General features: G+C 35.2%; 11 protein-coding genes and 1 long non-coding RNA gene across 20 annotated transcripts; 6 read left to right on the top strand and 6 right to left on the bottom strand.

The window, feature by feature from the left end:
• Positions 1-7,527: 7,527 nt before the first annotated feature.
• Positions 7,528-16,099, top strand: LOC131023254 (homeobox-leucine zipper protein HAT5-like). The gene is made up of 2 exons (XM_057952796.1): positions 7,528-7,875; positions 16,094-16,099. Exons 1-2 carry the CDS (start codon positions 7,528-7,530, stop codon positions 16,097-16,099), a joined length of 354 nt encoding a protein of 117 aa, XP_057808779.1.
• LOC131019659 (uncharacterized) lies at positions 15,451-22,439 on the top strand. Of its 5 annotated transcripts, none has more exons than XM_057948247.1 (8): positions 15,455-15,638; positions 16,094-17,372; positions 17,980-19,327; positions 19,925-20,204; positions 20,590-20,697; positions 20,772-21,050; positions 21,320-21,463; positions 21,783-22,439. In XM_057948247.1, exons 2-8 carry the CDS (start codon positions 16,148-16,150, stop codon positions 21,969-21,971), a joined length of 3,573 nt encoding a protein of 1,190 aa, XP_057804230.1. In that variant the 5' UTR covers positions 15,455-15,638; positions 16,094-16,147; the 3' UTR covers positions 21,972-22,439. The 5 variants fall into 5 exon arrangements, 4 of the variants coding, with proteins under 4 accessions (XP_057804230.1, XP_057804233.1, XP_057804231.1 ...); XM_057948250.1 differs by having other exon boundaries at positions 15,456-15,638; positions 18,070-19,327; XM_057948248.1 differs by lacking the exon at positions 15,455-15,638 and adding an exon at positions 15,681-15,786.
• A 10,344-nt stretch (positions 22,440-32,783) lies between these two features.
• Positions 32,784-40,334, top strand: LOC131019658 (uncharacterized). The gene is made up of 10 exons (XM_057948246.1): positions 32,784-33,313; positions 33,714-34,458; positions 34,759-35,377; positions 36,429-36,579; positions 36,651-37,011; positions 37,501-37,611; positions 38,107-38,458; positions 38,591-38,816; positions 38,910-39,131; positions 39,712-40,334. The coding sequence occupies exons 1-10, from the start codon at positions 32,823-32,825 to the stop codon at positions 39,866-39,868; spliced, it is 3,435 nt and encodes a 1,144-aa protein (XP_057804229.1). The 5' UTR covers positions 32,784-32,822; the 3' UTR covers positions 39,869-40,334.
• A 4,403-nt stretch (positions 40,335-44,737) lies between these two features.
• Positions 44,738-46,021, top strand: LOC131019657 (peptide methionine sulfoxide reductase-like). The gene is made up of 2 exons (XM_057948245.1): positions 44,738-45,190; positions 45,541-46,021. Exons 1-2 carry the CDS (start codon positions 44,870-44,872, stop codon positions 45,790-45,792), a joined length of 573 nt encoding a protein of 190 aa, XP_057804228.1. The 5' UTR covers positions 44,738-44,869; the 3' UTR covers positions 45,793-46,021.
• Positions 46,022-46,557: 536 nt separating this feature from the next.
• LOC131019656 (uncharacterized) lies at positions 46,558-48,230 on the bottom strand. The gene is made up of 5 exons (XR_009100366.1): positions 48,109-48,230; positions 47,976-48,018; positions 47,713-47,903; positions 47,120-47,206; positions 46,558-47,031 (listed from the first exon to the last, which is right to left on the bottom strand). It is a non-coding gene; the product is annotated as an uncharacterized LOC131019656 (long non-coding RNA).
• An 11,608-nt stretch (positions 48,231-59,838) lies between these two features.
• Positions 59,839-61,659, bottom strand: LOC131019655 (uncharacterized). Its single transcript, XM_057948243.1, has 2 exons — positions 60,226-61,659; positions 59,839-60,152 (listed from the first exon to the last, which is right to left on the bottom strand). Exons 1-2 carry the CDS (start codon positions 60,547-60,549, stop codon positions 59,946-59,948), a joined length of 531 nt encoding a protein of 176 aa, XP_057804226.1. The 5' UTR covers positions 60,550-61,659; the 3' UTR covers positions 59,839-59,945.
• Positions 61,660-61,791: 132 nt separating this feature from the next.
• Positions 61,792-65,810, bottom strand: LOC131019654 (putative receptor-like protein kinase At5g39000). Its single transcript, XM_057948242.1, has 6 exons — positions 63,350-65,810; positions 62,960-63,243; positions 62,762-62,888; positions 62,260-62,645; positions 62,085-62,171; positions 61,792-62,009 (listed from the first exon to the last, which is right to left on the bottom strand). The coding sequence occupies exons 1-6, from the start codon at positions 65,718-65,720 to the stop codon at positions 61,911-61,913; spliced, it is 3,354 nt and encodes a 1,117-aa protein (XP_057804225.1). The 5' UTR covers positions 65,721-65,810; the 3' UTR covers positions 61,792-61,910.
• A 4,727-nt stretch (positions 65,811-70,537) lies between these two features.
• Positions 70,538-73,092, bottom strand: LOC131023253 (uncharacterized). The gene is made up of 4 exons (XM_057952795.1): positions 73,087-73,092; positions 72,988-72,990; positions 72,802-72,889; positions 70,538-71,233 (listed from the first exon to the last, which is right to left on the bottom strand). Exons 1-4 carry the CDS (start codon positions 73,090-73,092, stop codon positions 70,626-70,628), a joined length of 705 nt encoding a protein of 234 aa, XP_057808778.1. The 3' UTR covers positions 70,538-70,625.
• An 11,860-nt stretch (positions 73,093-84,952) lies between these two features.
• On the top strand, positions 84,953-85,921 carry LOC131023252 (receptor-like protein kinase ANXUR1). The gene has a single exon (XM_057952794.1). The coding sequence runs from the start codon at positions 84,953-84,955 to the stop codon at positions 85,919-85,921; it is 969 nt and encodes a 322-aa protein (XP_057808777.1).
• A 103-nt stretch (positions 85,922-86,024) lies between these two features.
• On the top strand, positions 86,025-87,310 carry LOC131023251 (pto-interacting protein 1-like). Its single transcript, XM_057952793.1, has 6 exons — positions 86,025-86,216; positions 86,297-86,423; positions 86,496-86,760; positions 86,856-86,970; positions 87,053-87,118; positions 87,215-87,310. The coding sequence occupies exons 1-6, from the start codon at positions 86,025-86,027 to the stop codon at positions 87,308-87,310; spliced, it is 861 nt and encodes a 286-aa protein (XP_057808776.1).
• Positions 87,311-90,219: 2,909 nt separating this feature from the next.
• Positions 90,220-93,073, bottom strand: LOC131019652 (probable serine/threonine-protein kinase PBL2). The gene is made up of 7 exons (XM_057948241.1): positions 91,939-93,073; positions 91,551-91,831; positions 91,336-91,462; positions 90,914-91,196; positions 90,698-90,827; positions 90,542-90,628; positions 90,220-90,471 (listed from the first exon to the last, which is right to left on the bottom strand). Exons 1-7 carry the CDS (start codon positions 92,924-92,926, stop codon positions 90,361-90,363), a joined length of 2,007 nt encoding a protein of 668 aa, XP_057804224.1. The 5' UTR covers positions 92,927-93,073; the 3' UTR covers positions 90,220-90,360.
• A 1,768-nt stretch (positions 93,074-94,841) lies between these two features.
• LOC131019651 (leucine-rich repeat receptor protein kinase MSP1-like) lies at positions 94,842-100,166 on the bottom strand. Of its 5 annotated transcripts, none has more exons than XR_009100362.1 (10): positions 98,786-100,118; positions 98,413-98,705; positions 98,192-98,318; positions 97,838-98,117; positions 97,623-97,752; positions 97,404-97,490; positions 97,060-97,279; positions 95,865-96,779; positions 95,467-95,771; positions 94,842-95,370 (listed from the first exon to the last, which is right to left on the bottom strand). XR_009100362.1 is itself a non-coding variant. In XM_057948240.1 (8 exons), exons 1-7 carry the CDS (start codon positions 99,804-99,806, stop codon positions 97,085-97,087), a joined length of 2,133 nt encoding a protein of 710 aa, XP_057804223.1. In that variant the 5' UTR covers positions 99,807-100,118; the 3' UTR covers positions 94,842-96,779; positions 97,060-97,084. The 5 variants fall into 5 exon arrangements, 1 of the variants encoding a protein (XP_057804223.1); XR_009100363.1 differs by having other exon boundaries at positions 95,467-96,631; positions 96,748-96,779; XR_009100365.1 differs by having other exon boundaries at positions 95,467-96,590; positions 96,748-96,779.
• Between the last annotated feature and the right edge of the window lie 17,382 nt (positions 100,167-117,548).

The following is a 117,548-nucleotide window of genomic DNA, read 5'->3' as shown; positions in this document are numbered from 1 at the left end:
TGCTGATTCATGACTGTTGTGTTTCTTCCTCTGTTTTTTTGGTTGGCTTGCTCGAGACGTCACGATCTCCACCAATTGTTGGATGGAGTTTTTCATCTCAATCATTGAAGATTCTAAGCCCTCCAATCGTTCTTTGTTCGTCGCCATCTTGATTTCACACAGGTTTTGATATGATCGCAGCCTGGCTCTGATACCAAGTTGATACGTATCAAGAAATCTTGCTTTAAGGGACGCAAGAGAGACCACAAAGTAGCAGTAGCTATTTCATTCAATAAGAAGCGTAGTCCCCAAAAGAGTTTCACTCTTAGCTTATATACTAGGTTTTTGACAGCAAAAACCATAACCAAGGCCCAATATGAACAGTGTGGGCTGTACTAACAAAAGACAAGCAAGAAAATAAGAGAGCTTAATAATCTTGGTAGCGTGGGTTGGGTCTAATGGCCCGACTGCTCCTCCTAACTAGTAGACGGTCTGTATCAGAGAGAAAGAGACCCCATTTTTCCCGGATTTCTTGCTCGACTGAGCAGCTGAATCTGTGATTCAAGGAAGAAAAAAACGCGCTCAATATTTTTAGATGATTAGAACTTAGTGCGGATGTAAGTACTATTTATAGTAAGATTGTCTCGTCATATTCTTGCTATTTAGTACTCCATCAATTCTGGTTTACATATGAATTAAAAAAAATTCTGGTTTACATATGAATTAAAAAAAATTGATTCCAAATAGAGATCGTTTATTTTCTGTATAGTTGTTAATTTTAGCGAATTAATATTATCGTGATAAGTTGGAGTGACAAATTAATATTATTGTAGCTAGTTAAAATAACGTAAATATTCAACTATATTATTGAGTATATCGATCAATTAAATCATACCTATATTTTAAGTGTCCATCTAAATATTAATTTGATGGCGATTGATAATTGTGTGAAAGGGAGAATAATTTCAAAATTTATATAGTCGGAGACATAATTTTTCATTCCTATATAAAGAATTTAATAGAAAAAATCGTGTATTTAAGTATAATTGAGCCGTGTCTAATCACTAATCATGTGTATAGTTTATTCTGTAAAATTTAAGTTCAAGCTCTATTTAAATTTATCTAGGTCCAGATCAATACAAATATTTTATAAATCGACAACGCGAACATAATTTCCATAATGATGTTCAATTACCATCCATAAGATTACATAAAAGACAAACAAAAAAAGTGTGTACCAAATTATTAGAGTAAATTCCATGAGAAATCTATGGAAAATTGTCGGTCCATGATGTCATAACAATTCCCAATCACAATATAATTATAAACTTAAATGGGGCCCAATATTATTTAATTTTCATAAATATTGATTTATATAGATATCCGTGTTAAAGAATTGAAGGTGATGTTGGGCCCACTATTTAGGTGACATGGAATTAATTAGTCTTCTTATTTATACCATGATTGGTAAAATATTTAATTCGTATTTGAAGTTTAACTACTTTGTTTGATGTTGTAAGGGGGTTTTGTAAGGGATTTTTTTTTTTTTTTTTTCATTTTAAGTGAAAAGTGTTATCAATTATCATCTTTAGGTGCTTATAATTGTCAATCCATTGAATTGAAGGTATGTGTCTCCATGTACTAGTTACAAGTTGTCATGCACAGACCAAATGCTATCATGCGTAGGTCATATGCAACCATGTGTTTGGCACATGCTCGAAAATATTACTCACCATGTCCCACTAAAAATGATCGGTATTCTCTTTTGAACTATCCCATTATATGGCATATTTTCATAAATAAAAATTTTAATCCTTATAAAAGTGTAGATCCTATTACCCTATCAATTTCAATTCATGTATACCTTCTCTTTAATTTTCGTGCGAAAAGTTTTGAGCCACTTATAATGAAACGGAAGAAATATATTTAATATTTTAAGTAGTAATCTTTTTATATTAATTGTCCATCCATCTGAAAAAATCAATTATAATAAATAATGAGTGGATTTTGAAAATGGTCACTTTCGAATAGAAGATTTAAAAATTGGTCACTAAAATAAAAAAAATTAAATTTTTTTTTGTCACACTTACCATTTTACCATTTCACATAAATTTTTTTAAAATTATCCACGAATTCACAACAAAGCTGAATTCACAACTAGCATTAATTTTAGTTGTAAATTCAAATATTGAAACTCGAATTCACAACTGAATAGCTAGTGTTGGTTGTTAATTCGAGATTTAAAATTTGAATTCACAACTAGAAATAGTGTCAGTCGTGAATTCAATGTTTAAAACATGAATTAACAATTAGAAATATTGTTAGTCGTGAATTCAATGTTTAAAATTCAAATTCAAGACTAACATTATTTGTAGTTGAGAATTCGAACTTTAAAATTTGAGTTCACAACCAACAATAGAGTTGATTGTGAATTTGAGCTTTAAAACTCGAATTCACAACTAACATTAGCAATTCAGTTGTGAATTCATCAAATTGGTTGTAAATTCCAGTTTTAAAACTCGAATTCACAATCAACTCTAACGACTCAGTTCTGAATTCGTCGAGCTGATTATAAATTCTAGTGTTAGTTGTGAATTCATAGATCTGTTTGTGAATTCAAGAACATTAAATTGTGAATTCATAGATATTGTTATAAATTCAAGAACATTAAGTTGTGAATCCATAGATTTGGTTATGAATTCATATATCTGGTTGTGAATTCTTATAGCGTCTCTTTCTCGTCTAATCGATCAATTTTTTCAATAAAATTTACAAGTCGTCACTAATAAAAAAAAATTAATATTCAACACTCCAAAGTCCAAACAAGATTCGAGTCAGCTCAAAAACATAAGATCTATAGTTATGATGGAAAAATTTTAAGCCTATAAAAATTCAATTTGATTGAGTGTTGCATATCAACAAAAAGCAAACTTCATAAACCACAAACTAATCCACTTAAATAAATACTAAGATATACACATACCATGACATATGATGCAGCTTTACATTATCTTGATATGGTGGTTCTTAAGACCAACCTAACGAGTTTGTTGACTATTTATTTATATATATAGCGAAGCAAATAGATTAGTATATATACTAATCATATAAACACACACACACACGCTGCAATTTCTCAAAGTATCTTGATTGAACTGGATGAGCTTTGTTGCCGTATGATTTCGATCGCCTGTGCAGTTTAGAGAGAGAGACGCATGCTGTGAAGGAGAGAGATAAAGAATGAAGTAGATGATGGTGTGAAGGAGAGAAGAGAGTGGTAATTTTTTAATTTTTATGTTAGGGGTAATTTTATATTTTTTTACAAAAAGTGGCCAATTTTTAAAAAAATTATTTGATAGGCTAGTTTTTAAATTTACTACAACAAAGTGGTCAATTTAATATGTTACCTCATAAATAAATACACAAAATTAATTCATAAATAATTAACTTATATGTGTATGGGGTATACAATAACTACAAAATAATAAATAATAAATTAATACTTTTACCAATATTTCATCATGTGTAATTGCACACCAAGTACTTCATTATATAGAACGCCAAATAATCGGTGGGCATTCATCGTCGATCATAAGGGGGCAGATTGAAATTCGAATAGGAATATATAAGGGAGCTTTACCTGGATTATTTTCAGCATACCTTTCACTTTTCAGTGAATTAATCTTAGTCATTTTAGCCGAAATCATATTCAATTGAATTTATCTTAAGTTAGATAAAAATAATAAAAGTTTTGGATTGGCGTATTCCCTCTCATACATTAATACGTACTCGTTCGGAACCAATACCTTATGACATGCATCTCCTTACTTATGGATATATATTAATGTCATCTCCAATTAGATTTTATTTCCCAAGTTTCGCGCTCATCTTCTAGTACGCAATAATTCTCCAACTTTGTATCTCAATATGAAGTTTTATTATAGAATTTATACCCATTATTTAAATGTTTTCATTTTGATAGTATTGGAAAATTGGTTTGGAGTTGAACCATGTTTAATCAATTTTTTGAATGACGAGACATTTAATTTTGTATAATTAAATAACATGTGTCGATGTTCTGAGTAAATGATTGTGATACTTAAAAATAGGGATGCCAATCGAGGTCGTATGCGCCGCGTCGCCGTCGCCACCCGGCCGACCTCGTAAATAGGACAACCACATGCCCATCTTATACTGTAATCGCCAACAAACATTTTAGTTACAACAGACAGTAAGACGTGAAACATTTTTTAAAATTGACTTTGCAAAAGCATTTGACTCGGTGGAATGGGATTTCCTTGACGTTTTGATGGAGAGAATGAACTTTTGCCCTACGTGGAGGAGATGGATCAGTGGATGTGTGAGTTCGGCCTCCGCCAATGTGCTTGTTAACGGATCCCCGTCAGGGGAATTTTTCCTGGAAAGGGGCCTCCGGCAGGGAGACCCTTTGTCCCCGTTCCTGTTCCTGATAGTTGCAGAAGGCCTTCATGCGCTGGTGTCGAGAGCGGTGCAAGCGGGACGTCTGATCCCGGCGGAAATCGGAACGGATAAGGTGAAGGTTTCACACCTCCAATATGCCGACGACACAATTTTCATCTTTGAAGATAAGGTTGATAACGTTGAGGTTGTGAAGAAAATTTTACGACTCTTTGAACTGATGTCCGGGCTTAAGGTGAACTTTGGGAAGAGCAGTGTGATGGGTGTTGGCGTGGAGGAAGGAAGGCTGGAACGCATGGCCCATTTGCTCCAATGCAGAGTGGATTCCATGCCTTTTAAATTCCTTGGTGTTAAGATTGGAGGAAAGGCAAGAAGTATCGTTGATTGGCAATACTTGGTGGAGAAAATCAAAAAGAGAATTGACAGCTGGAAGCATTTGAAGCTGTCAATGGCAGGTAGAATCACCCTGGTAAAATCCGTCCTTCAAGCAATCCCTGTCTTTCAGCTGTCGTTCTCTCATATTCCTAAATCTACAATGAATTCCATTAATTCTTTGTGCCGTAAATTTTTGTGGGGAGGGGCCCGGAATGGGGGCCACATACCTTGGGTGAAATGGAGCGAGCTGTGTTTGGGTAAAAAGGAGGGGGGCTGGGTTTTAGAAACTTAGAGTGGGTTAACTCGGCCTTGGTGGTTAAATGGATTTGGAGATATTGGGATAGGAACGACCTTCTTTGGGCAAGGGTTGTCAGATCCTTGTATGGGGAGATTCAGTGGGAGGGAGGACGTTTTTCACTTGAGGGTAGAAGGGGGATGAAATCAGGGTGGTGGACGAAAATTATTCAGGAGGGAGGGAGGGGAAGTGATGGGTGGTTCAGGGAGAATATTCGCCGAAAACTAGGCAATGGGAGAGGAACCTTGTTCTGGGATCATCCTTGGGCGGGACCGGAACCGCTGAAACACAAGTTCCCGCGACTTTTCAGATTATGCTTGAGGAGGGATGTTAAGGTTGAGGAGTGTGGGAGATGGGAGGATGGGAGATGGATTTGGGAGCTCAAATGGCGCCGGACGCTGAGGGAGACGGAGATGGAGACCGTGAATCTTCTAATATCTTTTATTTCCTCGTTTGTGTTGGATGCAGATGCGGAAGACAGATGGACGTGGAGTGCATCTGCTGATGGTTCTTTTTCTACATCTTCGGCGTACGACGTCATCAGAGAAAGGAGAAATCAGGCTGCTGCTCCAAGTTCAGATATGTTGGCTGCTGCGTCGGTGTGGCAGACGCCTGCGCCTCAAAAAGCTATCGTCAACGCTTGGAGAATTTTGAGGAAACGACTTCCGACCTGTGACGAGCTGTGAAAGCGAAATGTCAACCTTGGTGATGGAGATGATCTGTGTAAGCAGTGCGGATCACACACTGAATCGATCTGTCACGTCTTCACATTATGCTCAACAACACAAGAAGTGTGGAATGAAATTCAGCGGTGGACCGGAATCCAAACAGTTCAGCCTGCCTCGCCGATTGACCACTGGCGGAGTTTCTGTTACCTTCGCAAGGGCAAAAAGATCGAGAAGCTGTTGAAAGCGATTTGGGTCGGATGTTGTTGGCTTTTATGGCTAAGACGGAATGGCAAAAGGTTCGAGGACAAGGACTGGGAGCCGAAGAATCTGGTGCTGGAGCTTAAAGCTAGATTGTGGAGCTGGAATAGATGCTTTGGTATTTTAAACAATGAGATGGAGTTCTCCTTATGGAGCTCCAATGATTTGTTCTCCCGAATCTTGTAAGTTTGGTACCGCTGGTACCTCCTTTGAATAAAATACTTTTCTTACCAAAAAAAAATTTATTTGTAGAGGGTTCATTCATTGTAATGGGCCTTCTGCCTTCAGCATTGATCAATATTAGAAGACATTCATAAAATCAATCTGTGCTACTGTATACGAACCGAGCCGAGCCAAATACCTCCAGGCTCGGGCTCGGTTCGTGAAGATTTGGTTCGGCTCGAGCTCGAATTCGAGCCTAAAAATGAGCTCGAGCTCGGCTCGCTTATATAATACCAAGCTCGAGTTTGGTTCGAATTCGGCTCGTTAATTATTCATTTATCTCGAGCTCGGCTCGAATTATTTATATATTAAGGTTTCATTAAAATAAAAAAAATTATATTTGTTCATATATTACTAGACTATTTATGAATCATAATTTATAATTTATTTTTAACAAATAGATAATTTATCAAGTTAGTAGTATTTTTTTTAAATTATGAGTATTATTTTTATTATTTAAAAAATATGTAACAAATAAAATATATAAAATTATTATTTAATGAACCTATTCGCGAGCCTATTCGCGAACATATTCGTGAGCCTATTCGCAAACATATTCGCGCGCGAATAGGTACGAGCCGAACATGCACAGGCTCGAGTTCGGCTCGGTAATTTTATCTAGCTCGGATTCGGGCTCGAGTTTGGCTCGTTTAGAAAACGAACGAATTTGGAACGAGTTTTTTTCGAGCCGAGCCCCGAATAGTTCACGAGCGGCTTGTTCAGAAAGGAAAATGAAACACTGTTTCAAAATTGAGTGCGTCTGTAAATTCCTGTACAAGTTTATATAAATAAAGACGAATACTAAAGCTTGATAATCTTGCATTGTTCAGTGAGATCAGACATTGTTGGCAGCCGAAAGCATTTTGTTTTATAAACTCTAATCTACAAAATAATTATATGAATATATCCATTCTTGGTGTGCCTACAAAACTCTTGCAAAGTTTCTCTATGATTATTAACTCTAATCTAAAAATTTATGGGATTGGTTTTCCTCACATTAAAGATACCGCTAATTATCTAATGCTAGCAATGCTGCCAAAAGTCGTCTACAAAGATTTTAAAATTCCATGACAAAGTAATTAAACTCCTATATCATTACTCTTTCCGCCTCGTAACAAACAAAAATAAGAAAAGTATTTGTTGACTTCGAAAATGTCAACTCATATTTCTTAGGCCAATCTCGTAATTTCTCTGAATAATTAATTACCATATTATTCATTTCCCACCATATAAATCACCAAAACTCCAAGTCACATTAACTATCTATGCAACGTTCATAACCAAATTAAAATTATGGCAAAACGATTTGAAGAGCATCAAATTAAGGCTCTTAGGTCAGCATTTGAAGCTTCCGATCGCTTAACTAAATCGAGAAAAAACGAATTGGCAGAGGCCACGGGGCTGGATGTTGAACAAGTTTCGAGCTGGTTTAGTCGGGAGCGGGCTGGTAAAAAAGCTCGGGAGTCAGTATTTCTCCTCGAATTTGACTACTTGAGGCTCCAAGAAGCCCTAAGGCTTAGTCTTGAGAGGGAGAACGTTCTTCAACTCGAGATTGAAGAATGCAAGAAGAAAGCAGTGGAGATTGAAGCCGAGAATCAACGCTTGAGAGAGAGTTGTAAGAGGGCTGTGGAGTTTGATGAGGTATGTAAGTGGGAGTTGAGAGAGTAAATTAATATATCCTACGTTGTAAGTTTTGTGGATTGGATTTCTCTATTGCAAGAGATGTTTTGTGTCGTATTTTAATGTCATCGAGTATATCAAGTATACTTGATGCCATTGCATATAATTATTTTTGGTGTCGATTATGAGATGAAATATACTCCCTCCGTCCCATTGATCTTGTCCAGTATTTCTTTTTTGTTTGTCCCACGATCTTGTCCCATTTCTATAAATGGCAACAATTAACTAAACAATAATAATTCTTAATTAAATTCTCTTTCATACTTTATCACTTTTTCACATTCTATTTCCTACTTTATCACTTTATTACATTCTCTTTCCTGCTTTATCACCTTCCATCTCCTACTTTATCAATTTTATATTTTTATTACCTACACACTTAAAACACTAATAATATTCTCCTTAATAACCGTACCGAAATCAAATGGGACAAGCCCAATGGGACGGAGGGAGTATTATTTAGTGGAGGTTATTATTGAGAATTTTTTCTGATTTGATGTTTACAATAGAATTGTAACTAGTGCAATCGACAATCTTATTAGGAGAATAAATTGAAGGCTTTTATATGTTGGTGTAAAGAAACAATTTCATATCAATTTTTCTAGTTGTTTTTCCTAAAAAACCTATATACAATGTTGAATGTGACTAAACTGTTTGGTCGAGTATACTCCCTCCGTCCCTGAAATGGCTTCCTCTTTGGGGACGGCACGAGTTTTAATGAAAAGTTGTAAAATGTATTGATAGTGGAGAAAAATTGATATAATTATTATTGGAAGTTGTGAAAAGTGTTATAATTAGTATTGAGAGTGGTGAAAAGTGAAAAGTAAGAATAAATAAAGTATTATTAGTGGTGGGGTAGGTGTCCAAAAATGGAAAGAAAGAAAGAGGAAGTTATTTGAGGGACGTCCCAAAATGGAAAAAGATGAAGTTATTTTAGGGACGGATGGAGTATATTATATATACACGATTGATTCAATTCATTTTTGTTCTAATATATTGATTTGCCAACTGGTAAATATATGTTTTAGAAGTGAGAATAATGAATAAGTCAATATATAATGTTAAATAAAACAGTATATAGTGTTGAATATAGATATTTAAAAAATTAGTAAAAATTTTGTTCCTTCCAAGATTCAAATCCAGATAAAAAATTTCTCCCTTCAGGTAAATATCAGTCGTAAAATATATTAAATCAACACCTACAAATCAATCTAAGGTCTCACCATATATTAAGGATCTCATTGGAACCATTCCCCGTCTTTATATATATATATAAATAAATAAGTTTGTAAATAAAATTAATTTAAATAATAAAATAAGAAATTAAAAAAAAAACTTTTTCTCTCACCTAAGCCCATACTTCAATTTTTTTTTCTCCATTTTTTTCTTTTACCCACATCAATTTTCACTTTTTTCTCTCTTATTTTTTCTTCCTCCTTTTTTCTCTTATTTTTCTTCCTTGTTATTTGCATAAATATTTTTCCTATTTGTAGCATATTATAAAAATATTTCCATATTATAATTATAAAACGATAATTCGTTATCTTACTTTATGTGAAAATAGAAAAGTGGATTATTTTTTTAAAAAAAATTGTGCCCCAAATTACTACAAGAACATTGTGTAAATTTGTAAGACTAATGTTAATAACATTCCAGTCAATACATGGCGGAAATTTAAATAACACACAAGATACTTTTTCATGAGTTATATGTCTCATGGCCAAATTCACTATATTTAACATCACAAAGTACAATACAAGATTTCTCGACGATCAATCTTTACAGATTAGCTGCCTAAGATTATGACACATATCTACAACCACACCTATGAATGTTGATTCAACGCAAAAAATAACAGTCAATTCACTACTACAAAAACCCTCATACATGAAAGCTAAAAACCGTCATCTATACCCTTTGAAAATCGTCAAGAATAATGCAATTAATGATGATAAGTTTAGTAACATACATGACAAATTGCATAAACTGTCATGTATAGCATTTAAATTAACACACATATGACACTTTCTAGTTAATGTCATGTATACTATGAATAAACGATGCTCATACATTATGCTTTTCTAAAAGCGTAAGCACAACGTCATGTATTCGTTACATGACACTACATACATGTTCTTAAAATGCCATGTATATTAAAAAAGCGCTCATACATAACGCTTTTTCATAGAAAAACATCATGTATACTTATTTCTTTAGTAAATAAACGATCAAATAAACAACCTACTATGCTCCATTGATGCCTTGATCTTGGATTCTTGTCAGTGCTCTCGCGGTAATACAAAAAGTCTTTACATATTGGCTTCTTAAAACTCATCCTCAAAGCTAGACTTGAAGCAATCCTTTCACGTTTGCAGCATATAAAAATGACGAAGTGGTTGTGATGAATGTTAGCTCTGTGAAATATACACTTCCAAGTCTTGCATGAGGGTGAGCCATTTTGCAACTTTTATAGAGTATAATGTCGTGGTCAATATACTCCATTTCCTACGCCTAGATTCCTTGTATAACCATTGCAATCCACTCTAAAAAAATCGCTACTCAATCTATCGTGGAATGTTGGTAGAAGATCATGCTCCTGAAAAATAGGAACAAATGTCTCATTATCCTTGATCATGATTAAACCACATTTTCACTTATTAAAAACGTAGTTAACTACATAAGAAAATTTATTCCACAACCAAATAATAATAAATAGGGTTGTATACGAATCGAGCTGAGCCGAATACCTTCAGGTTCGAGCTCGGTTCGTGAAAATTTGGCTCGGCTCGAGTTCGGCTCAAGCTCGAATTTGAGCTTTAAAATGAGCTCGAGCTCGGCTCACCTATCCGTGGATATCAAATACCTCTCAAACCCACCCTAATAGGTTCGAGTTTTCGCAGGTATCCATTATCCGCAGGTAAATTGTCATCCCTAATTTCAACAGTACAACAAGAGGTTTTTAGCTGAAAAGGCCCAAGCTTTCTAAATTCATTTGTGAATCTAAAGTTCTACTCAGTTTAAGTTTTTTTGTAATCTATCATATATGAAGATGTGTTCCAAATAGAGGGCCACCTCTCACAAACACTTGACTAGTCAAAGGTGTACACTAATTTTGGCAAGATAGTTTTCCGCTCATGATCCAAATTCGTTTAAGAAATTGGCAAAGTCAATGCAGATAGATATCATTCACAAAATTTAAAAATATTTATGACAAGACAATAACTTGAAATAATTTCAGTTCAAAGATTTTTGAAAAGAATATAATTGTTCAAACAAAATATTTTATCTTTATTTGATATGTAAGTAAGCTCACCTGATTGCAAAATTTTGCTACAGGGGCATTGACTTTTCTAATAGCATTCACTCTTACCCTTGAATATATAAAACAAATGTACATCAACATACAAGTCCAAAACGTATACTTTGTTAACAATGTCAATCACCAATGTCTACAGTCTCTCTCTATAAAAGGATAAACAAAGCTCTATAACCCCAACCGTACGTGAAAACAAGTAGACCCCACATGGACTCTATAGTGCATCGCCAAACACCCAAGAATCTAGCCACTTGAACAAAAGGATCAATTGAGATGGAATTATTTGCAGATGTAAGAGTCGATATGGAGCATATAGTTAGTTGGAAACGAGCTCGAAAACGACGCCCTAGCTGAGCTTGAGGTGGCTCATGCTCGGCTCCAACAAAAGCTAAAGCTGAGCTGTAGAAAAAAAGTCCAATAGAGCTTGAATAGAGAAACTGGGCTCCAAGAGGAGAACTGACGCTTGAAACAAAGGGTTACTGTTGCAAGCAACTTGTATTGCTGATGAGATTCATAAATGGGTAGGGACCATAGGGTGATATTGGATGAGTGGAGTTGAGTGGAGTTGAGTTGAGTTTAATAATATCAAGCTGGAAGTTTAGTATATGATAAAATAAACTCCAAGTATAGAACTATATATGTTCAATTCGGTAATAAGTATCATATGAGAATATAAGTATATACTAAATAATTATTCATATAAATTTGAGTAAGTCCGTCTTAGTGCGAAACGAATTAAGATTCGAATTCAAACTCATATTCGATATATAGTTATAGTGTGACGATCTCACACAAAACTTTTTCTATATTTTTTATATCGGGATCTTACACCTATGAATATATTTGAGTACTCATAAAAGCTGTGAGTTTGTGATACGAAATTTGATCATTCGTCTAGAGATATATATGATATTATTAAGGGGTATTTTTTTTTTTTTGGTCAGAAAAAGAAATAAAATTAAAGCCAGAAAGTCATGGTACAAGAAGTACCAACAAAGTTACACAAGAAAGTGAGAAAAATCAGAGAACCAAGAATCAAAATTATTAAGGGGTATTTACTTTGAAAGACTAGCCTTGATGATAAAAATAATTCTTTGTTTATTTTGATGGAATGAAATCTTGGGATATCCTAAGATCCTTGATTATTTCAATCATTTTAGTAAGTTTTGTTTGATTTTTATCCCATTGAAAATGTGGGATTGGAGAAATCCTAATCTTAATGATAAAAATACTCAATTATGCTTCTTATCAATCATGCAAAGGCCCTTGATTATTTATTATCCTTGATAAATTCTTTGCACTTGATTATTTATTATCCTTGATAAATAAAAATAATAAGACTGATCTCTTATTTACTTTGATGGATTAAAACTTTGGGATATCTCAAGGCCCTTGATTATTTTTATCATTTAAGCTAGTTTTGCTTTATTCTTATCCATGGAAAAAGTGAAATAGGAGAAATCCTACCACCGAGGATAAAAATACTTATTTTGCATATGGGACATTTACTTTCTATGATTAATAAGATGCATGATTGAGTATTTTTATCCTCAAGAGTAGGATTAATCCAATATCACATTTTCAATAGAATATGAATCAAGCAAAATTAGCTTAAATGATATAAATAATCAAAGACCTTGGGATACCCCCAAAATTTCAATCCATCAAAATAAACAAGGGTATTAGTCTCATTATTTTTAATTATCAAGAGGGTGTTTGGCTAAGCTTATAAGCTCTTTAAAACAGCTTATTAGAGCATCTGCAATGGACTTACTTGATAGCCTACTTGATAGTGGGGGACCACATTGAGTAAGTAATGCTGCATTAGGGTTACTTGATAGCCTACTTGAATTTTTTAGTTCTGATTTTTATGTTTTTCATTTAAATTAATTTTACTCAAATTTAAATAACACATTTTTCTAATAATTAAAAACTCCATTAAATTAAAAATCCTAAAAATTACATAAAAATAAAAACCACCTAAAATGCAACAGCCAAATTTTAAAGAGGAGAAAAGAAATCAAAAAAAAAAAAATTGGAACGGTCAAAAGACCGAGTTCCAAGAAATGCAACAGCTAAATTTTTTTCAAATTTCGAAAATTTGTTTGTTTGTTTTTTTTTTATATAAATTCAGGCGCGTGCTTTGCACGTGCCTAATATTCCTTCGCTCGAGTATACCCGAGCACTCGAGCAACCCTCGAGTACCCCCCCCCCCCCCCCCCGCAACGCCTTACTCGAGTGCAACGCTCTACTCGAGTAAGGCGATCGAGTAGAGCGTTGCGGGTGCTCTAATCTGTTTAGGAGCTTATAAGCTCCTTCAAAGTGTTTGATAAAATAAGCTCCCCAAAAAATAAGTTTATCTACCCAAATTTATTTTCTCATTATCATAAAAGCAACACTCATTTTACAAAAATAACTCAACTGTGATTTTTTATTTTCATCATATATCATTCTAATTTTATTTTTCTATGATTTTCTTTCTCTAACAAAGATTTTCTCTTAATTTATCTTATAAGCTCAATTATCTAAATATTTTTAGAATTTATAAATTCTTAAAAAGTTATATCTTATAAGTTTTTAAAATATCTTATAAACTCCAAGAGCTTAGCCAAACGCATAACAAGTTTAGTTTATAAGCTTAGCCAAGTGAATAGCAAGTCTAGTCTCCTAAAGTAAATGTCCCCTTGAACTAAGATATTTGTGATACGTTTGTATACTATATAACCAAATATCTTATTAGGAGTTAGATTCTTATAGAAAAAGGCCTAATTATTAGTTTTTTCCTCCGCAAAATGGGCTGCAAAATGGGCTAATGATTATGCCAAACCACATTTTCCAACTCAAAAAGTACAATTTAAAATAGCTCATGAATCATAGTACATCTAGACTATAGCTGGGTTCACAAATATCGTTGTAGGTTATATTTTTATTTACATGCTTTAATTTATAATAACTTATTGTTGATTTGATTGTGGTCTAATTTATATTAACTTGATTAATCTATTATAATATATATTCAATTATATGATATACTTCTTATATATATATATATATATATATATTTTTTAAAAATACTATAATTGGCCCATTTGGTAATTACCTTCGCACATCTCATATCTATCACTATCATGAATAATATTTTTGTTTTTCAAAACATTGAATAATGATCTTATTGGAATATACTACCCACTTGAGCCCAGCTCTCATATATTCGCGATAAAATGAAACTAAAAAGTAATAAAAATTAAATTATACACAGAGGTCCTACTCTTTTTTAGCTAAGTCCAAAATGGAATGTATGTTTGCACTTCAATTTAATGTGGCAAGACCATTTAATATAGTAACCTATCCCATGATTTTACTTTCGTGTGCTAGTCATAATTATATTACACCTATTTTTACATCATGTTCAAGTACATATGAAATAAGTAATGAGCCGGTCAATTATTACAAATATAATTTATGTTGTCTATGTGTGTATCTTTGTTCTTGTTTGTTTGATAAATGGTGAAGATGTAATTTAAATGATGTATTTATTAAACCATAACTAGGGAAAACTCATGTTATGCTACACACCTATTAAACCATACATTATTGAAGAGTGATGTTATGTTACACTTTCACATCTAGTCTAAATATTTTTGCGAGCTCTGATTGATGTGTATCTCGCATGAGTACCATCATCTCATAGATTCTCTAATTATTCTAATATAGTTATCGCAGATTTAATAATTGCTTGTTCGATTTAAAATTTTAATAGTTCTTCAAAATATTTTGAAAGCAAAAGTGAATATAAAAGCCTAAAACTTACGATTCCTACTTATAGTTTTGAATCTATATTTTCATTTTATTTATTGCCATATTCAACGATTTTCTTTGAATTCCTCTTATCACAAATACATGGAAGTATTATGAACTATATATTCACTAGGACAAAACGATATGAAATGGGCAAATTAGTAATTTAAACAACGTCCGTGTGTGTAGGTAAATAAATGTATAGATATTGGTTTTTTGCATAAATTATTTTGGTTATCCAATCATATCCCAAGGCCAGAAATTTTGCAGGCCTTCATAATAAAATAATTTTATACTAATATTTAAAATATTTAATTTCCGACCTAACCACACCATGCCCCACAAACCCAACCCTGAAGCCCTGAAACGTCAAAAATAATTAAAATAGTAAAAATTAAACATCCCCTTAATTTATTTTCCCCTCAAAAGTTTAAAAAAGTTCAAACTCAATTATGATTTTTTTATTCGTATTAACATATTCTTCGTAGTATTGCTTACACAGAAAAGTGAAGAAGTGTTTCAAAATTTGTTTACTCAGATTTCTTAATAAGTTTGGGCGATGGATTCAATAACTCCGTTTTTGGCTTCTCGAATAGCATCTCGTCGATCTGTAAGCTTTTTTGCCACTCATTTTAATCTGAATTCGAATTCTCACCCATTTTGCTTTTGATTCGTTGGGACAATCATTCCCATTCACGGAAGTATTCGTGCTTTCTAGGGTTTCGTTAAAGCTCAGATCTTTATGAAATATCGTTCAGGTTTTTTGGTACTTGTAGCTCGGGTATTGTGAATGTTGATGGAATTCTGCGTATTGGGATCCATGAAAATGTCATCTTTGATATTTCTTATGAATCTATTCTTACTGCTTTTAGAAGTGTGGTTTGAGTTTGAATTTCCCCTTCTCTGTTTTGCTTCTGTAAGTTTTTGGTTGTAAGGCTATGGTGAAAAAATGAAACTTCTCTGTAGTTAGTTTTCTTTTGTTTCTGTCTTTTAGATAGAGTAGGGAACTGAAGGTCCGGTTTGAAATAACGGGTTTCTGCTTTATTTGTTTATCTCATTTTTCAGGTTTAGGTTAGTGGTGTTTCCAGTACTTGGATTGGATTGCTCGAAGTGTTTCGAATGGCTGATTCGGGTTCTGTAGATGTTATATTGGAGTTTCTGAAAAGGAACAAATTTACCAAGGCAGAGGCTGCATTGCGGAGTGAATTGGGTAACAGACCTGACTTGAATGGGATTCTTCAAAAGCTTATTCTTGACGATAAGGAGTCAGGTAGATCAGGCAAAGAATTAAATGGGGGTGTTTCTGGAGAAGAAGATAAAAACACGAAAAGTACTGGACATGGTGGGGAAACTCTTAAGGGTTCATTTACCTCGAGTATTGTTGAGGCATCTAAGGAGCTAATCGTGAAAGAGGTTGATAGCGGAACTGGAAGAAATGGGTCCGACAACAAGTGGAAAAATGCTGGCACTATTGGCAAGCAGGGAAAGCTTGGTGAGAATATTGTACCAAGTGACAAAAACTTCGCCTTCTCCAATGGATTGGATGATACTGTGCTTGATCTGTATTCGTGGAAATACGGTACAAGCAATGGTCCAGTTACTCCTTACCAGAACGATGGTGGCAGTGCTGATGAAAACAATTTTCTGGGATTCCAGGTTCCTGGAAAAGCAAAGACAAATTCAACTGAGACTCTTGAGAGTGGTCAAGTTCACCGCAAATCTGGGGATGATGCCAGTGTTTCTGGTGAAAAGAGAATCACTTGGCCTGTTAGTGTTAGCACAGATTTGACTTATGAGAAGAAGAGTGATCGTAAGGAAGTTGTTGATCAACAAAAAATGCCAAGCATCACATGCTCGAAGGATGATCTCGTTGATAATCTCTGGTCCAGAAGTGATGTATCCGATCATCCTTCGTCAGAGCTCCGAAAAGAGTGTTCTGTGAAAACTGTTTTCCAGTCTTCCAGGGGAGATACTTCAACCAGTTATGATAGTGCTATTGCCGTTGTTGATAAACAGGAGGGTAAAAGGAAAGCAGAAGTCAATAACATTAGAGCAGCAATAAAGGAGCAAGTAGATGAGGTGGGTAGAGCTCTTTTCTTTGGGAAGAATCAGGGAGCTGAGCCCAAAGAATTTGGTGCATTAGAATTTCATCTTGCACCTGAGAACCAAAGGGAAGAGTTACCAAGGCTACCACCTGTGAGACTGAAGTCAGAAGACAAGCCTTTCAATATTCACTGGGAGGAGAAATATGAACGTGATGCACCAAAGATCTTGGATACTGATAATGCTTATCTTATTGGGTCATTTCTGGATGTACCTATTGGCCAAGAAATCAATACTACAGGTTTGTCTGAATACTTAGAATGTTTTATTTTCCAATATATTTGCTACGATCACAAACTTGCTGATATAGATATAAACAAGAACATCATTGCATTACTCAAATTGATTATTTATGCTGATATAATTGAATTGGTGGATAGCTCAACCTTGTGAATATACTGATTCTGAATGATTGATATATAGGGTGTCAGTCACTATTACTTGCTATATTGATTTTGTCAAACCTGTGCACTGTCCTACTTGTCCTCATTTGAACAGTCTGCTTCTAAAACTACTTGAGACTTGAGAGCACACTTTGGTTTGCTTAACCTCATGCTTATTACTGCCTTGCTATATCTAGAGTGGAAAGCTTGAACTATCTGACTCTTACATGTGTAGAGAGGAGCACAGATGGTGTGGAATAATGACGAATATCTTTAGTCTCCTTTTTCCAATTTGTTTCTTTTTTTGCTTTACAATGATTTTATTCTTATCCTTCCCTTTAACAACCACATTGTTGACAAGTTGCATTTTTATTATGTCATCCTTTTATTTCTATCCTTGTCTTCTTTTTATGACTGCTCTCTAGTTATTTAATGCATTTCTATTTGCATAATGATGATTCATAGGAAAGAGGCTGGGAGGAGGCAGTTGGCTATCCGTGAGTCAGGGTATCACCGAGGATACTTCTGACCTGGTTTCTGGTTTTGCAACTATAGGTGATGGAATGAGTGAATCCATAGACTACCCTAATGAATATTGGGACTCTGATGAATATGAAGATGATGATGATGTTGGCTATATGAGACAACCTATTGAAGATGAGACCTGGTTTCTGGCTCATGAAATCGATTACCCAAGTGATAATGAGAAGGGGACAGGACATGGGAGTGTTCCAGACCCTCAAGAAAGGAGTCAGAACAAAAATGATGAAGATGATCAGTCATTCGCTGAGGAGGATTCTTACTTCTCTGGGGAAAGGTATTTCCAGTCGAAAACTGTTAATGCTATTGTACCTGCAGATGACCCTGTTGGGCTGTCAGCTACTGAGATGTACAAGAGAGACACAGAGAATGATTTGATTACGCAATATGATGGGCAGTTGATGGATGAGGAGGAGCTCAATTTGATGCGTTCAGAACCTGTTTGGCAAGGGTTCGTCACTCAGACAAATGAACTCATGATGTTAGGGGATGGAAAGGTTATGAATGAACTGGGAAGGCTGCAACCAGACATCTGCATGGATGATAATCAACATGGTTCAGTTAGATCTATTGGTGTAGGGATCAACAGTGATGCTGCTGATATAGGCAGCGAAGTGCGAGAAAGTTTGGTTGGAGGCAGCAGTGAAGGTGATGTAGAATACTTTCAGGATAATGATATTGGTGTTCAAGTGTCTAGACACTCGCAGCATGACTCAGATAAGAATGCTGGTGAACGATCTAAGAAAGACAATAATAGATCAAAGACTCATAATACTGAGAAATATATGATGAATAATGATAAGAATCCATATGCAATAGCAAAGAATCAAATAGAAGGAGGTTTCTCGTTTCCTCCTCCTAGAGATGGACAGTTGGTGAAAAAAAGCTCAGGTAAAGCTTTGTGGTCAAACCAGAGTAATACCATCTTGGGGGATGAAGCTTATGATCATGGCATGGCGAATGACGACATGCTTGCATCATGGAGGCCGAAAAGCAATGACTCCTCACCAACTAAGAGTTCAATGGATGAACGTCCTAATGCTGGAGAATCAGCAAATTCAAGTCCCTCATCTCTTTCAAATTATGGCTACATTGATAGGGAACTTGTAAAGAAAGAACAAGATGTGAAAACAACAGGCGTAACAGAAGAGGATCCAGTGGCGTCCCTGGAGGATGAGGAAGCTGCTGCTGTTCAAGAGCAAGTGAAGCAAATCAAAGCTCAAGAGGATGAATTTGAGACCTTCGATTTGAAAATCGTCCACAGGAAAAACAGGCATGTACCCTGTCCCTCTTTTCTTCACCCCATCCTGTGAATAGTCCTTGTTTGTGGCTTAACAGTTTTAAAGTTGTGTGATACCTCAATGGGGGTTGAAATGGAGCATGCTGAGTAAGCCATAAGTGAAATTAGCTTGATAGCTGTGAAACCTATATAACTCTTTCCACTTCCCTGCCATGCTTAGCTCCCAGCTCAAGAACTCAAATTGGAGATCACACTGTTGCCATTTGAATCTGTTGTAGCTGAAAACACCATGCTACCACCACTTTATAGCTATTCAAATTTCTGGGATATGGAGAAACACCGTTGATGTGAATGAATAGACTTATAACCAAGTCATGTTCTTATGCTTGTTTGATGCTTCCCTATCTCCCTCTTATCATTAGAATTATATCCCAATTATATATCCAAAATAGACTGACTGTGAAGTGGTAGTCTGTTAGATCATAGAGTTGATGAAGTTCGCTTTCCCCGCTTCTCCTAAGTGACTGTGTAGATTTCATATCACCCCCACGGCCCCACTTATTTGCTCTACTAATTCTAGCTGTGGTAGTAGAAATGGTTTCCTCAATTATGCTTCTGTTTTTCGTTTAGGACTGGCTTCGAGGAGGACAAAAATTTTCATGTTGTTTTGAACTCAGTCATTGCTGGTCGTTATCATGTCACTGAGTATCTTGGATCAGCTGCATTCAGCAAAGCTATTCAGGCACATGATCTGCACACTGGCATGGATGTATGTGTGAAAATTATAAAGAACAACAAAGATTTTTTCGATCAGAGCCTTGATGAAATAAAGCTGCTCAAGTATGTAAATAAACATGATCCTGGTGACAAGTATCATCTTCTTCGGTTGTATGATTACTTCTACTATCGAGTAAGTAAGCAATTCTTCCATCAATTTGATCGGCATACCTTTGTTCAGCATTAACTGTTGCATGCTTCCTCGCCTAAAAGGCAGTAGCAGAGTTGATTTAAGATATGCATCAAGAACTTTGTTAGCACTTGGCTTGAAACATCCTCCTGGCTAGCTTCTCATTGCTTTTGACGACCTTGTCTTATAAATTATAATCATATGGAGGCTATATCGACACTATACATAACGTGATTGAATCAAATGCAATTTTTAAATATAGCTCAGAATTTATTAATGAATTAGTGGCATAATTACTATCAATCTCTTTTATTAACTGCTTAGAATTAAATATTAGCTCCGGATCTGAGGGAAGAGGGTCTCTACTGACAATTATTCATATATGCAGGAGCATCTACTGATTGTTTGTGAATTGCTCAAAGCAAACTTGTATGAGTTCCATAAGTTTAACCGGGAATCTGGAGGAGAAGTATACTTTACAATGCCAAGACTACAGGTTTTGTGTCCTAAATTTGTTATGTGCTTGCTTATTACTGAATTTGCTACTGACTAGAATTTTAATTGCTGCAGTCAATCACGATTCAATGTTTGGAAGCTCTTCAATTCTTACACAGTCTTGGCCTCATACATTGTGACCTGAAGCCTGAGAATATTTTGGTCAAAAGTTACAGTAGATGTGAGGTTAAGGTTATCGATTTAGGAAGTAGTTGCTTTCAGACCGACCATCTTTGTTCTTATGTTCAGTCTAGGTCATACCGGGCCCCCGAGGTTATTTTGGGACTTCCATATGGAAAAAAGATCGATATTTGGTCCCTTGGTTGCATCTTGGCAGAACTCTGCACAGGCAATGTAAGTTTTATTGTTAACGATGTGTTGAGTATTTTATTGGATAGGTAAATTACACTGAATAATCATTCAATGTAGCTGGGACTATTGCTGGCTTCTAAGTTATCTGCCTGGCTAAAACACCAGAAACCTGATATCTGTGCACCAGGATTAATGCATACTGTCAAAAAACAATTTGCTGTTATGATCTATTGTTATTGTTTCTTCTTCCTCTGTTTCAATGTTATTACTCATGAAATCCATGTAACTTCAACGCAATGTTTCCTCTATAGGTACTCTTTCAAAATGATTCGCCTGCCACCTTACTTGCTCGAGTTATTGGAATCATAGGCTCTATTGAGCAAGGGATGCTTGCCAAAGGACGCGATACTTACAAATATTTCACTAAAAATCACATGCTTTACGAAAGGAACCAGGTACCTCATGTTATTCGTCCCCCTTTTTATGCATGTTTCTCGTTTTGGTGATGCATAACGAAACGAGGATGGTTGGTGGGCTTAATGCAGCCTTTCTATCATACTCCACTCCAAATCTCAGTCTCAAACTGTGGTCCGATCAAATAATAATGTGATGGCATTACCACTAAATGCAAAATAACATCTTTCTTTACTTAAATGTATGCATGCATTATTACATCTAACATATCTTGCTGCTCTATATATAAACTGTATGCATGCATTATTACATTTGCGCGATCTTCAGAAAATGACGTATTAGCTCCTCTTTTTTCCTCAGGATAGTAACAGACTGGAATACTTGATACCCAAGAAGTCATCCTTGAGACATAGGTTGCCAATGGGGGATCAAGGCTTCATTGACTTCGTTGCTCATCTGCTCGAAGTGAACCCGGACAAGAGACCTTCTGCATCAGAGGCTCTGAAACACCCTTGGTTACAGTACCCTTACGAACCCATCTCATCATGAGAATCCGAATGGCAACCTGCTATGAAGGTTAGTCTTTGATGGGACGCATCTCCAAAACTCCCCACAAATGCCGGCCTCTGCTCGTTGATCTGCAAATCAGTCTTCGATGCAGTTGTAATGTTGGAGCGCCTGCACAAAATTGGAAGTGTGATTGGTTTTAACGGATGATAGAATCTTCCTTTACCTCTGCCAAAATTGTATCTGATTATTACAGAACAGAATTGTTATCTTGCACACGAAGTGTATCGATAGGATTCTCTGCCTTTTTTTTTTGTTTTTTTTTTTGTTGAGCGTTTGCATTTTGTGTTGGTGGGCAGGAAAGGAAGTCATCACTCTTGTTGTAAATGATGTGTGATAATTCTTTTAGGTAATTTAGTTATAATAGCTTGTGAAAAATAGTTGCTTATCCAATTTTGATTGTACTCACTTTGATCAATTATCGATATTAACCCGATCTTCACACATTAACTTTTCTTTTTATGATATTTTTTTTTATTATTATTCAATCCTTACTGATCTTATTTTGGGCTTGTTTTATTTCTGTTTTTATTTGGGTACATTAGTTGAACTTTTCTATTATTTCACGTATCAGTGTTATTAGTAAATTTCTTTACTAATTCTCTTGTTCTATTCTATTTAATCTTCGTTCTCTATTCTTATCAATTTCTCATATTTCTCTTCCTAAATTTGTCTTCAATGCTGTTCTAATATTCCAGCGTTAGCGTCTGCACAAAAGTTTTCTTTATTGGAAAATATAGGTATCAAACCTTTAAAATAAGGTTGGTCTCCTGTGCGTTTGACCTCTACCTATGCGGTGGGTTACTTTTAATTAGCATAGGATATACAATTGTTCATATAAATATATACTTATGTGATAGTACAAGTTCTCATGAATAAAAGTAACAATTATCGTGAATAAATGTACTAATAATTTAGATATATTACATTTCATTATAATAATAATTACTTGACCAAATAGTTAAGAATAAAAGTATTAATAAGTGAAAATAACTAAAAGTAAAAGTTCTTATGAATAAAAGTAAACATTATTGTGAAGAAATGTAAACTTTCAAACCGTCTGCATCGTATGCGGTTAACCGCATAGGAGAATTTGCGTTAAAATGAGTTAGATAACTTTATTTAATTTTCATAAAATACAATTACTCAAATGTCAGCTGTCTAACTAACTAGTACGCCCTCCCGTGCGATGCACGGCGAGCACTGAAAAGAAACGATGTGTACTAAAACTAAATAAATCTAATACTAAGCAAAATTAAAAAATAAGCAAATGTAATACTATGTTTTAAAAATAAAATAAAATAATCCATATCAATTACTCAATAAAAATTCGAATTTGAAAACTTAATTTTTCAACTTTATATAAAGCGTTATGATGATTATAGTATATTAAACAATTGAAAATTAAAGAGTTCTAAAATGAACCAATATAATTTCCTACACCTTAATTTAATTTAAAAATATTTATAATCAAGAATTATGTAAAAGTCAATTGTATAACATTTAATTTTAGATTTTCAAATACAACTAATATGAAATACTAAATTATTAAGCAATTCAAACATATGAAAAAAAAATTAAATGCACTATAATTCGTATCTCTCTACAATAATAGCAATTTATAAATAACACAAAAAGAAAATATAAATACCTGATAAAAATTAAAGCATGAAAGTAGTGAAAAAATAAAATAGAAACATGTAATAAGAAAATAGTTCTAATAATTCCAGAGTTACATATTGAACTCTGCATATTTATGCTTCCATGATTTCATAAAACACTCCTCGTAAATAACAAAAAGAAAATAAAATTAAAAATTTAACTTTTTGATAAAACTGACTTATAAAATAAGAGAGAAAAAAGAGAAAAAAAATGCTTACTTTAAATTTGCATATATTTTTTTTAATTTAAATCTATTGTTATATATTATCGGGATGTCCCCGAAGGGACCTATTTTTATATATTATATATCAACTTAAAGAAATTGTGACAATATTTAATTTAGTGTTAATATATAAGAGTAGCCACTTTTATATAGTAAAAATAAATTTTACCCACTCAAATAAAAACATAAAAAAATACCCACTTTTTGTGTTAAATGACTAAATTACCCTTCTATATAAATGGCAAACCCTAGCCTCTTCTCATTCTCTCATTTTTTTCTCTCTCTTCTCTCTCTCTGCACGCTCTCTCCTCCCTCTCTCTCTCTTCTTCTCTTTATCTGGATTTCTCTTTTCCAAGCGGCGCCGCCGTACGCTCCCACGGCCACCGCCAACTCCGTCACCCACGACGAGGCCAGAAGCAGAGCTACCAACCCCGGCAGCGGCGCATCCGCCGTCGGATCTCAGCCGGCGCCGATTTCTCTCTCTCCTCTCTCTTTCTCTTTTCTCTCACTCCTCTTTCGTACTAGGAAGCACCGCTGCAGATCTGCGCTGGGCGACGGATCTGAACTTCAAGGCGTCGAATTCGTCGTCATATTGGCAGGGGTATCTGTGCCCCGACGCCGGGCGGTATTTGACGGAGGCCACGACGACGGCGAGCGCGTGGCAAAGGGCGTCGTAGGGTTTGGAGTGCGGGCTGAAGCAGGAGAAGTCGCCGCCGTCTGATTCATCTGGTCTTTGAAGCTTTAATTTTGTGATAATTTTTCATTTGAATTTAGGGATCAAGTTTGAATTTTGATGAAGCCGATGAGAATGATTGGAATGAATTTCTGCAGATTGGATAAATTTCTTCCTAATTCAATTGAATGTAATCGAAAAAACATAAAAGTAACGAAGAAATTGATGAAAATCGCGCAATTTTGTACAAATGTTCTTGAATTCACAACCAGGTTTATGAATTCACAACTGAATTATCAGCGTTGGTTGTGAATTCACAATTGAAATAGTGTTGGTTGTGATTTCAAGTTTCATTGGTTGTGAATTCACAATTTGAAATAATGTTGGTTGTGAATTCAAGTTTTATCGGTTGTGAATTCACAACTCGAAATAATGTTGGTTGTGAATTCACGCGAATTCACAACCAACACTTGTTATTGACAACTAATACTTGAATTTAGTTGTGAATTCGAGTTGAATTCACAACCTGTGAACAGTGGGTATTTGTAAAATTTTATATGTAAGGGTAAAATGGTAAATGTGGATATTTTTTTAAGTTTTTATATTAGTGGGTAAAATTTATTTTTACTATATAAAAGTGGCTATTTTCAAAATCCACTCTTTAATTTAATACACATATTAAATATTTCATTATTAATCAAATTGTACAATCTTTAGAAAAATAAACAATCTAAAAGTGAAAAATAAGCTAAAAAGAGAAAAAAATAATTAAAGTGAAAAATCACAAGAGAAATAATAATTAAATTAAAATATTAGTGTTTTCTTAATGGAAAAGAGATGCGCCTTCTTTTGAAATAAAACTAAATTTTTGTGAAATTTTTTTTTGTCAAAAATTCTATTTTCATACATATATATATATATATATATATATATATATATATATATATATATAGGGTTAGCTTATATTGAGATTTTAAATATTTTGAGATTTTGAGATAAATGAACATATCAATAAATTCTTTGAACATAACCAATATAACTGATGAACATATGAATCTATTTAATTTATTTAAAAAACACGCCACTTGTAGGGATTGAACCCTAGACCAACGCGCGTTCATAAAAATTAATTGACAAGTTCATCAAAATGTACTTATATGTTCATTTATCTCAAAATCTCAAAATATATATAAATCTCAATTGAACCAATTCCTATATATATATATATATATATATATATATATATATATATTATTGTTATTGGTGGAGATTTTTGTTCACCATATATTTCAGGAAGTGAATTGATTTCTCCATTATCATTAAGCTATGAGTAAAAGGAAACAATTCTTGTTCCTAAATGAAAAAAAGTTGGTTGGAAGATTTGGTGTTGGGCACGAAACACATAAATTTAAGAATTAAGTCAGCCCAAAAAGGAAGAATACAACGATAAGCCCAACAATTGAAAAAAATTAAGTTGAACCCGAATTTGCCTAAAAAAAAAAGAAAGTTGAACCCAAATTATACTCATAATAAAATAAAGAAACCCTCGAGTCAAAGAATAAGAAAGAAAGACTCTAAATTCTACACGGCGCCGCTCTTCTTCTTCTTCACTCTTCACGCCCATTTCTCAGAACTGTAGTGACAGCCCCGCCCCACCTATTCTGGCAGCAGCCGCACGTCTTCGCACTCTCCGCATCTCTTTCACTCCAGTCTCTCTTGTAGCCTTGCATCTCTCTCGCCTATCACTCATCGCCGTACGGTCCACCCTGCCTTCTACAGCAGCAACCGCAACACTGCTCAGGCACACAGAAGTCTGCTTCTCCGGCCTTCGTTGCTCCGCCTCGGCTCCACTATGCGGCCTTAAAAACATCAGCTAACACATAACTCATTTAGGTCCATCCATGAATTTTGAATACATAGAAGCTGTAATCTCGTTCGTGAATTTTTTGAGTTTTTCCTTGGAAACAGGAGAGAGAAGTGTGAAATGGTAAATGAATGTGATTTGGTATTTATAACTTGAAAATTGGACGTTTTTTCAAGTAGTGGGTTGTTGCAGTTTATTTGTTAATTGGCGTAGTGGGTAGTTCACTTGTGGAGAAAAACTGAATTGCTGGTGAAATTCACGTTTTTTTAAATGTATCTAAAATTTTGGAGAAAAATTGTTTAAAATTTGCCGGGAAAATTTTAACGTTAGAAACTGGTGTTTTATATAATATATAGATTCCTAATTTTCTACAAACTAATAAGGGTCATATGTAATTTTGATATTAAATTAGATTTTTTTTTTGTATAATATTTTTTCGATTATTTCGGTTTTTGATTTGGTTCGATTTTAATTTTAAAGATTTCAATAAATTCGATTCAATTTTTTTAAAATTAAATACAAATATGATTTAATTTGGTTTTAATCAAATAATCGAATATGCTCACCACCCTCTATTTGTATAATGTGCAAGGTGCTAGTTTGTTATACAAAGGGGCCGAGTTGTAATTGCATATAAGGGCGTGTTTTGTAGGTAAGTATACAACACATTGCTTATACAACTTGGTCATTTTTGTCTGTTTTGTAGCCAATTTTTGTAATAGCATGACCCGCTCTAAAAATACTATTCATCTTGGAATCTAAAATCGGGACTCACCCTCGTTTCCATTTTAGCCATTGCTACAGTTCATCAGTTAATTTTTGGCTCTTATGATACTACCCTCAAAATCAAGGTAAAAAAAAAAAAACAATTCTCATTTTCCTCTTTCGTCTCCCCCAACTCGATAGACTTTTGTGTTCTTCATCCAAAAGCAAGAGCGAAGATATTCATTCCCTGCCACAAGTGAGGTTCGCCAGGTCTCGATTTTTGTTGACTTCGACTATCGATCGTACATAAGGGGAGCAGAGTAAGAGAAGCTATTTGAATTCTTGTGGATCTAAATCCATTTTTGAGTTAGGGTTTTTTTTTTTTTGAAAAAAAAAAAAACTTTCCTCTTCTAGATTTTGGAATCGCGATTGGCGAATATGGATTTCTATTGCACTTGTGGGCCTTAGTTGTCATATGATTGTATATTCGATGTGTGTTGATGTGGAATATATATTCGAACTACCGGCTAAAGCATTTTATTTACATATTGACGCAGGTGCGCCGACGAACATAAATCCATTTTTGTCGTGGATCTAAATCCATTTTTGAGTTAGGTTTTTTTTTTAGTTGTCATATGATTGTCATGTGTTTTGATCGGCCAATGTTTGCTGTGATTGTCATGTGTTTTGCTTTACAATAGTATGCCATGTGAGGATATTCGATAATTAGGTGAATACATCCTGAAAATCAGCCACAAACATTTCAAGATCAGATTGTGAAAATTGATATATGTTCTATTTGAACTTCAGCCAGAGATGGATCTAAAGGCCAGGCCACCCCGGCCGTCGCCCGGTCAATTTTTTTTTTGTTACCTATAAATGTATGATTTTAATTTTTTTTATCTATATATGTTAATCTCGCCCGATCATAATTGTGTCATTTCAAATAATTATTCAAGATTCAACTCGTTTTCTTTACTAAAACTTTATTAGAATCATCCGGTGAAATCTTGCCCGATCATTATTAAATATCCAGGTCCGTCCCTGACTTCAGCCATAAAGAATGCAATTTCAGATTATGATAGTTAATATATCTTCTATTTGAAATTCATCCAATTCTTACAAATTTCAGATTAGGGAATTTGACAGTAACCATGCTCCATCGACGCCGCATAAATGCGTATGTGTATTCAATGGTTGAAGAGATTATGCATCAACTATTATTGCAACTCATTGTTGTATTCGATCACTTATACAGTATTAGGTCGAGGAAAGGAAAGCGATGTTTAGGACCCCGGGCCTTATGCTATACTGACTCGTATCCTCGATCAAGTTAAGCACATAGATAGGCTAGTTAATGTTACTGATGTTGACTGTATTGTAAATTTACGCATGGATGGCATACATTTTGGCGTCTTTGCCAACTGTTGAGGGAATTGGGATGGCAGGTTCGTATATGTTGAGGAACAGGTTGCTATGTTCCTCTCCGTACTTGCACACTATAAAAAGAATAGGGTCGTCCAGTTTGATTTTTTGAGATCGGGGTATACCATCTCCAAGTACATTCATGTGGTCCTTAAGGCTATCACTTCATATATTGCTATTCGTTAGACCACAACCTGTTACGGACGATTGCGTTGACAACTGGTGGAGATGATTTAAGGTAAATTAAACATGTCATTATACATTGGTGTAATTTCATATTATAAAATACACATCATGCTCTATTGTTAATTATGTGAAATATTAGTTGATTTTAATTTTTTCTTTGTGTATTTGTTTGATAGGATTGCTTGGGAGCTTTAGATGGTACATACATCGACGTGAAGGTACCTAACAGAGATAGACCACATTATAGGAAACGGAAAAGTCATATTTTCACTAACATATTGGCCGTTTGTGATCACAACCTCAAGTTTGTGTATGTCATCCCCGGTTGGGAGGGCTCGGCAGCGGACTCACGTATTCTACACGATGCACTAAATAAGCCTCACGGGCTACGTGTGCCAAATGGTAACATCAATTATTCTTATTATCTCATGTTGTAATAAATATCAAAATGTTTCTGCAACTTAGGAAACATTTGCAATTCATAATCTGGTTATACTTTCATTTTCATAATGGATACGCCAATTGCGAGGGCTTCCTTGCACCGTACAAGGGGGTTCGCTACCACTTGAAGGAGTGGGGCCCGATCGCAGCATGACCACAGAACTCTCGGGAACTATTCAACTTAATGCGCGCAAAGGCTCGCAATACCATTGAGCGTGCCTTTGCAGTCATGAAGATGAGATGAGGTATTTTGTACAGTGCATCGTACTATTCAATTAAGACACAGACTAGACTAATCATGGCGTGCTTCGTCTTGAACAACTTTATTCGGGGAGAGATGCCTGTAGATCCCATCGAACAACAGTTCAACAATACGTTCCCCGATACAACTGAACTTGAGTCAGATCACAGGGAGTTTGTTGAGAGTGTTGAGCCTTCTCCCAAGTGGACTGCGGCTAAGGACGAACTCGCACTTTCAATGTGGCAGCAATATATGGCTAGTTAACAGTGCGTTGGTTATTGTAAGCCTGGCCATGGGAGTCGCCTATTTTTTCTGTTATTAGGATTTGTAAAACCATTGTTTTGATTCAAATATTTATGTGTGTTCATGGGATCTTGTACGACTGGAATGTTTTTAGGGTGTTTCTCTGCTAAATGTGCTTGGATTGCTTGTTTGCTAGGAATTTTATCTCGTACTTGGTTATTATTTTTTTGTTGCTCGAGTATTGTTTGCTCATTTCCAGTTGAAGGCACGTTTGTTGATGTATTTGATTAATTCATATTATTGCAGACGATGGACCACAACGATGTCAACGACCATCAAGGACTCGAGTGCATATGCGGTGGGGATAAAATAGTGCACCTTCCCGAGCCATAACACCGCATTACTTCGTTCCATGGCCCAAGTTAGAGAGTAAGATCCGTTATCTTACTGTTGATGAAGCACCGATGATCCGTAAGAATGCCAACGCAAAGAACGAAACCGACAAAGCACGCCTAGGTGGTGAGAGCTCATGCGCTTCATCATCTCCTTTTAAATAGTTTGTAGGCTTGTTCTAGTTGTTTTGTATGGGCTACCCTCTTGCTTAATTCTATTTTGCAGTATCAAAGCTTTGGCCAGTAAAGTGATTTTGGTTTGTAATATGGGTGTTAATCCCATGTGCCTGGATATATATGGCGATATTTTGCCAAAGCATAAGTTGGGGCAGCCTCTAGGATGCAATATGTAATGCTTAACATATCGTCTGGCATCATTTTTCCCATTATGCCTGCACTTTATCATCTATGTGTCATAGAGCAATTGCATTATTACAAAATCACAAAATGTTCTTAATAACAACCTCTGCACTTTGATGGAAATAATATTAACTAATGAAGCATTCCAATGTTTATAAAAAATGATAATGCTCGTGGGAGCAATTATTTCTCGAAAGCTATTTAACATAATCATAATTGACCATATGAAAAAAATTGTTGTGTTCAAGGCACAAACAACAAACCCATTAACTAACGAAGCATTCCAATATGCATCATAACATACTCCTAGATTTCAAAGTCACAGCAAAATCTAAAGATAACATAACTTATATAGACAACTTCTAGCTTGGGATTCGACAAGCCGCAAGGGCTTTCACGAGTATCGCCCAGACTCAACATATATACACAAAATACTTAACAACCAACAAGCCAAAAAGATCTTGGATCCTATATAGAAGTTTGGATACAACAAGACCACATAAAGTGCAAAAAAACCGAAACATGATCAAGGGAGACGTTCCTGATTGTTTCGTGACTAAAGAAGATGTTCAACATACTGGGACTTTGCTTCGTCCGGCAGCCCGATGAAGATCTCTAGGCGTTGCACCTTGTCGGCTAAAATTTCACAAACATCGAACTTCTCGTTCGTAGTCAGTCCAAGTATCTTGCCAAGCTGCTCGAATACTTTCTACCGTGCCATTCCAAGGTCGAACTCGTAGCCGATTCGAGTTGCAAGGTTTTCTAGACGCAAACCGGTATTCCGACTAATTTCCACAAGACACGCGTAGACCCCGTTTATCTCTTCTTTGGCTTTGCGTTTCTTGGTCGATTTTCCTGCAGGTACAACCTTCGTTTCACCTTGGCAAACGTTGTCCTCGGCATTGTCGATAGCTGTTTCTTCTTCGTTATAATGACCGTTTAAGCCATCAACACCTCCGTGTGCAATGTTATCACCTCCGACAGCAAGGTAATCAACCTGATACATCTTGTGCATTGCCTCCATAACGTCCTCTGCATTAGCGCCCGTTGCACGATCCTTACCGAAAACTTCTTTCCAAGCTTCAAGGAATGGCCAACTTTTGGAACGCATCAGACGAGCATTAGGATCACGCTGCAGAGATTGAAATAAATTCAGTTAATAAGAGGTATTGCACCTAAATATTTACATCAATGGATATATAACAAAGCAAACCTTGATAATCACAAAACCAAATATAGAATAACACACTTTGTTGGAGTGTGAAACACCATCTGAACAATATCAAAACCAAAAAACAATTGATAAAATAGAAGGGCACATAACGAAATGAGTTTTATTACAAGGGAAGAACACTATCAGAATTTACATGTAAACATTAGCAGAGTTTTATGAATTACCGAAAACAGGGAAACTCAAAACCAGGTAATCATTCTCCAAAATACGAAATGAGTAAACCTCGAACCTATTAATGGAAAATATGGAACAACTCTTGACAACTAACGACGAACTGAAATCGCCTAGACGCGCAATTAATCGAACCATTATGTTGAGAAACGATGAGCAAAAGGGCGTGTTTCCAGATTACCATGCTGCGCCTCACTCATGGTCATTCTCGCACTTTCAGATGTAAAGTCCAACGTCCTAGCCTTGTTCTCATTTCCCGGAAGTGGCTCCGGCAGTAAGTAGTCGATGATTAAGGAAGGATTGAATCGTCTCTCTTACCTGAAAATCCTTCCAAAATGTATACCATATGGGCATGTTTTCCCGCCGATATATCAGCTAAAAAGTGGGAGGATACGTTGGTAATTTGGCAAAGAAAATATGGGTATAATAGTAAATTAATTTGTTATCATATGTTTAGTTGAAGTCTACAAAACGCATAAACTCTCTCCTATGGTTTTGTTTTGGGGACTACAAAACGCATAGCTTAGGATTAATATCATGGATGAACCAATGAAATGTGGCCTCCTTATCTATATGGACCAAACCCGACCAAGCTACAAAACAAGTCCTAAGAGCATTCCCAGCACATCACTTAAATGCATCACTAACTCTAAATTTAGGTTAAAACAATTGAAAATGAGATAAAAAATGCATCCAGTAGATCCCCTAAATTAGATGGGGCCCACTAAAAATTTTACACCTACCTAAATTCAATCTTAAATTTACACTCACCCTAAATTTATTTTAAGCTTATAATTAGTAGGGCCCACACATAATTATTGTTTTTATGTAGAAAATAGGAGATTTGGTGTATGCATTTATAAAATCGAGATTCTAAAATTAAATAGGGAAGCTTTAGGGAGAAATATAGGAGCATAATTTTGAAATTTCTGCAAGGAGTGCTCTAAATAAACTAGTATATATATGCGCCCAAATTAAAATCACCTAAAATAATTTCTCAAGCTCTATTGGATATGGCGGAAGAGGACCAAACTACCAAAACGACGCCGCTCTTCGCCGCTTTCGCCGGCGTTGCCGCCACTGATAGTGGCAACAACGATACGGCGAAATGGCTGCAGAACTCCAGCTTCAACACCGACCTCTCCGTCATAAACGACGCCGTTGCCAAATACAACCTCACCTACGATGAGGAACCGGAGGAAGAAGAAGACGCAGCGGAAGAAATTAATGCCAGGAAACGGCCGCCGCAGTACGAGATGGTGCCGTCGGATGCTAGCGCTTCTTCCGATGAAGACCTTAGGAGGAAGAGTAAAAAGAAGAAGAAAAGGAGAAAGGAGGAGTCGAGCGCTTCGCGTGCATCGTTTAGCTATGCCGCAACACTATCCTCTACTTCGAGGAAACCAGGTGTTGAGAAATGGGCGTCTTCTCCTACTGCTAATGAGAAAGAGTACTACTTTGATTCCCGTGGAGATCGCGATAATTTGGCCTTTGGTAGCATCTACAGGTTATATTTCGCTTGATTTAATGCATTTTCTAGGGTTTGATGCATTTTTTGGAGGGAATTAACTTAATATTTCATTATTGGCTGCAGCTTGTACTCTGTTCTCTGTTTTTGCATTGTCTGCGAAAGAGTGTTTTGATTGCAGAGTCTGAAATATGAAAACTACTTTTCATTTTCTTGATGTGATGCATTGATCATTTTTCTAGAGTATGATGCCGTAGAACTTTGATTTTGGTCAATTTTTTTACTCGCAAAATTCTTTGGGATAGAAGTATATATGCTTTCTTTGAAAAGGGACCAACAACGACAATGTCCATTGGTATGTGGATGAAGGTCTTTTGTTTTTGGAAAACGATACTGTTTGTGTTCTTGGACTAACTATAAGTGTGATGATGAAATGCAGAATGGACGTTGCTCGTTATAAGCTTTACAATTCTAAGAAAGTATCTGGACAGAACTTTTTCCAGCGGAATAAAAGAGCTTGTCGTTTGGAGGGGGATAATGATGTTGATGCGTTAGATAGCAAACTCAGGTCAGGGGGGCGCTATTGGTCGGTAAAATATGCTGCTATCGAGCGTCATAAGGACTTGAAACGAATGCGAGTTCTTGCTCCTAGAAATCATGTCAAGAGCTCGGTTGCTGATTATATCCCCTTAGTTGATGAAGGTTCTGATAGTGGACGGGTATCTAGTGCTGAAGTAGTTGAAGAGTCCTGGGAAGATGAGGTCTCGCGGAAAACAAAGGAGTTCAATAAGATGACAAGGGAACATCCTCAGGACGAGAGTCTGTGGTTGGCCTTTGCGGAGTTTCAAGACAAGGTGGCGAGTAAACAGTCTCATAAAGGTGCTCGCCTACAGATCCTTGAGAAGAAAATCAGTATTCTGGAGAAAGCAACTGAGATTAATCCAGAGAGTGAAGATTTACTTATTTCTCTTATGAAAGCTTATCAGAGCAGAGATAGCACCGATACGCTGATTAGGAGATGGGAGAAGATACTTACATCCAATTCTGGAAGTTGCAAGCTGTGGAAAGAATTTTTGCGGGTTCTCCGGGGTGAATTTTCCAGATTCAAGGTTTCTGAGATAAGGAAAATGTATGCAAATGCTATCCAAGCCTTGGCTGGTGCTTGCATAAAGCAGCATAGGCAGGTTCTCACTTTAAAGATCCATGCTTTTCCCCTTTGCTTGTATTAATACACTTAAAACGGAATTACTTGCAGAACACATAAGAAGAGGAAGAAGAGCATGTGACAGACTCACATATTGAATAGTAGTGAAAGTTTAGTCTTATTTGGCATACACATCCGTTAAATTTGAGCATGAAATACTTCCAGAGCTTATGTTTCTTTCTTTTGTTAGTCATGTTGCATTAGGTTGAGGGATTAGTTTTCTTTTATTAGTTAGGATTTCTGAAATATTGATCCCGCGTCCATCTTGTGCTGGATGCAGGCGCATCCATCCGACAATGCAACATCAATTGATCCGGCTATTGTTCAACTGGAGCTTGGTTTGGTCGATGTTTTCATTGGTCTTTGCCGCTTCGAGTGGCAGGCAGGTTACCAAGAATTGGCAACTGCTTTAGTTCAGGCAGAGCTTGAGTATAGTTTGTTTTCTCCATTTGTTCTCTCGGAACAAAGTAAGCAAAGACTGTTTCAGCACTTTTGGAGTGGTAATGGTGCCAGAATCGGGGAAGATGGAGCCCTTGGATGGTTAACTTGGATAGAGAAGGAGGAAGAACAGAGACAGAGGCTTATCTCTGAGGAGGCCTCAGATGCAGTTGAGGAAGGTGGTTGGACAGGTTGGTTTGACCCATCATCCGAGACTAAGGAAATTGAAATGCCAGGAATTACTAATGAGGGACAGGTGGTTGAAGAGGAATTAAATGATGAACTGGACTCGAGTGATGTTGAGCAGAAGGATGATGTTGAATCTCTGCTTAAAGCACTTGGCATTGATGCTGCTGCTGAAGCTGATATAAAGATCAAAGATACAGAAACATGGACTAAGTGGTCAAAGGCAGAAATCACAAGAGATTTCGATCATTGGATGCCTCTTCGTGCTAATTCTGGTTTGTCACCATTCTTGTGCTATTTCTATCAATATACTTATGGTTTACTCGTACTGAAAAGAGAAGTTATAATTTACGCAGTATGATTAGTTTAACTGAACTGTCATTTCATATGAATAATAGACCTTATAATGCATGGCATTATGTCCTTGCATCTCAATTCCATGGGAAATAATCCTATGGCTTTTGTTTTTCCTTTCTTTTTTCCTGCCTACTGAGTTTATTTTCATGCAGTCTGAGTGACATATATGTTGAGTTTATTTAACAACTAGTACTGCTACCCCGTGCGATGTACAAGAATGGTTATAGTTACATAAAATAGTACCAAAATAATTAAAATAAAACTGTAGAGTGTGAATTGTGGAAGAAAAATAGGCATTCTGGAATTTGAAGTACCGAAAATTCCACTTCTTAAAAGTGACGGTAAAAAGTAGTCGTTAAAATTGTGATTTTATATATTATATAGATAATAGATATAGATGTAGATATCGATATAGATTGATGTTAGATTTTTGCTATAAAAATTGAGAAAAGAAAAGGAAAGAAAGCAAATTAAATAAAACCAAAAATATAAAAGGTAAGGAAATATAGAAAATACAATAAATAAAGCCAAAAGATAAATGATAATGAGAGAAAAAAAATTAGTTTGAGACTTCTAACTTCTATAATAATTTTATTATAAATCTATGTTTAACATAATATAATATCAAAATTAAAGCTTTTGTCATGATCTTTATTCAATAGTATATTGAATATTTTATCATTAGTCAAACTACATGAATTCAAAAAGAAAAAAGGACAGAAGAAAAAGAAAATAACAAAAAAGAAATAGAAAAAGGGTAGAAATGGAGCAGAAATGTGGAAATATAGGCTTTCTTAGAGTGGAAAAGAAAAACTGAATTTGCCACCTGATTCAGCTAGCGGAAAAATAAGCATTTTTTCATTGAAACAACTTATTTTTTCAAAAATTTGCCAATAATTTGTTACTGTTGCAACTGTTGTTTCATATAATATGTAGATTTTTTGGTGAAAATGACTTTGCGCCAAACAGATCAGGTTTCTCATGAAGATGATGAACAAATTTTGAGCATAATATTGTATGAAGATGTGAGCGATTACCTGTTCTCACTCAAGTCTGAGGAAGCCCGATTTTCTCTTGTCTCCCAGTTTATAGATTTCTTCGAAGGAAGGATAGCTCAGTGGTAGGTGTTATGGAATTATGATATCTACTGCTGTTTCTTTTGTTCCCTGACCACATCATTCATGTTCATAGGACTTGCACAAACAGTTCAAGTTGGATTGCAAAGATACTTAGTTTAGAAAGTCCTCCCTGTTCTCTTCTAGAGGATTTGGGAAAAGTGCACGATGTTCTGGTGAGGAAGTCAACCAATCTAAGAAGTTTTAGCTTGGAGCTACTTTTAAAAAGTTCAAATGACTCGAATATGAGGACTAATATGATGAAATTTCTCCGAAATGCTATCTTACTTTGTTTGAAAGTGTTTCCAAAAAACTACATCTTTGAGGAAGCTGCTCTTGTTGCTGAGGAGTTATCAAACACAAGGATGAATTCAACAAGTTATTCTGTGACACCATGTCGAGCTCTGGCCAAGACTTTACTGAAAAATAATAGGCAGGTATGTGTTTAATATTTTTAATTTGACCTTGAGTTCCCGAGAACTGCAAATCCTTTTCCCATACTAATCAGCAAAATGCTTTATGAGATATGATGCCAATCCCCAGTCAATGTTAATCTGAAGGAGACATACTTCTTGGTCGTTTTTAGATGCTTATTGGAGGGAATGTTGTTTACTTGAGAGATCTTCTGCAGGGTAAAGCATATGATTCTGCATGTGTTTGAAACAGAGGATCTACTATGCACTCTCACCTTCTAAAGAAGATCCAAAGATTCTTTTGAGAGTTACACTTGAATAGATATTCTTTTGAGATTTATAAAGTTCAGATTTACTCTCACCTTCCTCCAAGATTCTTTTGAGATTTACACTTGATCCAATGATCAATATTCCCATAGAACGCTTCTCTTTTATCTTTCGTCAAACTCAACTCAAAACTGGTTTGAAAGTGTATGGATGCTTTATAACTTTTTATGTGCTTCATTGTTATAGGATGTTTTGCTATGTGGAGTTTATGCTAAAAGAGAAGCGTTCTATGGGAATATTGATCATTCCAGGAAGGTTTTTGACATGGCTCTATCATCTGTTGAGGGGCTTCCACTGGTATGTATTGCCTTAATGTGACAAGCTCTACAGTAGTTCAGATTCAGTAGAAATTTTAAAGTACTAATTCATCATCCACTGTTTGGTTATTTTGCAACATTTTGGCCAAGACTTATCATATTGTAGCATCCTCTGAACATTTTACAATTCTTTTAACGTATAAAATTTGTTATTATATTGAGTTTGAGGCAATAACTGAACTGGCTGTATTTACCAACTTTTTCAGTTATCCTGCTACTTGTTTCTCATGCCAGTATATCTCTTTTCGGTTATCCTGCGACTTGTTGCTACAGTTAATTTTCAAACTTAAAATAGTAACTTAAAGTTCTCCAAAATAACTATGTATCTTGCCAGAATCAACAAAACTGTTTCAAGACATTCAGATGATGATATTATTTTTATTATTCATGGTCACTTCTTGTATGCTGTAATTCTGCTCCTCATTTTGCATCCATGTAAACCTGAAACTTAATGTGTTTGTACTTAACCAACCAGGATGTTCGGTCAAATGCATCTCTGTTGTACTTCTGGTATGCAGAAGTTGAGCTTGCAAATGATTCTTCCGAAAGTTCTGACTCCTCATCCCGTGCAATACATATCTTATCTTGCTTAGGCAGTGGAACAAGATATACTCCATTTAAAGGACAATTGTCAAGTGTCCAACAACTTAGAGCCCGCCAGGGGTTCAAAGATCGTATAAGAATGTTGAGTTCAACATGGGCACATGGTGTCATAGATGATCATTCTGCTGCTTTTATCAGTTCAGCAGCTTTATTTGAAGAGCTGACGTCTGGATGGGCCTGTGCTTTAGAAATTCTGGAAAAGTCTTTTACAATGGTGCTTCCAGGTGAATATACTTCTTCTGTATGTGTTTTATGTAATGACCCTCAAGAATTGGACTCTTTTTGCCAGATGCACTGTTTCGAGTAGCGGAATTCCTCAATCATGTATTATCCTTACAATTATTTTCTTCCTGCAGAGAGGAGGAGAAATAGCCGACAGCTTGAATTCTTGTTTACCTATTACGTGAGGATGCTTGACAGAAATCACATGGAACTTAAGCTTTCAGGAGTTTGGGAATCTATTGTGAAAGGGTTGCAGTTATATCCATTTAACCCTCATCTTCACTATGCTTTAGTTGAAATCAGCTATCTCTACACTTCACCCAATAAATTGCGGTGGACTTTTGATGATCATTGCCGAAAGTATGACTCTTTCTCATCATGTGCTATGTATTCTTATTCTCTGGTTCATTAGTTCTTGACAAGGAGCTGATTACGTGATTGATAAAATATCAGAAACCCATCTGCCATTACATGGCTTTACGCATTGGCATTTGAGATGAGTACTGGAGGCTCCCAGCACAGAATACGCGGACTTTTTGAAAGGGCGTTGGAGGATGACAAATTGCACAATTCAGTGATTCTCTGGCGCTGTTTCGTTGAATACGAGAGGAGTGTAGCATGCAATAATTCTGGAGCTAAAAGAGTGTTCTTTCGTGCAATACATGCATGCCCCTGGTATGACTTCTTTGACAACAGTAAAACTACTTGCTGTATCGAGGATAATATTCCTTTCAAATTAGCTGGGATTGTTTTTCAGTTACTTATGTTCCTCTTAAGGATCAATACTGCAATCTAATTTAGTATTTGTGTACAAATTGTCATAACATCCATCTGGAAATTCATACTCGTTCTATTCTTGATAAGTGTCCAATTGTATGAAGGATAAGAAAATTAGAAATAATAATAGAATTATCATCAAGACTTGCACCAGATGTATGTATGGTATCTATAATTGTAGCTACTGAAGAAAAAACTTGGCTAAGAGCTTACAGCTTTGAGCTATAATGGTATTACCTTTGTCGGTTTCTGAATGTTGTTTGCCACTAGCTGAAGTTGTTTGATTCCTGGGAACTAAAAACTTTCTCTTGAAACGAGTACAAGATGCGAAACCTTTTCTCAGTCCCTTTACCATAGAGAGACCAAACTTAAATGGCATTACGATATATTCTGATCTGATGATATACCTGCAAAGGCTGTCTGTTTGCTATAAGAGTTCCCTACTATTTTGACACGTGACCTTTCTTCCAACTTCCAGGTCGAAAAAGCTGTGGCTTGATGGTTTTCTCAAACTGAATTCAGTATTGTCTGTGAAAGAGCTGTCGGACCTCCAAGAAGTCATGCGAGAAAAGGAACTCAATCTCAGGACTGATATATATGAGATTTTATTGCAAGATGATGAGATGGATGCTTAGCCTTGTTTAACTCACGTTGCCTGCTGCTCACTCATACACCACCGTGTTATCAAGCTCTCGTTGTCTGCTGCTGTTTCATTGTCATGGACCACTCACACACTGCGCGTTAGAAGCTCCAGGTACAAGGTTGTATCAGAGATGGAAAATTTAGGAGAAGCTTTTTTAACTTGTGAATGGGAATTATCAGAAATAGAGTAGGATGTTCGCTGGTGGAGCTCTTTTTTCCATGTTTTTGGTGTGAAAAATTGATCAATAGAAGGTATGGTTACTACTCACTCATAAAAGAAAAGGGATGGCTACTGAAATCACGAATTCATGTTTGTAGGTAATGCTGAGTTTGTTAATAGGATTTGATACTTTTTGTTGTTTGTGAATAATCTTGCAAGAATACAATTAGACCACTGAATTGTATGGATTTTCAAATGCTGCTAAGTTCCAAATTTTGAGCATTTGAGTGATTTCTCCATATTTACTTCTGAATTCTTAAACATGCGTTTGCTGTTCTATGTGTTTGGAAGGGTTATTCTTAAAAAATAGGCTGAACTTAGATTATGGTGATTTTTTTGTCTGAATTTACAATAATTATAAATATAGCTTGTATTTATATTCCTTGTTCGGTTGATAGTTCGAGTCAAAATTTTCTGTCAATTTATATCTATATCGATATAATACAGTATACAATATAAATACCTCTTTCATATGAAAGACCATCTCCCAAAATAATGTAGTTTTACCATTTGTTTCTTGAAATTGTGAAATTTGATTTCTAAAAAAAACATTCAATGTACATCTTATATTAAAGATTATGACTAAATCTTTAATTTGTCTGTTAATTTTAATATAACTTTGTAGATGAATAATTACTTATATATATATTAAAAATATAATTTCAAATATGATTTTTTATTTATGTATGCTTATGAAAATATTTATTTATTTATTATGATGTGTAGTACTCTGTAGTAGTAATAATAATAATAATAATATGCAATGTTAATTTTCACTATCAAATTATTTTTAATTATTTAATACTCACGAAAATTAAGGAGTTGTAGATTAGTATTTTAAGTGTGTAGCTAATAAAGTATAAAAGTGATAAAGTAGGGGAGTGAAGATATTAATTAAGTATTACCTTATTTAGAAACGTGTCAAGATTCGTGGGACGAAGGGAGTAACTATAATTATCATTTTCTTTATACAAAGCTAAAAATTGACGTTTTCAAATTTGAGTTTTTATTGAGTAATTGATGTGGATTATTTTATTTTATTTTAAAAATATATATTTGTATTTATTTATATTTTAATTATGTTTAATATTTATATTTATTTATTTAAACACGTCGTTTGATTTCAATGATTATCGTGCATCACACGGGAAGACGTAATAATTTAAAATTAAAAGTGAATCTTTTAGTCTATTACTCCTTCCGTCTTATTAATAATATTCTATTTTTTTAATTATCTTATTTATAATGTCCCAATTAAAAAAATAAAAATAAAGTAAGGTGTACATCTATCTCACTTGAATGCAATTTACATTACGTGCGTCTCTCTCACTTTAATTTTATACCATTTTCCTATTTCTCTCTTTTCATTTAATTATCTTAATTAAGTTTAGAAAGGCTACTTTATTACCTAAAACACCATTTCCTAATTTGCGTGGGACGGAAATAATAGTTTTTTTTTTGATCGAAAAAGAGAAGTTTATTATTAAAAAAAAGGTACCAGAGGTACCAAACAACAATCTTACATCATTCTGGGAACCAACTCATCAGCACACCAAGAATCCAAATTAGATTCATCTTCAACTATCCCAAAAATCCTATTCCAACTCCACATCCTAATTTTGGCCTCCATGACTAATTTTTTAGGATCTCACTCCTCATATCCAAAGCATTTCTCATTCATCTTCTTCTACAATAACCAAATACAACACACCCAAATAGTATTATTTATTACCGTGCCACATTTAGATACCCAATATAAATTACAACGTACATTTATAGCATACTCTCACTTGTAATTTCTATTTCTCTACTTTTTTATCTTTACATTTTTTAAATTTACTATGTATTAATTAATTTGTTACTATTATCAATCAATTTATATTAATTAATAATCTGAAAGTTGTAACTTCGATCATGTTATTAAGGAATATTGACCATTCTCAAGGGCTGTGTAATGGAACACGTTTAGTGATTACTTACAGTATAAGATTTGGTAGCCACATGTTGGAGCCTAAAATATTGACTGGTACTAATTCTGGCTAAAAAATGTTGATTTCTAAAATGTCTCTGACTCCAACAAATCCACGATTTCTGTTCAACTTTGAGCATAGACAATTTCTCTAATTGTTCCGTATGCCATGACAAACAACAAGAGTCAATGACACAATCCTTGTCACATGTGGAGCTTTTTCTAGAGAAACCAATATTTTCTCATGGTCAACTTTACGTTACTGTTTTAAGAGTAAAGAGTTCGAGTGACTTGAAGATTTTAGCATGTGATAAAAATAATAATAAGATATCAAATATAATGAGTGTTGTCTACAATTTTTTTTTTCAAAACTTATAAATTTACTAATTTGTATTACCATGCTTTATTCAATATTATAATTGTCGATTTTACAATTAATTAATTATTATTATTAGTATAATTAAAAAAAATTAATTTATTTGATTAATTAAAGATTATGTTTTTTTTCCACTATAACACAATAATTTTTATTTATTATTTTAACACAAAATATAATTAGTTAACGCTATAAAAAAAAAGTACAACAATTTATCATGTACGCAAGAGTGACGGGTGGAATACTACTAGTACGATGGATCCTATTTAGGGATGGCAATCGGGTACGACGGGTACGGATAATGACTATCCATACCCATACCCACGAACTAAATGGATAGTAGTTGCTACCCACGAAACTATCCATGGATATCAAATGGTATCCAAACCCGCTACCCGTCGGGTATCCGCGAAACCCGCTATCCGACGGGTATCCGTCACCCACTATCCGACGGATACCCGCTATCCGCCGGATACCCACTATCCGCTGGATACCCACGAAATAGAATTTAAATATAAATTTACAACAAATTTAATAGAAAAAAAAATCAACACAAATAGCATAGTTCAAATCCACAAAGAACAATGTTTAAATTCAAATTCACAAAGAACAATGTTCAAATTCATCAACTAAAATATAAAATCCAACAAAGAACAATGTCTATAATTGCTCGACAGTAGAAATAGAACCATCTTCATTGAACTCTTCTTCTTCATCTTCAAGACAAGTCCAAAAGCTTCCATTCTTTCATTTAGCTCAATATTAGACTTTGGGCCTTATTGTTTGGGCCTATTTTAAAATATAAAATACTAGCCCATAATCTCAAAATATGTATTAATATTTAAAGCCCACATTTTATAGAATTTTTTGTGGATATTTGACGGGTAATTGACGGGTATTTTTCGCGGGTAAACGGGTTTCGCGGGTATGGATAGTAAGTATCCAAACCCATACCCACGAACTAAATGGATAGTGAATTGTACCCACGAAACTATCCATGAATATCAAATGGTATCCAAACCCACCCTAATGGGTTCGGGTTTTCGCGGATATCCACTACCCGCGGGTAGATTGCCATCCCTAATCCTATTCGTTGTTTCCCTACAAAAGTGTCTTGAGTCATGTAGTTTAATGATAATTGGTTTGAAGAAGTACTATATCCGAGTTGAGATTGTAGTTTGGTCTGTATGTTGAGTCTGTTCTACTCTCTTTAAGGCTAAGTACATCTGGTAGTCACCATTTCTTAATAAAGTTTATTTACCTTGAAAAAAAAATCACATTCTTAATGGAGTTTTTAATTATTAGAAAAATATGTTATTTAAAATTGAGTAAAATTAATTTAAATGAAAAGCATAAAAATCAAAACTAAAAAAATCAAGTAGGCTATCAACTAACCTCAATACAGCCAGGGGCCCGAAATTTTTTTTTGGGGGCATTCAATACATTTTAGACATTTTTTACTAAAATACAAATATAATCATAATAATAACAACATTTTTATAGATAATATAGTTCAAAACATTTACTAAAATTTTTTTTGGAGCATTCAATACATTTTAGACATTTTTTACTAAAATACAAATATAATAATAATAATAATAACAACATTTTCATTTATAATATAGTTCAAAACATTTACTAAATTTTTTTTTGGGGCATTCAATACATTTTAGACATTTTTTACTAAAATACAAATATAATAATAATAATAATAATAATAATAATAACAACATTTTCATAGATAATATTGTTCAAAACATTTACTAAAAATTTTTTTGGGGGCATTCAATACATTTAGACATTTTTTACTAAAATACAAATATAATAATAATAATAATAATAATAATAATAATAATAATAATAATAATAATAATAACAACCTTTTCATAGATAATATAGTTCAAAACATTAGCTAATTTTTTTTTTGGGGGCATTCAATACATTTAGACAGTTTTTACTAAAATACAAATATAATAATAATAATAATAACAACATTTTCATAGATAATATAGTTCAACATTTACTAAAAAATTTTTGGGGGCATTCAATACATTTTAGACATTTTTTTACTAAAATACAAATATAATAATAATAATAATAATAATAATAATAACATTTTTAGACATATTATAATTTTTTTTTTTTCAAAATTTGGGGGGGCTCTGAATACAACACTACTTATTCAATGTGGTCCTTCAATATCAAGTAGGTTATCAAGTAAGTCCATTGCGGATACTCTAAGAAAGATCTGTTCCTTCCCTAAAAAAATCAAGAAAAGTCTCTGTACCATGCATGTGGTCATAAAATACGGCCAAATTCACAATTCTCCCACTTGTAATGAAAACCACTAAATTTGCTTGATTTAGATCAATTTAAAACTGATGGGTGAAATTCCTCCCTAATCAAAATTGAAGCTCTCAACCATAACAATGGCGTCGAAAGAGTCAAGCAACCCGGCGCTCGAACCGGATACGGAGAGCCCAGCGGATCCGGGTCTGGAGTTGGCCCAGTTTGCCGCCGGTTGCTTCTGGGGGGTAGAATTGAGCTTTCAGAGAGTGGAAGGCGTCGTCAAGACTGAAGTGGGCTACTCGCAAGGCCACGTCCACGACCCCAATTACGAACTGGTTTGCACCGGATCCACCAACCACGCCGAAGTCGTTCGCCTCCATTTCGACCCCAATGTTTGCCCCTACACAACTTTGCTTCATGTCTTCTGGGCCAAACATGATCCTACTTCTCTTAATCGTCAGGTATTTTCAGTATTTCAATACATTATATATGATGTGGTTGTCAATTTATATATTGAATTTCGTTTTTATGTTGTTTAAATTGATTTCTAGGTATATTTTTCTAGCTTGCTAAAGTTAAGCTTTGAAATGGATGGAAATTGGATCATGAAATGTACTTCCCAACATAGTCCACTCGTATTAAGTAAATATATTTGGAGATACTTTGAGCATAATCTTTCACCCTTTTTTCATCTAAATAGGTATTATAAGCTCTTAATAGAGGAAATTTTATAAAAAATTGATGAGATTGTTTGGAGTAATAGTGATGAGATTTGAAGAATTTAGTGATATGAGTTGTAATAATGTTGCAGGGAAATGATGTTGGGACACAGTATAGGTCAGGGATATACTACTACAACGAAACACAAGCAAAATTAGCACAAGAATCATTAGAAGCAAAGCAGAAAGAGGTGAAGAAGAAGATAGTGACAGAAGTAGTTGGAGCCAAGAGATTCTACAGAGCTGAAGAGTATCACCAGCAGTATCTGGAGAAGGGCGGAAGAAACGGCGCTGGCCAGTCTGCCGCCAAGGGCTGCAACGACCCCATCCGTTGCTACGGTTGATTTCCATCTTCACAAAAACTTGATTTATGTTTCAAAGCTTAGATGGATTATGCTTTGTCTTTATTTTCTCCTACTATGTTATGTATTGAGCAGAAGAAGCCTACATCTACTTCCCACCTATCAACTTGTATCCCCAAATTGAGGTGTTAATAAACTCTCTTCACCTCGGATGTATGACCATCAGATTCATGTTCAACTACTTTCTACTCTGTTTCGTTTCAGGTGATAATCATGCGTCAACTAAAATATGTAGTTGGTGCCACTGCATACCCAACTCACAAGATTTTCTTCCAGTATCCACCAAAATAGTTGACCACATCTATTATACATTGACATAGAGTTGATTAGTAGTTTCACATTCAAAAACTAAAAACATTGCTGGACTTGAATCGGTGGCTTATCATGAATGTATCTTAAGCCTTTAGCAGCTGCAACAGAAATTTCGATTCTTTGGGATCAAGGCTATAAAAAAACCCCATAAATTGTATTCTCATAAACCTATAAGGGGGCTTTTACTTTGCATGATTGATAAAATGGAGAATTGAGTATTTTATCCTCAATAGTAGGATTACTTCAATCCCACCATTTTGATGAGATAAGAACCAAACAAAACTAGCTTAAATGATAAAACTAATCAAGGGCTTTGGGATATCCCAAGGTTTCAATCCAACAAAGTAAACAAGGGATTAGCCTTACTATTTTTACCAATCAAGGCTAATCATTCAAAATAAACGCCCCTAACAGTGATTCATTGTCAACATCGATTAAAGAAAGAATTAGTATATAAGACGGGGAGTACACCATTAAGATTGTCACAAAGATTTGCAGACCATCTTCCACACACCAACCAAGTAGCTTCACCACATTTTCATCTCCATACTGTAGAAACCTACAAAATTGTATTCATATTCTTTCCCAAGTTTGCAGCCACATCAGCAGATATTCATATAATGTTATTGCCAAAGCTGTGCTAGAAATAGTCTGAATTTGTAGCAACTACTGACTGCCCTTAATCTATTCTTTATAGACAAAAATAATTCCTAAAAATTATTGCCCAAAAGATATCGATACTAATTCAACAAATCAAGTCATAGATCTTTCCACGTATACCAGCCTAAATACAAAACCAATCACTGATAATGCATTAGTTCGACCTAATGCAGCAGAATGAATGAAACCCTTGAAAGCTTTTATGTACACTTCTTTTAAGTTTAAGGCTTCTTCTACTCATGGAAAAAGCTGCAGTCAATTTTGCAGAGTTAGTCTACAATATGAGTAATAAGTAGCATCCAATCCAACCAATCACATAGTGGTAAGATGTACAAACCTTGTGTTGCTTGTATTTCTCCATCACAGCAACCCCTCGTTTGCTCACTTGCAGATCATCAACTACGCCAATGCATTCTTTCAGATCCTTAAATGGAAAATATCATTTTTCAATAACAACTTATAAAACACCCAACACCCAGAAAAAAATTAAGAATCAAAGATCATCAAGAACGAACGACCAACACATTGTTATAATATTTCACAAAATTTCACAACAATCATAAAGTATATTAATTAATATTATTGGTACACAGACTGACAACTTACTAATTAAAATGAATGGCAAACATAACATATTCGAACAAACTCTTTAAAACTAACGAACATAAATGGTCAAATAAATAGAAATAAAAATCATGTCTTTCATGCAAAACAAATTTACAACAAACAAACATAAAATCCAAAAATATTGATGAATACATATTTCTCATCAGTTAATACATTGAGAAACATCATAGCAATTTATTTAGAAATTACAAATCCAGACAACTCACATCAAATAATAACAAAAATAAACCAACAATTATTTTCGAACATAATTAATAAAGCTAGGAACAGAACCTCTAATCTACATAATCTATAATAAAATACCTTACACAATGTTCAATATGGATGATTCTCCAGTCCCCAAGGGGACACCAAGTGGTGCGAACTCCTGTATACGAAAAATGAGGTCCAGGGTTCAAACCTCACCGCTCCCCCTCCTCCAAAGTGTCAAAAAAATATGGATGATTCTCTTGATTTGTTCCTTTTCATTGATGGATTAGACAAAGAACCTTCTCCTATACAGTATATATCTATTAAGAAAATGATAATTAATTTAAAATACTAAAATGACGAAAATATATCCAAACCTTGTAGTGTCCTTTTTTTTGCCTTTCACATACAAAGTATTCACTGCAAAGTTGGAACATATATTAGAAACATTGAACTTTGAATCTTAAAGTTACGAACAAAAAGCGAAATATTTCGAACACACAGTCATACCATCTGAAGCTTTTCCCTTTTCCCTTTCCAGAAGCCATCCGAAATTCCTATTTTGCAGACGTTAATCAAACAGCCTGCAACAAAAATCAAAAACTCAAATAGTTGAAAATCATTAATCTAAAACAATCTCAAAAACCCTGATATATATATATATATATATATATATATATATATATAGGGAGAGGTTCAAGAAAGAATCATAAATAAAAAAAGAACGAAGAACCATTTTCAGCCATTCGATCATCAAGATCTACGGTGGATGCATCATCTTGTTGGATGAATATAGAACCTAGGTTCGAATCCTGAAGGGAGCATTTTTTTTAAAAAAAATTAGTGCATTAATTTTAACACCGAATGCATTAATTTTTACAGTGAATGATTCTCCCATTTTCACAAATAATGTAGTTCTCTCTAGAACCACACCCAAAGTTCAATTGAGAAGGCCTATATGTAATTGAGAAAAGAGAAGTAATCTTGGCCCTCCATCTTACTTAGAGGGTGTTTGGCTGAGCTTATAAGCTCTTATAAACTGTTTAAAAGCTTATAAGCTCCTTCAAAGTGTTTGGCAAAATAAGCTCATCAACAACTTATAAGCTCCAAAAATAAGCTCCAAGAGTTTATAAGCTCCCCAAAAAATAAGTTGCTCTACCCCAACTTATTTTTTATAATCTCATATCCAACAATCTTTTTACAAATATTTTTCAACTATAATTTATTATTTTCATCATGGGATGGACTTACATGCGGCTACCCGCATGGTATGCGGCCGGGTCGGGTTCTGTTTTGACCGACCCGATTCGACAATGTATATCAATTGTTTTACAGTTAAAAGCAATACAAATGATGTGGTGCACTGGTTGCTGCGTGCGTCAACCTTTGTTGATTCTTCAGAGGTCGCGAGTTCAAACCTTGTTCAGCCCATTCCCCCATTTTATTATTTTATTGAATTTTTTGTGTTTTGCAAAGTTTTGTTCTACTTTTTCTCAATGTTTTTCAATTGTTATTTTTGTGTTTATTTTTTATTTTTTTAATATCTATTATTTTTTGCCTTTTTATATTTATTTATTTATATCTAAGTTATTTCAAAGCAAATATTTTTATGATGAACATTAATTATCTACAATAAAGAAAAGTAATATTTTGAAAACATACCTTTCTTTATATCAACAATTTTCGTGTAAAAAGTAATAATATTGAAATATTACATTTCTTCATATAAATAATTATTTTTTATTAAGACAATATTTACTTTTAGTAAGTATAAAATATACATTTGTTAGCACAAAAGTATTAATGAGCGAAAATAACATTACTTTTCTTCACATCAATAACTACTTTTTCTTACAAAAATATTTATTTGAGCAAATAACTAAAAGTACAAATTCGCATCAATAAAAGTAACATTTATCGTGAACAAATGTAATAATTTTGAAACATTACTTTTCATTACATCAATAGTTACTTTTTATTACGACAATAATTACTTGGCCAAATATACAAAATTACAAGTTCTAATGAGTAAAAATAACATTACTTTCATACATATCAATGATTATTTTTTCTTACAATAATAATTATTTGATTAAATAACTAAAAGTATAAAATATTACTATGGATAATTATTTGCTGTGGATAATCGTATTACTATGAAAGTAATACAATTATTTTTATCTTACTGTTCATACATGAATATGTACTTTAAGTAGGCCTAACATTTACATTTTTTTTCAATAATGTAGACATTTGTTAGGTATAACTATTACATTTGAAAATAAGTATGACTCTAAATATTAAGAAGTTAATATAAGTATTTCCTATCATTCTATATTTTGTAATTACCAAAACAATGAATACTAAACCCTAAATAGTAAATACTAAACTCTAATCCTTGAATGCTAAATCCTAATGGAAATATTTACTTTATGTAGTCTAACATATACATTTCTTTGTACAAATGTATACTTATGTTTCTATAAGTATACTAAATCCTAAACACAGAATACTAAACCCTAAATAATGAATACTAAACCCTACATAATGAATACTAAATCATAAACACATAATACTAAACCCTAAATAATGAATACTAAACCCTAAGCACTGAATACTAAACCCTAAATAATGAATACTAAACCCTAAACACTGGGTACTAATTAAATCCTAAAAAATGAATACTAAACCCCTAAATAATGAATATTAAACCATAATGGTAATATTTACTTTTATTTATCCTAAGATACATTTGTATACACAAATGTATACTTACGTCAATATAAGTATTTCTTATCATTCAATATTTTCTACAACCTATATCCTGGAGACTGAACCCTAAATAATCAATACTAAACCATAAACATTGGATACTAAACCTTAAACCTTGAATACTAAACCCTAATGGTAATATTTACTTTTATAAAGCCTAACATATACATTTGTTAGAACAAATGTATACTTATGTCAATATAAGTATTTCCTATCATTCAATATTTTGTAAACCCTAAATAATGAATAATAAACCCTAAACACAGAATACTAAACCCTAAATAATGAATACTAAACCCTAAGCACTGAATACTAAACCCTAAATATGTAATGTTTCAAAACATTACATTTCTTCATAATAATACTTACTTTTTATTACAACAATAATTACTTTAAATTACAATAATAATTACAACAAATATAATAATTTTAAAAAATTACATTTGTGCATATGAATAATTACTTTTTCTTACATTAATAATTACTTGACTAAATATACAAAATTACATATTCTAACGAGTAAAAATAACATTACTTTTATACTTTTATTTAGCTTAAGATATACATTTATTTGCATAAATGTACACTTATGTCAATATAAGTATATATTTCCTATCATTCAATATTTTGTAAATCCTAAACACTGAATAATAAACTCTAAATAGTGAATACTAAACCCTAAACCTTGAATACTAAACCCTAATGAGAATATTTACTTTTATTTAACCTAATATATACATTTCTTTGCACAAATGTATACTTATGTCAATATAAATATTTCATATCATTCAATATAAAGTATTATATTTTCTAAACTCTAAACCCTGAAAACTAAACCCTAAACCATGAACATTAAACCCTAAAATCCTGAACACTAGACCCTGAATACTAAATCATGATACAAATATTATTAAAAAAGTGCAAAATAATAAGAAATTTGAAATTTAATTAAAGAAAATAACATTACTTTTCTTTACATCAATAACTATTTTTATTTACAAAATACTCATTTGACAAATAACTAAAAGTACAAATTCTCATAAATAAAAGTAACAATTATCGTGAACAAATGTAATAATACAGAAATATTACATTACATCATATCAATAGTTACGTTTTCTTACGACAATGATTACTTGAATAAAAGTAAGAATTATCGTGAACAAATGTAATTATCTAGAAACGTTGCATTTCATTGTAATAATAATTACATTTTACGACAATAAATACTTGGCCAAATAGTTAAAAATATAAGTACAATCGAGTGAAAATAATAGTATTATTTTTCTTCACATCAATAATTACTTTTATTTACAAAGCTTATTACTTAAGCAAATAACTAAAAGTAAAAGTCCGTATAATAAAAACAAACATTGTTGTGAAGAAATGTAATATTTCAAAAACATTACATTTCTTCGTAATAATAATTACTTTTTATTACAATAATAATAATTACTTATCATTAAAACAATAAGCATTAATATTTTTGAAATATTACATTTGTACATATCAATTATTGCTTCTTATTATGATAATATTTACTTGACTAAACTATATATAAAATAATGTAAAAGAAAAACAATAAAATTTAAAAAAAATTACAATAGAAAAACAGTAAAATTTTTTAAAAAATACAATAGAAAAACATTTAAAAAAAAGAAAATATATTAAAAATGAAAAAATAAAATAAAAGTAATAAGAAAAAGAAAACAGGAAAAAAAAACGTATAAAAAAAACAAAATAACAAAAATAAAATCCAAAAAGTGTAAGAAAAGGAAAGGAAAAAAAAGAAAAAAGGAAAAATGGAAAAAATAGGGGGCAAAGGTTTCGAACTTGAGACCTCAAAGAAAGTGGGATTTTATGAGAGTATTACCACTGGCAGCACCTTGCTATCATATTTATTTTCTCTTAGAATATATATATAGACGTGTAGTTGGCTGGTGGCCGCATACCCGCACGCAAGTTTTTGCGTTTCATCATATATCATTTAAGTTCATTTTTCTTCGATTTTCTCTCTCTAAAAAAATATTGTATCTCTCTAGCAAAAAAATTCTCGCTCTAATTTATAAGCTCAATTATCCAAACACTTTGACAACTTATAAACTCTTAAAAATGACATCTTATAAGCTCCAAAAGCTTATAAGCTCTTTAAAATAAGCTTAGCCAAACACCCTCTTAATCTAACGGCTTCTAATTTCTAAAAATTCGTCCGCCAAGATTCTAATTTCATGCGGTTTTTATTGATAAAAAAGATATAATTGTAAAATGCTTAGAAAACATAACCGTGATCTCTATAATTAAGCTAAACCAAATCTATCTATATTTGGTAGATTCTGACTTCATGCTTTTTTATGTAAAAAATATTATTTCCAAACAATATTTTTATTATGTTTCATCACTACAAAAGAATCGCAAGCCGCTGGCATTTAACGGCGGCCTTCCGACAGCGCGATAGACGACCCGAATTTACAAATTTTCGACGCAATTACCGACGGCAAAGACGTCATCGCTAATTGCCGGCGGCATATATTTAATAAAAAATTAATTAAATATATTACCGACGGCGTGGCCGTCGCTAATTAGCAGAGGGACTCAACGCCGTCGCTAATAGGAATCGGGTCGCGGAATAGCGACAACATTTTGCCGTCGCTAATTATTAAACCCTTTTCTTCCCCCCTGTTAGTTTTCGCCGCACAGATCCCCCCCCTCCCACCCCCAGCACTGCCGATCCGCCTCGCCCCGCCCCCAGCCGACACCACCGTCCAGCCCCCGCCGCTGTCAGCCACCGTTTCCGGCTAGTCACCCCCTGCAGGTCCTCTTTCTCTCTTTCTCTTTCACATTTCACTCATTTTCTTTTTTTATCGTATTAGTTCGACAACGTCGCTCTGCTGCTGTCTTGACGACACTCCGTCGCCGACCACCACCGTACGCTCTCTCTCTCTCTCTCGCCATTTTATTTATTAATTTATTATTTTATTTATTTAAATTAATGTTAATTAGATTAATTTTACTTTATTTATAGTATGATTAATTATGAAGCATGGTTAATTTTATGATTAATTAGATTAATTTTAAATTTATTTACTATTATTTGTTAGATTAAATTTAATGATAATTAGATTAATTATAATTAATTTATAGTATGATTGATTATGAAGCATGATTAATTTTATATAATTATATTAATTTGTTAGTTTATATAGTATGTGTTTATGATTAAATGATATGTTATCATATATTGTGGGATAGATTTAATCAATTTCTTAAGGATCTTCTCCCTTTGGGATAGAAATTGATTATTTCTTAAGGATCTTCTCCCAACAATGATTGTTTTAAATTTAATTACTCTGTTTTTTTTATTGCTTTATATGTATTGTATTATTACTTCGACAATGGGGGGCCGGGTAGACCTAGTATAGGCTTAGTAAATTAGGACCACTATGGTCACTATAGTTGGTAGTTAGGATAGTGGGGTTATGCTGTCGAAATTTCGTTTGATTCAAGTAATTTATGATCTTTTATTTATTTTTTTCAATTAGAATTTGCAAGAATGAGTGCTAATCGTATGTGGATGTACGCGATATACAATGATCGTTCTGCATTTGAAACGGGACTTGAGAGTTTCCTTGAGTATGCGATAAATCAAATAGCATACACAGATGGAGAAGGTAACATTAGGTGCCCGTGTAAGAAGTGCAAGAATGCAACCTTTTTATCTGTACCTTCGGTTAGAGAGGCGTGGATTTGTTCTCAATTACACAACCTGGGTTTATCACGGGAAAGCACCGATGTATATGCCGATAGAACATGCTGGACCTAGTAATTACCAAGTAATGGATGAGGATGAAGGGTCATACAATAACTACGAAAGGATGATGCATGATCATGCTGGACCTAGTAATTACCAAGATCTTTCAAATCTGGAGGAGCCGCCCAATCCTGACGTTCAACAGATTTATGACATGTTGAATGCAGCTGATAATCAATTGTACTCATCCTGTGACACTTACTCACAGTTATCCTGGATGACTCAATTCATGAGCATAAAAGGTGAAAACCACATGTCAGAGAGATGCTACAATCAGTTGTCGTCGATGTTTAAAACGACATTTTATATGCATGTGAAACATGTCTATTTTTTTTGGGTGGGGGGGGGGGGTAGGGGGTGGTGGTGGTGTGGGGTGGGGTGGCGAAAATACCAAATTTGTAAAAATGAAATGCATTTTTCTATTCAAAGTTATGCATTTTTATGTGAAAACTTTATGCATTTTTATGTAATATTATATGCATGTAAAATATGTCTATTTTGAGAAAATCTAAAAAAGTATTAGTATTATTTTTTATTTTTTTATTCTAAAAAATATATTCCAATTTTACCCCTCTGCAGATTTTGCCTTGGAATGCTTGGAAGCTCCTTGCCACGTGTTTCAATCTTGATGCACCACATGTCACAAATGTGTGGTCAAGATTAGGTACTACGGTACTACCATAAGCTTGGATACTATATAATCCTATTCCTATATATATATATATATATATATATATATATATATATATATATATATAGGGTTTAGTTCAAGTGTAAACTCTATCTTACGGTGAAAACTAGATCCTATGAACAAACACATAAAATACGTGAACAAGAAATAGTCAAATCGTGAACAATTAAATGTTCACGTGTATACAAGATTCAACCATCTTTATTCATGTATTTTATGTACTACAATTATTCACGACTTGATTATCTCTTGTTCACGTATTTTATGTGTTTGTTCATAGGATCTAGTTTTCACCGTAAGATAGAGTTTACACTTGATCCTTCCACTATATATATATATATATATGCATACAAGATACATTTATAATTAGTCATTTAAAATTAATCAATAAAAACTATCTATACATGTGTTATATATATATATATATATATATCACATATATATAAATAGTTAATTATTTAATTAAAGTAGATACATATATACATATATACATCTATATATAAATGTATTATATAGGGGAGGGTTAAAATAAATATACTTCTTAAAATATAAAATATAAACAATTTTTAGCCCTTAGATCATCAAGATCTACGGTTGATTCGTAACCTTGTTGGATGGATTCGTGGTCCTGAGTTCGAATCCCAAATGTAACAAAAATTTATTTTTCACAATTCGTAACTCTGTTGGATGAATTCATACGTGTTCTGCATAAAATTCGTACATTGAAAAATATTTTTATTTTTATTTTAAGAAGTGTTTTCGCGGTAGCCATTCCCTATATATATATATGTGTGTGTGTAAATATTAATTTATGAATATGATGTGATAAATTTAAACCAATATTACATAATAAAAAATAATACAAACATAAATCTACAATCCTATAAGCTACGTGTAGTTATTATAAATGATGACTAATCAAATTTATACCTAACAATTAAACTTATTAGTTACAAAATAAGATGAAATAAGCAGTGTCGATGCGTATAAAATTTGGATAAACATAATTACAAATTAGAACCTTTAGTGTTACTTTATAGCTCGAATTTTAAATATTACGTATATATTTTTTCCAATTGTTTGGTTTATAGTAGTATGAGTTACTCCCTCCGTCCCAACCCAGTAGGCTCAGTTCTTTTCGGCACGGAGATTAAGAAACTCACTTTTAGATAGATAAATGGTGTGGTCCACACAATTTTAACATTTTAAGTACATCCCTAATTTTTGTTAATTACCTTTGCTCCCCTTATCTCATTTTAGTAAAAATAATTATTTTACGAAAAATATTTATTTTTTGTAAGGATTTTATTTTAAGAAAATTTATCCACTTTAATTTTTTATTTTAAAAAGGATTTTATTTTACGAAAGATAATTATTTTATTGTATTATCCACTTTATAATTATTTTTTGTAACTTTTTATTTTTAAAAAATAAAAATAAAATAAGAATTAAGAAGTCCCTAATTATTTCTAATTTTAGACTCGGTCTATTGGAGTGGGACCTCCCAAAAAGGAAAACGAGCCTATTGGAGTGGGACAGAGGGAGTATAACATATCAATCTATATATAAATGTTTATATAATTTTTTTAATGAATAGAATTTGATGAGAGATGGAGATTGATTAGAGTTGAAAAAAAATAAGAATCAATGAGAATTGAGGAAAATTAGAATAGAGTGATTATACGACGCCACATAGGATAGGTTTTATTTTGCTAATATACATATAGACAGATTTATCGTCAATTTTTTGTATTTTTGTAGGATTGTAAAAAAGAAAATGAATCAAAAGAAAAATCTTGGTATTGCTACATTTTAATCATAATTTTTCAATTTATTATATACAATAGTCAATTAATTCAAATATAAAACTAAATACTTCAAATAATTTAATTATAGTCTATCTTAACATATCTTATTTATCTTAATGATCAAACCAAAACGACTTACTCAAGCCGAGCCAAAATATAGTCATTGTTGGCCCTTCCTTTGAATGATGGGAGAGTCCATCCGGCTTGTAATGCAATACATGAGGCCCGTTCACATGCTGTTAAGTGTAAAGTGCTTTTGAGTGTATTTTTGATTTAGTTTTAATGCTATAAATTGTTTTACCACAGTCAACTCATGAACCATGGTGGGACACGAATTTCGAGAATGACTGCTTTAATTTAAATTTTTTTTTTCGCTGCTACATAGAAGTCGTGTTTTTACTACCACGTTTTTTCGCTGGTTTGTTTTATTTTAGTAACTACTTTGATTTTATTTAATGTGGTAAAAAATATTTTATTACAATTTTGTTCACACTAATCTAAATATTTGTGGAAATTTGTTCACATTTTATTACTTTGTTGACTTGACTTTCCTTAGAATAAAAATTGAAAACAAATTTGTGGAAATTATGTGTAATATATATTCTTAAGTAAATTAAAATGTGATTAAAGCATATAATTATAATTAATTCATAATCATCATAATATAATGCTAAGGTGTTACATCCTTATAAAATACAAAATTGATTATTGACTTCTACATGTATAATATACCACGTGTCTATTGGTTGGCGTGTCGGTATTAAATCACTTTACAACATACTGCTTAGTTGGTTTTGATGGGAAGTTGTTATTGACACAACTCGTAGTGTAAATAGTCAATTTTTGTTATTTTGGTACGTCTATATAAAATACCATCTTTTCACTTATATAGATATAGTCCCACAAAATATTAACCTCAATCAGTATATCAATTCGTTTACTTATTCTATCATACACTTTGTTCACTTACATACAATTAATTAATTAATCATAATTAACACTATCTTTAAAATAAGATCATTCATCTACTCATAATACATTCAATTATTTTTGTTAAAATTCGTTTCATCCACTCTTTAAATTATTTTTTCGGAACAAAGAAACTCTATTAAAGTTGTGCAAAATATTTTTAATTGCCGCAATAAGAATCGGAATACTTTCAATTGCCATGATAAAAATTGAAATACAAATATCAATAAAATAAAATGCAAGGTAAAAGTATAAATTATGAAATTATATTTGGAACGGAGAATTGGGGATATGGAACCGTGCTTGTATGATTCTAGGTTGGATTGATTGTGAAGAACCGCAGCTTTTTGTATTTACCACTCATTTACTGTACATTAGTAAGTAATATACGCATTTTTAATTTTTTAGACTACAACCAACGATGACCATATGTGCGGGTCCCCCTAATCAAACGTAATGTATGTCCAGGGGCGGTTTTTCTGTGTGGGGATCACGACCGCATAGGGCTCCAAAAAAATAGGGGCCCCATAGATCCATATATATTTGTATATGACAATAAAAACCCACCAAATTAATCAATTGTCGAGTATAGTTGATTGGTTAAGCGCCTTGTCTTAGAATCTATTCACCTAAGATCGATTCTTCATAGAAGCATTTTTTCCTTTTTTTTTATTTCCTTTTGTTTTTTGGAAACTTGCCATGCATTTAATTATATTGAAATGAGACTACTAATCTTGCAAATGGTTGATCAAACACTAAAAGCATATATATTATTATATATTTCATTTTGAACAAGTCTATACATTTTACGAACAGATCAACATAACTAACGAACAGACGTATTTAGTGAAAAAAGAGAAAAACTCGCCACCAGCAGGATTCGAACCCGGGGTAAATTGCTGTTCATGCGGTACATTGATTTGTTCGTAAAAATTGTAGATCTGTTCGTTTTTATTTCACGAATTCTCTATTATCTAAATATTTAGCATTCTCTGTTTAACTTCTCTCTCTCTCTCTCTATATATATATATATATATATATATATATTCAATATGGTTGGCATCAATGCCGGAATTACAACGGCGTTATCAAAAACTAGAAATTCTAATTTGTTCCTCCAAAACAGGACGGCCCAAGCCCTAATTTTTCAGGATTCTTCCCCAAGGCACCGACTCGATTGCGCTTCCCTCCAGCACATCCTTCATCGAGGCGTAGTGCTCAAACCCATCCAGCCGAAATTTTGTTTCCTTCGGAGTCTCCTACAAAAGCGTTATTTGTTATTACCAATTGACGTTGCTAAAAATTGCTAAGGGCAGAACCAGAATTTGAAATGGATGTGGGTTTTTTACCCTTTCCATGTCGTAGTTTCCCTGGATGTGAACACGGTTACCCTCGACGTCGTAGGTAACCTCTGGTATGGAAATGAAGGCGACGAAATGGTGGTACTTCCGTATCAAAGTCCTTATTCTGCCCAAGATTTCGCCGCGAGTACGGCGAAACACTTTCGGGGTTAAGTAACTCAAGCTTGATTGTATTTCATCGATGATGAGCCGCACCTTCTTGGGGTCAGACATGTCCCGGTCGACGTCGTCGGTTTGTTGATGAAGCACGTTCATCAACTCGTGAAGTTCAGTATTGGTCCACGAGCCAAGCTTCCGTGTAGCCATTTTGTTTTGGTAGGAAGAAACGAATATTAAAGGGGAAGTCTTACCAGACAATTGTGTTCCTTTTCTCCTAAATACTCGAGGATATTAATAGATGGTGACAGACAGCTGGGTTTTCGATTTTTAGGGTTTTGCACAATATATTTGTTTTTTTTATTTAGGTGAATTGCTATATAATTATTTTTCGTGGATATGTTAAAAATCACTTTTATTTGGGAGAACCACTTTATTTTTTTGGGGAAGAATCACGAAAATCACCTTTATTTGGGAGAATCACTTTTATTTTTAGGGAAATCACTTAATTTGGAAAATCACATTTATTTGGGAAAATCACTTTTATTTTAAAGGAAAACCACTTTTAATTTGGAAAATCACATTTATTTGGGAGAATTGCGTTAGTTTTCTTTAATTTGGGAGAATAACTTTTAGGGTTTGGCACAATTTTGATTATTTTCTATATTTATTCTCACAGTAAAAGGTGATTTATGTCAGCATATTTTGAACTTTTTGCTGAAGATTAAGAAGCACAAACATATATACGAAAAGTGTGGTTTATGAAACCACATATACATATCATAATTAATATTTAAGTAGCATCGATTGCATAACAAAATGGAAGCCTACAAACATAAGATTTAATGATAAATGTACACAGTTGGAAAAAAAAGAAGGCCTCGCAGCCGATATATCAAAAACACAAAAAGAAAACCATTTCTAGTACTCTTCCCCTCAAGTATGAAACCCCAAGGCACCAACTCAATGGCACTTCCCTCCAACACCTCCTTCATCGCCGCATAGTGCTGAAACCCATCCAACCTAAATCTTGTTTCCTCCGTCGTCTCCTACAAATGCTTCTATGTTTATGACCAATAGTTTTTAATAATAACAGTACTGAGTTTAGTAATGAGTGTTTACCCTGTTGTAGTCGTAGATTCCTTCGACGCGAACGAGGTTGGACTCAACATCGTAGATGATCTGGGGTTTGGAAATGAAGGAGACGAACCTGTTGTACGTCTTGATGAAATCCTTTATTTTACCCAGAATCTCGCCGCGAGTCCTGCGAAATTGAGTAGGAGTGAAGGTAGCCAAGCACGATTCTATTTCGTCGAGCATGAGCCGCACTTCCTGCGGGTCCGACATATCTTTGTCTACGTTGCCGGTTCTGTCATGAAGCACTTTGATCACTTCGCTTCTTTCTGCGTCGGTCCATGCACCGAGGTATTGCTGAGTCTGAGCCATTTTTTGGGACGAAAGTGGTGAGAGGAAGAAGTTGAAAGGGTAGATTTTTGCAAAGTGCGGCAGTGCCTGTCAAAAGCGCATATTAATAAATAGGAGTTAGGGTTCATGAATGCACGTGTCTCTCCGAAATGACCGGCATTCAATACGATACACAGTCGGTAGATAGATGAGAGTTAACATGGCCCAAACGTGTGTCAGTTGAAAACATTGACCTTCCTTTTTGTTGTTCCATAGCTGGAGGCATTCAATTAATGGGCGAGATATGGATCGACAGGTCTTTTAAAATGTGGGAGTTAATTATATTATTATGTCCATTAGTGGGGGACGGTTCCATCGATTTAAGCACCCCTTCAGCAGATCTCCATTCTCTCTATTTAATTGCCAGACCACAATTCTTACAAAACATACTACTGCCGATTCTATTCGTGTTTTTAAACACATATCATAAAATGGCGATGCAAAACAGAAGAGCCTGGTCAAAGACCGAGGAAGAAACCTAGTTGCACATCCTTCACTATCGTGCCACAGATTACGATGCAAATATGGGGCAACCTGATTTCATGAGCACCGTAATTGACGACATCGAATCTTCATTGGCCTGGATGGTCCACCTGCGCCTGCAAGCAACTCAGGGGGATATCATCTCTAAGGTACGGTCCAACATAGAAAGATACAACAGCTTCCAAAGGTTCCTTGCCCGTGAGGACGTCCTTCGTTACGATGAAAAAAACAACACGGTCATTTTGGGCCCAACTTATGATCATCCAACTGTAAGTCATATGTGTCATGTTGGTCTTGAATTTTAAATATTATTGAAATGTCATATTAATATGTATTAATGTATATATACAGGAGACAACGGAGAAAGCAAATTTCAGGCTGGATGGGTTTCTGGACTATGCGCGCGTGTCTCAGATTATGGAAGCTCATGCAATCGAGTATGTGCCATGGGACCGAGTGGTTTGAAGAACTGTTAATTTAGAAATGGATCAGATTCTTAAGGTTCCTAATCTAACTAGATCATCCTCTTCCAACTAAACCCAACTGTCTGAGCACAAGTTCTGGTTTCTGTATGAACATCTGTAGGCCTGCAACTTTCTTGAGGCGAACTAGCGACCCAAGTTCACAGTTATAAGCGGCATCACACTACTGTTTTTTCAAAAATCGTTAGCTATTGGAGTTTATATATGTATTTCTTATTGTTGGTGCTTGGGATATAACAACAAGACAACGTTCTTTAGCTTCTATCCTTGTCAATCTCCACTCCCTTTATTCTTCTATTTCAAGGAACCAACAAATTAAGAACTACCACTGTGTATACATGGGAATCTCTACCAACGGAAGACATCAATAATATGATTTCAACAAACTAAAAGAGACTGGAGAGCTTCAACTACAGAGCTCATATGTGGACGAGAGGCGGCTTCATCTCTCACACACCAAACAACAACTTCACCCATCTGTTTAAAGCAATTCAAACATGAATGTCTGCTCACATATGCTCATATTCATGGAACAAAACGGATAAATTTTACCTTTGCAACTGCCATTGGAGGGTACTCTCCTTTCAGCCTAGCATCAACACACTCTTCCATCTTATCTTCGCTAAGCTTTGATTTCGCCTATTTCAATGTTGGGTGCATAGAAACAACATTGTTTGAGAATCCCTTAAACATACTTATGAGCATGAAAAAATGGAAAATTACATACCCATTGAACAAGATCCTGCTGTCCTAATGGTTGTGTGTGATCAATTGGTTTACAACCGGTCAAGAGCTCCAAGAGTACAACGCCAAAGCTGTAGACATCGCTCATCCAACTTTTCTGGCCAGTGGAGACATGTTTTCCTCCAGAAACAAACCATCTTAGGCCATGTAGAAAGTTGGTTTTCTTGTTGAGGGAGTGGAGATCAAAATCTGTGATCTTAGCAACTTCACAATCACCAAAGAGTAAGACATTGCTGGATCTGATGCCTCCATGAATCTGTGCCTTCTCATGAATGTATGCTAATCCTCTCGCGGCGCCAATTGCAATTTTAACTCTATTCATCCATGACAGAGCTGGACCCGGTGTTGAGCCTTTGATGCCCTTTTTCCCTGCATAAATGGTTAAATGAAGTTGCAATGACTGAATTAGAGCTAAACGGTATAGGATTTCTTGATTGTAGTTGAAACAATACATGCTTCATGAAGTTAAATTGTGTTGAGCTCACCATGAAGGATATCATGTAGGGACCCACTAGGAGCATATTCATAAGCTAAGATGCGTAGTCCACCATCCACGCAACAAGCAAGTAGCTCGACCACATTTTCATGCCTTAGGCTGGATAGCATTGATGCCTGCAAGACCAATATCAAGCATCTTTAATAAAGTTATATATGACATTTTTACTCACGCGTTATGGCCAAACCTTTGCAATAAATTCTTGGAGTGGCTGCTTTTTAGAGTCTAGTTTTTTAACTGCTGTAACCTGTCCACTTTTCAAGACTGCATAATATACCCTTCCATGGATTCCCTCATAAATGGAACACTTAAAACCGAATTGATCAGCGACCTCCTTCAGTTCATCAGCTGGAATTCGAGGGATAGTGACCATCTGGGTATTACCACCATGTTTGACCTTAAATTCATCTGCTAAAATGGCGGGGACTCCAATATCGTCGTTCTTCTGCACAGTTTTTGTTGCATTATAGCCTGCAGAAGTTTGAGTATTAATTACCAAATGAACAAGAAATTACTGTTGAATTCAATGCTGCAATATAAAGTTAGTTGATAGCAATAACAAGTCATTGTTAATTACCTCTTTTTATAAGTACACCCCTTTGCCAAATATGTGATGGTTTCTGTATCATGGCTCTTCTAACATCTTTTCTTCCGGATGAGGGCTCAAATGGAACCATTTTTCTCATAGTTTGAGCGTATTTGTAGCCTATCTCAGAATTGACAGATAAACTATTAAGATCTTTAGATGGATGATTATCATTCAAACCACTTGTTATAGCGTATGGAGCAACAAATTTTGAGCTATGTTGTTGCTCAAGTGCAAACTCAAGTTGAAGAACAACTTGAGCCATTGTTGGTCGTTTCTTTGGCTCACCGTGCAAACATCTTGTAGCGATCCCCACAAAGGCCTCCAAGCTCTCCTTTGAGATTTCAGTCCTCAGATTCGAGGCTACAATCCTCTCAGCATGTCCTTTGCTAATATTTTCTCTAGCCCACGCGGTTAAAACCCGCTCCTCATCTGCAACACTCGAATCTACAGCTTGTCTCCCAGTCAAAACTTCCAACAGCAACACCCCAAAGGCATAGATGTCACTTTTCCTGGTTAATTTACCAGTAGTTACATAAGCCGGATCCATATACCAATATGTGCCCTTAATTTTTGTACTAACATGGCTCTCTAATCTGCTTCTGCTCAAGTGCTTAGCCAAGCCAAGATCTGAAACCTTAGCTACGAATTCTTCATCCAGAAGGATATTTGAAGCCTTCACATCGCGATGTATGAGTGAGTGGCCTGTGTGAAGATAGTCCAGCCCTCGACCAGTTCCAATGCATATGGAAAGCCGTTGCTTCCAAGTGAGAGATGAGCATACACTGCCATTACTCGATAGTTTGTAAAGGTGGTCGGCCAAAGTCCCATTTTCCATGTACTCATAAACAAGAATCATTTCACCATTCTCGTTGCAGTAGCCAATCAGTGGGACTAAATTTACATGCCTGAGCTCGGTTAGTGTCTCAATCTCTGTCAAGAACTCCCCTGCTCCTTGTCTAGAATTTGATTTTAACCGCTTTATTGCCACTTCATCTTGACAACCATTGATTATGCCTCTGTACACGTTACCAAATCCACCCTTTCCTACAAGATGTGCATCACTGAAACATCTGGTAGCTGACCTGATCTCAGCTAGTGAAAAATGACGACAAACACGTTGAGCTCTAGCTGATAGCAAGCTGTTCTTCTCAGTAACACAAGCTTCCAAGATTTTTCTCATTGTATAAATAATGACATTCACCAAAGCGAGCAGTGCCACTGCAGCAGTTGCAATAAAATTTCTGCAACCTACAACTCTATGCAATGATGAATCTTGCATTAAAGGCAAAGGGTTGGGACTGGCAAGACTATTATCAGGATTGCTCAACTTCAAGATCTCAGCACTTGTAACCGGACCGTGTCCAAGAATGAATTCAACATTACTCGACTGCAGACATATCAGTAAATCGCGTTTACCCTCTTGTTTATACCCCTTCATCATCACCATGTAGTCCCTATATAAGGGAGTTCTATTTTCATCATACATTTCTCCAACTATGCCAATATCAGTATCAATTACAATCATCTCATTAATGTATATTTTAAAACTAAGACCAAAAATCTCCACCAACTTAAGTCCTAGCTCAGAGAAATGGATCCTGATCAAGTACTGAAACCCCACATCCACTGAGGTGATCCATGTAACATTCTTCAGCTTGCCAGATTTATGCTTAGGAATCATTTCCCTCTCCCCAAACATTTTGCCATCATCGCTTACAGAATCCTTTCGAATATTTAGTCTGCGAACTATTTCAAGAGCAGTAGTGCCGTCAACATACACCAAAGATTTCCCCACAGCTTCAACTCCAACATCAGCCCCTCTTTCAAAGTAAGATAAACTAGCAGGCACTGATAAAATCTCAATTCCATTTATAAATGCGTATGTATTCAATGACGGGGTAAGCTCAGGAGAGAAAACTACGTGTAACTGTTGATGATTTTGAATGTTTATGCAGTATTCCTTGGCAAAAGATCTCAAACCAAGAGCATCAGCAGTAATAGAAGCACTGAAATTTCGAAGCAGGGTGAAAGCAGCAGCTTGGACAGAGAATAAGTCTTTCGAACTTTCGAATCCTCTGTATGCAGCTGCATGAAAGTGAAGGCGGAGAATTTTCTGACCTGGGCTTACTCCAAATGTGTAGGAGAACTGGGAACGAGAGACGCGTGTAGTTTTGTGGGGGATTGTTGGGATCAGCTTATCTACGATGAGTTGAACATCTTCCCTGCCATCACTTGAAGCAGCAGATGCGCTGCTTGATGAGCCACAGTCTGCCAAGAGAGTTGGAGTAGTAATAGCCGTTGTGGGAGTGTTGAATGAGAAGAAAAGTAGCAAAGTTATTGAAATTGGATGCGGATTCATGCTTTGAAGCTCAGGTTTGTCTGAACCAGAAGAAGAATGATGAATTATATCTATAACAATTTTCAGTATCAGCAACTGTAATGAAGCCGCGTTGATTGACTTTGGCTGGTCATTAATCACGTTTTTTAATGTTATAAATTATAAAAATTACTCCATCCGTCCCAATAAAAGTGACCACTTTTTTTTGGGCACGAAGATTAAGAAAGAGATTGTTATGTTTTAATTGAGTGTGACCCACCAAAATTAGTGAGTAATTTTTAGAAAGTGACCTACAATTGTTGACCAAATTAGTGAGTAATTTTGACATTTTTAGAAAGTGGCCTACAATTGTTGACCAAATTAGTGAGTAATTGTTGATTTAATTAAAGTAAACTTTTGCCATTTTTAGAAAGTAGTCACTTTTAATGGGACACCCAAAAAGGAAATGTGGCCACTTTTATTGGGACGGAGGGAGTACTACAATAAAAAGACCTGATTATTTAAAAATCAGCAGTAATGATGTCGTCAATAGTAACAATAAACCGGAACCAATCTATACTATATTAAAACAGCAGTTTTCAATTAGAAATTGATTTCAAATCAATTTAGATGGCAATTTTGTAAATGAATTCAATTAAAGGGGGTGAAATTAATATTTAAAAAACTGCCAACAATAGGCATATATCATTTCCGTTAACTAACCCACGACTTTAGCAGACATTACATTCTCTAATTATCTTCTACTAATATTAGTATTTTATTATTACATGTTATTTTTGGTGAATTTAATACCATGTAGTAGCTTTTATTTATCATAAATAAATGTAAAAATTAATGATTATCAATTATGTTATGAGATGATATACATATTTATACATAAAAAAAAATTAACATTTTAAAAAGATTAGTGAAGATCTCAAGTGATGAGAACGAAAAAAAAAATGAAATGGAAATATAGAAAATACAATGGAGCTCAAAATAAAATTGTTAAGGTTATAAGAAAGGGAGATTGAAATATATTTTTGTTTGATATTTTTGTTTCAAAAATAAATCATACTCCATCCGTCCACAAAAATAGTCAATTTTTGTTATTTTGGAACGCCCGTAAAAATTAATTAGTCTCTTTATCCATTTACAAATACAATTAATTATTATTATTAACAATAATTTGTATGAATTTTTATTATGAATATAAAGATAAATAAATTCATAAAAAACAAATTAACACTTACTATTTAAAATTAAAATATAGTACATGTGTTTGCTCTAAAAAGTTTACTAATTATATGTAGTATTAATTGTTGTTAGTTCAATATTGTACTATATATTTATATATGATCTTATAATTGGTTGATTTCATTGAATGAGTAATGCATCTATAATTTTGACAAATACTATATGTAGTCTTTGCCTAAATTAATAGATTATTCATGTATTATTGAATTGAAGAGTATCTATATCTTATACTATATAAAAAAAGTTATGACTCTTTCAAAAATACTAATTATGATTATTCTGTCAATTTGTAAATGTTCGTTTTAAAAAATTAATCTTATGAAATATTAAAGTTTTTATTTTGTTAGTGTACCACTATATTTTTTTTAGTACAACTATATATATTGTATAAAATTAAACATTTCAAAATTAACTATGTGTATTTAGTAATTTTTCTAATTTAATATTATATACTATATATATATATATATATTTAATAATAACTATTATCGTGCATCGCACGATGGGCAAATCTAGTTGTTACGTAAAGACTAAAAAATAAGAAGCTAAAAGATCATTGCGAATCTTGATAAGAATTTTTTTTATCTAATTACACAAATTCTCCGGCACACCCGAATATACCATATAATCGAGTCAAATCTGACCAGATCAGAACTATATAATACTCCATCCGTCCGCCAAAAGTATGACATAATTATTATATTGAGTGTTCGCAAAGATTATACCACTTTCCTTTTAAGGCAATAGTCCCACCATCCACTTTTATATTTTATCCTTACAAACACTCTTTATTTATAAAAAAAACTCACCTCAAATTCAATCTTAAGCATACATCTCATAAAGTGGTGAGACCATTTCTCCACTACATCAACATCATCACCAATTTTATTAAATTCCGTGTCCAATCAAAGTGTCATACTTTTGGCGAACGGAGGGAGTATGTAATAAATCTGCATCTCAATTATTAGTTCAATAGTTAGTTCAATTAATTTGAACTCACGCCCCACAGCCACAAGGAAAGGTCGCGGGTTTGATTCACATCCTAGACGAAATTTTCTATTTTACATGGTTTCCACTTCCAGTGCTCTTTCCTCTTTTTTGTTCTCTTTTTTCTTCTTTTTGATAAATGACAAATTTTCTATTTTACATAGTTTCCACTTTCTACTTTCAGCGCTCTTTCCTCTTTTTTGTTCTCTTTTTTCTTCTATTTGATAAACTAGTGTGTAACCCGTCGAAATTCGACGGGGAATCACTTTACATTGTAATTATCATTATATATTTTTTAAATTGATAGGCAAAATTTAAGACCATGTCTTATATATGAACATCATCTCATTCGAATTTTACAAAACTTTTGAGTATTATCTTGTCTGTAACTTGAAATATCATTTGTATATCGAACTTGAAATCATTATCTTATATTAAGCTTGTTATATGAGATTTGATTTATAAATATCATCTCATCTACAACTTGAACGATAAAACCTGACTTGTGAGCATCATCTCATTTGGAGCTTACAATACTATAATTGACTTGTGAGTGTATCATCTCGTGTGGAGCTTGAAAGACCATAGCTGACTTGTGAATTTAATCTTGTTCATAGTTTGATAGACCGGAGTTAAGTTCTAAGCATCACTCATTTGGAGCTTGAAAGACCGGAGTTAAGTGCTAAGCATTATATCATTTGAAGTTTCAAAGGCCGAAATTAAGTTACGAGTATCATTTCGTTTGGAGTTTGACAAATTACTTCTAATTTGTGAGAATCATATTGTTTGGAGGTAAAATACTCATAAGACCATAACTCGCTTGTGACCATCATCTCGCGTGGAGCTTGAAAGACCATAACTGACTTGTAAGCATCATCTCGTCCATAGTTTGATAGACCAGAGCTGAGTTCTAAGCATCACTCATTTGGAGCTTGAAAGACCGGAGTTGAGTGCTAATTATTATCTCATTTGAAGTTTAAAGAATCAGAATTTAGTTATGAGCATCATCTCGTTTGGAGCTTGGCAAACCACTTCTAACTTGTGAGCATCATATTGTTTGGAGCCGAAATTGAGTTTTAAGTATATCTCGTATGAAACTTGATAGACTATCTCTGACTTTTTAACATTATCTTGTCTAGAGTTTGAAAGACTAAAAGTGAATTTTGAGAATTATCTCGTCTAGAGCTATAAAAAAGCATATACCTAGCGAAAATGTTTATAAATCAATTAGTCAATTTGTATTGTTATTAATTTAATACAAAAAATAATTTTGCTACTTTGAATAAATAAAAGACTTATGTAGACATATCAAGATGAATTAGTTTTAAATATATTAAGTCACATTTTATTATAATTAATTTATTTTATATATAAATATTAATGTTTAGAAAATCATCTTATGCTTAACAGACAATTAGAATTTCCAGCTTTCTCAATGTTGGTACCGACGTAAACTCGTAATTTTTAAAAAATAGAATTAAATAACTTAAATTAATTAGAAGTTTCACATTTATGCTAAACTGAATTCCACTCAAACCTATATCAAATAATTGAATTTTTAAATTCGATTATTGGTTAATCTAGTTAAACCAAGTGACATATTTAGTTATGAAAAAATCAGTAATAATTCGTACTGAAGTTGCTTGATTTGATCTAATAAGAAATAATAAAAATAAATTAGTTGATCTTTTCTAAATATAACTATTTATTTGGCCAACTAAACATCCTCTTTATAATAAGATAATTTGGCTAATTAATTAATTTGTTGGCCAAATAAATAGTTACATCAAAATTTTAATTTAATTAGACTAATAATAATTTAGCCAATAATTAAGTTTGTCAGACAATAGAAGTCCATATATTAGAACAATGAATTAATAAATTTAATTTTTCTTTTAGACGGGTGCTCTTTTCTGAGACCCGGCCCTCAGTTGCATCTGTGCTCTCTTGGGTTTAGGTTTCTTTTTAATAAAAATTTTATTTCAGCAAGAAAAATGAATCTGTATGCTCTAATTAAGAAGTGTGCATATAATATAGAACGACAATTAAATCTCCATATCATGATATATATATAAAAAAACTAAAATAATTAAGTTTGTCAGACAATAGAAGTCCATATATTAGAACAATGAATTAATAGATTTAATTTTTCTTTTAGACGGGTGCTCTTTTCTGAGACCCGGCCCTCAGTTGCGCATGTGCTCTCTTGGGTTTATGTTTCTTTTTAATAAAATTTCTATTTTTACAAGAAAAATGAATCTGTATGCTCTAATTAAGAAGTGTGCATATAATATACAACGACAATTAAATCTCCATATCATGATATATTAAAAATAAAAACTAAAATAGTATTTAAAATTACCTCACAATCTATCAAAAACTTCAATTAAATTAAATTTATCAACTTGTACATAGCAATAGAAAAAATCGCCTTAATTTCTCAGTCAAACCTCATACCCACCTCGACTTTAAAAAACATTATCTATCCAGCACGATGATGAGATCATTAGGGGTCTCATTCATGATTACAAAATTCGACACAACATTTATTTTTATTTTTTCTACATAATTAATTCACAAGTTAAGCTACATGAATTACTTATATAACTCAAAACTTCCATAACATAAACCTTTATTGTGAAATACTATATCTCAACAAAACAATTAATAATAGTTGTGCACCAAGCAAAGTTAATCATTTCTTCAAATTATGTCACCAAAATTTTCGTCAAACACCACATGGAAAAGGGATTCGTGGCACGACGGATGATCTGATTCTTCACTATAAAACAGTTTATCGAATTGAGCATGAAATTGATCAAGCCAGTGTCCACAATCTACCTCCTCACCTCGTCTCTCAATTCTTGTCGCGACATGCCACATTCGCGCCCGAGACTCATTCTTGTGCTCCTTCAATAGATCAACGATCACGAGGAGCACATGCTCAAGCCTTCTTGTTGGCCACCACCTTTTTCTCATCGAATCCACCAGTTTCTCAAACCTCATCGGTGTTGTTTCCCCTAAATCCGAAGATTGATAAAAACGCATGTGTTGAAGAAAACTAAATCTGGCTCTAAGAAGAGTGCATAGATGGTTCCAGAATTCGATACTATCCTTTGTGCAAAACAAATTTGAATTGTATTTCAAACCGTTGATGCAGATGAGATGCTCGAATCCATTGCAGTGAATCAATCTGTACAAGTGATGGCTCTCAAGTTCCGCAAAATCTTCGTCCAATGACTCATTCCAATCTTCTTTTGCATGAATTATAAAATGGTACTTTCGCTTGCAAACAAAATGGTGACCCCAACCTGCATAAAGAAACTAAATGAACCACAAGCAAAAAGAGACAAAACTCAACTGCAATTATCAAAGAGAACTTCTTCATGAAGAAATTGAGTCAATCATGCAAACTAAGGATACACTGATGCAATTATAAGAAAAAAAAAAGTTAATTAGAAGCATACCTATAAGAATTTTCTCAAGAAAAAGTGAAGATTGAAATGGAAACACTGAAACCATATTAAAAGACATGATAATTCACTGTAATTGCAGAAGGGGCCGAGAGAGTCCTAAACGGTTTCCTCCACGGTGTAGAAGGGGCAGATGACGTTGTTCTCGGAAACGAAGTGCACCAAACCGGCATTCCGTTAATGCAGTAGTCTTGAATCTCCGTAAAATCATGAAGAAAAATTGAATGTTGTCTTTGAAGGCTCCACTTCGATATCCATGATGTGTTGAATCAACCCTTAACTACAAAAAAAACTACACATAGGATATATTTAAAATGTATGGTAGTATAGGTGCTGTGTAATAAATTCCATATGTTGGGGTAATAAGGGTTTAAAATACAAAATAATAGGGTATATGAGCATGCTGCATTTCAAAAGGAGCTATAATTATGGTAAACTAATAGCAAGATAAATTTTTTTCATTTTCATATGTAGGTAACACATGACAAATATATGCAAATTGAAACACATTTATCAATTTCAAGAAGACTTATTAGATAAAAGCTTATGAACTCCCAAAACCTTGCTACTACTTCTCATCCACTCTACTGGTTATATAGTTAATAGATTTGGTTCAGACCATCAAGCAGTAATCTCATATTTAGGCAACTAAAAATAATGAAACAGTTTCTATCACTGATACTTAAAGAAAAACAAAGAATGTGAACCCAGAGTAATACTTAAAAAGAGGACATAAAAAAAACTCATTATAGTCTTGATATGCTGCACCAATAGAAACAAAAGATATAAGCTCACTCAAAATAAATAAATCATAAAGAAAAGTCTGAAATTAAACAATACTTCACATAAATAAATGATACTATATAGTTTGGTTTGTAACAATGATGTTCACAATCCATGCTTTGATAAGATTATATAAATAGGAAAGAAAATAGAACCTATAACCTTAACCATATCATCATGCATCATTGATGACATCAATCAATTAGGTATGCATATCAAAAAATTGTGAAGCGTACATAAATATGATGTGTGTTATTTATGTACTGAACAGATAAATAGATATACATACTAATATTATTTAATTCTACTTCCACATATAAACTATTATATAGCATCTGCATTCATAGGGTTGATTCTGCCCATTGATGAGAACAACTGAAATTGAGGGCTATTTAAGAATGTCAAGAATTATCAAGATTGGCTTTGTATCAGTTATGGACCCACAATTTATCCCCTTCAAGAAAACAACCAATAAATATCCCAAAATATTTAAGAAGCATTCAGTTTGAAACCATAATCATTTACTAATACTACTGTACTATTTTCCCAAAATATATATATATATATATATATATATATATATATATATATATAAAGATACTCCATTAAAAAAAAAAACTTACAGTTGATTTGGTTTTGATTGTACCAGCAATGGAGTTGGCATTTCTCAAACTGAGTGTTCAACTCACCAACCTTCGGCCAACTCTGCTTCTAGTTTACCAAACACTGGAGAAGCAAGCCCCTACAAATATTTTTTTGGGTCAAGAGCCATATATCAATCCACTTAGATATAATAACAGATTTAATACCTCCTGTAGCCAACAAAACCGTAAATAAGACACATCCAAAGATTTTCTGAAGTTTGACAAACATAACATACTGATTTCTCAGGCTGTTGCTGGCAGTACCAGCATACCTATAGTCTATAGAAGTCACAATCCATGACATTAGTCTAAATCCAAGTCCCAAAGGCATTTATAACTTAAAGTAAAAGCACATGACAGTAGCATAGCTAAGCAGCAGCAGCAGATCGAATGTAATTTGTACAACATGTATCAAAAAAATGAGATGCCCGGAAGCACCTACTAACGGTTAACTACATCTAATAGATGGCAAAGAAACACAAAAAAAAATGTTCTCTTCACTTCTATAGATGCTTATGCATGACACTAATAAATCCTATAATATCATGGTAGGAACATTAGCACCCACCAGGCAAGTAGAATCAGTCTGTTTAGATATACAAGAGCAGTGAAAGGAGTGATAGTGAAAGGAGTGATTGCAGCTTGTAGTGATAAAAATATAAAACATATTTTTATATATATCAAATGCATGAAATGATCTCAAGAGAGATATTCAATCATCAAGATAGCATTCACTTCCACAATCTAAGCATTTTGCATAAAAATTCATCATTATAAAAATATAATAGAAAACTAAATTTACCCACTCTTCTATCATTTTTCGGGTGGAACACAATAAATATAGCAGGACAGATAATATTAGTACAAAGATCTATTACAATATTCCTATGTATTACTGAAATTTCTGGTAATTCCCATAAAGACTCGAGAGAGATTTGAGTGACAACATGAAGAAATCAGGTGAAATAAAATGGAAAATCACATCTCAGCAAGAGAAAAATAGCACAAGTTCATAAGTTACTGAAGCAATTAAAATCAAACTAATCATAAACGAATTAAAATTTCTAATTTTCTAAAGCAGATTCAACCAAACAAAAATGGAAAAAGAGAAATTTAACATCGCTCTCTAATCAAAAAATGAAGGTGATACCTTTCTGAGAGTGTAAGCGAAGACGGAGCCGGCGACTCCGGCACCCACAATGATTATGTCAGCGTTTCTCTTTTGCCCTCGCGTCGCCGCCGTGCCGGTGGGTTCGGACGATAGGGAAGGAGATAGGACGGAGGAGAGTCGCGCCCGCGTGGAGTCGCCCCATCTGGATTGTGCGAATTATTGAATTACCCCCAAAAACTGTGTTATTGATATTAACATGGATTGGGGTGAGAAAGGTTGCTAGAATCAAGCAATGGAAACTATGATTGATGAAACTGATTTAATTATTGCTATAGGATGAGAAATTAAGGCATTTTGATTTAGCCCACGTTTGGTTGAGTGTTTTTAGAGGTTGGAAAGGGAATCAAGTAATTGAATCCGTTACTTGTTGTTTGGTTTGAGTAATGGGATAATTATTACCCTTACTTGAGGGTATTCCAATCACCCAATTTGTTACCCCTTAAAATAGAGGGGAAACAAAAGAAAGGGAATCCCTTACTAATGATTCCTTTCCATTGTTAAACCAAACACTCAATAAAAGTAATGGTTATTGTTACCATTCCACTCCTTTATTTGATTCCATTCCCTTTCCATTCCTCTACTTGAACCAAACGTGGGCTTAGTGTGTATTGATTCCTATCAAACCCTACGTGGATTAGAGAATGGAGAAGAGATATTTGAGAGAATTAGAGCATCCACTATGGTACTACCCCATAGTGGTGCCACATGTGTGCCACATCAATAACTACCTCATTTTTTAACTATCCCATATTTTCTCAACTATAACACTACCTCATTTTTAACTATTCATGGACCCCACTATCATTATTACTACTTTTACCATTATATATATTTCCTATGTATTTTAATTTTTGTATTATATTTTATTTTAATAAAATTAATAGAATTATATAAATAAATTAATTTATGTAAATGATAAAATATAAATTTAAAATTAATATAATTATACTATAAATTTGAAATTGAAACATGCATATTATTGAATTTACAATTAATAAATTAGAATGGTGCCAAAATAAAGAAAAAAACGAAAAACAAATTCATCAGATCAATCACCCAAAACTTACAAAATAAAGGCAGAACAATAAAACTAAAAAAAAAACCGAACTAGACATTAATTTCAAACGGCAAAATATATGGAAATAATTGCTAACTTCCAATATTGCTTCTTCCTTCTACTATATCAGATTTTTGGGGAACAAAGAAAACAGAAATTAAATGATAGGAAAAGAAGCAAAATCAGCGCCAACCTAATCCCAGGCGCACAGAGGGCGCGTGCACTGCACGCGCTCCAACTGTGTGCGCTGGGTGTGCTCTTTTGTGCACTCGCGCGTCGCCTGTCCAGGCCTGGGGCCCACCATTCAGCTTGCTACCTGGGTAGCAATCTTGCTACCCGGAGCAAATTTGCTACCTCATTTTTTGGACTCCACTATGATGCTACCTTTGCCAACTAGACTTCTACCCCAAAATTTTTGCCCATAGTAAGAGAGAAGAGAATAAAGGATTGATAGGAAGCCATGTAGGAGAGAGAATGAAGGAGATCTCTTGAATATGTAATCGTTTATATAATAGATAGATAGATAGATGACAATATTTTTCTTAGTGAACGACATTTTTAATATACATAAATATGACATAATTTTTCTTAGTAAATAACACTATATACATTAATAAATGATACTATATTTATATTTAACACTTTCCATTTTCCACTTTCGCTCTTTCCTCTTTTTTGTTCTTTTTTTTCTTCTTTTTGATAAATGACAATTTTTCTATTTTACATGGTTTCCACTTTTCACTTCCAGCGCTCTTTCTTCTTTTTTGTTCTCTTTTTTCTTTTTTGATAATGACACTATTTGTTAGTGAACGACATTTTTAATATACATAAATATGACATTGTTTTTCTTAGTAAATAGCACTATATGCATTAATAAATGATACTACATTTATATTTAAATTTATTTAAATGACACTATTTTTATTAGTAAATGACACTTTCACTATATCTAAATGACATCTTTTTTCTTAATATACGACACTTTTAATATATCTAAAAATAACACAATTTTTCTTAGTAATTAACATTATCTTTCTCAGTAAACAACACTTTCAATATATCTAAATATGACAATATTTTTCTTTGTAAATGACATTATTTTTATTAGTAAATAACACTATATGCATTAATAAATGATATTACATCTATTTTTAAATGACACTTTGAATTTATCTAATGACACTATCATATTATATAAATAACACTACATAGTTATACAAATGACACTATCATATTATATAAATGACACTATTTTGTTTTACAAATGACATCATATGGAAATGACTAACTCTATTATAAATGACAATATTCTGTTCTACAAATAGCACTATATGAAAATGACAATATCATGTTATATAAATCACACTATTGTGTTATACAAATGACAATATTAATTTGCAAAAATAACACTATCATGTTATATAAATAATACTATATAGTTTTACAAATGACAAGATATGGAAATGACATTATCATGTTATACAAATAACACTATTATGTTCTACAAATGACACTAAAACTATTATAAAGAACACTTTTTTGTTCAACAAATGACACTAACACTATCATATTATATAAATAATACTATCGTGTTTTACAAATAACACTATATAGAAATGACACTAACACTATTATAAAGAACACTTTTATGTTCTACAAATGACACTAAACAGTAACACTATATGGAAATGACACTAACACTATTATAAAGAACAATTTTATCTTCTACAAATGACACTAACACTATTATAAAAAAACACTTTTATGTTCTACAAATGACACTAACACTATACGAAAATGACACTAACACTATCATGTTATATAAATAATACTATCGTGTTTTATAAACAACACTATATAGAAATGACACTAAAACTATTATAAATAATATTTTTTTGTTCTACAAATGACACTATATGGAAATGACACTAATAATATTATAAAAATAATAATTTTCTGTTCTACAAATAACACTATTATATTTTACAAATGGCACTAACACTATTATGTTATATAAAATGATAGTGTCATCTTCATATAGTGTAATTTATAAAACATAATAGTGTCATTTATATAACACAATAGTGTCATTTCCATATAGTGTCATTTGTAGAACATAGAAGTGTCGTTTAACGTCATTTCCATATAATGTTATTTGTAGAACAAAATAGTGTTATTTATATAACATGATAGTGTCATTTCCTTATAGTGTCATTTATTAATGCATATAATTTTTTTTATTAAGAAAAAAAATTGTGTCAAAGAAAAAAGTTTATTAATGCAAATAGTGTCATTTAGTAAAAAAAATTAAAAATTATTTAGATATATGTCATTAAAATATAAATATAGTATCAGTGATTAATGTAGATAGTATAATTTAATAAGAAAAATAGTATCATTAAATGACATTTTTAATATATTAAAACTATATTTTTAAAAGAACAAAAGATATTTTTTTGCCAAAAAAAAATTGAAAAGAAAGAAATTATAGTAAAAAAATAACAAAAAAAAACTAAAAAGAAAAAAAAGAAACATAGTAAAAAAAGAAAAAAAAAACTGAAAACAAAGGAAACTGAAAAGATAAAAAAAAAACTATAACATGGAACAAGAGAAAATCTCGAAAGAAAATAAAAGAAATTGTAGTACAAAAATAAAAAAAATAAAACTAAAAAGAAAAAAAAAGAAAAAAGAAAGAAGAGTGGATTTTGAAAATAGCCTATTTGTTTTAGTAAAATTAAAAATTGTACACTAAGATAAAAAAAAAATTAAAAAATGGTCATTGTTACCACTTTACCCTTTAAACAGTGATTCCTTTACAAATTCGCGTGAATTTGAGTTTTTAAAGTTTGAATTCATAACTAAAACTATAATGTATTTTGGTTGTGAATTCATAGATCTGGTTGTGAATTCAAAAATATTAAGTTGTGAATTCAAAAACATTAAGTAGTGAATTCATAGATGGCTTGGGGAGTGGGTGGTCGGGGTGGAGACGGGGGGAGGGCAGGGGGTGAGTAAATTTTTATTTTTATTTTGCCTTTGGGGGGGGGGGGGGTGGACCGGGGTAGGGGCAGTATTTTTTTTTGGCTTTGAGATGAGCGGCTAAATTTTTATATTTTCATGTTAGGGGTAATTTTGTACTTTTGTTCAAAAACTGGCCATTTTTTAATATTTTTATTTCATAGGTTAAATTTTAATTTTACAATATGAAAGTGGGCACTTCTATATATTAACTCAAGAAAGAAACTATAAAAGAAAGAAACTGCAGTAAAAAAAGAAAAAAAAAGAAACTGTAGTAAAAAAAAGAAAAAAATAAAACTGAAAAGAAAAAAATGGAAACTGAAAAGACAAAAAAAGAGAAACTATAACATGGAACAAGAGAAAATCTCGAAAGAAAATAAAAGAAACAGTGGTAAAAAAAAAAGAAAAAAAAACTGAAAGCAAAAGAAAGAAACTATATAAAAAAAGAAATTGCAGTAAAAAGAAAAAAAAAACTGAAAAAAAAAAAGAAACTGTAGTAAAAAAAATTGGAAAGAAAAAAAAAGAAGAAACTGAAAAGACAAAAAAAAAAAAAACTATAACATAGAACAAGAGAAAATCTCAAAAGAAAATAAAAGAAACTGTAGTTAAAAAAAAAATGAAAGGAAAAAAAGAAAGAAAAGAAACTAGAACATGAAAAGAAGAGAAAATCTCATCTCTATCCACCAACAGGTTTCAAACCTGCGACCTCCACATGTGAAACGCGGGTTCTAACCACTTGAACTAAGTGTTTGGTTGTTAAATGAAATGCGGATATTTAAACTGATTCGGTTGTGTGTAGGGGTGAGCATCGGTTCGGTGCAAAACCGAACCAAAAACCAAAAACCGAACCGATGGTTAAAACTGAAACCGAACCGCACCAATTGGGGGTCCGAAACCGAACCAATAAAACCATCGGTTTCGGTTTCGGTTCGATTCGGTGCACCGAACCGAACAATGCAATTTTTTTTTCGAAAATATCATTTAAAAATTGTGAAATGCACAAATTTCGGTGAGGGTAGGTCGCGCGACCGCGCCAGAAGGGGAGTCTGGGCTGTTGGCGACGCCGTAGAGTGGCGGACGGCAGGCTGCAGGCGGCAGCGGACGAGGACGGCAGTGGGCGCCTAGGCAGGGGCTGTCGGACTCGCCTGGGCAGGGGACGACTGACGCACGCCTGGGCAGGGGACGACTGAGCGCGCCTGGGCAGGGGACGACTGACGCGGACGGCTGTGGGCCTCGCGCCTGCACGCGCGCCGACGATCGCCGGACTGCCGGAGCCGGAGGGCAGAGTCGCAGAGATGGCGTGAAGAGCAGAACTGCAGAAGAGAGAGGCAGAGCGGCGGGTTCAGCTGCTGGGAGGAGAAATTGAAATTGTGAAGTGTAAATTAGGGTTTTACTTATAAAATAAATATATATATTAAAATATTATATGTATCGGTTCGGTTCGGTTTAAAACCGAACCAAAAAATCGAAACCGACACCAAACCGAAAATTTTCGGTTTTTAGTTTTCAAAACCGAACCGAAAACCGAAGTTTTCAAATTACTGTGACGTGGCAGTTACTGTTCAAGTTACTGTTCAGCACTGTATATTTTTTCCTCCCCTACAAATTTGCTCAACATCAAATCAAACCATGTCAGAACAAGAAACTTCAGACACAGAAAAAACTAGCCACACCCCACCAAATTTCCCGATGGAATTTGCTGCACAATTTGCAGAATTCCTCAAACAAAGCCTCAGAATTCCAGATTCATCGGCCCATAAACCACCAAACCACGACCAACTTGAATCTTTTGGAGAGATTTCCATCAAGGCGAAACTCAATGGGGAGAATTACCCATTATGGGTTAACCTCATGAAACGGGCAATTGCGGGAAAAGGTTTGACATCTCACATTAATGGAGTTTCAAAACCACCCGCAATTGACGATCCCAGCTACACGAGATGGGAGCAACGGGATAACTGCGTTTTCAATTGGGTGATCAACAATATCGAAACCGGACTTGTGAATGAGGTATCACAGTACGCAACCGCCGCTGATCTATGGGAAGGATTGGCGATCACTTATGGAAGTGGATCTGATCCATTCCAAATCTATGATCTGCACCGACAAGCCATGACAATCAAACAAGAATCTATGACACTAGAAGGGTTGTGGATCAAAATGCAGGACTTATGGATCTCGATTGATACCAGAGATCCGAGTCCGACAGACATAGAGGGATATCAGAAGAGGGAGGAGCGCCATCGCCTCTATAAATTTCTAAGTGCATTGGATGACAAATATGCTAATATCAAGAGGGAAATTATGGACAAGGATCCATTACCAACTGTTCGAAGAGCCTACGGACTGGTACGAAGGCAGGCCACAAACGAGGATATCCTCAAATCCTCTGAATCGCCGACCGTAGGAATCGGGTCCGGACTCGCCGCGGTCAACCACAGCCGACCACCACCGCTCTCCAATCGACCACAGCAAGGAAATCAAACCTGGAACAACAGGAAAGGGAAAATCGACAAGAGCAAACTCGTTTGCACACACTGTGGAGGTAAAAAACATACCAAGGAGGGATGTTTCTTACTCATCGGATTTCCCGAATGGTGGGACGAAATGAAGAAATCAAGAGCTGCGTCCAAAAATCGGAATCAACCGTGGAGTCCGAATGGACAAGCGACGGTGGCGGTCAGCGGCACAAGACTGACGTCAATCGTGTCTGCTGCAACGACTGGCGGGGCGTGGTCAGGCGGTGATACACGAGCCGCCAACGCCGGAACTCCGGCAGGCAACGTCAGACCACCACCCCCACAGACGCGCATTAACGAGGAGAGAGGAGGTGCCCTGGCGGCTAGGGTTCACGAAGGGGAAGGTAATGAGGGGTTATACCTTTTAAACCCCTCACTCATTCACAGCTCTTATTTTGTTCAGACCTTAGCAGTATCCTCCTCTAATTCTGGAACACCATATAAAGACTACCATTGGATTTTTGATTGTGGAGCCACAGATACTATGTCCTTTGATGCCTCGGATTTTATGGAAATTTTTCCTACCCAGAAAAAATATGTTAAAACTGCTAGTGGAAATTTAGCATATGTAGAAGGAGCTGGAACTATTAAATTATCCTCTGAATTATGTCTTCCAAACTGCTTATATATCCCGTCTTTATCCCACAAATTGGTGTCTGTTAGCCAAGTAACGAGAGAATTACACTGTAACTTACTAATGCAGTCTGGCTTCTGCACTTTACAGGATACGAGGACGGGGAAGATAGTTGGGCGTGGCACTGAATATCGAGGACTCTACTATGTGGATAGGATGGCTCAACAGGGTGCTGTGATGCTAACTCAAGGACTGGCAGAGGAACAGACTTGGCTTTGGCATAGGCGGTTAGGACACCCATCCATAGGATATTTAAGGTTAATTTATCCAAACCTTATTACTTCACACCCTTTGAACTGTGAGACATGTTTTCTGGCTAAGAGCCATCGTCACAGTTTTAAACTTAATAATACTCGTGTGAAGTCAGTTTTCTCTTTACTTCACTCTGATGTTTGGGGTCCAGCTCCGGTTACTAGTGATAATGGGTTTAGATATTTTTTGTTATTTGTTGACGATTGTTCTAGAATGACGTCGGTATATTTCTTAAAATCCAAAAGTGAAGTTTTTGAAAAGTTCACCCACTTCTATAATCTAGTACAAACACAATACAAGAAAAATATTCAAATCCTTAGATCTGATAATGGGGGGGAGTATGTAAATTCCAAGATGCAAAACTTCTTCACTGAAAAAGGTCTTGTCCACCAAACAACATGTCCTTACACACCTGAACAGAATGGGGTAGCTGAACGGAAAAATAGGATCATTTTAGAGATGACTAGAGCCCTTATCATCGACTCTCAAGTCCCTAAATCTTACTGGCCCGAAGCCGTAGCTACCTCTGTTTACCTCTTGAATCGACTGCCAACTCATATCCTAAACTTTAAACCACCCCTTGAGTTCTTAGCTACTCACTCTGAAATACCCTCATCCCTCACACTGGAACCCAGAATTTTTGGATGCACCGTTTATGTTCATATCCCTAAACAAAATCGTACAAAGTTCTCACCAAATGCTATTAAGTGTGTTTTCCTGGGGTATGGCAAAAATCAGAAGGGGTATAGATGTTATGATCCTGTAGCTAATCACCTATACACTACCTTAAACTGTGACTTCGTTGAAACAGAATATTTTTTCCGCCAACATGGGAGTCAGGGGGAGAAAAATGAGATTGTCGACTCCCTAAGTTGGCTCCATACGCCATCCACTGTCCAAACAACCCTTCCTTCCCTACCTTCTCATCCGTCTCAAACTAGCTCAGTGTCATTGCCAAGTTCTGTGCCAGACGTTGGTCCAACAGAGAAGGTTAGCACACCCGCCGAGACATCTACAACACAGGTTCAGTTCGAGATGTCCAGCGAGTCGATCCCACTATCAACCCCATCTTCAAATCCTGAGGTAAGTAATCTCAATAGTTCTCAAGTTAATACTAACATTGAGGAACAGAGGTATGAAGACACTGACACAGAAACTGGAAGGGATACGGATGAAGATGATGAACGTACTGAGTTGGCAGGTGCCACAGATCAGTACACATTGCCTCCCCGAAGTACAAGGGGAAAACCACCAAAGCGATACTCTCCAGACTGGCAGGGACGGAAGACTAGGTACTCGATTGCCAACCTTGCCCAAGGACAACTCACAGAGATGGCACGGGCCTTTGAAGCAGCTCTTTATGAAGAGGAGGATGTACCCCAGACAGTAGAAGAGGCAAGGAGACATAAACATTGGCCATGAAGAAGGAAATGGATGCACTAATTAAGAATGGGACATGGGAAAGATGTGTGCTGCCAGAAGGAAAGAGGCCAGTGGGATGCAGATGGGTTTTTTCAATCAAAAGGCGAGCAGATGGTTCAATCGAGAGGTACAAAGCTAGGTTGGTTGCAAAAGGATACACTCAGACCTACGGGATAGACTATGAAGAAACATTCTCACCAGTGGCCAAGATGAACACAGTAAGAACACTTCTCTCAGTAGCAGCATGCAAGGATTGGCCTTTGCATCAGTTGGATGTAACTAATGCCTTCCTACATGGAGAATTGGATGACAATGCAGAGATATATATGGAAGTTCCTCCAGGTTATTCCGAAGAGTTCGAGGCAGGTCAAGTGTGCAGGCTAAAGAAGACACTCTATGGATTGAAGCAATCGCCCAGAGTATGGTTCGGGAGATTCTGTTTAGCTATGGCAAAAAATGGCTATAAACAGAGTAACTCTGATCATACATTATTCGTGAAACGAAGAGAAGGAAAGGTAACATGTTTAATCATTTATGTTGATGACATGATTATCACAGGAGACGATGTTGAAGAGATAGTAAACCTGAAGAAAAACTTGTTCCTGGAATTTGAAATGAAAGACCTTGGATCTCTGAAGTACTTCCTTGGAATTGAGATTTTAAGGTCGAAAAAGGGAATCTTCCTGAGACAAAGAAAGTATGTCCTTGACTTACTTGCAGAAACTGGGCTACTCGAGTGTAAACCTGCAGAAACACCGATTGTGATAAATCATGGATTAACAATTGTTGAGGGAGCTGACTTAACAGATCAAGGAAAATACCAGCGCCTTGTTGGGAAACTCATCTATCTCTCCCATACACGGCCCGACATCACATATGCAGTTGGAATAGTAAGTCAGTTTATGCACAAACCCCAGAAGGAGCATATGGAGACAGCTTTGAGAATTGTCCGGTATCTGAAAGGAACCACTGATTATGGGATTTTGCTTGAAAAAAAGGAAGATTTGGAAGTTGACGGGTTTACAGACGCAGATTGGGCCAGTAACCCAAATGATAGGAAATCTACCGCCGGATATTTTACCTTCGTTGGAGGAAACTTGGTCACATGGAGAAGCAAAAAACAGAAAGTAGTGGCCCTATCAAGTGCAGAGGCAGAATTCAGAGGAGTAAAAAGTGGGATAACTGAAATCTTGTGGCTTCGGAGATTGCTCACAGAGATTGGCTTTCCTCCAAGAAGGGGAAGTCGGCTCTTCTATGACAATAAAGCTGCGATTAGTATATCTGAAAATCCCGTACAACACGACAAAACCAAACACGTGGAGATCGATCGGCATTTCATCAAAGAGAAGCTCGATAGTGGGATCATTGAACTTCCTTTCATACGATCGGATGAACAGTTGGCTGACATATTGACTAAGGCTGTAAACACAAAAGTCTTCAGAGAAGTTCTGGACAAGTTAAGTATCGGAAATGCCATTACTCAACTTGAGGGGGAGTGTTGAAAATAACCATCTGCATAAGTCAAAGATTATTATTCAAAGATCATGAATAATAATTCAACGATAAAATCTTTAGCTTTTGATTTTAAGAGATTGTATTTGATTTTAAGAGATTGTAGTTTGACATTTGATTCACCCTTACACTATAAAAGGGTGCATTGTAATCTAAAGAAATATATCAGAGACATTATCAATTCTCTCTACATTTTCTATCATGTTGTTCTTTCTCAACCTAGCTTCTCTCGATTACCATATTTAAGAAGGTACACCCTCAAACATTGAATACGGTGAAGTTTAATGTACAAATGCAAGGGTTGCGCATGCGATATTGCTCATGAAAATGATTTTTTCACGTGTGTTACGTAGAAAGTCAGTTATATATGATTATTTTGGTAAATCTTATGGAGTTTCCATCAAATTTCGCAGCAAGCATGGATCAGTTATTGCCTCCTCACCAACATCTCGCTATCAACTCTGAATTCCTTGCCTTCCAAATTTGCACCAAACTTTCACAAAAATACGGTGGCGCGGCGAAGGTTAGCGGAGCAACTGAAAAACATGACATCAACAAAAACTTACGAACAATTTGGGCGGCAATTCTCACTGGCTGAGATCCGGTCAGCCACAGGAGATTTCAACGACGCGCATCTCATCGGAAGGGGTGGATTTGGCAGCGTGTACAAAGGCCTTCTCGATGGGCGAGTGGCCGTGGCCATAAAGCGGCTAGCAGCAAAGTCTAACCAAGGCGAGCGAGAGTTTTTGACGGAGATTGAAACCCTCACAAAGCTCCGACATCGCAATCTAGTCTCTCTAATCGGCTACTGCAGTGAGCAGGGCGAGATGCTTCTCCTCTACGACTACATGGCCAACGGAACGTTGGCCGACTACCGCTCGTCCCTCACGTGGGAGCAGCGTCTTTATATATGCATCGGAGCTGCTCGAGGTTTAGATTATCTTCACAATGGTAGCTCAATCGTGCATCGTGATGTCAAGTCCACGAATATTCTTCTGGATGAAGATTTCGTCGCTAGGGTTTCCGATTTCGGTCTGGCCAAACAATTAGGGCCAGGGGCAAGCAGCCATGTCAGCGCAAGTGTTAAGGGCTCGTTTGGATATTTCGACCCTAGTTACTTCACAACTGGTAGATTAACGAGGAAAAGCGATGTGTATGCTTTTGGTGTGGTGTTGTTGGAAGTATTGAGTGGGAGGGCGGCAGTGGATCATAGCCTTGCTGAGGATGAGTTGTGCTTAACCATGTGGGCTCATGAAAAGATTAGTAAGGGAAAAGCAGAGCAGATTGTGGCTTCAAATCTGAGGTCGGAGATATCACAGGATTGCCTCAAGACGTTCATCCAGCTTGTTGAGAGATGCCTGCATCATAACCCAATGAAACGACCAACAATGACTCAAACAGTAGTGCAGCTGGAGCTTGCACTTGAACATCAGGGGAGAACAGAGCCAGCATCATCACAATTCTGGCTGTTGAATGCGATTTTCAGCATAGTTAAACAATCTGGTAAAAAATAAAGTGATTGTAATTTTAGTTATGCATGAAGAAATTTTCTTGATCTACGATGATTTTATATGCGATTATCTTGTGCCTGCCGCAGGATCAACAGAAGGTTTTAAAATGCAGCCAATTTCTGTTCCTGCAATACCAGTAGATGTTCTGAAGATTATTACTAATAATTTTAGTTCAAGGCGTTTGATCAAAGATGCAATTGGTGACAAAAGTGTTTATCATGCTATCCTGAGAAATGGAAAAGCTGCAGCAATAGAAAAGCTCTACAATTACCAGCCACACCAAGAATTTCTTCAGCAGGTAACTTTTTTTATTTTTATTTTATGACAACATTGAAAACAAAGTATCTGCTTTTGCTTTAGTGAGTAGTTGTTTCTTAGGTTTCAATAGTATCTGACCTGAAGCATGAAAACGTGGTTGAGCTACTTGGTTACTGTGTGCACGATGATCTTCGATTCTTGGCTTTCGAGTTTTCTCCCCTGGGGTCTCTATACGACATTCTTCATTGTAAGCCACCATTCATACTTTTTTCTTGATTGTGGAAGAGGGATTCTATGTTAATTTCAAACATATGTTTAGCTTCTTCTTCAGGTGGCCAGACTCTGTCATGGGCGCGAAGAGTTAAAATCGCTATAGGAGCTGCAAAAGGATTAGAATTTATTCACCGGAGAGGGCAGATTCATTGCAACATTCAATCCTGCAATATCTTACTTTTTGATGACAATGTTGCTAAAATAGCCTGTTTTGATCTATCTATTCAACGCCCTAATGAGGAATATTACTATTATTATCACGAGGCTCTACCTTTTTCTGTTTTCCTAAGCCGAGCTTACCACTCACCAGAGTATGTTCTTACCTCAATACATATTTCCTCTATATGAGTTTTGAGTCCGAATCCAAACTAAGCGCCATAGTGTTCCAATCTTGGGTGGTACGTAGATGTGTGTTGAATGGGCAGTTCAGTAGCAAAACTGATGTTTACAGCTTTGGCGTAGTGATCCTTGAGCTGCTAACCGGCCGTAAACCATGGGATATGCAGTGGCTTATGGCATGGGTATGAAGTACGAACACAGTTGTTTCCATATGTTTGTTTATATGCAAAAAGATGGAAGAATTAGCTAACTTATATAGCACAGGCAAAGCACAAGGATCATGTTGTTGCTACGCTCAAGGGAAACAACTTTCCCACGGCAGCTGCAAAGGTACCAAAATCATTTGTTATGGTATTGTAAAGTATGATATTTTTTTTGCTTCTTGATTATGATAATTTTCTTCATTTGCATGGAATATGTTCATAGATGGCTGAAGTTGCAGCGTCGTGTTTGGCATATGAAGCTGATGATCGGCCTAGCATGAGCGGAGTAGTACAATCTCTCCAGACTCTATTGGAATAGATTGGATTTATATTGTTAATGTTTGAGTGATATTGTGCCTATGTAAAATGAATCTTTAGAGAGCAAAAGCTGGGACATTCAGGAAATGAGGACATGGAAATTGTGCAGAGCAGTAGCATCCCCATGCCACGGGATTCGTTGCCATTTTGGCTCTCTAAAAGACCATCTTATTTGCATTTGGAGGATCGACACACTGCTGTACTCCTTCATCTCTGAGCTCTGGCATTGCTTGCTTTATATAAATCTTCTGCTTTTCGATGACAGGCTTACAGCATATGTTTCATGTGCACAATTTGAATTGCTACTGAAGAAGGCCATTTAAATAAGTGAAATTTATTTGATTTCCGCTGACGTCTTCCTTCAGCTCTCCTGCTTTCATGCATACAAAGACCACAAATCTCAAACAGTATTGTGGTTTGGTTTGGGGAGGATGCTCTGGAGATCTCGTACAATAATATTCATGTCTGGACAAGAATCAGCTTCGTATTCAAGCCACATTTTAGCAACAGCAGCCATCTGTTTCGAATAGATCATCACAATCATGAAATCAAATGCAAGAGACTAATCAGCCAAACAAATTATATATCTTTTCAACTGCCGTGCGCAAGTAGCATCGATGATATTGCGCATATTGTTTGAACCGAGCAATGCATTGTCATGAATGACGATCTTCCATAAATGATGATACAGCGTGGCACTAGGAGCATTGAGTTGATAGATAAAGATCAGAGATATCTTAACAGTTTCATCATCAAAAAGTAGAACATTGCTTATGATGAATCAATGCATTGTCATGAATGTAGGATAATCCCCTTGCAACCCCAACAGCGATTTCCATTCTTTGGAACCATGATAAAGCCGGCATGGCTCCAACATGCCTTGTCGTCCTAGTTCATGAAGAAGCTAAAATGATTGCATATTGCATATTAAGGAACCTGATGCTGAAAAGGATTCCTCTTCAAACTTGTTATGTTGAATATTTTCTCCTTCCCGCGAAGTTTGAGCAGTTTTCATTTTCGGGTTATCCCATGAAGCTTGGGCACTTTCTTTATATAGCAAAAGTTTTTTCCTTCATTCACATTTTTACTTTTTCACCTACTATATTTAACACATAAAATACAAATTTCTTAAAACTCGTGCCCAAAAGAACTTGCTTATGCTTCACGGGAGGGCGGCACTTAATAATCTTAAAGAAATCAACTATTGTGATCCAACCGTGAAGAATGTCATGTAGGGAGCCTCGTGGAGCAAACTCATACCCCAACATCTTCAGATCACCATCCAAACAATAACCATCTAGTTTCACCATATTGTCGTGCTTAAGCCTATATACTGTTGAAACCTACAAAACCATGTCTTAAACCTACATTATTCATTCCAAATTATACCTTTTTTTTAATCTTTTCTAATTAATTCTCACTAGCGAGTGGCCCGTCGAAATTCGACGAAAATCTATTACTATTACATAATTTTGTGATGTTTTATTTTATTAAAATAAAATATTGAATAAATTATTTTAAAATAAAAAATACTATATGGTATTTATTTAAAGTTGACTTAAATTAGATATCTTATTATTGACCTACAAAATATTAAGAGATAAACTGTTAATCTGCTACATTTATTTAAATTTTATTAAATTAGATGTATGTGGCTGCAATCAGTTACTGAAAAATATTAAAACAAAATGAATTAAATAATACATCAATTATGACTTCAGCTTTCAAAATTTGAATACATTCTTAAATTTACAATTACCTTTTAATTTATTGGAAATTTTATCATACACGCGTTAGTTGTTGTGTCATGCGTATGACCATTCTCATTTGATACTAAAATTTTTAGACCTATTTTAATTGTCTAGTTACTCTTGAGATTTCCACGTACAGTTGTTCATGACTGAAAACAGGTTTTAGTATGTATAACCATACGCTTGAAAGAGATTGTCTCTAACTCTTGCTTATGATCATAATAAAACAAAAATTCACAGGGAATTGTCTTCTCTGGAACCTAGCTGACAGAATTTTTTGTGAAATCAGATGGACTTATCATCATTCTAGTTATAAGAAACTTGTTGCCTACATTTTTTTCTAAAATTCGTTTGCCTTTAATTACATGTTCCCCAAGTTAAGTTTAGATGTAGAGATTGATCACAGATTTATAAATATATACACAAGTATGAATGAGAATTGAGGAAAATTGAAATAGAATAATTTATAAATATTTAATGAGTTTTTTAGATATTTAATGGTTTTTAAATATAAAAATTGATTAAAATTATAAAAAAATAATAAGAATGAATGAAAATTGAGGAAAATTAGAATGAAGTGATTATACGATGACACGTAAGATAGAGTTTATTTTAATTTAATATATATATATATAGAATAGATTTTTGCCTTTCTAATTAAGATAGAGTTTATTATATAATGATTTATGAAATTATCCCCTGCTTCCATTCCATGCACACCAACATTCTCAACTCTGAGAGCATTGTGGTTTCCGGAGGTTGGACTCGAGAGCTGCTCAAATAATACACGTCCGAACGATATTCAGCTTCATCTTGAAGACACAATGCAGCAAATGATCAAATCATCAATCATGAAATCAAAATAATCAAATAACATGTAATGTAGTACATTGCACACCCTTTTTACTAACTCATCACGTTGAGAAATAAGGTCCAAACAGTGTATTTTACTCTATGAATTTTGGAGCAAAGATTACTGTGACCTAAGAAAGTTGTACATCAAAATCTTTTTACAAATATGCCTGTTATATTTTCGTTTGAAATAATTTTGTAGTTTGAGTGATAATGTGATTTCCGATGCCTCAAAATATTATTTAATATAGGGAAAATTTGGAAAAACGGAATAACTATAATTGAGGAAAGAAAATCAAATAAGCAATTTTCTTAGATTAATTGAAATTTTGGATATTCCCAACCCAAGGCCCTTCATTTATATTCCATTCAAAAAGTGGGATTGAAGAAATCTTACTTTCAAAGATAAAAATAGTCAATTATGCAAAATAAGCGTTCCCTCAAAATATTAATTGTGGTTTGGTTCCATGGAGATGGATTGGAGAGTTCGTACAACAATACTCATGTCTGGACGAAAATCAGCTTCATCTTGAAGGCACAATGCAGCAACTGCAGCCATCTGTTTAAAACAAATAATCATAATCATGTAATGAAATGCAAGAGATTAATCAGCCAAACAAATGCTTTACCCTTTCAACTGCATTGGGTGGGTAGTCTGATTTGAGTCTAGCATCGACAATATTGTGTATCTTTTCTGGAAAGAGCTGTGGTTTTGCCTGGCGTCATATCATTTTGAAAGTTATGATACAGAAACACAAAAAGAAATAGAGAAAGAAGCTCCATACCCAAGGCACAATGTGCCTCCGCCTTGCTCGTTGTGTGTGATCAACATCAACTGGTTTACAACCTGTCAAGAGCTCAAGCAGAATCACACCAAAGCAGTAAACATCACTTTTCTGAGTGTGTTTACTCTGTCTACAACCCCAAATAACAGCAATAAATTAGCATAAATTCAAACCACTACTTCTCATCATCACTAAAAAACTCATAAATATACGTACTCTGGGTGCTCATAACCAATAGAGAGGACACTAGGATGACGATCTTCCATAAATGGCACGGTGCGGCAATAGGAGCATTGAGTTGATAGATAAAGATCAGTTATCTTAGCAGTTTCATCAGCAAAAAGTAAAACCTTGTTGGATCTGATCTTATGATGAATCAGTGCATTCTCATGAATGTAGGATAATCCCCTTGCAACTCCAACCGCGATTTTGATTCGTTGGGACCATGATAAAGCCGGACATGACTCCAACTCTAAGCCTTTCATGCCTTGTCGTCGTCCTAGTTCAAAGTAGGCATACGTGTATATAAGTACTCAAATACATGAAGATTGCATATTTAGGGAGAAAGATGCAAAAAAGGATTCCTCTTCAAACATGATATTTTTCACAACAAAATAATCTAAAAGACATCAGCCAACCATGAAGAATTTCATGCAGGGAGCCTCGTGGAGCAAACTCATACACCAACACCTTCAGACCAGTATCCAAACAGTAACCAACTAGTTTCACCACGTTCTCATGCTTCAGCCTAGATACTGTTGAGATCTACAAAACCATGTTTTCAAGCTACATTAGTCATTCCAAATTTATAAACTTTGCATTCATATCGGCCAATATATGTCTATTGCCAAACCTGTGCTATTAATTCATGTTCTCGCAACAGATAGAACCTTTTAATTGCTGCATCCTGTCCACTTTTCAGGACCCCATGGAATACACTTCCTCTTCCTCGGTATCCATTAGAAATGAAAGAATTCCGGCTAAAATCATCTGTCATGTCCATTATTTCAGCTAATGGAATGGAAGGGACATAAATTGGCACCATATTAACAGTATGATTCACTCGTAAGGAAGGGGGAGCAATTGGCTGCATCTCATCTTCAACCTCATTGATCTCATCCTTTTGTGTTGATGCTGTGTCACCATACCCGACATAAACAAATCTCAACACCAATCATCAAAACTTGAACATTTAATAAATATTTGTAATTTATCTATATATAGAAAGAAATCACTATTACCAGATGGTATAACTCTATTCCAAAATGGCCAAAGTTGTGATTTATGTGTTGTCATCCCTTTCCTCTCCTGTTGTTCAAGGGCTAACTCAAGCTGGGCTACAGCTCCGGTCATTGTGAGTCGTTTCTTTGGTTGACGATGCAAACATCTTTTAGCAACCCCAACAAATGTCTTGAGGCAATCTTCTGAGATATCTCCCTTCAAATTCGAAGCTACAATCTGCTCAGCTTTTCCATTTTGAATTTTATCCAGAGCCCACATTCTCATACACAACTCATCCTCACCAAGCCTTTGCTCAACCGCTGGTCTCCCACTCAACACCTCCAATAAAATTACCCCAAAAGCATAAGTGTCACTGGCCTTAGTAAGTCTGCCGCTGGTAAAATAGCTTGGGTCAAAATACCCAAATGAACCCTTAACGTTTGTGAGGACATGACTTTGTAAGAAATCTTGGCCTAAATGTTTGGCCAACCCAAAATCTGAAACCTTAGCTGTGAAATTCTCATCCAAAAGGATATTTGCAGGCTTGACATCGCGATGTATGATGGAGCAACCGGAATGAAGATAGTCCAGACCTCGGCCAGCTCCAATACATATCTTAAGTCGTTGAATCCATGAGAGAGTTGTTGAGGTGTGGTCGCTACTCCTCGATAGTTTGTGAAGGTGATCTGCTAGGGTTCCATTAGGCATGTAGTCATAAACAAGAATCATCTCTCCTTGCTCACTGCAGTAGCCAATCAGAGACACTAGATTACGATGTCGGAACTTGGTGAGTGTTTCAATCTCCGCAGCAAACTCAGTCTCCCCTTGGTTGGAATTTGATGCGAGCCGCTTGATGGCCACGCCCACGGTAACAGACTCAGTATCGATGAGGCCTTTGTAGACTTTACCGAATCCACCATTTCCAATAATATATGCGTCACTGAAACCTCTTGTGGCTGACTGGATTTCGGCCAGTGAAAATTGACGACAAAGCGTGGATGATGTCATCTTTACGGCTCAAGTTATGTGGACATTGGTGATGGGAGCGAGACCAAAATGCCGTGACAGAAAATGGGGAGTTGACACACATCTCAGTTTCTGGTCTATCATTACATCTAGTAGACGAGCCTGATTTCTCTGAAAATTCAACATGACTATAGTCAGCAACAAACTACAAAAGAGTCTTGTTTATAAAGTTGCTTTTCCTTCATCAAAATAAAAAAAAATGTTTTTCCTGTTTCCAAAAAAAAAAAATGCTTTTCCAAATGAGGCGAAGATGAATAGTTGGTAATCAATTTAATTTATACAGTAAGATTTTTAAATTACTACGCTTATTGTTTACATAACTTTTTAAGATAGACTAATATTGGTTCATTATCTTGTGACTTTATTAAATATATTCAAGATAATCATGACAACAAATTTCATATTGCACATATAGACAAAAAATTCACAATCAAAATAATTCACATTCACATGAGACTATTTTTTTACATTTACTAGACAGAGACAATGAAAGACTTGGTTGTAAACTCATGACGAGTGAAAAAAAATTGATATTAATTTTAATGTTCATATAATTGCATCTAAATGGATGGGTCAATATATGATACTTAAGATTTGACTGTGGTACGAGAAAAGATGATATTTTAACGGGATGAAGATATGTAAATTAAATTGGGGCTTTAGGGATAAAATAGTACATGTATTAATAAATTTAATATTTTATTAAATAAATGGCTATAGAAAGTAAAATGGGGGTTATGAATAGAATCACCCTAATAATAATCGTACAATCCATCCAATATTTTCCCGTGCGGCCCGAAGAAATGGGTCATCGATAGCCACATACGCGACCCAAAACATGGTAGTAAAGCCCAAAAAATAGGACTTCCATAGCTTGAAGAAACACGACTACCCCCGAATCTGAATCTCCACGGAACCTTGGAGGATCTAGAGCTAACCAAGCTCACAACGTAAATAGAATCTGACTCAAACACCCTTTCTCATCAATAATTTCAAGGGTCATTCTATTCATAGCTTCCATTTTACTCTTTATAGCCATTTATTTAATAAAATATTAAAATCATTTATATATACTAGCAGAAAGAACGTACGTTGTACGTGTAATTAATGTTATTTTATTTAATAATCTATTATTTTAGAAAATCTATTAATTTATTACTTTCATTAGATAATTTATTGGATGAATATATTTATTTATAAGCCTTATCAATAGCTAGATATATATCACATAGATTTAGTGTAATATCTAATTAATAATATATTTTTATAAATATATAATACTGTAAAATAACCTTAAAATAAAATATGTAATAAATTAAATAGAATTCTAATGCGATAAGATTTTGGAATCCCCTTGATCGTTGCTTTAATTGATGAACTTCTTTTTAGGGAAAAACGAATTGTGATGTATAAATACCAATTATATTAGGGATTTATTTAGAAATTATAATTAGATTAGATGAGGGAAACAACAATATTGGACCTAAGTAGAGAAGAAATTTTTGATCTAATTAATTTGACAACAGTTTTATGTATATATTTGGTTCTACAATATAAAATATTATTTATAGATTTGGGTGACAAATAAATATATATCAAATAGATTTATTTTATAAATATATAATACAAAATAAATAATAAGGGTAAAATAGGCAATCCCCAAATTATCCCATAGAATGATTAGCCTCTTTTTCTATTAGTATAGATACTATTTTACCCCCTATAACCCCCAATTTAATTTACATGTTGTATACCTTTATCCGTAGCCTCGAGAATTTAAGAGAATACGTGAGATTTAATTATAATTTCTTCTAAGCCTTGAATTACAAATTCTTAAGGCTTCAAGACTTCAATTACGAATACTCTTTATATGATGCGAATGAAAGGATAGAAGACATTTTGGAAAAGATAAGACATCATCTCTTCTTCAGAAGGTTAAAATAGCAATCTTGAAGGTTCACAATAGGGATTCAATTCCAAATTAATTCAATTCATTCTAAAATAACAATCTTGAAGGTTTCCATTTGGGCAAACAGTTGAAGGCCAGTTCCTCATTATCAAATTATTGTGAAGGAATTTTGCAAATGACGGCTCCATTTCCTGCAACAACATTCAATTCCCCACCAAAGTGGAAGATGACGGCACCGCCGTCTGGAAAGACTGCTTATACTACAACCAACGCAACCTCCACCTCCGCATCTACAAACCACGTTCCACCCCCGCGCGCTGCCGCCCTCCCCGTTCTCTACTTCTTCCACAACGGCGGTTATCGCGTCGGCTCCAGGACCTAGCCCACCACCACACTTGCTGCCTCTGCCTGCTGGTCATGGTGGTAGCGCCGTAGCACAGGCTCCCCGCCGTCACAGAGGATACGCTCAGTTCTCTCTTCAGATTTAGTGCTTCATCCGTGTAAATTAAATTGGAGGCTATAAGGATAAAATAGTACATATATTAATAATTTTAATATTTTATTAAATAATAATGGGCTATAAAGAGTAAAATGGGGCTGTGAATAGAATCACCCTAATTTCAAAGAATTCAGCTTCAAATGCAAAGCCCAATGAAAGCAGCCCAACACCCTACAAAGCCGCATCCCTCCGCCATGCACCGAGTTCACCCTACAGCTTCCTTAATATGGTCAACCCCCTCACTGACTGACAGCTTAACATCGTTAAAACGAATCTTCTTATGCGCAAACCACTACAAGAAGCCAAAGACTTTGCAGCTGCTGCCTGAAAATCATGTCCCATCCAAACCAAACCAACAAAAAATGATATCACAATGCCAAAAGAGATGGTCCACAGACTCCGCCTCTTTATAACAAACCCTGCCAAGAGACATCATCTCAGCTGGAAGACATTCTAAATTGAGGCCCCAACGAGTAATACAATGACGAACTTGAAAGAAAATGCTCCAAAACCTCATGATAAGCCAGTTGAGGAAGAACATCCCCTAAACTCAATCTAATCCAAGCCCTTGAATCACTGCTGTGAGCTATTGGGATATCAAGTATATCCAAACCGACATCCGGATAAGCCTCCAGAAAATCATCAGTAAAATGCCATTTCTCATCATAATAATAGTCCGAAATGGATTCACACAAATGAGCATGAAGAAGTAAAGGCCTCTCAAACTTATCAGTACGCATGTAACGTAACTAACCAATTGTCCCGCCAAAAGCTCATTGAACGGCCATCACCAATGACGCAAAACATATACTCAGACAGAGACTGCACAGAAGAAGCCACGCCCAACGACACAGTCGACGAAGCCCGACGAATAGGCCTACAGTCCATGGTGAGATAATGAAACCTCATAAGACAAGAACCCGATTAGTTGAGCTGTCTTGGGTTAAGATACGCCAACCAATGCGAAGCATCTGCCTGTCCTCCTTAGAAGCACGGGTCTGATCCTAATGAACAGAAGCATACTGCTTTTGGGCAACCTTCCCCGTCCAAATGAAATTGCAGCAAGCTCAATCCATCTCTTTTAATTAATGATTTAGGCCCAGTAGAGGGACACAGAATGAAGCGCCACATATAGATCATCAAATGCACAAGACAAACCCAGCCAACAATTGAGGGGTGAGCTCCTTTCCAACCATGAAAGTTGGACAGAATTCCATCCCTTATGCCCATAACCCTGCCTGATAGAGTAGGAACTTCAAGGAAAATGAATGCAGGCTGACTGCAGCAAAAGCCAAAGATACAAAGAAGAGAGCGCTTACAATCCGAAGTAATCCACAACCAAAAAAAACCGTGGATTTATCAGGATTGTAAACATGACCAGATGCCTCGCCATACCTTTGCAAAATCTTCATCATTGAATGGCAGTTCTGAGTAGAAGCGCAACCAAAAAGCAAAACATCATCGGCATAAAGTAAATGAGAGATGAAGCGGCAAAAAGGAAAAAACAGAAACCATCAAATTGTTAATCTTTCTACTCCTTGATTTACTATGATTGTAGAGATTAATCCAAATGTACCACCAAAATTGGAAGCTCAGGATCCAATTTATCACTAAGGTCTAATAAAATAACACTTAATCCAGATGAGAAATGCAACTAATAAATGGAAACCAATTATTATGTTCTAGAAATCTTAATCAAAGCCATACCTGTAGTCCTTTATCTCCAGTTCAGTTATCTAGAAGAATTTGAAGGCCCTGCTGCAACCTTAGGAGATAATGCGGACTTAACTCTCTGAGATTGCTGCTGATGTTTTTGGAGATAAGTTCGTGTTTCCCATGAAGCTTTCTTGAGATATCTTAAAACAGTGCTCATGTCTGGTCGAGAATCAGCTTCCTTTGCAAGACACAATGCAGCAACTTCAGCCATCTGTTTTAAGCAAATCATCATATTCATGACTATTCAATCGTCTAGGAAAACAAAGTTAATGTATATAGAACAAACACAATTTCAGTTTTAGAAAGAGACTAATCAGCGAAAAAACTGAGTTTACCTTTGCAACTGCACTAGAAGGGTAGTTTTTTGCAAGTCTAGCATCCACGATCTCCTCTATCCCGTCTTTGCTGAGCATTGGTGTTGCCTGGTGTTATAGAATTTTTTCAATTACAGCATATACAATATAAACTGAAACAACCATGTGTGAACACCCTATTATAAACTCAAGCAGAGCTGCAGAAAATTAATATCCCGAACATTGAGAAAAAATGCATACCCATATTGCAAGGAACTGCTGTCCCGGTGGCCGTGTGGAGTCAAAAGGTTTCTGACCTGTCAAGAGTTCAAGGAGAACCACAGCAAAGCTGTAAACATCACCTTTCTGAGTTTGATTAGTCAATACACATCTAGCAACAGAAATAAGAGCAGTTAGTACAAATTCAGACTAATATTTCTCTTCATCTGTAGAGAACACTCAAGAACAGAACATACTCTGGGGGGTGATAACAACAACCCGAGGGAAGCGGAAAAGGATAAGGTTCATAACCACGATCCGCCTTACAAGGGTATGCAGTTGACAGACTAACATCACTTATCTTAGCATTTTCACCTTCAAAAAGTAAAATATTGCTAGATTTGATGCTACGATGAATTAGTGCATTCTCATGGATGTAGTCCAATCCTTTTGCAGCCCCAACTGCAATGTTGATTCTTTGTACCCATGACAGAGCTGGACCTGGCTCCATTTCTACGCCTTTGGGGCCTAGTCTACCTGTTGCACAAAAAAACATGTATAAGTATTCCAGCATATGTGTTGGAGTATATAATCAAGAAAAAGGAGCGAACCGTGAAGAATATCATGTAGGGATCCACGTGAAGCAAACTCGAATGCTAAGACCTGCAGATCACCATTCATACAGTAACCTAGGGGCTGGACCACGTTTTCATGCTGCAGGCCAGATATTACTGATACCTAACATAACATATAAAAAAGCAACTTAGCTATTCCCAAAGTTCTTCACTCCGCAGAGACATCAGCAGATATAATGTCTTTTTGGCAACCAAACCTGTGCTAGAAATTCTTGGTCTGACAACATCTTGTTGAGCTTTTTAATTGCAGCAACCTGTCCGGTTTTCAGGACGCCACGGTATAAACTGCCACCACTGGATCCGTTAGCAATCAAGTACTCGGAACTAAAATCATCAGTTATGTCCTGCAATTCAGTCAGCGGAATGGCAGGGATATCAGCATTCTGTGTGTCCTCTGATCCATCAACTGGAATGTGAGGGGTAGCAACCGGGAGAATATTGAGAGCATGCTCATGCTCTAATGCATCTACTTCATCATCATGTGGTAATTCTGTGATACGATCATAAACTACAACATTAAATGTTTCCGTTGCTATGTATGTATAATAAATGGAAAGAATTCACTTTTACCTGATGGTATAACTCTTTTTGGAGATGCATTGAATTGCCAAAATCTATGTGTTGGCATTTTCCTCTGCTGCTGTAACCTAAGAGCTGACTCAAGCTGGCCCAAAACTTCAGTAATTGTCGGCCGTCCCTCTGGTTCTGGATGCAAGCATCTCATGGCGATCCCTAAAAAACTATTGCGGCAATCTTTCGAGATTTCTCCTCTCAAATTCAAAGCTACAATCTCGTGAGCTTTTCTCTTCCGAATTTTTTCGTTAGCCCAATCGGAGAGGAGACATTCTTTCCTAGGAAGGCGATCATCATGTGCTCGTCTCTCACTCAATACCTCCAACAATACCACCCCAAAAGCATATATGTCACTAGCCATAGTAAGCTCACCAGTTGCCAGAAAACATGGATCAAGATACCCACGCGAGAACATGACACTCGTGCTAACAAAGCTCTCTGAGTTATCCGCATTTAATTGTTTGGCGGACCCAAAATCCGAAACCTTAGGTACCAAATTTTCATCTAGAAGGATATTTGAGGTCTTCACATCGCGGTGTATAATTGAGCCGTCGGGGCAGGAATTGTGAAGATAATCGAGACCTCGACAAGCTCCAATGCAGATATCGAGACGTTCAGTCCACGTGAGCGAGGAGCGGCCGTTTCTCGACGGTTTGTGGAGGTGATCGGCCAGCGTTCCATTCGCTATGTACTCATAAACAAGAATCATCTCGCCCTGCTCACTGCAAAATCCAATCAAAGAGACAACATAACGATTCCGGAGCTTACTTAGTGTTTCAATCTCCCTCAGGAACCCCTGCTTAAGTAGCTTTTCACTAATCTCCGGCTGCACTTGTTCGGAGAGCCGCTTTAGCCGCTTCACCGCCACCATCTTTGACCCATCATCGATGGCGCCTTTGTAAACTTCACCAAAGCCACCTTCTCCGATAAGACGCTCCTTACTGAAATCTCCGGTGGCTGACTGGATCTCGGCTAGAGTGAATCGACGACAAAGTTGTTCCGCGGAGGATATTACCATCTCTTCAGCTGAAGTTGGCTGCAATGCCGGATTTGAGCTTCAATTCAATCCAGGTTATTTTGAAGTTTGAAGCATAATTGGCTTGCAGAAACTCACTAGTTAACTCACTGGAAAAGGGAATGGTGATTCATGGGAGGGATTGTTCTCAGACAATTTCTCCGGCATGATGAAGTTGCCGTGAAAGGGTTTTCGTCTGTGACTGGAAGAGGGGAAAGTGCTCTGGGAGTTTGTGGCTGATAGCGGCGTGAACATATTATATTACTAAATATCATGTGTTGAGCTTCGGGTTCCAGTAAAGTGGTGTGGTCGGAAGAAATAATTTACTAATACATTGCAAGTCTGAATCAGACATTCAAGCGCTACCAACTGCTCAAAGGATTACAAATTGGGTCCACCATGCATTTCTAATACTCACAGTCTAAATACATCGTTAGAAAGTAAAAGACAATAATAATTTGGTTTATAAATATGATTTCGTGTTAAAGAGTTTTTTTTAGAGGCGTGTTAAGATTCTGTTAATTGAATTATTTTATCATATTCAATTTTTTTATTTTCATAAAATCATACTCAAATATTTAAAACACGTCATGTAACACGGTGCATTAATGCTTATCCTAATCTAACTAGAAGATTCGGAATCTACTGCTAGATTCTTCATACTTAATATACCCTTCAATGTTCGATCAACTTTCAAGATGCAATCCATTGTCTTGTTACCAATTGGAAATCGATTTTCAAAAAAATAAAATTGTAAGAAATTAAGTAAGCTCCTAGGTATTTTCTCGAAATTATAAATTGACCCTTAAATGACTTCATATCCTAGCAATTCGTACTTTGATATGCACTTTTGATACCCGGGGGAAGTTGTTTTGGGACATTAGATCAAATTTAATTGAACAAATGATTCTCAATCATGGTAATTACTATATGATACTTCTCTTAGGTGTTAAGCTCATCTCCCTCTCTGCTTGACATTCATTGTTCGCTGTTTTCGTTGCTCGTATTGCAGATGTGTCTATGCCAACAACAATACAACCAGGTGCAAGGGTGAATTTCCTTATGACCAACCAAAATGTAAAAACTCCCTTCAACATTGATTAGAGTAAGGTAAAATAAAGCTCTTGTGATGATTAGGTATTTGGAAATACGTCGTTTATGTACATATAGTGATTTGATCGACTCTGTAGAGGCTAGCTGGGGACATTGAAGAATTTTAGGATCAGAATGCAACATTTGAATCAGGAGTTTAGAATCACAGGACTAAGTGAACGATCTTGCAAATAACAGAATTGAGTCAAGACTAATCCTTTTTATGTGGAACGGATATTGTGAATCACAATCACTTGATTCAATCGAGATTCTCACTACTCGATTACAACAGATCCGCAGCAACACAAAACATATTTGCTGTTCAAGAACAAAACTCAAACTTATCACGCAGAAAAGAAAGAACACCAAAGCGTTTACGTGGTTCGAATCATTGCTGATTCTACATCCATATGAAGGTTACCAAGAGATGTTATTACTTCACAAGAATGGATTGAATCTCTCACAAGAAACTGAGAATCAATCGAAAAGAAAAAGAATTCTCACACAATCGAGCTCACTCAATAATGGCAGTTTTTTCACTAACTGTCTCACTTTCTTTTCTCTCTCTCTTCCACTAATTCACAGCTCACTATTTTCCCACTTATACAAAATATATCAGTAAAGAAAATAGAAGTGAAGATAAGCTGCTAATCTAAGCCGTTGAGAATGAATGGCTGAGATCAGTCTGCATGAACAGATGTATAACACTCTCCACCTTGTTCATGTAGAACGGAGCTCCTGTTTCTCTTCCACTCATATTTCCAACTAATGTGATTCTTTATATTGTTGCTCACACGAATAATTATTTCTTTAATAGGAGCCTAAATGCAGAACTTTCATCTTTCATTATTTCTGCTGTTGATGAGATTGAAGACAATCTCTATTATTTCAGTGATGTTTATGTCGGAATCCCTTATGTTGGGAGGTTAATAATGGACGAAGTTATGAGGCTTTTGATATTTTCGTTGATTCTCCCATCATTTAGGAATGAAGCAATCAAAGTACATACTCACCATTTCTATTTGTATGCCTATTTTATATGTGTGTTTTAATTTTCTACACTTCTGGAAATTGTTATGAGCTCTTTATATTTGGTTAATTAATGGTTTTATGGGTCTATATGAATCTGTTTGTGACTATCTGAGTCGTATACATTCAGGAACCAATTTTGGGGTTGTCTCTTCTTTATATTTACTTTGTTGCATTTTGTACATGCATAGTCAAAATCAAAGATCTGGCAAACATTGTTGTTGCTGCTCTTCTATGTTATCCAGACGTTTTTCCTTAGAGTTCTGAAGCTAAGCTCAATGGTAATCTGTTGAGCCATGCTTCCTTGGATGTACCAACCCACGATAAAGATGCAAACATTCAAAATGCCAAATCTGATACTAAAAATCATCTACCGCACAGTGCCTTCAATCATAACTATGGCAGTATGAGATTTGATGACTTTGTCCCATATCTATTTATGCTTCTACAAGTTCTATAAGTCTTGGTTTTGTTATTTGGTAGTGTAGAAAATAGAATGACGATAAATGTAAGGATGCAGAACCGAGGCGAGAATAAATTCTCTCTCCGTAAGGCAAATTTACTTCCGCTCTGTGCTCGCGGATCTACAGTAATTGCCCCCAAGATACAACGGTTTCGGGATGATAGACGAGTCCTTAGCACTAGGAGTTCGCTATCCGGTCAAACGGCTTGATACTCGGGACTGAGTATGTAAACTAAACTAATATGACAAATTGATTATCTGAATTTGTTGGTGTGTTTAATCTCATTCTGGAGGGGCCCTATTTATAGTAGTCCAGAGGTTTCCTTGAACTGACGTGACTGTTTGGCCAAACAGGAGGTCCGAACTGGCGTGTCTCTTCAGTCTTGAACCGTCGCCACGTGCCCTGTTCGGACAAACAGATCCGAACCATCGTGTCTCTTCGGTCCTCAACCGTTGCCACGTCGGTTTGGGCAAACAGGTGGTCCGAACCGTCGTGTCTCTTCGGTCCTTAACCGTCACCACGTGCACTGTTTGGGCAAACAGGTGGTCCGAACCATGGATATCTTTGGGCATTAATTACTCATTCAATTCTTTACAGATTTGAACAAGTAAATATACCAAATTAATCTACTCAACATGTAGATTCCAAAAATATCATTTAATATCATTAATTACAATGTAATCATGACATTAAATAAGCTAGTTATTCCAACAATCCCCCACATGAATGATGATTAATGCAAATGCAAAAACTAAGTCCCGACGACCTATTATTGCATCAGGATAGGTAGTTGTTAGCTTTGAACCTTCCTTAGTGTAATGCCATCGGATTTACTTGTTGCTCGGTGAACGCGAGGTCTTAAACCGGTCAACTTTTGTGTAAACCAAGTCAACAACATACACACAATAATAGATCTGATATCTTTCGTTCTTACGTTGTGTCCATTTATGGCCTTGGACCATTTCTTGGATTCACAAGTGTTATCGATAATTTGAAGCGGCCCCACTTCTTCATTTGTATAGGTGATCTCCTATAAAGAGTATCCTGCCATACTCCACCTAATAAGGCTATAGGAATCATTAAAAGCTTTTGACGGCTTACCCTTTACCACAAGCTGCAGGCTTTGCACTTGAGCAGCTATGAGAATGGATTTTGAAAGTTTCAAGTGCTCAACTTGAACTTCCATAATTTAGTTCTCTCATTGAACCATGTTCTTGGGATCTCCAGTCATCATGGTTGAGTTACCACTATGAAAGTTCTTAATGCGTGGATTTTAATCCCATTCCCCTTATTGCGTTATACAGTTGATCACGATTAATACCTTTAGTAAACGGATCCGCAATATTATCTTTTGACTTTACATAGTCAATGCACATTATTCCTGTAGTGATCAATTGTCTAACGGTATTATGTCTTCGACGAATATGTCGAGATTTACCGTTATACAAACTATTCTTTGCTCTCCCTATGGCAGTCATGCTATCGCAATGTATCATAACCGGAGGTAAAGGTTTTTCCCAACAGAGAATATCTTCTAAGAAGTTTCTTAACCATTCGGCTTCTTCGCCGGCTTTGTCTAAAGCAATAAATTCCGATTCCATTGTAGATAGGGCTATACAAGTTTGCTTAGAAGACTTCCATGATATTGCTCCTCCACCAATGGTAAATACAAACCCACTTGTAGATTTAGAGTCTTTAGTATCGGATATCCAATTGGAATCACAATACCCTTCCAAAACTGCGGGATATCTCGAATAGTGTATACTATGAGATATTGTGTGTTTTAAGTATCTCAACACTCTTATCAATGCGGTCCAATGATCCTTTCCAGGATTACTTGTAAACCGACTCAATTTGCTAATAGAATATGTTATGTCCGGCCTTGTACAATTTGATAAGTACATTAGGCTTCCAATAATTCTAGCATAGTCCGATTGTGATACGGGTTCTCCTCGATTTTTGGCTAAGTGTATACTTAAGTCAACAGGTGTTTTAGCCGGAGGTAGATCGAAAGCTTTGAATTTCTTAAGCACATTCTCAACATAGTGAGATTGTGATAAGACTATTCATTCGGGTGTTCTAAGGATCTTAATTCCTAGAATCACATCCGCTAATCCCATATCTTTCATGTTAAAGTTCTTCTTTAACATTTCCTTAGTTTCTACGATGATTTTATTATTGCTACCTATAATTAGCATATCATCAACGTAGAGACAGACAATGACAAAGTTGTCGGATGTTCCTTTGATGTACACATATTTATCACATTCATTGATTTTGAATCCATTTGACATCATTGCTTGGTCAAATTTCTCATGTCATTGTTTGGGAGCTTGTTTAAGTCCATATAAAGACTTGACAAGTTTACGAACTTTGTTTTCTTGGCCGGGAATTACAAACCCTTCGGGTTGTTCCATATATATCTTATCTTCTAAATCTCCATTTAGAAATGCCGTTTTTACATCCATTTGGTGTATCTCAAGATTATACAATGCGGCTATAGCAAGTAGCATTCTAATGGATGTAATTCGAGTGACTGGAGAGTATGTATCAAAGTAATCATACCCTTCTTTTTTGTTTGTAGCCTTTAACTACCAAACGTGCCTTATACTTATCAATAGATCCATCGGCTTTATATTTCTTCTTAAGAATCCACTTGCAACCCAAAGATTTATTTCCCGGAGGAAGATCAACAATATACCAAGTGTGATTGGATAAGATTGACTCGATTTCACTATTGATAGCTTCACGCCATAGATCGGCATCAGGACCAGATAATGCTTCCTTGATTGTCTTTGGTTCGTCTTCTAAAGTATAAACTACGAAATCCGGACCAAAGGTTTTCGAGTCTTTGTTCGCTTTCCGCATCTTGGTTGCGGTGTTGGTTCACATGTTGGTCCATTATCCTTAAGCGAAATTTCATCATAAGTTCTCTTTTTCGAACTTGTATCATTCTTCTCTTTCTTAGGGAATATAGTTTCAAAAAATATGGTGTTTCTTGATTCTATAATCATTCCCTCATTTATATCGGGTACTTCCGATTTGTGTACCAAGAATCGGTACGCACTACTATTGTTTGCATATCCTATGAAGATGCAATCAACAGTTTTTGGTCCTATTTTTACTTGTTTGGGTTTTGGTACTTCAACTTTTGCTAAGCACCCCCACACTTTTGTATATTTATAGGACGGCTTCCTTCCTTTCCATAATTCATATGGAGTTTTATCTTGTTTCTTTTGGGGTAATTTATTCAAAATTTTATTAGCCGAAGCTTCCCCCCACATGTTATGTGATAGGCCTGAGCTTATCAACATAGCATTCATCATTTCTTTCAATGTTCTATTCTTTCGTTCTGCCACACCATTTGATTGTGGAGAATAAGGTGCAGTCGTTTGATGAATAATGCCATTTTCACGAAGAAATTCTTCAAAAGGTGCAACATACTCGCCACCTCGGTCACTTCGAATCATTTTGATCTTGGTGTTAAGTTGATTCTCAACTTCATTTTTGTATGTTTTGAAAGCTTCAAATACTTCGTCTTTGCTTCTCAAAAGATACACATAGCAAAATCTTGTGCAATCGTCTATAAATGTTATAAAATAATTCTTTCCACCTCTTGTTTGCACAAGTTTTAAATCACATAGATCGGTGTGAATCAATTCAAGAGATTTCGTTGATCGTTCCACTGAATGGAAATGAGATTTTGCCATTTTAGCTTCAACACAAATTTCACATTTTTTGTGTTGGTCGAAAGTCAATTTTGGCAATAAATATAAATTCACTAAACGACGTAGTGTGTTTAGATTAGCATGTCCTAATCTATCATGCCATAAATTAGGAGACTCAACCAAGTAGGTAACTTTGTCCTTTATTTCATTATTTCAAAGTACATGGATAGCATTAAGCTTGAAAAGACCATTATCTAAGTGGCCTTTTTCTATATAGCGACCATTCTTGGTCATTACAACTTTGCCTGCTTCAAACACTAGTCTAAATCCGGCGTTGCTCAAGGCAGATCCTGAGATCAGGTTTTTGCGGATGTCGGGAACATGCAACACTTTTTGCAGGGTTATCTTGAGTCCCGACGTCATCTTGAGCACAATGGTTCCAGATCCGACGATCTTGGATGCGGCAGAATTGCCCATGTACAATTTCCTGTCTCCGAAAAGGACTTCATAGGAGGAGAACATTGCTTTGTCAGCGTAGATGTGCCTAGTTGCACCGGTGTCGATCCACCAACCTACTGGGCTTATGGATGGCAATCGGGTACAACGGGTATGGATAGTGACTATCCATACCCATACCCACGAACTAAATGGATAGTGGTTGCTACCCACGAAACTATCCATGGATATCAAATGGTATCCAAACCCACTACCCGCGGATACCCGCTACCCGTCGGGTATCCGCGAAACCCGCTATCCGACGGGTATCCGTCACCCACTATTCGACGGATACCCGTTATCCGCCGGATACCCACTATCCGTCGGATACCTACTATCCGCTGGATACCCACGAAATAGAATTTAAATATAAATTTTACAACAAATTTAATAGAAAAAAATCAACACAAATATCATAGTTCAAATCCACAAAGAACAATGTTTAAATTCAAATTCACAATAATAATGTTCAAATTCATCAACTAAAATATAAAATCCAACAAAGAACAATGTCTATAATTGCTCGACAGTAGAAATAGAACCCTCTTCATTGAACTCTTCTTCTTCATCTTCAAGACAAGTCCAAAAGCTTCCATTCTTTCCTTGACCTATGAAATAAGCAATTATTTACATTAGATATATGAAATAAAAGATTAATTATAATTATAAATTTACATACCTTCAAGTTGATTTCGTAGCCAATTTTGAGTACACATTAATGCTTCTAATAGCTTTGGTTTGAGACGACTGTGATGCTCACTTAGAACCCTCCCACTAGTGCTAAAAGCTGATTCGGAAGCCACTGTGGTGATTGGGATAGCAAAGATATCACGAGCTATGAGGCGAAGTGTAGGATAATGTGTTCCAGTCACCTTCCACCAACCAAGTATATCAAAATTTTCATCAACACAAGGAAGATTGTCTGCTTCCAAATAACGATCCAACTCATTCTTTGATCTTACACCACTAGTACTCTTCTTTCTCCCAGTAAGTGTTTTGAAAATTGTCAACACTTCAGAAGAGGTACTTGAACATCCACCAACACCAGATGAAGAGGTCAAACTCACATCACCTTCTTCATTTTGAGAATGATATTGATCCATCAATCTAACTAGAATCTTTTGACTCTCATCAATGTGCAACTCAGCATTATCTTCACCAAATAAACAAATATAACAAGCTTCCAAAAGATCTAGCTTACCTCGAGGATCAAGAATAACAGCAATAGCCATCATGGATCCAATAAGCACAACTATCACAGATATTTTCAATAGACTTTGCTATGATCAATAATCCATCTCTCACAATCAAGTTAAGAATATGTGCACAACAACGCATGTGTAGAACCTCCCCACCCAACAAAAGATTAGGTCCCCCTATCTTGCTTTCCATCAACTCAACCAATTTATCATTTGTAGAACAATTATCAAGAGTCAACGTAGATACCTTGCAGTCAAGATCCCAACTTTGAAGGCTTGTATACAATGCTTCAGCCAAAACTTCTGCTGTATGAGGGCACGGCACATATACAAACCTGCCAAATTTAACACAATATATGATATGAGAACCACAAAGATGTTAAGATTAAATAATTAATTGAATTTCGAAAATCACCTCAAAATGGTGCTTCTAAGCTTCCAAGACTCATCAACAAAATGGCCCGTGACTGCCATGTATCCTCGTTTTTGATTGTCGGCTGTCCAAAGATCAGTCGTAATCGCAACCCGAGCATTATTCTTTTGCAAGTAATTGAGAGCTCTCTTTTGCTCTTCCTCATAATGATCCAATATATCCTTCCTAATCGTGTTTCGAGTAACCATTTTAAATAAAGGTTGCAGTGCACTAACAAAGTTACGAAACCCGACATGATCCACAATAGACAGTGGATACTCATGAAGAATAATCATTGAATAAAGTGCTTTCCTTGCAATTTCTGGATTAAAAACATAATTCTCAACAGAAACATGCCCTTTCTCACTAGATGCAAACCTCAAACTAGACTGGACTTTCCCACCTTCTCTTTTCTTGTAAAGGCAAGACTTCAAATGATTAGACAAATGAGAAGTACCATTTTTGGTTTCACCTGATAAAAGACTGCCACAATGGAGGCACTTAGCCTTCCAAACTCCATTCACTTTCTTTTTTACAAAATCATTCCAAACTGGTGAAGTCAACTTTCTCTTTACTCCACGATTTTCTTCCGGTTCCTCCTCATTTCCAGCTGCAACTTGTTCACTCTCCCCTTCGTTCCGTTCTTCAGTTAGAAGAGGAACTTGATCATCTCTTGGACTAGGAGCCGAAGCTTGAGAGGTAGGGGCACTGCTGTTTATCGGTGTCAACATCCTACAAATAAATAATATTAACAAGTCACCAAACATATACTCAAGTTTCAGCCACTATAGTGTTGACAAATACTCAATAAATAATATACTCAATTTGCCAAACATATAATCAATTTGCAGCCACTGATTATTCAATAAATAATATACTCAATTTACTCAATTTTCAGATTAATTAAAATGCCAACATATGTAATCTTTAACATATTTCGGATTAATTGCTAGATTACAATTTAAATGACTTACTATATTTTAGTTTAATTAAATAAACTCAAGTTAGATACCTTTAATGGCGTCTGGACTGGACTCTGAACGGCTGGGCGGTGCCGGACTGCCAGTGCGTGGAGGAAAGCGGCTGGGTGAGTGGTTGCCGGCTAGTGGCTGGAACCGCGACTTCGCAAGGAGGGCGGCGTTGCTGGGCGAGTAGCTGGCGTTGCTGGACGAGGGCGGCGGCTGGACGAGGGCGGCGTTGCTGGGCGAGGGCGGCGGCCGGCTGGTGGCTTGAATCTCGACTGCCACAAGGGAAGAAATGGTTGAGCTGCTGAAGGTTGAGCGGCTGTGTCAGTGTGTAACGTGTTAGGGGCATAGCCGCATAGGAGAATTAGGGCATAGGAAACAGAATAATAGTATTAGAGCTTGGGCCTTCCTTCAATTTTTATTTGGGCCTATTTTCAAATATAATATGCTAGCCCATAACCTTAAAATATATATTCAAGGCCCATATTTTATGAATTTTTTTGTGGATATTTGACGGGTAATTGACAGATAATTAGCGGGTATTTTTGGCGGGTAAACGGGTTTCGCGGGTATGGATAGTGGTGTTTCACGAAACCAACACCTAAACTACAAGCTGAAATCGTAAACTATACCTAGTAGAGATGATCGGAAAGAGTAAAACAGACGACCGGAGAACTGGGTGCGAGAGAGAAAATAGCTGTTGTATTCAAAAAACAAGAGGTAGCGTAGTTACAATGCACGAGTGCTGAGCCTATTTATAAACTACATAGAGGGGCAAAATGGTAAATTCGCCTATAACGCATGCGCCTTGCATGATCGAAGGATAAAATAGTAATTTTACGCGGGGCTCTCCCGCGTTTTCTGATGAATTCTCTGGCGTGGGTGACATCTCTGGCGAGGGTGACTTCTCTGGTATGGGTGACTTCTCTGACTCTGATGACTTCTCTGGTATGGGTGACTTCTCTGACTCTGATGACTTCTCTGGTATGGGTGACTTCTCTGACTCTGATGACTTCTCTGGTGAGGGTAATTCCTCTGGTTCGCATCCTTTCCCTACTTTACACATATTACTCCTCATCAGATAGTAAGTATCCAAACCCATACCCACGAACTAAATGGATAGTGAATTGTACCCACGAAACTATCCGTGGATATCAAATGGTATCCAAACCCACCCTAATGGGTTCGGGTTTTCGCGGATATCCACTACCCGCGGGTAGATTGCCATCCCTAACTGGGCTGCCGACCATGTTGACCTCGTCTACGACGGCACATAAGTCAAGTTCGGCTAAGTCGAGGGGCACATGTTTCTCCTTCGTCACGTTGGCGTGATGGTGACTATTTTTCTTGTCATTTTTTGGTTTGCGACAATCTTTCGCCATGTGTCCGACTTTGCCGCAGTTGAAGCAATCGCCTTTGATCCTCTTTTGATTCTTCGAGTCTGGCTTTTTGCTTTTAAACTTGTATTTCTTCTTGTTGCTAGACTCGGCCAGATTTGTTTTTGCCTCCATAGAAGTTTTGTTCGTTTTGTTGTCGGAGAGTCTATTGTCCTCTTCGATTCGCAAACGAACAATCAAGTCTTCAAGTCCCATCTCCTTGCGTTTGTGCTTGAGATAGTTCTTGAAGTCCTTCCAGAGTGGTGGTAATTTCTCTATCACAGCAGCCACCTGAAAGGATTCAGACAATTCCATACCTTCGGCAAGAATGTCCTGCATGATTAGTTGAATCTCTTGCACTTGTTCAACAACAGTCTTGCTATCCACCATTTTATAGTCCAGAAAACGATCGACTATGAATTTCTTCAAGCCGACATCTTCTGCTTTGTATTTCGTCTCCAATGAGTCCCACAACTCCTTGGACGTCTTGGTGCTAGAATAAACACTATAGAGAGTGTTGTCTAGCCCATTCAGAATGTAGTTGCGACACACAAAGTCGCTGTGATGCCATGCATCATATGCGATACGCACTTGCGGATCAGTTTCGTTTTCCCCCACAGTTGGAGGAGACTCGTTCAGAAAATGAGCCATATTCAAAGTAGTAAGATAAAAAAGCATCTTAGATTGCCAACGTTTAAACTCAGAACCTGAGAATTTTTCCAGCTTTTCGGCAGGTGCTGGAGCATTTGGAACGTTGATCGGAACAGTTGGAACACTGTTGTTGTTGGTGTTGCTTCCTGTCGCCATCTTTCCACACTAATTTTGCCTTACGATTGTTATTTGGTAGTGTAGAAAATAGAATGACGATAAATGTTAGGATGCAGAACCGAGGCGAGAATAAATTCTCTCTCCGTAAGGCAAATTTACTTCCGCTCTGTGCTCGTGGATCTACAGTAATTGCCCCCAAGATACAACGGTTTCGGGATGATAGACGAGTCCTTAGCACTAGGAGTTCGCTATCCGGTCGAACGGCTTGATACTCGGGACTGAGTATGTAAACTAAACTAATATGACAAATTGATTATCTGAATTCGTTGGTGTGTTTAATCTCATTCTGGAGGGCCCTATTTATTGTAGTCCAGGGGTTTCCTTGAACTGACGTGACTGTTTGGCCAAACAGGAGGTCCGAACTGGCGTGTCTCTTCGGTCTTGAACCGTCGCCACGTGCCCTGTTCGGACAAACAGATCCGAACCATCGTGTCTCTTCGGTCCTCAACCGCTGCTACGTCGGTTTGGGCAAACAGGTGGTCCGAACCGTCGTGTCTCTTCGGTCCTTAACCGTCACCACGTGCACTGTTTGGGCAAACAGGTGGTCCGAACCATGGATATCTTTGGGCATTAATTACTCATTCAATTCTTTACAGATTTGAACAAGTAAATATACCAAATTAATCTACTCAACATGTAGATTCCAAAAATGTAGTGACCCGCTCTTTTTGTTATTTAAATATAGTATCGCGATATTAAAATCGCATCTTTTAGTAAATGGAATCCAGTTCACAGTTTATTAGAATTCAGCTTATGATCCTGATTTAATTATCAAACGGAGTTATTATTTTAGCTTTATGCTTTTGTATCGCGTGAGTAAATCGCGATGAGAATTATCGAGCCATTCAGTAATTATTATTTCCAAGTTATAACTGACTTAGCGAAGTCATGTTATTTACTAATTGAAAAACAGATGCAGTTATATTTTATTAGTGCCACTAGAAGTCTTGGAATTATTTCCAACTTTGCAGATTAAATCCACGGATTTAATTTAAGTTATTTTACAGTTTATCGATGTTAGCAGACAAGAAAGCAGTTATTAAACGAATACAGAAATGCGATGTTTAGGAACTCGAGCCAGTATTTTATTTACAGTTTACAGATTACAAATTAGTTCTCAGCTTGTAAAATTCATAGTATATTACAAGTTGGGACTTACATGGCCCGCTTCTCAAGTTGGAACACAATAGTCAAAGAGAAAGGAAAAGGTAACAGTAGAGTGTTGGAGCACAGCCGGCCACTCCTCTGCACTTCCATCTCATCCACCTTCAGCAAAAGTCTTCCAGCCGCCTTCCATGGCTGTCCGGTTCCCTCAAGCTTCTACCTCCAGCCACCCTATGCCTGCTCATCCTCCTAGCATACTCAAGTATGCAGCATCATTTTCTCTATTAGTATCAGCCCAGCCAACAAATGCAGTTTTTCACTCTCAACTCATTTCACCCAAAAGAGAATCAAATAACAGAACAGCCCAGCTCATTCAGCCGAAGCTCTCAAGGTAAGGCTTGGCTTCAATAACTTCATTCTCTTTGATTAGTTCACCTGCATTAAACGAGAACCATCGTTCATTTCAGTTATCTCCCTATTTAAAACTAGTCAACTTTAGTGAACAGTTCAACAATCAAACAAAGCAACTTCAAGGTGAGTTTTACTCTTAAATCTACCGCTACTGCCAAAGTCTCCTTCATTCGTTAAAGAACGGCAGCTTCAATTCATTTCAGTTATTTCACACTTCACTCAACTCCAGCAACAACCAATCAGTTGAACACAAGCGAGGTATTTTGCTATCTCAAATAACCATTCAGTTCGCATTGATATCAGAGGCATAATCACGTTTCACCCCTGTATCAAATAGGCATGATATGTATAACAATGGAAAGACTTATGCTTTTCATCCTACTGCACTATAGAACAACAAGCTTGAGAATCTTTCCCCCCCTTAACAACTAGAAACTAGAAAAGAAGAGGAAAGTGGAACTTAGCTTTTAGAAGGGGAAGGGCCGACTGCCTCGTTCGGTTGAGACTTAGACAGCGATAACCGTGACAGGGACGAACACACACGACCTCATCGAGACCCGAGAACGACAGCTACGGCGGTTACCAAACCAGAAGAGACGACTCGAGAAGGAGAGGAAGAAACCAGCCGGTACCACATTAATTATTATATCTTTGGGACACTTTCGTTATTTTATTTAGACAAGCTGCAGTACTTTATTTCAAGTCATTCTTGATTAATTAGTGGGCTACTTTATTGAACCTCTTAATTAATGAGCCTCCTATCTCCTTCAAGCCCAAAATAATTTAAAGTGGACTGTTATCGTTTATTTCACTAAAGTCACTTATTTTATTTAATTAATCGGCTACCTTATTTTGAGCCATTAATTAATTGAAGTTACATTAGTAATTATATTCTACTGTCAAGCCCGATATATTCTTACGAGTTACTTATGGGATGAACCGAGTCAGTTCCTTCTATTTATCGAATACAAGAGCGAGATTATTTATTTTACGATTTAGAATGTTCCGATGGGGAAGAAAAAGTTACAGCTTTATTCGACCACGATAAACGAGAGTTAGCTAAATCCATTAACGAGGATCAACAGTAGAAAATCCCGACTATCGCTCAGAGGATTAGTTCATGCATACCAGATTCATGCATGGTTAATTATGCATTCTCATTCTGAGAGTTTTCCCGAGTAAGTATCTTATGTTTTTCTCGAAATCAAGGTCAAGGTCGGGATTAATAGCCAATCAAGGAATCACCGAATCACCAAGATCTCAAATCAGGTGGGTTTATTTTCAGATATATCAAATCAGTTTAATGTTACTTTCAAGCAAGTTATTTTCATTATAGAATCTATGAACGAAAAGCTATTTCAATTATCTCAGTTATTGTCTTGCCATAAAATGTTTCATTTAGTATGATATCTATCTGATGAGGCAATGCCAGTTAAAGTAATCGAATTCGGGTCCTGAGCAGTTGATAGTTATCCTGCCAGGGCTAGTGTACACCCAGGGCCGTGAGTCATCTAACGGGTTGGCCGGTCAGGTGTCCGTGAGAGGTGGCCACCTCTCCGGCACACAAGCTTCAGATATGATAAAATACAAGAAGAACTTAGACTGATCAGTCGATCTTTAAGAATCACAAAAGAATTTAGTAAGCTTGGGCTTATTTCATGAAAACTCCCTTGCTGTACTGATAAGATGGCATGACAATTTATGTTTTCACTGCAAGTTTCTATAGGCATATGTACCCACTGAGTACTTTTGTACTCAGCCCTGCATGTATTTCTAAATGTGCAGGTTGAGTAGTAACCGGTGGTGATGAAGTGACGAGCAGGAAATCCCTTTTGTCTAAAGTTATATGTATTAAAGAACTCTTGAGTACATGTCTTCATACATGTAATCAGAACCTTCTTCCGCTGCGTACTCAAAAGAAGTTCATATTATTTTTGGGTAAGTCGGGGCTACCCGAACTTACTAGTTTGACTAAATCATCACGGCTCTAACTCCGTTGTAAATGTTCCCTTCATTGTTAATATTTAAGTATGTTTCTTCGTTGTTTATTATTTATTCATTCATCCCCTTTCTATCCCGCTTCTTATCTCCAACCCTTGGTCATGGTTTCCCGGCTTAATTATCCTTAATTAAGTCCGGTCGTGACAAAAAATATCATTTAATATCATTAATTACAATGTAATCATGACATTAAATAAGCTATTTATTCCAACAGGTTTCATTACCAATTCATGTGGATTATATTTTGGCTACTGAGATTGAGAAACATGTCTAGAATAATTTTTGGAATAATACATGTATTTTAGAATAGATGAGTATATGTTATGATGTTATTGGGATATAGTTAAAATATGGACGTGGTTAAAATACGATGAAGGTTAAACTACTATTTTCTTTAAGTTTTGATCGTTTGCGTTGTTACCAACTAATCTTTCTAAAATCAAATTATGAAGATATCAATTCTTTTACGGTTTGCATATTTTTTCTTCCAATTGTTATTAGTGTTGTTATTCATATGATCAATATGATATTGTGCCTCTTTTGGTATGTTATTATTCTAGATTGGGCTGTAAAGGTATAGTTAACAAAGATGTGGAGCAAGATAAAGAGGCAGAGCGAATGCGGTAGAGGTCGGTTGTCTTCGGCAATAACCCCCCAAAAGATAGACATTTTTTAAAAAAGAAATATTGATGCGGCAGTGAAGCGGAATTTTGGAGAGACACCTTTTCCAACACTAGGTAAAAAAATCTCTACTGTGATAAATCTTTATTAAAGAAGTCATATGAATTTAGTCGTCTAGTTGTATTTTGTTTTATTCTTTTTTTTTTCTTTTTTATATGCATATAATTTTTTTTCAATGACTACCGATTTAAAATATTTTAATATATAGTCGATCGTGGATTTTATTGTCTACTTTTGTATTTCAATTACTTTAGTTGATGGTAGTTTACAATTAATTTTAGTGATTTATTTGATAATCTTGCTGAGATGTAATCATGCTTCTTGTGATTCACTTGAATTAAATATTTTAGATAATCTTAGTGTTAAATGCTTCTTCTTGCGATTTATTTTAACTAGTGTATCTCCCGCGCTATGCGCGGTGATATTGTATATTTTATATTTTCTTCGTCCACAAAAAATTATCCTAGAAAAAGATGATACAAATTTTAATAAAAATAGTTAGTGTATAACCTAAAAAGAATTAAATTTAAAATCAAATTTATTATTTGCAAATTGATCTAATATTTTAATATAACCAATGTAACTTATGCAAATATGTAACATTTGTTTATATATAGATATAGTATCACTTATATAATAAGTTGCTAATGATATAAACCAAATTAACAACTACTTTCAAATTCAAAATTATAATTAATAGTCAAATCAAATAATATATATATATATATAAGAAAAATAAAAAAAATAAAAAGTTATTTCATTCAAATAATATGTTGAAAATTTAAATTATCATAACTAATTCAATTCATAATTATTGTATATCTAATTAAACCTATTTTCATAAACTGTTACTATTTAATACTATACATTATGATATTTCATTCAAAAGATATTTGCATGCAAAAAAGAAAATAATCTATGCAAACAAAAAAAAATCATAATTTATTATATCTTAACTATTGATTTGATAAGTGAATTCATTTGTTCTTTTCCAATTTTGAAATAAACATGTACTCTCTCCGTCCCAGTCCAATAGGCTCAGTTCTTTTCGGCACGGAGATTAAGAAACTCACTTTTTGATAGATAAATTGTGTGTGTGGTCCACACAATTTTAACCTTTTAAGTACATCCTTAATTTTTGTTAATTACCTTTGCTTCCCCTATCTCATTTTAGTAAAAATAATTATTTTATGAAAAATAATTTATTTTAAGAAAAATTATCCACTTTTATTTTTTATTTTAAGAAAGGATTTTATTTTACGAAAAATAATTATTTTATTGTGTTATCCACTTTATAATTATATTTTGTAACTTTTTATTTTTAAAAATTAAAAATAAAATAAAAATAAATAAGAATTAAAAAGTCCCTAATTTGTCACACCTCAATTCTTGAAGGAATAAATATAATCGAGGTGTGAATAATTCATAGAAATAAACAAGGGAAAAACCTTGTTAAAAGCCGAAATAGGATAGAAAGTTGGGCTTTGCCCCTTTGGATCACAAGTTTTGTTTCATGCTTCTGACAACCGACATTCATTAGCATAAATTTAGTAGTGAAGAGTCTAAGCTCGGTCAGGTATATCATTTGAAATTTAACATGAAGATCTTCAGTTTGGGAAAACAAAAGACTGATATGAGTAATTGCTACAGCGGAAGTCTAACATAGGAATTTATCTCTAGCCTCAGCTCCGTCCCGTCAGCACCAGCCAGCCAACCTGAAAACATTTGAAAGAAATTTTGGGCTAAGTACTAATGTACTTAGTGGGCATGCATTTTCTGAAACATTTCATATTTTAATAAAGACAGTTTATCCAATCATACTTGACATGACTTAGAAGGTTTTAAAGTGAAAGAACTTCTAAGCATGTTAAAACATTTCTTTCTTTTGTGCGCACATGTCACACTCTCTTTCTGTTACTCGCTGTGATCCCGGACCTTTTAGCCACCGACGGATCCATTTCTCCAATTTACTTGAATTGAGGGCGTAACCCAGACAAGTTTACTTTTGACCTCGGGACGC

This window comes from Salvia miltiorrhiza, chromosome 4, assembly GCF_028751815.1.
Source record: "Salvia miltiorrhiza cultivar Shanhuang (shh) chromosome 4, IMPLAD_Smil_shh, whole genome shotgun sequence".
Taxonomy (NCBI): domain Eukaryota; kingdom Viridiplantae; phylum Streptophyta; class Magnoliopsida; order Lamiales; family Lamiaceae; genus Salvia; species Salvia miltiorrhiza.
This window is presented reverse-complemented; position numbering and strand designations above follow the sequence as displayed.

What these genes read in the sequence shown, in the direction of transcription:
- LOC131019659 (XM_057948247.1), top strand. Translation starts at nt 16,148, where the DNA reads ATGGCTGATTCGGGTTCTGTAGATGTTATATTGGAGTTTCTGAAAAGG. An exon ending in ATCGTCCACAGGAAAAACAG is followed by an intron (nt 19,328 to 19,924) that starts GCATGTACCCTG and finishes TTTTTCGTTTAG; the next exon opens with GACTGGCTTCGAGGAGGACA. An exon ending in CAGAACTCTGCACAGGCAAT is followed by an intron (nt 21,051 to 21,319) that starts GTAAGTTTTATT and finishes TTTCCTCTATAG; the next exon opens with GTACTCTTTCAAAATGATTC.
- LOC131019654 (XM_057948242.1), bottom strand. Translation starts at nt 65,720, where the DNA reads ATGAATCCGCATCCAATTTCAATAACTTTGCTACTTTTCTTCTCATTC. An exon ending in GGGTGTACTTATAAAAAGAG is followed by an intron (nt 63,244 to 63,349) that starts GTAATTAACAAT and finishes AAACTTCTGCAG; the next exon opens with GCTATAATGCAACAAAAACT. An exon ending in CTCCAATGGCAGTTGCAAAG is followed by an intron (nt 62,010 to 62,084) that starts GTAAAATTTATC and finishes TGCTTTAAACAG; the next exon opens with ATGGGTGAAGTTGTTGTTTG.
- LOC131019655 (XM_057948243.1), bottom strand. Translation starts at nt 60,549, where the DNA reads ATGGCTCAGACTCAGCAATACCTCGGTGCATGGACCGACGCAGAAAGA. An exon ending in GAATCTACGACTACAACAGG is followed by an intron (nt 60,153 to 60,225) that starts GTAAACACTCAT and finishes AAGCATTTGTAG; the next exon opens with GAGACGACGGAGGAAACAAG.
- LOC131023254 (XM_057952796.1), top strand. Translation starts at nt 7,528, where the DNA reads ATGGCAAAACGATTTGAAGAGCATCAAATTAAGGCTCTTAGGTCAGCA.
- LOC131023251 (XM_057952793.1), top strand. Translation starts at nt 86,025, where the DNA reads ATGCAGCCAATTTCTGTTCCTGCAATACCAGTAGATGTTCTGAAGATT. An exon ending in CGAGCTTACCACTCACCAGA is followed by an intron (nt 86,761 to 86,855) that starts GTATGTTCTTAC and finishes GGTGGTACGTAG; the next exon opens with ATGTGTGTTGAATGGGCAGT. An exon ending in TTCCCACGGCAGCTGCAAAG is followed by an intron (nt 87,119 to 87,214) that starts GTACCAAAATCA and finishes ATATGTTCATAG; the next exon opens with ATGGCTGAAGTTGCAGCGTC.
- LOC131019658 (XM_057948246.1), top strand. Translation starts at nt 32,823, where the DNA reads ATGGCGGAAGAGGACCAAACTACCAAAACGACGCCGCTCTTCGCCGCT. An exon ending in TACTGAAAAATAATAGGCAG is followed by an intron (nt 37,012 to 37,500) that starts GTATGTGTTTAA and finishes TCATTGTTATAG; the next exon opens with GATGTTTTGCTATGTGGAGT. An exon ending in TTTTACAATGGTGCTTCCAG is followed by an intron (nt 38,459 to 38,590) that starts GTGAATATACTT and finishes TTCTTCCTGCAG; the next exon opens with AGAGGAGGAGAAATAGCCGA.
- LOC131019657 (XM_057948245.1), top strand. Translation starts at nt 44,870, where the DNA reads ATGGCGTCGAAAGAGTCAAGCAACCCGGCGCTCGAACCGGATACGGAG. An exon ending in CTACTTCTCTTAATCGTCAG is followed by an intron (nt 45,191 to 45,540) that starts GTATTTTCAGTA and finishes ATAATGTTGCAG; the next exon opens with GGAAATGATGTTGGGACACA.
- LOC131023252 (XM_057952794.1), top strand. Translation starts at nt 84,953, where the DNA reads ATGACATCAACAAAAACTTACGAACAATTTGGGCGGCAATTCTCACTG.
- LOC131019652 (XM_057948241.1), bottom strand. Translation starts at nt 92,926, where the DNA reads ATGACATCATCCACGCTTTGTCGTCAATTTTCACTGGCCGAAATCCAG. An exon ending in AACATGAATTAATAGCACAG is followed by an intron (nt 91,463 to 91,550) that starts GTTTGGCAATAG and finishes ATGGTTTTGTAG; the next exon opens with ATCTCAACAGTATCTAGGCT. An exon ending in GGAGGCACATTGTGCCTTGG is followed by an intron (nt 90,629 to 90,697) that starts GTATGGAGCTTC and finishes ATATGACGCCAG; the next exon opens with GCAAAACCACAGCTCTTTCC.
- LOC131023253 (XM_057952795.1), bottom strand. An exon ending in CAATCAAAACCAAATCAACT is followed by an intron (nt 71,234 to 72,801) that starts GTAAGTTTTTTT and finishes TTCTTTATGCAG; the next exon opens with GTTGGGGTCACCATTTTGTT.
- LOC131019651 (XM_057948240.1), bottom strand. Translation starts at nt 99,806, where the DNA reads ATGGTAATATCCTCCGCGGAACAACTTTGTCGTCGATTCACTCTAGCC. An exon ending in ACCAAGAATTTCTAGCACAG is followed by an intron (nt 98,319 to 98,412) that starts GTTTGGTTGCCA and finishes ATGTTATGTTAG; the next exon opens with GTATCAGTAATATCTGGCCT. An exon ending in CTTCTAGTGCAGTTGCAAAG is followed by an intron (nt 97,280 to 97,403) that starts GTAAACTCAGTT and finishes TGCTTAAAACAG; the next exon opens with ATGGCTGAAGTTGCTGCATT.